The sequence below is a fragment of the Pocillopora verrucosa genome, chromosome 13 (assembly GCF_036669915.1).
Source record: "Pocillopora verrucosa isolate sample1 chromosome 13, ASM3666991v2, whole genome shotgun sequence".
Lineage (NCBI taxonomy): Eukaryota > Metazoa > Cnidaria > Anthozoa > Scleractinia > Pocilloporidae > Pocillopora > Pocillopora verrucosa.
The window spans coordinates 5,638,791-5,752,718 of record NC_089324.1 but is presented as its reverse complement, the minus strand read 5'-3'; the positions used below and the strand labels follow the sequence as shown (position 1 = coordinate 5,752,718).

At 39.1% G+C, this 113,928-nt stretch overlaps 7 protein-coding genes and 1 pseudogene across 16 annotated transcripts in view; 3 read left to right on the top strand and 5 right to left on the bottom strand.

The window, feature by feature from the left end:
- The first annotated feature begins 8,986 nt into the window (after nucleotides 1-8,986).
- LOC131789585 (histidine N-acetyltransferase-like) lies at nucleotides 8,987-9,932 on the top strand. The gene has a single exon (XM_059106741.2). It carries the CDS (start codon nucleotides 8,987-8,989, stop codon nucleotides 9,920-9,922), a length of 936 nt encoding a protein of 311 aa, XP_058962724.1. The 3' UTR covers nucleotides 9,923-9,932.
- An 8,234-nt stretch (nucleotides 9,933-18,166) lies between these two features.
- On the bottom strand, nucleotides 18,167-33,902 carry LOC131789629 (eIF-2-alpha kinase GCN2-like). Its single transcript, XM_066160214.1, has 17 exons — nucleotides 33,774-33,902; nucleotides 30,293-30,359; nucleotides 27,278-27,460; nucleotides 26,761-26,841; nucleotides 26,150-26,435; nucleotides 25,323-25,495; nucleotides 24,903-25,016; nucleotides 24,251-24,400; nucleotides 24,072-24,136; nucleotides 23,342-23,459; nucleotides 22,824-22,927; nucleotides 22,336-22,624; nucleotides 21,874-22,007; nucleotides 20,920-21,058; nucleotides 20,133-20,345; nucleotides 19,486-19,851; nucleotides 18,167-19,202 (listed from the first exon to the last, which is right to left on the bottom strand). Exons 3-17 carry the CDS (start codon nucleotides 27,377-27,379, stop codon nucleotides 18,984-18,986), a joined length of 2,553 nt encoding a protein of 850 aa, XP_066016311.1. The 5' UTR covers nucleotides 27,380-27,460; nucleotides 30,293-30,359; nucleotides 33,774-33,902; the 3' UTR covers nucleotides 18,167-18,983.
- A 2,294-nt stretch (nucleotides 33,903-36,196) lies between these two features.
- LOC131789593 (eIF-2-alpha kinase GCN2-like) lies at nucleotides 36,197-53,386 on the bottom strand (annotated as a pseudogene).
- A 1,312-nt stretch (nucleotides 53,387-54,698) lies between these two features.
- LOC136277853 (uncharacterized PPE family protein PPE62-like) lies at nucleotides 54,699-55,639 on the top strand. The gene is made up of 2 exons (XM_066160601.1): nucleotides 54,699-54,807; nucleotides 55,041-55,639. Exons 1-2 carry the CDS (start codon nucleotides 54,699-54,701, stop codon nucleotides 55,637-55,639), a joined length of 708 nt encoding a protein of 235 aa, XP_066016698.1.
- Nucleotides 55,640-59,758: 4,119 nt separating this feature from the next.
- LOC131789592 (eIF-2-alpha kinase GCN2) lies at nucleotides 59,759-77,429 on the bottom strand. Its single transcript, XM_066160213.1, has 20 exons — nucleotides 77,030-77,429; nucleotides 75,758-75,873; nucleotides 75,456-75,558; nucleotides 73,446-73,628; nucleotides 72,881-72,961; nucleotides 72,246-72,531; nucleotides 70,604-70,776; nucleotides 70,213-70,326; nucleotides 68,922-69,071; nucleotides 68,738-68,802; nucleotides 68,015-68,132; nucleotides 67,495-67,595; nucleotides 66,989-67,277; nucleotides 66,281-66,414; nucleotides 64,716-65,106; nucleotides 63,959-64,171; nucleotides 63,312-63,677; nucleotides 61,463-62,992; nucleotides 61,017-61,328; nucleotides 59,759-60,274 (listed from the first exon to the last, which is right to left on the bottom strand). The coding sequence occupies exons 1-20, from the start codon at nucleotides 77,117-77,119 to the stop codon at nucleotides 60,047-60,049; spliced, it is 5,043 nt and encodes a 1,680-aa protein (XP_066016310.1). The 5' UTR covers nucleotides 77,120-77,429; the 3' UTR covers nucleotides 59,759-60,046.
- Nucleotides 77,430-88,991: 11,562 nt separating this feature from the next.
- Nucleotides 88,992-100,281, bottom strand: LOC136277852 (tetratricopeptide repeat protein 28-like). Its single transcript, XM_066160600.1, has 9 exons — nucleotides 100,215-100,281; nucleotides 99,939-100,013; nucleotides 98,701-98,862; nucleotides 98,310-98,452; nucleotides 96,661-97,093; nucleotides 94,637-95,022; nucleotides 93,514-93,721; nucleotides 89,549-93,390; nucleotides 88,992-89,222 (listed from the first exon to the last, which is right to left on the bottom strand). The coding sequence occupies exons 1-8, from the start codon at nucleotides 100,279-100,281 to the stop codon at nucleotides 89,561-89,563; spliced, it is 5,304 nt and encodes a 1,767-aa protein (XP_066016697.1). The 3' UTR covers nucleotides 88,992-89,222; nucleotides 89,549-89,560.
- Nucleotides 100,282-106,176: 5,895 nt separating this feature from the next.
- LOC131789609 (uncharacterized) lies at nucleotides 106,177-113,434 on the bottom strand. 7 transcript variants are annotated; one of them, XR_010715963.1, is made up of 9 exons: nucleotides 113,334-113,434; nucleotides 111,609-111,707; nucleotides 110,580-111,150; nucleotides 110,297-110,389; nucleotides 109,625-109,729; nucleotides 108,793-108,966; nucleotides 107,902-108,184; nucleotides 106,809-107,059; nucleotides 106,177-106,448 (listed from the first exon to the last, which is right to left on the bottom strand). XR_010715963.1 is itself a non-coding variant. In XM_066160105.1 (9 exons), the coding sequence occupies exons 4-7, from the start codon at nucleotides 110,684-110,686 to the stop codon at nucleotides 108,001-108,003; spliced, it is 570 nt and encodes a 189-aa protein (XP_066016202.1). In that variant the 5' UTR covers nucleotides 110,687-110,710; nucleotides 111,077-111,150; nucleotides 111,609-111,707; nucleotides 113,334-113,434; the 3' UTR covers nucleotides 106,177-106,448; nucleotides 106,809-107,059; nucleotides 107,902-108,000. The 7 variants fall into 7 exon arrangements, 4 of the variants coding, with proteins under 4 accessions (XP_066016202.1, XP_066016204.1, XP_066016201.1 ...); XM_066160105.1 differs by lacking the exon at nucleotides 110,297-110,389 and having other exon boundaries at nucleotides 110,580-110,710; nucleotides 111,077-111,150; XR_010715964.1 differs by lacking the exon at nucleotides 110,297-110,389 and having other exon boundaries at nucleotides 111,077-111,150.
- An 88-nt stretch (nucleotides 113,435-113,522) lies between these two features.
- LOC136276776 (stimulated by retinoic acid gene 6 protein-like) overlaps nucleotides 113,523-113,928 on the top strand; it is a 17,799-nt gene continuing 17,393 nt past the window's right edge. For all 4 annotated transcript variants that reach the window (XM_066160103.1, XM_066160098.1, XM_066160101.1 and 1 more), the window contains exon 1: nucleotides 113,523-113,672. The gene's annotated coding sequence lies outside the window, so the exon portion shown is untranslated. The remainder of the gene's footprint in view (nucleotides 113,673-113,928) is intronic.

Below are 113,928 nucleotides of genomic sequence, written 5' to 3'. Positions count from 1 at the left end.
GTGCTGTGTGAAAGTCGATGCATAAGAACTATTCATTTAGCTATTGGGCGAAATGGGTCATATGGCAATGCTGCGCTTAAACTAAAGAAGTTTTTCTTTATTAAAATCCCTCCTTGAGATTAACTTGAATCAGATTACTATAAACTCACTGGTTTTCCGTTTGACCGGCTCTACGACGATAGCCTCTGTTGAAGTCCTAAATGTAATAAAGTCCTTACATTATTATTACATTAATAACATTTGGTCCTAAGTGTAATAAAGTCCTAAATGTAATAACGTTTGGTCCTAAATGTAATAAGCCTCCAATGCAATCGTTTAACTGCGCTAGCGCACTGTTGTTATAGCAGACATCCACATTGAGATGTTAAAGTGACAGCTGTTGCACCAAAGAATCCTCTGACCAATCCTCATGGCATATTGCGGGCTCGCTGATGTTAATCAGCATCTTTTTATATGCTAAAGACGTAGGTTGAGAAGCATTGTCTACAAACCTTATACTGATGTGCTTTTGGCATCAAACTGACAGACGCAAAAACATTGAGAACGCTGACGAAGAGCTCTCTTTATATCATTGGCTCAAACTCTTAAGTGAAACAGATTTTGACGATAACTTGTGTGATCAGTGCTGAAGTTAACACCTTATGAACCGCGTTACAAGAACAAGGTACTCCACTGACCTATACGTCTGACAAATTCCGGGCTCGGAAGTGCATTTTTTGTACTGTCTTCCCTTGCCGGATTTGTATGAGTCTGCATGAAATATATTCCCATGCGTTATTGACCAAGCGTGAGGTCAAATGGCTGGATATTGGCCGAGTTTTTTTTTTGCGTTTTTAGGGACTGAGACGAAGTCTTGGTCCAAAAAAAAGGAGAAAAAGAACGAGGCTAATATCCAGTCATCTTGACCGAACAAGCTTGGTCAATGCAAGAGAGTTTATATTCTCTTGGCTTAAACGTTAAGGGATTCATTGTATAGAAAAAGATTTCGCTTTGATAAGAATCAAGAATGACTTGTTTATTTTCGAGAGCCGAGAGTGAAAGCCAACGGTTTTTGTAGTACAATAAACCCAAGAGGGTCGTTTAATTTTTTCTATGTATATGTCAACATTGTCCAAAATTTACGAACTTTGTGAGTTTTCTTGCGCGGTATCAATTCGGGGAATCTCGAACGGGCGAGGGAATCATCTTGCCCGCTCAGGTATCCAATCAGAACACAGGATTCACTTCATCTTGACCGTGGGCGCTGCTAGCTATATGATAAAGTGACTTACAGAGCTAGATATCTACTGACCAATCATATCTTATCCCATTTCACGATCACAGGTCTCGACATGTGGCTTTTTTCCGCGCAAGCGTCAAATTGAACTCTTGAGCTACAGCATTCAACACATGATAGTCAGTTGATGGTCTGATGAACCATTCTTTTTTTTTCCTTTAGCCCCTTAAGACAGGTTCATCAGTTCCCGAACCGAAATATCGGGAAAAAATATATACCGCAGTCAATCTCAAGTTTTTGTTTCATTTTTTTATCTTCATCTCTTCTCTCCGTCGTGAGGGGAGAAAATTAATAGATAAATAAATAAATGAAAAAAGAAAGCTCAACAGTTTCCACGTATAGTCATATGGTACATGAACTGTTACCGAGGTGGAGTGAAGCCATAAAGGGCTAGAAATGTAACATCCTAGGTTCAAAATTGAATAAATCAAGATAGTCATTCTTATAAATGAACTCAAATGCTTCATTAAATCATTTGACACTGAATAACATTGATGTTCAAAATTTCAGTAACACTACTGATAATAATACTTTTGGATTAACATGTGATACAGCGAAGTCATTCAAACTGCTCTAAAATGGTGCATCACTACTAACGACTTTAACACGAATGATAACATCAACAATAGCATGCTAGTTTATCATCAATTCCAGTCAATTTCTCTTCCAAAAAATTCCAATGATTACGTACCAATCGAGTTCATTCACTTGAACTTCCAGCCAAGCATTAGCCCACTTTAGACTAGAAATGATTTTCTTCAGCTCGATCAATAGACCGCTTAAAGGACCATACTTTTTAGAAGGCTTCGAGCGCTGATTAAACAAGACTTCAATCCACCAGAAACATGAAGCCTTGGTAGAAATCGTTTCAGACGTTGCACCGACGCCCTGAATCGTGTATTAACTTTACGTAATGTTTGGTATGTGTGGCATGCATTACCAGCTAACAGGATGGCCGATGACGCTAACACTATTTCTAAGATTTTTTCTAAAACTTCATTGGGAAGTTTTCCAATGTGACATTCGTCATCTCCTCTCGCCGCAAATAAGTCGATGTCTACATCTGAAACAAACTGAACCTCCATCAGCTTATCACCATCATTCGCTATACCATTGTCGACTTCATTTTGCAATTCATACTCTGTCTCGTTTGTTCGGCTTCCATAAGTAAGTCCCTTAGCTATATCTGTAGCAATGTCCGTGTCGTCACCAATGCCGACGATACTGTCAAGTCCAGTTTTTGCGTCAGAGTCACCCATTTCAAAATCAACGACGTCCTGCTCTATGTGCATTTCATTCGCATAATCCTCGGGAATTTCTCCTTCTCCTGGGTCATTTGCATCGTATTCTTTTTCACTAGCGTCGTTGTGATCCGCAACTTGTTCCAAGCTCACATAGTGTTCGCCTTGGTTCTCAGCAAGATGTCCAAGGTACACGGTAGCTGCTGAAACACTTGCTGACGGACTGAACACATGCTGCCCACCAACTCCTAGAGAGGAAACTATTTGGATATCGATATTATATAAGTTTGCTGCTGCATACAGCCTAATCTGATCACCATAGGTTCCATCTCGCGCCATATGAGTTATATAATCGTCCCAGCAAGTGAACTCATCATCTGCCAAATGCTCCAAAAGTAGGAAGCCATCACAATCGTACGGATTACTTTTTAAGTACTCTACTATTTCTTTCCTCATGGTTTCAGGAGATCTCAAAATGCCTAGTCTCTTTGCCTGATGCGATAGTTCAGCAAATTGGCAATTGCCATCTCCAAGAGGATTGTAAACCAATTTAAAACCCTGATCTTCAATAGCCTTTGCATAATCGTCTCTTCTCATAGGTATGTAATACTTTTTGTAGTGGTCAATTTTTTTCTTTTTAGACAGCTCGGCGCATTTTTGCTTCTGTTTTTCTCGCTCTAGTGTTAGGCTTGTGATATCGTCCACGGTGACCCATTTCCTTTCTTCCTTTCCTGAAAGCGGTGAGGTGTATGAAACCTTATAGGTGTGCAACTTGATCTTACGTTTCTCGATACGACCCTCCGTCACATGCCGTTTATTCGATGGTTTCCCTCTCAAACGTATATACACTTTTTCTCCGATGCTGTAAACCGAGGGCAGATTTAAACGAAGTTGTGCTCGCTGCATCCGCTTGTCACATCTGCTCGTGGCTCTTTTTGCTTGCTTTCGTAATTTCAAAGTTTGCCGGGAACGCCGATTACGGTCATTGTTAGTTGGGCGAACCCTCCCAGCGCTAGGAAGGATTTCGTCTTGTAATCTGCTCTCTCTAAAGGCGTTGCACTTTCGTGCAAAGTATATTTCGAATGGTGTTTTGTAAGCTATTACTTCCTTAGGGTCGTTATTTAGAATTCTTTGATAAAGAGGGAGCTGTTTCGCCCAGTTTACACGGTCTTGACCCATTTTTTGAAGGTCGTATTCCATCTTGGATCTTTGTGTCCTGTGGCAACGTTCCACCTTGCCTTGTGATTGGGGATGGCGCGGGTGACTGTAAATCAATTTTATATTCATGCGATCGCAAAGTAATTTCAAAGCTTTCTTGAACTCCCCTCCTTGGTCGCACTGTATTATTTCTGGCGATCCATGTTCCATATAAATAGATTCCAATTCACTTGCAATAACCTGGCTTGATTTGCTTTCCAGAGGACGAAGCCAAAGGAAACGGCTGAAAACATCAATCACTGTTAGAACGTATCTGTACAAATGTCCATTCATCTTCACGGATCCTCTTATTTTGCTCATATCCATCAAATCTATTTGGTGCCTAACATGAACATCTCTGGCTCTGATAGGTTTCAGCTTCGCCTTACTAAGAAACTTAGCATTTCGGCGATAATGACTTTCGTCCGTGTTTAGAATGGTTTGTATTTTAGCTCGACTTACTCCTAAAAAGTTGTCCCTCAGTGAGCAAGCCAACTTCACCGCATCAGATCCTTTCGTCCTTTCAAATTCCTCAACCACTACTTTGTTAACCTCTGATGATTTTAACAGTCGCCGCCCCTCGTAATAAAGTGCCTTATCACCATGGTCTGCTTTCACTGATATCTTTCCGCCGGCTCTCCAGTATCGCACAGCAGCTGCACGTATTGCTCTCGTCCGCTCTTTCACTGGTGGTTGTGCCTTGCCCTCAACAAGGTCGAGCAGTGCTTCATGAACGTCGTCTGCTAAAACAGAGGGTTTCCGATTCCCTTCGAAGTTTTCACGATCTTAATGGGCCACAGACCTATCCCACAATGATGCTAGTAATGCTAAAACCATAACAGCTAAAACAATAAATCTCATGTTGAATCAATGCAAGCACTAGCGTTCCACATTCGATCTAGATCTCAAAGAAAACTGCCGGAATATTTCACAGGCTCGTGAAATGTTTATCAGTCGGATCCGCACTCAAGAATTTTTCCACACTCAGTTCAACCAATCAATTCAACGTTGCTGGGCAAATCTTCGTGTTACTGCCAGTTATTTTGAAACTGGAAAGTTAAGCGCTTTACGTGCATGTTATTCTCATAGTGCTAATTCAGTAGAAGAAAAGTCCGTTTTTTTAATTCTTTAAATCAATTAGTATACCGTTAAAAAACGGCTCATACGATTAGTTGTACTCACATCTCGGAGAAAGCAAGGGAACAAATTTTTGCGTGAGTTTTTGGGAACCGGGACATCATTTACAGCCTTCAACATAAACAACCATTTTTAATGTTCATTATAAATCACTCGTGTAACTGTTTCCGGCCTTATATAAAACGTAATCGAGCAACAAGTATGCGCTGAAAAGACCTGTTGCTTATTTCGAATTACAGTACTACCTCTTCCATAGGAACCTTTTCCGTTCCTTTTAATTTTGGAGCTCAAAAATTTTGCGTCAGTGAGCTCGTTCATGACATGCACCAGATTTTTGTTAAGTGTCTGTTTTGTGATTGGCAATCTGAGCCGGTGATTTGTGATGATGTACTGGTCAGTAGCTTCTTTGCATTTACACCTGTTAAATGTAAGTCACTGAGTATATGATTCGATGGAGACACATGCAATACCTTATTCGTTTGTCGGTTTTGTTGCAGGCATTTCAAGATCAGGAGAACATAATTGTCCCACTTTTGTTCTCTCGAGGAGAACAATTATCTTGTCCATATTCATATACTCAGGGAGATATTCGAGAATTTTAAAGTAACAACCCTCTAGAGTGCTGTCACGAGATCCGAATTGGTAAACAAAATGTGCATGCTAACAAGGTCTATGCAGGCATGGAAAGACAAAAAATTTGTAGCCCAGCCTGCAAATTGTCCGACCTACAAGTCAGCGGACTCCCTTGTCCAAGTTTGTAATTTGGTTTATGACTTGTTAAGTCCATCACCGATCACACATGTATAATGTTATCCAATTTTTCCAAAATTTATTGTACCTAAGAGTCTGAGCCAGTGACATATGAAGAGGTTTTGGTCGGCGTACTCATTGTTTTGTCAGCTGTCATTTGATGCCATTTTTTTATCAGTATGAAGGTTTGCGGCCAATGCTTCTCGACTTATGTCTAGCAAGTAAAAAGACGCTAATCGGTATCAGCGAGCCTGTAATGAGACATGTATACTGGTAAGCGGTTTTTGGTGCAACAGCTGTCACTTCAACATCTCAATGTGGATGTCCGCCGTAACAACAATGCACTGAAGGAGTTATACGATTGCATTGGAGGCTAATTACACTTAGGACCAAATGTTATTACATTTAGGACTTTATTACATTTAGGACAGTTATTACATTTAGGCCTTCAACAGCCTCTGCCTTTTTCACTCTCTGAGGGAAGGAGCAACTCGCAGTGAAACTGCCCGATGACTTCTCGGCAAAAAATCATCGTGCCTCATGATGCAGCTGATTCTTTCGTCTAAAGTTCGCTTCTGGTTTGCTAAGGGAATTACTCTACAGCAACGAAACTCTAGAGCACTGACCCAGGGGAACCTTCGCCACACTTAGTGCGGAGGAATGAAATGTTACAGAAACGAACACAGCTACCCATTCTTAATATAGATTTCGCCTTAGAAAACAAAACACAAAAGAATCAAACTAAATACTCAGTAACGGGAGTTTTTCGAGAAAACGCCTTTGTCAGTCTTCGTTGATATCTTCGTTTGATGCACGCGATTCTCCTTCGTAGAGCTGAGCCGTGCCCACAACTTCCATTTTTTCTTTGCCACTTGAGTACGATGTATCAAAACTCTCGGTAGAGTTTGCTGAATGTAGATATGTAAATGTTTCTTTTCAAGCTACAGCTGGAAACTCGATTCCCGGGTTGTACACGCGCATGTGACAAACACCAAACCAAAATAGGATCTTTTCTTTCTTTATTCCCTTTCCTATTCCTTGGGGCGTTATTATATCGAAGCGGTCAACTGAAATTATTTCGTAAAGAAATCACCTGAGTATTGTGATCATAGCTTAAGAACAATCTCCATTTTGGAAACGAGCACGTGGCAAATAAAAGAACCAAAAGAAAGATAAAAACGAGTGATAAATTTCGCTTTGAGTAATGACTACGAGCTAGAGAACATAATCACAAAACAAGTTATTGCTTACCAACGTTCGCGGGTCTTAATTACTTTATCGAGGATTACAGTCTAACTTGTCTTCTATTCAAAAACGATCTTGATCACTCGAGGTTTTATCTTGAACTGAAACGTTGACTACAATTTTCTGTCTGAAAAGAACTAATCAGGGGGGCGTCAACCTAACCAAAAAATATTTCACAGCTTTTCTCGGAGGCGGCAACACTTAGCTTCAACGGAAGTAGTTACACGGTATATATCGTTATGGTCATAATGTCAAGAGTATTTCAACGCTGATCATTGATACAAAATTACAAGAGATGTGAGAGATTTGTAAGTGTCAACTGAGAGTTTTCACAGTTTTCTACGTCATCACCCGCTAATTCGTTACCAGTCCACGGAACTATTTTAAGACAAAATAAGAGCACTTTGGGGCCCGAAAAAACCGTGTTTTGGGCTTTTTTAAATTTCTCTTCTATCGAAATTGGTTTTTACATATGGTAAGCTAAATATTTACGCAAAAAAAATTTCGTGTCATAGGCACTTTAGGGACCTCGACTTCGTCTCGGTTCATTGAAACGTAACAAAAAGAACTCGTCCACACTTGGTCAATTACGCATATTTATCATCAACAATTTTTAAAGCTTGCCTTCGCATTTCTTTTTCGGTTTGGCATCCTCTCTCTCTCTCTAGTTATTTACTTTATTTGGATAACTTTCTTACGCCAGGTCAGCTTCAAAGGACAAAAATAACGGAATTATATGATGTGGCTCTAGCGGTCTCACTTAAACTAAAAGAAGTAGACACGACTATTTGAGTGCCTTTATTTTGATGCCTTCCCTTTCTTTTTTGTGTTTCGCTCATTCCAGCGGGGGTAAAAAAAATTATCTCATCCTTTGAAGTAAAATCATGCGATCTTCCTGCCCTCCGCAATTTCCACGTAAACTAATCTCAGAAATGGACGATTAATCCCTAAGCTGAGTTCTCGCCTGGCTTAACAAAAGGATTTAAGAGAATTGGCAGAAATGAACACTACTTGAGCAGTAGTAAAAATAAGGCCTGAAGAAAAAAAAAAATCGCTATTATATTCAATTCTTTATTCGCAGTTCACATATATGACTTTCATATAATCACAGTCACAAATTCATCACTTCACGGGTTTAATTCGGACCAGCTTCTTAGTTCAGTTGGTAGAACACTACACCGGTGTCGCAGAGGTCATAGGGTTTAAATCCCGTTCAGGCCTGAATTTTTTTTTCTTATTTCTTCACGACTTATTTTCACGACTGCTTAAGTAGTGTTCACTACTGCAAAGATCGCTTTCATATTTACGTCTTTATCCGCAGTTCACATAATTAATTACATATATTCACAGCCATTTATTCGTCATATCACGGGTTTATTTGGAACCAACGAAATGACAAGGTCCTGGTTGGCTTTTAGCTCGATTGGCAGAGCACTGCACCAGTATCGCAAAGGTCATGGGTTCAAATTCCACACAGGCCTGAATTTTTTTCGGGGCTTATTTTCACTTCTGATCAAGTAGTGATCATTAATGCGAGGATCGCTTTCATATTCACGTCTTTATCTGCAGTTCACCTATATGTTTTTTACATGTTCACAGTCAAAAGGATTTTAAAACATAGATACTTGATTTAATTGTCCTGGTGATAGAGAGACTCAATATACAGAATATTATCAAGTAAATGGCGCCGGAGAATTGACAGATGATTAAGAAATCTAACCAACTGGAATTAATTCACAAACTAAAAAAAGCTTGAAACGTAAACATAACTAAGTAATGATAATTATGTCGCATGTGTAAAAAGTTTCAGCCCACGGAATCTTATTACAATGGAAAATTTTGGAGGTTTATTTAATAAAAAAGATGTTCTGGTTGCAATTTAATCGTCAGCAATAATCTTTCGGAAAAAAAGAGAGAAAAAAACAGGCAATCAGATTTTGTGATGCTATCCGTTAGTTTCATTCCTTCTGGAAAAGCGACTTGCGTACAATAAACGCGTCACTGAACGCAGCATAACAAAAAGAATAAAGTCGTCTTTGTCGTGGTAATGACGACACCCTTTCAAGTGCAGTGATATGATCACTCGTTGCCTTGGGAAGACTGACTAACCCTAAAGCTGTGCTACAAAGAGAGATAAGATATGAGTACTGAGCTGATATTCCGCCTTGCTCAAACCAGCGATTTGGACGAGATCCTAATACTATCAGAGGGTGTTTATGATGGCCAAGACTATCTTCCAGTCAGATTTCATAACTGGATGCAAATGGACAACGTCGCCGTGATGTTAGCTCACACGAGCGAAAAACTTGTTGGACTGGTTCAGTGCTCGGTTGTTAACGATGGAAGAACAGCAGTTCGACAGGCCGCCAGGACATTACTGGAGTTTCGTGGTCAGGGTGTTTACAAACGGCTATCAGAAGCAATGAGCGAATTCGTGCGAAGACAATACCCGAATGTACAGCGAGAGATATTCGCATCCACAGCGTGTCCTTCCCCCGCAAGAGAAATTACACAGATGACAATTATTAGGACATCTGCTGTAAATAGGAGTCTTTTGGCGCTAAATTCTCTTAAAGTTAATTTTTCAGATCTCATAGAGCCTTGTACGAAAGAGTACCTCTGTGACACAATCTTTTCAAGCCCTGTTGCGCAGAAATTGTTCCCCGATAACTCCATTGTGCTTGACTGGATTCCCATGGAGGCTTCGCGATCAAACATCGATCATTTCCAACATGAAATCGGTCAAGATTTTTATTTCGCTGTCGACAAATGTGGCGAAGATGGTATTCACAGATCTGTCAGTTTTGGCGCTCTGACACCAAGGGTAGGATGCATTGATTGGACTGTCACTATTTATACGAGTGATCCAAGCCTATACGAAGCTCAAGTTATTCATCAACTACAGCATGCGTTCAATGTTATTGAAGGCGAGTTCTTTATTTCTTTCACCCAAGACAAAAGTTTGTCAAATCGAGGGAGAAGACTTCTCAGAGAATGTTTGCCTCAAGTAGAATTTGACAAAGCATGGTCCACTTTCTTCCTCTGTGAAAATGTGATTCAATCCCAAGGAGCATAAACGGTATGAATAGCCCTTGTTTGAAAGCAAGTTGTATGTGATTTGAAGTAATTAAGCAAGACGAAAATGCCTGCTAAATTTATAACTTATTAAGCTAGTCTCTTCATTCAGTCTTTATATATTGGGCCCAGTTGTTCACCGGGTAGATAACACTAACCAACAGATTAGTAATTGTGTTAATATATGACTTTCATATATTCGTAACCGATTAATAATTGTGTCAACAAATCGCACTGCCCTTTCCACTGGATAGCTTTATCCAGTTATCCTAAGAGCAACTCCGGCCTGTAGTGTTATAGTATAACCGAAGATGAAATCGAAATAAAACTGGTGACGTTGACGTTCTAGACGAAGCCAAATCAATTGTTGTTTAAAACTGAAAATAAATCATTTTTAAGGCTCAACTTCAACTAATATCTTTAGATCGCTCGGTGCAGTTTTCCACTGAGCGTCGAAGGCAACACGGGATTGCAATGCCTTTTCTTTAATTCATTCAGCGATTGGTTTAAAATACTCTTGCCACCCTCTCGACCACTTTTATGGAAAAAACAACAACAACAAAACAAAACAAACAAATTTTGTACTGCCGTTTACCTGCTCCAAGCCGTTCTCTCGATGCAGTTGTTTCTCCCCTAAGTTCTTTTAAGGTCCTTAGGATGCACTGATTGGACTGTCACTATTTATACGAGTGATCCAAGCCTATACGAAGCTCAAGTTACTCATCAACTACAGCATGCGTTCAATGTTATTGAAGGCGAGTTTTTTATCTCTTTCACCCAAAAAAAAAGTTTGTCAAATCGAGGGAGAAAACTGCTCAAAGAAAGTTTGCCTCATGTGGAATTTGACGAAGCATGGTCCACTTTCTTCCTTTGTGAAAATGTGTTTCAGTCTTAAGAACTTTAAACAATAGAAATAGGCCCCTTTTCAACTAGAAAACTTTACATCTCTAGAACACTTTAACTTAAACGTGGAAGATCCCGTGTATGGAGTATTCAGGAAACGTGGTGCAAGTTTCCAATTTTTGATTGACATTTTGGTTTAGCTGCAGTTATGGAAGATAGTAAGTGAAAAGACTTTTATAGTTGGACCGTTTATTAGGCGCATCGTATAAAGCGGTCACCTAGTATTAAGCGGTCGGCTTTTGAAAGTCCCGAAATTTTTGCTCGCTGCATGATTCGCTTGACATTTAGACGTCATTCACAGCAAATTTGAAAAGAATTGGAAGTAACACAATACTCGTCGAGACTGACGGAAATGATGGGTGGAGTTCCACCCATAAAGCGCAGGGGCTACTAGGATTGATAAGGTCCTGTAAAATTTACCTCAGCTAAGCGGTCGTGGTCACCCTTTACTGAAATCTAAAGGCTTGTGTGGATTTTCCTCCACCTGTATTGAGCGGTCACTTATGCGGAACCAATCAAATAAAATTAAGTGTAATCTTTCAATTAAAATTTTCCATTTTTTTACATGCGTTTTAGGGAGTGGAGTCACCCCCTTTCTTGGCTTTTACTTGGGGTAGAAGAGCACAGAACACTTCATCACAATGGAATGTGCTGCACATAAAATTAATCACCTTAGAGTAACCTTGAAGTGTGAAAAAGTGTCTCTTGACTTGTTGGTGTGGAAATTTGGAAATATGCAAATATGCTAATAAGTCTTTACCTTACATTTATCTTAACTTGGCAGTGTGGAAGTGTGGAAGTGTGGAAGTGTTGAAATCTGCAAATATGCAAATGAGTCTTTTGGAAGCGTGCATGAGTAAAACACGTTTCATTCAGGCATATTGATTTTTATAAAAATCATTGGCTAAATAATTTATATTTCTTTCTTTTGAAGTGACGCCATTGATTGTGGAAGAGATAATTCTCAGCCATGTCTTCCTTATTACTTTTGTTGAGAGTTGGAAAAATTAAATGCAACCTGACTTGCATATAGAGTTCCTGAAGCAAAGTCTCTTGATGAATTAAGTGTGTTAACTTGCTTTCTACTTGTTCCATTGTGGCATAGAACAGGAATTTGCCAGGTCGCATAAAGAATTGAATGTTTTCATCAATTATGTGGTATTACTAAACAAAATGTCACCATCTGCCTTACTTCTTGCTGCATTTGCCATAGTCTTAAAAAGAAGCTGACAAGCAAGGAGCTTCAATCCATAATTGTTCAGACTATTTTTCGTCATAGCCAGTATCAGTCATTCCAAGAAAGAGGGTCTCTGGCTTTATTCAATCCACATTTCATCATGCAACTTTGTTTCGGGAGTTTTATATGAGTCAGGTTGCGTTGAATTTGTTCAACTCTCAACAGAAATAATGAGAGAGACATGGCTAAGAATCATCTCTTCCATAAAGGGAGTCACTTAAAAAGAAAGAAAAATCGTGATATAAATTTATTCAGGCAATGATATTTAAAAAAAAACAATATGCCTGAATGAAACGTGTTTTACTCATGTGTATAGATAACCTGTTGATATTACAACATTTGTTACTTATGTTTGGTTCAGACTTCATAACCTGCTGTAGCGTTTAATTTTCCCTTGTGTTGTAAATAAATCTGTATCATTCACAAAAAAAATTTGAAACAACTTTTCTAAGCAGCTTGGTAAATCATTACTTCCTAATCAATTCCCAGCAATGTAAATTGCTAGTTGCTGCCTGAATATTACAAAGTGGCATTCTACTAAAAGAGAGTCACACACTAGTGGAAAACCCAGTCGAGTGAAGAGGTGATAAGTGACTGGGATTGAAATACGTTATTCACACCGGCAAAACATGTTTTGTTAAACTGGTTTTTACAGGATGAAAATCGTAAACGGAGAACTGAAAAAACTTCATTTTTCCACGTGATTCAAGTACTTGCTAACCTGCATTTCCAATGTGCTTCATTTTAAGTAAAGAAAATTTTAGGTCAAGTAGTTTCTACGAAGAAAAAAAATCAAACCGTGTTCAACAAACAACTTTAGAAGATTTTTAAGCTTTGGTGTAAATGGGCTAAAAGTATACTAATTTTTGTGTACTATTTAAGTTATCTTTGTGAATTAAATATAGCACTCTCGTTAAAAGATTACGTGTGTAGCTCGCCAGTATGACTAATGATGGCAACATTCACACACCAACTCCTGTTTACAAGATCAGTAAACAATTTGGCCACAAAAATGAGGAAAGAGAAGAGTTACATGTTGAAGAAAAGAAGCATAAGTTCAGAGTCATACGATGTAATTTACTAAAGTGTTGATATAAACGTCACTACAAGAAATTAAAACGAGCCACGAATTGTAAGGCACTGCCGTTTTGCGCATGATTGTTTATTCAGATGCAACACAACTGGTAGCCACATGCATCGATCAAGACTTACTTATTCATTCAGATTGTATTTGCTGGGTTCTTAAAGCATAGTTCTTATAAATGCCTCTGTTAAAAGCGAAAAAAACCCTTGAAAATAGAGCTTTCTCGCCTTTATCTTGCTCCAAAAACATCTGTGAAAGGTAAAATTATCGTCGCGGGTGATCTCTTACCGTTACTGAATAACAATCTGTTCAACTTCAGGGTACATAACTTAAAATTACCCGTAAATTGAGGTTCGGTTGTTCAAAATATAGCAATGAGAGCTTGATCGATCACTAAACGGGGTGTTTAAATAAGTTTTTATGCTTTCCACGCCGTATGTTCACGTGAAGTTCGAAGTTCAAGATGGCGGACGATTGACTAATTTGCATGTTTCCAGATTTCCACACTTCCACACTCTACCGAGAGTAAGGAGAGACTCATTTGCATATTAACAGATTTCCAAACTACCACACTTCCACACTACCAAGTTAAGATAAATGCGAGTAGGGTAAAGACTCGTTTGTATATTTCCAGATTTCCACACTTCCAAACTTCCACACTACAAAGTTAAGATACATGCGAGTAAGCTAATCACACATCGCACATTTTCACGTTTCAGGGTTGCTCTAAAGTGATTAATTTTATGTGCAGCACATTCCACTGTGATGACGTGTCTGTTCTCTCCTACCCCAAGTAAAAGCCACTTTCTTGGATTCTTTTGCGAGCGTAAGTACATGGCTTTTCCCGATCCTGTTTTCCCGGAGGAAAGTGCGTAATCCGTTAGAAGAGGCTAACAGTTACAATTTTGGCCAATTAACGGCTAACGGTTAGCATCAAGATAATTCTAATGCTGTCACCGGAAATCTTTTTACGTTTAGCTTTTTTACGACTATTGGTTAAAATCTGTAAATTTTTACGCCTAATAGCTAAATTTTATGGTCATTTCACGTCTATGAGATACCTCCATTGAGACCATTAGAGAAGAAGACTCACAGAAAGAAAAAGGAACTCGGAAGAAAAAAAAAACTAAAGAGGACGTAATTAATATCGGTGAGTGATTAAATTATCTAACCGTCATGGCAACATAAACAGAGAAAGAAGGGTAGTAGTGTTTAAGACATTAGAAAAAGTTTATAAGGTATTATTGGCTCCATATCTTAGTTATAAACGTAGTCAAAAATTTAAACATGGTTGTAATCGAAAGAGCACAAACGAACACTCAGCTAAGAGGCATACACAAGCTTGGTTCCAATTAGGACGAAGCGCTCAGTTTAAAGGAATTCTTTAAGAAACAACCAACATCATTCGTCTTCTGGGGCTAGAGCACGTTCAGGGAAATATCCAAAATAAATTGGCAGAACTTAACTTCCCTGTTCAGCAGAGAAAGATCATAGTGGTCGATAATTTAGGTGGGCGAACGATAAGGGAAGATGGCTGCAAAAACGACTGCGAAAGCGAGGAAGAATTTAACCAGAAGTCTGCTCTTTTCAAAAAGAAATGGGATGAAATGGAAAAGGAATCAGAAAAAAAAAATTAAAATTTACCAAATTTTTCGTCAAGCACAAAGAAGAGGAGTTAAGAGACAAGATGTCTAAGTACACCCGCAAACATGCGGGAATGGCCGGCGGATTAGAACTAAACCCTATTGAATGGCTGCACTACATGCCAAAGATTGAGATCGATAAAAATGGTTGATGGCGTCAGTCACAAAGATGGCGGCCTGACGACAGCATTTCGAAGTCCGAAAAGCAGAGTTCTTCTTCAAAGCTTTATACAGGGAAGGAGCGTAAGGTTGGAAAATGCTTACACCGCCTTTTCCCTCAGTTATAACTACCACAAAACTTGCTTCCAGGTAAAAAAAAAAGTCCCTTCTAAAGCGATTCTTCACAGATATGCTGTGCCCTCTCGTTAGCAGTAGCGTCACTGCCCTCTCGTCTTGCATGCGCAGTTACGAGGAGAAAGCGAAGGAGGCCACACCCTTGCGTTTTGACATCCAAAGCCCAAAAGGTCTCGCAGTTGAAGCCGATGAATTCGATGTTCTCACTGATGTGATTCCTTCGAGTACATTCAGAGACATGGTCACTTATGCAGAGGCGTTACTGAATGAGCCCGATGCTATCATGCAAGCAGCAGCTAACGATCTAGAGTAATTTGTAAAGAGTAGTCACAGTGAAGTGCCCTTAATTGTCACACCTGCCATAACTGGGCGTCAATTTAAGTATCGGTGCGCTGTTTATAAGGCAGTTGGCATTTGTGAAGGTACCCTTGCTGTGGCTGGAAATATTTAGTGTCTCCTGAAGTGTACGTATCTTGAGTAAATCAGGGGAAATTTCCAGCGCAAAAGTGCACCGGGTGTTCGTCTCACAGTGTAGCTAAAAGACGACCAGAAAGTGAGGTATGGCTTGCAGAAGGAAACGAAATGAAGTTTTGCAGTCATAGGTATTAACCTCGAGAGAAAGTCAGGCGCCATCGAATAAACTGCAACATAAATATAAGTGCAACCGCACCAATTACCTTACCTTCACTACCACATCATCAGAGAAAATGAATATAGTCAGCAACTAACGCAACAAACAAGCTATTCTCATTCTGGCCCGACTCCACTGTCACTTTAGAAGCTGCCGCCTCATCTGTCGTTGGCTCCATACCGCATACTTCCATCCAAGCGCTCCCACGACCGCCCTATCGATTTCCGGTTTCAACTCCGTCACTTCAACGGCAGATGCAACTCAATCCGACCTACAGTCTTCAACATCAGCAACAGCTCGTCAGAGATGCCTTTTAAACTAAAAAGCTGAAAAAGTGCTACCAGTGAAACCAGGAATTTGCCGTTAAGTCCTGCAAGGAACCATTCAAAGAGGTCATCTGACATGCTGACAGGCGAGTTAGACGGTTGAGGCCTGACGGCAACATGCAATGCAGCCCAGAATTTACGTTTACGTATTACCACTTTGATATAAGCCACATCGCCCGCCCCCCCCCCCCCCAAAAAAAAAACAAAACAAAACAAAACAAGAAAAAAAGCGAAAAAACAGCCTTTAATGGAGTAGTGTATATGTCAGCAAAAAGAGAACCTGACCTCAGAGCAAGAGAGCATCATCGTGATCGCAGGACTCGCTGTAAAACTCTTTTAAGTATCTCAGGTACGCGTCGTATGACCCACACCAATGCGTCATTAGAGTATTAGTTGTAAACGCGGGCTATTTTTCGACCACGGCTGGGCGGGTTACCTCACCTACTTGGGGTCCCCCACCTCCATGTAAACAGGCCCTAAGCAAAGCTGCGTATTTCTCGAATCGTATGGAGCCGACTAAGACGTCGTAAGACGTCCTTGACGAGATTGTATCAAATTTCAAAATGAGCGAGACACAGAGTTTGTACAGGAGGCTTTTACCGACTCTGATTGTCACAAACTGATTTTAACCAAAAGCACACAACATTGAAGAATCGAGAGATGAATCATTACTTTATCATTCATTTAATCGTCCATCTCTTGGACTGTTGTACAAAACTATTACTTTTAAAGTCTTCAAGACTGGCTTTTTTTACGGTTCTAGTAACCACGTACATAAGCATCATTTGGCACATTTAGCATTCTGTAATAATGGCTGCCATAACATAAGTTGCATGGCTTATGTCACTGTATACCAACACAAGGATTGCGTGACCCATTCTGTGCTAATCTAACGAGTGGCACAAAAGTGCAGCTTTGACATAAGGGCGTATATTCGTAGAAAAATTTCAACTGGAAAGATATTTTGAACATTTCATCTTTTACACCACAGACGAACACTACTGGTTCTTTCTTGGATACTTTAAGGTTTCGAATGTCGTCGCAAACGCGCTCAAGGTATTTCTTGTAACGCGGGGTTTTATCCACAATGGTTGCAAAGCAAGCATCAAGTGCGTCCCGACTTGCAATCAGATCAAGCATTGCGGACATGTTGCGCAAAACAGCACCAGGCAGGTCAACCTGAGAGAAAAAGAAACAGATGAGGGAAAGTAACCATATATCATTGCGAGGCGTTTTTAGTAGCATCTTTTGCGCTCTTAAGAGTTAAATTTTCTTAAACGACCTCTACCTTCACATTGACAAAAAGTCAAAACATTTTGATTTCTTTTTTCTAAGTAACTCTTTCTGATTGGAAGTCTCCCAGGGACGAAACTGGGTGAGATTTTGTTTGCTGTAATGACCAACAATCTTTTGCGTGAATGGCATTTGAGGATTAAATTCGTTGATAATACCACAGCATTAGAAATCCAGCCAAGAAACGGTATTAGCTTACTAAATGTAGCTGTTAATGATATTCACAAGTTTTCTATACCACACAATATGAAATTAAACCCGAAAAAATGCAAAGAAATGTTAATTAACTTCAAGCAAAATGATAATTTTACTACAAGACCAATTGTCCGAGGTAACAACACCGTTGAATGTGTGACAACTTGTAAATTACTCGGTATTATAATCATTAATAATTTAAAGTATAACGAGCATATTAATTACATATCGAAAAAAGCTTCGAAACGCTTTTATTCCCTGAGCATTCTTTAAAAAGTGGGTGTTTGTAAAGAAGGAATCGTCAAAGGTTTTTTTGACCCATACTAGAGTATGGTGCACAAATCTGGCAGGATATTCCCGAATTTCTTTCAAATAGGCTTGAGTCAATTCAAAAAAGGGCACAACATATTATCTATCCGTGCCATAGTTACTTGGGTGCCCTTAATACTACCAACCTTAGCGGCTTGAAAGAAAGACGAACTCAGCTCTGCTGCAAATATATTCAGAAGATGACTAAAAAAGACCACCCCATTAACTTCCTCAAGCTGAAAACAGCATTTAGTGGTCATAGTTACAACTTGCGGGCCAGCGACAACAATAGAAATTAATTTCCTAGCACTCGTCGTTCAGTTGGTTATTTCTTTTATTCTCTCTTTTATTATTAAAGTTATTACAACGGTAACTAGCTCTGATCTCTCTAGAAAAGTGTGGGTCACCACTTATAAAGGTGACACTTACTGAGCTGTCAATCTCTAACCTTCGTCATGTTTTTACACTTAACTATCGAATCAAACTAAACTACGTAGAGCGGAGTTCGCATACTAAGTAGATACCTTCGCGATGTCTACGCTTTACAAAATGTCTTTCTAACTTAAATCTCTTGGTCTTACGGTCAAGTTCGGGCAAAACAAAAACAAGATTGACGATATAAAAATTATAATAAACTTACTGACGGAATTAAAATCATACTTGAAAAGATATCTTAATAGAAAATAGTCCTTGAAGGCTCTTGCGTAACAGCAGAATAAACACAAAATTCGAAAGGGCGTACTCAAGGTACCGCCCCTAAAAGAGCTACGTGCTAGCCGTACAAGTTATCTGATTACAAATTCTATGCGGAAGATGAAAAGTACTACATGTTTACACCTAAAGTCACCTCTAAGTAAAAAAGGTGTCACGCGTGCTAAATTATACCTGTAAGATAAGACCGCCAAAAGGAATAAGAAATAATCAACTGGCTTATTATAATTTTTACTGGGTGGTTTGTGCTAATATACTATTTGTGACCCTCCATGGGAAAACGGACACTAACGCTTTTCCGTTTAAACTGCAAAACCGTTTACTATCCGTTTAAACGGTTCATGAAAGCGTTAGTAACCAGAAAACTGTCTCATGTACATTTCAATATCTTAAGTTACGTCTCCAACAAAAGAAACTTTCTGCGAGAACATGGCCTTCACCACACGCTGGAAGCGAGTAGAGTTCGTACAGCGAGCGTATGTTTGAGCACTTCGTCCAACTGACTATCTCTTGTCTTAGGCGGGACATAGGGGTTTTGAAGTAGTTCTTGTGAGGTAGGGCGTTCCTCAGGGGTATGTTTGAGGAGCAACTTAAGGAAGATCGTTTCCTTGGCGAGGCCCTCGTGGTCAAAATCAGTTGGGAAGATGATTCCTTCCTAATTAGGAAACAAACAGAACAAGAGTCGATGAAAAGCGTTATTAATGCTCAAGAGTGAAAACACCGACGACTTTGTCGCCTCTGCATAATTCTACATCCTTTTCAATTTAGGCTCAGAAAAGTGAATATAAACAAAATGAGGAGCATCTTCACGTTAAAACATTAGAAAGTAGATCACAAGAACGCCCTTTTGGCTATTTTGATCTCTCCTTGTGGACGGGAAACTTACAAATTTCTTCTGTTCTTACATGCGTGTAGTGCACGGGTAAACATACAATTACCGTTCGTAAATTGCCCAAAACTTTAACCCTCTCCATCGAAGTTTTGAAAGGCTTGTAACACATCTCAAAGAAGATAATCCCTAAACTATACAAGTCAACCTTTTGACTGTACTTCACTCGACCGCCAGACCGTTTTTTCAACTCCGGAGCCGCATACAGCGTCGAACCAACTTCGCCTGTCATACTCTCCTTAGAGCTTGAGTTCATCTTGGGAGACTGACCACTGGCGATAGAATCTGGGTTGTCAGTGCCCATGCCTCCGCGTGTCACGCCGTGCGTGGTTGCGAGGCCAAAGTCGCCTATTTTGATGCGGCCGCGAAAATCTAGGAACAAGTTTACGGGCTTAAGATCCCGGTGAATAATACCCTGTTCAGTAAAGAGAAAAAAGCGATAAATAAAGAAAGCGTTATGTTCTCCGTTTTGCCCCGTACGTGGAACAGCAGAACATCTGAGTCACCTACGAGAAATCGAATCTAAGGCGTTTGGATTTCACGTTCTGATCTGCTAGCACTGTTCTAACAAGAGCCCGATGTTGAGCTTCGCCATTGACGAATTCATATAGGACAATTGAACATTGCTCTAACTAAGGAAAATCTAAGCAGATTACATCACACATGTGACATACTGATTAAGCGCTTGTGCATCACCTGAGAGTGAATGTGTACCAGGCCCTCAACGATCTCTCTGAAAAGCCTCCATATTCGCTCCTTATCTCCATGCAAGCCCTCTTCAATAAGGTTCCTTAAGGTGCTCTTCTCACAGTACTCCATCTGGATGTACAAGTACTGCAGTCTCACGTATTCTGCACTGGACTCGTTTCCAGTTTCCTGCCGTTCCACTCCTTCATCAGAACCTTCGGACTTGAAAAAAGAAAAAAAAATGAGGCCGGCCTGTTTCCGAAGCATCCTGTAACCTTGTGATCACGTGCGTCAGCTAATGTATTCAGTGCGTGTAACAATACTAAAACGTATCCTGCCATGGGCACTCTTAAATTTCTGTTAGCCCCTTGTTTTTTGTTCTTTTATTATTTTTTTTTGTTTTGTTTCTGTTTCTGTTATTTGTTTTTACAGTTAGACAATGAGAGTTCTAAGCAGAGTAGACTACAGTTTTATGTCAACCGAAATATGTTTTCATACCAGCGTTTGTCATGGAGGCTCGACAAAAATATTTTGAGTAGTTTATCACGTAAACCTAGGAATACTCATAGCCAACCATGTCTTCAACCACTTCCACGTTTCTTGATTTGCAAAGCCCTCCATTTTCACACTTAAAGCGATGTGTAGTCACTCTTATCGGAAGGAAAGACAAGGTCGCAGAAGTAAAGCATCAAAACAGATTTCTCTCTTAGTTAGCAGTTACTTAATGGAAAAGCGCCACGACTACGACTCAATTTTTTTATGATTATTATTATTATATTTTTCAAGACTACCTTACCTCTGTGTCTAAAAGATCTCCAGACTGAAGAACCGACACCTCAATATTTCCTTTAAACCCCTTGTTATCCCCTTTTTCATCGTCTTGCCACCAGGAGTCTTCTACGTCCTCAGCGATTTCGATCCAGGAACTGTAATATCTACAGAAGGGAAAATGTAACTAGAAGTAAGGCAGCGTGAACTGCGAGTTGTAAGCGGGTTGGACTCGTGCCTCGGAGGTTCCGCGTTTGAGTCTTGCTGTAAGACATCTGTTAAATTTGTTCTTTAGTAGTTTCGAGCTAAACTCTTCGACAATAGCCAACCAATAGCCGACTGGTTTGCCCACTGCCTGATGGGGTTTTTAAAAGTCATGCTAAATTCGATTTAGGTTATCTGTTGTCGATAACTAGAGTGGAATGCTGGTAGACGGGTTAGAGAGCTAAGTGTTCTCCCACTAAAATACAGCTGTAATAGATAAGCACAGTACATATCAGTTTTATTATGCGTTGCGCTCCGTTTCCCTTTAAAAGCGCCTTAGAATGCACATTTTCAACATTTCCTTTACGACAACCATTTCACCAACTTAATGCGACTCTTCCTCCCAAACTAGCAATATTATTGGAGCCTGTAAAACCAACTTACTACAGACGTATAAAAAATACTAGCTTAACAGAGGACCAAGCGAAATTTACCCTCTATAAAAATTACCCTATCATAATTCAACTTCCTCGTCCTTCTTTCCTTGAAGTGAAATATTTAAATCTAGCGATCTGGAATACGGTTGTACTAAACGAAATGTTAACTCAGTGGTATTTTTTCTTTAATTCTTGCCAGAGCCTTTTTAATTTCAAATCTTCTCCTATGCGTCCCGATTCGCCCTGTGTTTACTTGTCCCACCAAAGTTTGTTGCGAGTCTGTACGCACGATTTCTGCGTAAACAAGAACTCCGTCTGTACTGATTTCATTAAATGCGTACCTAACGACGTTTTCGTGATTCAGACGGCTGATCAGCTGTACCTCTCGTATGATCGTCTTGTTTAACTGAGTACTCTTTGGATTCAAAGGAATCCGCTTCACAGCGTAAGAGCAGTTGTCCAGCTTATTTCGTAACTGCAAAAAACAAAGAATGCATAAATAAAATAACAACAAAGATTAAAACTGAATAGCGTATGAACTTGTGGGGTCTTCCTTTATTTCAGTACAAGGTTTAAAGACTTCCAGCATCTTTCCTATTCTATTTTCCCACACGAGGCTGTCGACATTGCTCACTCTAGCAGTATGTCGATTGCGTGTCACATATGTAAGGTCTGTGGCTTAACTCCTCATAAGGCCTCAGAATTTTACTGTACAAAGCGCGAGATATGACGAAAAAAAAACCGATTTCTTCATCGCAGGATATTGACGCTCTTACGTGTTTCAACCAATGAACGTAGTGTACCTTAATGACACTTCCAAAACCTCCTCTCCCGAGAAACTGCAGCTTCTCAAATTCGCATTCTACTCGGGATTGTCCAGGAACTCCCGAGATGAATGAGACGCAAGGTAGAAGCTCTTCGCGTTCCGGTTGGTCAACCAAGTGTGATGGCCCATCATTCCCTGCCTTTCCATTGTTCTTTGCAACTTCCTGTTGACCGTTCGCTAAACTACCGTACATGACAGAGGTTAAAAATGAATGTTCGCGTAGCTGAGATGCGGACCACCGGTCTCTTTTAACGGTCTTTAAGCAACTGCGAAGAAGGATGATTATAAAAGCACGTATTCATACTCTTCGTTGAGAATCAATTTCTTGCATGAACTTTTTCACCACCATTTCTCACAAGTTGTGCTAGCGCGCTAAATTACTATTGCAAAATAATAGCGAATTGTTGGAGTTTGGTATGCGTGAAAAATGAGTCCAGCCTGTTAGAATTCAGAGCTGTTACTTACTAGAAAAGGAAGTCTCGCAAATCCGACGGCAATGAAGGAGATATTTCTTTCACGTCTCCAAAGCCAATTACATCTCCGACAGCCAAAGAGAGAACAAGTAGGCCCTTGGGGGAAAAATTGTCTTAGTGTTAAAATCTTGAATAATCTCAAGTGGGTTCAGCGTCCTCGTTGCCTCTTCTATGTTGGATTAAATAAAGCTGAGCCTACCCTTTTTGTATGCATGTTTGCGTGTTTCAGTTCATTTTTCCCTTTTTTTGCTGCTTGGATTTTAACCTAACCCTAACCCTAACCCAAACCCTAAGCTCCGCCCTCAGTTTTGTTTGCAGCTTCGTACCTGTTTCGCGCCTTCCGCCTTTCTTTGTCATACCCCGAATTGAAAGCATTTTCACGCGCAAGGAAAGCGTGGCTCAAGATAAATTGTGTCACACAAAATTGGGGATGAAGCTAAGGAAAGAAAAACGGAGATACCCATGCCTTTCAAAGGCCCATGAACAAGATTTCACGAAGCTCTCCCTTACCAAATTGTAGACATCTCCTTTCTTCCCGCAACCAGAAGTTATTTTTTTGGTTCCGTCTGCAGCGTTACTCTGTGTTTCTTTCACATTCCCACCATACATTTGGCATAGATCCGACAACCTTAAATATTGTTTGAACATATTCAATCTCATCTCTACCTTAAGGAAACTTCTTAGTTCTTGCAACAACTACGCTGTTTCTTTGACGGGCGTAAAATCAAACTGATCCAACACTGGGCAATGCAGCATCAATTTACGTCGCTGGCGTCACTGGGAGCCGAGATAGGCGTGGCCATGCGGGGGGAGGGGAAGAGGGAAGGGAAATGGGAGGTGGTATAGAGAAATGAGGCAAAGTTAACCTTGACTTCAGCAGGGTGCTCCAATGAGTTTGGAATCTTTCGTCCCTAAAGATACTGCATCTGTAATAACCATTACATACAGGAACAAAAAAATGAAACTAAGAATGAACTAAAGAAAAAAAAAATACTGGAAAACTAAGATGTTTCTTATGGCAAAAAAATGGGAGGTAATATTTCAACCGGTGGGATCCTTTGGTAAAATCTAAAAGTTTTTAATTAACTGTTCATCATTTGCAGGAATTTGTTTGAAAAAAATATGCGTACCACTTAAGAAAGGGCGATTTATATTGAGTTGAATCTTTGGTACAAATAGTCAACAGATCTGCTATGTGAAAACGAATTTTTATAAACTCTAGCTACTAAAGAAAACTCACCTTTTCCCAACACTGTAATCGGCCAGTCGAATATTTCCGTCAGAGTCAAGGCGGCAACTAGATAACTGCAAATGAAACGGAAGGAGTGAATCTAGAGCAACAGGGATATCAAGAAAAATTGACGATTTCAAGACGAATGTGTAATGAATAATAAAAAAGCACCTCTCTGATTCACTCACTTTCAAGTCCTTATGGACCACAGCCCCGCTGTGAAGATAGCATAAGGCTTCCACAAGTTGCTGAGTGTATTCTCGTAGCTGAGCCACAGGCATCCCTCCTTTTCTGAGGTGCAAACTGAGATCGCCACCACCAACGTATTCTGACAAAACCTAAAGGAAAAAAACAATAATTAATTAATTTATAAAGGGAGAAAATAAGGCATAGTTTTGGGAAAATTCACGCCCTGGTAAAAGTTTATATTACAAAAGTAGGGGAAGGGCTTGGGTGGGGAAATCCATTCTAATGGTTGGAGCTACAGTCGAATCTGTACTAAGCATTCACCCGCGGGGAATTGCAGGATGACCGCCTCATACAAGTTCCACAGATTAGGGGTATTATAAAAAATTGATTAAAATTTTATTAAATCAACACTCTTCTTCTAGTAGCTTTCAGGTAAACTTTGTTTATATAATCGGCCCTATGCGTTTTCGAAAGAATACTCAAAAGCTTGGATGGGGCCGATATCAAGACTTCTTTATCCGGAGTATACCAAATTAATCCTTTTCCTCGCAATCTTGAGCTGAATAGGCGAGATTTCTTTAAAAATAAAGGGTAATAAGATTATAAATCTTGCTTTACTTTATATTTAGAATACTTTACACTTACAAATACCTGGACTTTGACAGTAGGAGATTCTTCCTGGACATTAACGGCTAAATAGTGTGTCAGGTTTGGATGACTGAGGCGTTTGATTAAGCACAAAGTCTCCTGCTTTATACTGAACACCTAAGAGTGAAAACAGTGCACAAAAAAATCAGAATTATTTTTAATTTCGCTGGAAATCTGTAATTTTGCGTCGTGTGATAATTGTTTTGGAAGGAAATACCCTTTAGTAAGAAATGGAACAAAACGAGATAAAAACAAAAAAGAAAACAATACAAACAACAAAACAATAATTTATTGACAAAACAAAAAAATTGCATAACATAAAATAAAATTGCATAAGCATAACCCGTTCCCGCGTCAGTTGTGTTCTAAACTTTAAATAAATCACAGAATAAAAACTTGAAGTAGATGAATGAATAACAAGACCTGTTTCATGAGCCTAGCTTGTGGATCTTGTTGCTGGTTCTCAGTGATACTCAGCGTGCGTCGCATCTGAGGTCCTGCATGAAGGGACGACAAAATCCATTCACACACTACCACAAGATCTCCCGTGGTGATGTTCATGCCACTGTAAACTTTAGAACCAGATGATCCCTGACCTGAAACAAGAACAAAATAGCTTCAATTCACGCTCCTTCCTTGAACAAGAGAGCCTGGAAAGTCTATCCTGCAAGAATCAATACTTGCACGAGATGCTTTTACCACCTAAATGATAATCCAGCCCTTGAGCAGCACTTCAACTGCCAGTGAACTTCGCTTCCTCAACCTTGCCAACATCTGGGCGTTAATTTAAAACCGATTGTGGGACCAGAGTGGGATGGCTGCTGGCCAAGTTCTTTTTAAAAAAGTACTTTGGCAAGGTGGTCGTTCCGTACGCGCCCGTCTCATTTGTGTTTAATCGCCTCCCATGTAGGTTGAAGCACAGTTTGTATAGGTAACAACATGTTTTTGAGTGCAATTTGGTGTTAACAAGCACTAGTAAATTTTTGAAAGTCAACAAAATTGGGTGGGATAGTACTAATCCTAGTCGCTTCTTGCTATGAAAACCGGCATAAGCTACGGCTGGATAGGCCTCCTAGCTTGGTTCAGACTTAGCTTAGTACAGGCTTATTTCGTTCAAGAAGGGAGAAGAGGAAATATTTGCCTTCGGTAATGACGCACAGAACTCACTCCCCTCGGTCTGTGCGTCATGAATTGGAGCCAAATACTGTAGTTTCCCATCTGGCCCTCCTACTCAGTCAAGTAATATTTACCAAGGCATTTTCCACAATGTACGATATGCTTCCCTCTGATGGTGAAGTGGATCACTCGTGTCCCTGTGAAGGATTCATTACCCAGCCTTTTAGAGCTCCGCCTTCGTCTCATGACATTGTAGCCAGGAGGCATTCTCTCTGTTTTCTTGGGCGACGGGAAAGCTTGTGTGGGTGCCGTGGAACTCCCAGATCTTTTTCTTTGAACTGGCACTTCCTTCGTTGAGCCGGTGTCAGGATCTATTGTTTTTGCACTCTGAGCCGCTGGATCTGTCTTGGCGTTATTTTCCTAGTAATTTAGTAAAGCGCACATAGTCTCAAGCTTAGCAGAGAAATTTTTCATTGAGTGTCCAACATAATCCGGGATTGCATCGGTTCTGCTTTACTCTGCTCTGTGATTGGTCCAGAAAACTCGCGCCACTCTCTAAACCAATCAGATGCAAAATTGACCTCAATCACGACTTGGTCGCCAACGTTTTTTCCGCACTTTAGACGGTTTGCTTATTTTTACTCTGAGTTCTCCAAGACTCTTCAAGGTATTTTCCTTTCTCTTGATTGCCTGTTGTGATTTTTTTCGCTCTAAAATAAAGCTAACTCAATAAAAGAATCCTTACTAGAATAACAACATTTTTCCGTCGTTTGCTCTCTTTCATAGCTTCATCTCTCCTCTGTAGTTCTTCTTCTATTTCAGGTTTCTAAATAAATATCAGTATAAGAGAAAATCATTGGCTAAAACACTAATGTTGACGAAATTTACCTATTCTCTCCCTCCAAGCATCTTCACACTTTAACTCCCATGTGTGACCCAGAAAGAATTTCTCCTTACATTATCAATTCAAAAGCACGCAGACAAGTGATGAGAATAAATAAAAATGTAAATTAGGAGATTATTAGTTGATCCAATCTGATATAATTCTCCAACCTCACATCATAAAAATGCATAGTAGACAGTGAGGAGAATAACTACTGAGATCTTGTGAGAGAAAGAGTTGAAGATTCGTTCCAGTTGACACACCCTTATATTTTAAGGATCACATTAATGACGAATATAATGTTACAGATATAGCCTACAAAAGCATGCAAAATAATCCTAACTTTACAGAAACTTTGGGGGACAAATTTTATTTTTACCTCATTTTCTTCTCGCTCTTTGTTAGCTTCAATCTCCATCTGCAGTCTTTGACACTCAGCAGTTTGGAGTCTCTCTTCTTCTTCACGCTTGTCGGCCATCATTTTATCATAAAGTGATAACTGTGGTTTGTTGTGTTGGTGAAGACATGTTTGAACATGATGTGCTTACTGCAGAACTATAACCTGTGAGGCAGTATGTGAAATTTAAGAAAGCAACTTTCACAATAACAATGATCAACATCAACAACTGACTGATAAATAAATTGAACTTAAGGAGGCTCGAAAGGGTTTTTAGATGCACGCGCCGCAACTAAGATGCACGCGTCAGCTGAATGAATCAAAATCAGCACACCGGAAGTTAAATGTTGCTTGAAATTGCGCGAACCGGAAATAAAATCTGCGAAATACATTTGTTTCTAGCTCGAAATTTTGTTCGGTGACCTATCTTGATTTTTTGCATGCACGCACCATTCACGATGGCACTTCAAATATAAAAGTTTCGGGAAAAATTATCTACTGGAATTTTCTGTAAGCCATAAGTCGCATTTTCTTTAAATATATTTAATTCTACTGGATAAATTTTTTCCATACTGTGTGAAAAGTTAAAGAATTTAGGGAACTTTCCAACAAAGAAATAAAAATGGTAGGTCACCGAATTAGTTTTTCAGATAATTTACAAAAACTAAAATTTAGTGGACGTTTTTGTGGACCTTGTGCGTTGCCATGGTAACTGATATGACGTCACGAGTACTCTCAAAGTATAGCCCAGGAATAGAGTTGCAAGGAGACATATAGTTTGCCCACCCCATTAGATATCCTTCTTTGTAATCTTCCATCGTTTCATAAACACTGCAAGAACGAAAAACCCTTTCGAGCCTCCTTAAGCGAATGCCATTGGCTCTGAAATTCAAGTCCATTTCCTCTGAACAATGTGAACCTGAGCAAAATGAAAGAAGCGAAGCAGAATGCTGACAAAAAAAAATTACTGACCAAAAGGAGTCAAATTGTTTAAACTTAAGTATACATGTAAAGACTAATTAAAAGAAAAAAAAACAATCTGAAAGTCACAAATATGATGTTGACCATCTTATGGTTAGGGTAAGCAAAACCAATGCAACCATGAATTAATCTCCACTAGCCCTTTTAACTCTCATCATACATGTATCCAATTGTTAATTCTTCCCTCTAGCTGCTACACATGTCCTTCAAGTGCAAGTTGGTTAAAGTAATTTTGTGTTGGATCAGGATATCTGTTACTTGATAAGTTTCAGTATTCTCATTTCCTGTTTGCTGAGTAATGTACAGATACCATGGGGAGAAGTTACAGGTGGATCACTTCTCGGAGTTTAAGGGTTGGCCTAAAAATTACGCTACTTTATTAACGAATGTGTGGTTTCCAGGTTATGCAACTAATTTGAGAAAGACTTAAAAAGACACTGTAGCATAGGAGTAGTATATGACAGCAGTGCTCCAAGTTGCAACCGTTTTGGTTGCCATGGCAAGTGAAAAATATATTTGGGCACTAAATTCTATACAAAAATCGCTAATCAGCAACCAGCAAATTTTCTGTAACTCCCGAATATGTGTAATCCTTAAGTTAGCAGTGACCAAGTTGAAGTGATTTTGTTGAGATCAACTTTATTTACATTATTTGCAGCATTTAAGTCTAACGTTCAACTTTGCAGTAATAAGTGTGGTGACTAAATATCAAGGGTTTCAAGATGTTATTTACAATATGGAGGGTTTCCATATCAATATTTCAGCTCAGTTCAAATAAGAGATGTTCAGTTCTGAGCTGAGCAATAGACTAAAATAATAATGAACCTGATTTGTCAGTTACCAAATCCCAGCAACTTTGTAGTAAATCATTTCTGCTTCCTGATATCAGTTTCTTTATTCTATTGCTCTTGACTGTTTTAATCAGCGGAGGAATTAGCATACCAAGCTAGCAAATGCAAAAGTTGCAATCTAACTGTTTACCTTACTTCCTAGTTCATGTACTTTGACATGAAATGTCTTCCCATTGATAGGAGGGTTTTGTTTTGCTTTTTTGTGGAAGGGAGGGGGGGTTGCGAGGAGATGGGGGAAGCAACCAAAATTGTTTTTATGGAAATCATTTTATTAATGAATGTTGCCAAAAAGCGAATTTTTGAAAGATTTAACATCTTCCTCTGAAATACCTTCACCATTGCATATAAACAGCTATGGACTCCTAAAAATGACAGAGAGCAACCCATCATGATCCAAGAATCAGCAATATATTATCTTTTCTGCCTTCCCAGCCCTCAGTGGGTGCCTTTTTTATTCAAAACTTAGTGAAACTTCCATGATATAGAATAGTAATAGACCAAGTGGAATCCCTTTTTTTGTCATCAAATATTGATTTACGACATTAGAAGTGGGAGTTTGATTTGTTAATTACAAGACAGTATGAATGCGGTATAAAAATGGAGGACACCAAGTCCTTTAATCGGTTGATCAAAAGTGTGACAAAATTTGAGAGACATAATCCCCATCTGTTGAAGAAACATGTAATCCCACATAAAATATTGCAAATTAGACAACTTTTTTCAACATAAAAATGAACCCAATTGGCCGTTGAACAACATGCACTCACAACATAACTGACTAACCATGTTACACAGGCATGATATCTAAACTACCCTTAATCATTTAACCCCCAAGATCTGATTGCTAATTCTCCCCTCTATAGCTGCTACACATTTCCTTGTAAATAAGTCAATAGAATTTGGTGTTAGATTAAGACTATTAACTTCTACCTGATAAGTTTGAGTATTCTCATTACCTGTTTGCTGAAAAATGTAGGAATAATTTATAGGGAGAAGTTACATGATAAGCACTTCTGGGAGTTAAATAGTTAAGCATACTATAATCCAAATAACGGAAAGGTGCATACACTTTTAGACAACATACTTTCTACTTCATACTTAGACTTAATACCTCATATTAGACTACATACTAATAATGGGCTACCACACAATTAGAACCGCTTACATATATGTAATCACTGCACATCCAAATATTTGTTGACTTGTCTTTGGGAACAGGTTTCAGAAGAGTTCTGTAAAAAAAATTGAAGAATACTCTCTATATAATGATGAAAAAAAAGTAAGAAGTAACAAGAAATCGAACCTCAGCCAAAAGATTCTCTTAATCTGGAATCACTTGGGATTCCTACACTGCATATTTTAAATGCTTTGTTTTTGTTTTTGTCCCTTATCTCCTTGAAATTGTAAACAAATTCAAAGGAGTCTGTATACTTAACGATTAGGATAGTCCATAGCATAATGCATCAGATCAAATCAACTTTGGCATAGACCTCCTTGGCTACAACACTTTGAAATGGAGTCAACTTTAAACAAACCTTCACAGGTTCATCAGGCCTTATTGACAGACAAACACTATGTTAGTTAATGCAGGATTTTCATTAAGAAATGTAGTAACAACAGATCAGTGTTAGGCTAAGGGGAGGACATACTCAATATTCACTCCATCACTGAACAAAAAAGAGCCCAAGCTATTGCAATTTAGCCAGTAAATTTTACCCAGTTGCCAGAGATCTCCACTTTCTCAATAAACTTTGTTCTGAAAGTCTTAGTATTTTCATTCTCATGTATCATTTGAACTCTCTTTGCATCAAAAATATCTTTAGAACTTGAAATTTCTCTAGGTTCTTTAAGCTACATAATAAGGACCACTTAAATTGGGAAAAAAAGAAAAGATGCTTTTGCTGCAATTTCAGAATAACATAAAAATGTTATTTTCAACACACACTGTGACCACGCAAAAGAGCATTAGTGGTAGCCATATTGGCAAGCCATGCATTTTCGTTCCTATTCAATAAGCATAAAGTACTCATTGCTCTAACACTGTACTTTTTCTCGTGAGCTTTTCAACATATAGTCCACATATCAATCACAGCGGCCAAGAAAAAAAAAATTCCTGATAATTTACCGACCCGACCTCTCATCACTAAATAAGCGTAACGAACTCGTATCTCCATGCCGACACAGAAACAAGGCGTTGCTACGCAACAGCTGAACTTTAAAGTTTTTAAGTTTACCGCGTATTATGCAAATTTTCCTAGTATATACACGATAGTCATATGAATATTCTTTCATTAAACCCCTGAAGAGTGAAGCGATTCACGAAACAGGCTTGTCGGGAAATGTAGTTGCGTCCCTTTTTCCCTCTCATAATATTTATTCTGCTCTGCTTCAACGTATTGAGCACTGTTCCACGCGAAAATCGACTTGTAGACTTCCTATATATAGTTATATAGCTCTTTGGCATACAAAGCTTTGCTTTCATGTCCAAATTGAGCACTCTACTAGGATGAGTCATTGCTGCTAGCAATATGCATGCTCACTAGTTTTTCTAGTTTGAGCACTCTGGCATGGCTTAGATGATCCCACATGTGTGCGATCACTTGGGGTGGCTATATGGCCTCAGTACTACACTGATGAGGCCCAGAAGGCCGAAACAGTACTGTCTGCAGTTAGTTATATATATATATATATATATATATATATATATATATATATACATATATATATATATATATATATATATATAAATACATTTCGGGTCACAATTTGAAAAACATTACGTGCACGTTATTTCCATAGCACGAGTTTGTCGCTGACTTGTTTCCCTTTTTTACCAAAGCACTGCATTTTAGATGGTGAAAGCTAGGTGGTCCCATGACTTGTGCCTCTCAGGCTGTCGGCTTATTCTATTTAAAATAAACTAGCATGAGTAATTTACTGCCCACTCAGATGACAGAGGTGCATTTTTGAAACAAGTAACCTTTCTGACAGGATTGATTTCATCATGTTTCTGGTCGCAAATGAGAAACAACGCGAGAGTGTGGCGCTCATAACAAGGCATTTCTTGCAACATCTGTTTACAGCATGTTTCTGTTATTATACACTTTCACTGGGAGTCAATTAAACTTAGACAAGCGAATGTGCTATATATGCTGCTGCAATCATTCCTAGAGAACTCTTAGTTAGAGATGAAACGCATCAAAAGAAATTAACAAAAAATTACAACGGCAAGAAGTCTTACTTTGTGCTGCTCACTAGTCTCCATTTAAAAAAAATAAAATGAAAAAGAATAATTCTTGTAAATTTCCAGAAGGTGGAAGAAGAGTTTTGTTCATGAAACCAGACAACTACCTCCCATAATATGCAAAAATACTTTGTGCTTAGTCACGCTCACTCCAGAACTGATGGGCCTGTGGTCACAGTGACATACACTGGACAAAACCTAAAGTCAAATACTTTTCAGCATGGACTAAAAAATATTTCTTTGAGTATAGGATGCAATGATGGTTAAGAGGAAAAAATTATGAGAATATATATATTTTTTACAGCTGTTTGGAATGGTGTGCAAATTACCTGTGGCTCTGAATGCAGACATGCGATTTGTTGCGTTTCAACTATTCAACCATCATTATTTTATTTCTCACTTCGTATTTCATAGTCTCTAAATGGTGGCCTATATCACAATGGAACAAATCTTATTTTTTTTCCACTGGTAAATTTCGGCAGTGGCTGGACAGCGAGGGCGATGTTGTTACTTTCAGGTCTTGACATGACGCTTTTTACTGCCTTACACACATGTGACTTGAATCAAACTCGTTTTCAAATTGGCCGTCGATTAAGCGTCAAAAAAAATTGTAGAAAATTTGGTTTTGCATAATATATCGTTTATTTGCTCATTCAGGATTCTTTGACCTAAGAGGTATGTATTGGGACAAAGAAAAGGAAAATTTCGGAGTCAGTTACTCTTTAATAAATAAATTACCTCTAATCTCAAATCGCGGAAGTTGTCCGTGAAAATAGCTTGAAGAGCTTGAAGCTCCCCTTCCTGTCGTTTGATATAACTTTCCCCCATTTCAAAGGCATTAAGAATCCTGTACAGTGGACAGGTTGTTCGATACAACCTCCTCAAATGCCCAATATCAGTAAAGCTAACTTTCTTTTAGACGAACATAGACGCAGATATGTGATATTGGACCACAACTCCCGATCTCCGTCGCCGAAAAAAAAACTCTTTAGAAAAATGTTCTGTTTGATACCTCTCGTTTCCCTTCTTTCATTTCAGCTTCAAAATTTACCCCTGGTTTAAGCGCTTTCAAAGCAATAACAATGAACAATCACCAAAATTGAAACCGATAGTGTACACTGAAACCTCAAAAAGTTACCCGAGCGGCTGAGTAGACAATTCGAACGCACATATAATGTGAAGATGTCTTTAATAATTGTAGAAGACAGTGCAGGGACGTATTTATATTTGATCGAAGTAGCGAGTGAGGTTTTGTGGTTCGAACTAAAGTAAAATACAACAGAAACTATGCTATGAAAAACGCGTTGCGAAATGCGACATTAACCTAACTAAAACTGTAGCGATTGCACAATAATACAGACAAAAGGTAAACATCGTAAATGTAAATGAGATAAAGACTTACTTTGGTCTAGCTCCTGATTAGAGAAAATAACTAACAGCGATAGCATCTCAGGATTAACTGCGATGAGCTGGTAGCCATGATCTAGTGACGGTCTGACTACGCTTCAACAAGAATAAGCGGAAGCATATTGTAACCTGCGGATACTCATACAAGATGCCGCTGGTATGTCGTGGGCTCATCTGGTTTAGGAAGATGATACATACTGCTTTCCGTCTCTCGTCTCTCACAAGTGTCATATTAGAGTGGAAGTTTTCGGGGCGACTGCGACTGGAGTGGCAGAGGGAAGCTGGGACCGATGTAGCCGTCGTCTCCCGCCAAATTCAGAAGGGGAAAACGCGCGGATAATCTGGACACGATTCTATTTCGACTTGCGGTGTTAGCGTTGCCGTTCTCCCCATCAAGTTCAGGACGACATTTCGCTGGTTTTCCCGTCGCGATCAAAACGCATATAATATGTGTTAATTGTGCTCTTATAAACGAGATAATGACGTTTAGAATGATTTCAGAGCTCGTTTCTACGAGGTTTTTTTACGGACAAAATATCCGAACGTGGATACATTAATGTTTTGTTTAATTACGTTATTTTTATGCGTTATGATACAAGTCGTTATAAAATATATCAATTTCATCTGGGATACATCGATTTTGGATGTCATACATCGATGTTGTGCAGCATACATCGCTTTCCAGCATCGGTGGCATTCGGAAAGGCACCAAGAAGAATTATATTTACGTTTTGTAACTTGCAAAAAACAATCGTGTTGTAAAGCCAAAATGTTACCAGGTCATACTTCGCTACTCAAAAAGTTAAGCAATTTTCCAAACGCTTTGACTGGAACAATATTTTTACTGCTATGTTAACCAACGGAGGCATCGAGAAAGGCATCGCGATTAGTGACACCGGGAAAGGCATCAAGAAGAATGATATTTACGATATACAACTTGTTGTAGGACGAAAAACAGTATCTTGACTTGTTTAAGGCGTTAATCACAGTTGGTTTGCTTTTCACTTGAATTTTGCAATCTCGACTTTCGATTCCAGAAAAATGAAAAGCTAAACAACTCTAAAAAGATTTCGTTCTAGATTTTTATACTTTTAGAGTCATTAATAAGTTTGTATCCACAGCCTCCAGATAAGAAATTTAAAATTTCCATCAGCTGTAGTTCTTTTAGTGTTTAATACATGTATTCAATCGCCTCATTTCACGTGAAAAAGGCATGTAGGAAAACACTGAGTGTCGAGAAACAGCCAAGTTAAGGCTAATGTGTTTACCATGTTTAAACATAAACAGGGCCAGTCGTTCAGGAAACCTTTTTTCTTCCATCGAAGCACTCGCACGACCGCCCTTTCGATTTCCGGTTTCTACTCCGTCACTTCAACGGCAGATACAACTCAATCCCACCTGCAGTCTTCAACATCAGCAACAGCTGGTCACCCTATCGTTACGAAATGCCTTTTGAACTAAAAAGCTGAAAAAGTGCTACCAGTGAAACCAGGAATTTTCCGTTAAGGAACCATTCAAAGAGGTCATCCGACATGCTGATAGGCGAGTTAGACGGTTGAGGCCTGACGGCAACATGTAATGCAGCCCAGAATTTGCGTTTACATATTTCCACTATGATATAAGCCACATCGCCCCCCCCCCCCCCATAAAAAAAACAAAACAAAACACAACAAAAAGCGAAAAAACAGTCTTTAATGGAGTAGTGTCTATGTCAGCGAAAAGAGAACCTGAACTCAGAGCAAGAGAGCATTATCATGATCGCAGGACTCTTAGTAATCTCTCTCTTTTAAGTATCTCAGGTACGCGTCGTATGACCCACACCAGTGCGTTATTACAGTATTAGTTGTAAACGCGGGCTATTTTTCGACTACGGCTAGGCGGGTTACCTCACCTACCTGGGGTCCCCCACCTCCATGTAAACAGGCCCTAAGCAAAGCTGCGTATTTCTCGAATCTTAAAAATGGAGCAGACGTAAGACGTCGTAAGACGTCGTAAGACATCCTTGACGAGATTGTATCAAATTTCAAAATGAGCGAGACACAGAGTTAGTACAGGAGACTCACAAACTGATTTTAACCAAAAGCACACAACGTTGAAGAATCGAGAGATGAATCATTACTTTATCATTCATTCATCCATCTCTTAAACTGTTATACAAAACTATTACTTTTAAAGTCTTCAAGACTGGCTTTTTTTTTACGGTTCTAGTAACCACGTACATTAAGCATCATTTTGCACATTTAGCATTCTGTAATAATAGCTACCATTACATAAGTTGCGTGACTTATGCTGTAAACAACTGTACATATACAACTGTATACCAACACGAGGATTGCGTGACCCATCCTGCGCTAATCTAACGAGTGACACAAAATTGTACGCTCTGACAAAAGGGTGTATATTCGTAAAAAATTTTGACTAGAAAAATATTTCGACCACTTCATCTTTTACACTATAGACGAACACTACTGGTTCTTTCTTGGATACTTTAAGGTCCCGAATGTCGTTGCAAACGCGCCCAATGTATTTCTTGTAACGCGGGGTTTTATCCGCAATGTTCGCAACGCTAGCATCAAATGCGTCCTGACTTGCATCCAGATCAAGCATTACGGACATGTCGCACAAAACAACACCAGGCAGGTCAACCTGAGAGAAAAGGAGACAGATGAGGGAAAGTAACCACGTATCATTGCATGGCGTTTTTAGTAGCTTCTTTTGAGCTCTTCAGAGTTGAATTTTCTAAAACGACGTCTACCTTTATATTGACAAAATGTCAAAACATTTTCAAATTTGGTGCTCCTGTTGTAATCACCTCTAGCAAGGTGATTATAGCGAAATGTAACGTGATACTCGACCAATCAGAGTTTAACAACAACAACAACAACAAGAAAATATAATATGGTTTTATCAAATGAGTTGATAGAGTAAATTAGTCACCGTGAAGAGTCTCTGAGAGTTTCATCAGCTGTAGAAACTCTTCATTACTCAACTCAGTTGATAAATCCAAATCATGTTGTAATAACCCCCACAACTCCCCCCCCCCCACCCCTCGCACCGACGCAGCACCGCAGTTTCTCTATAAACTTACCTTCTTAAAAACAGTTCATCTATGGGATGTTACGCAATGCTCGCTCTGAAAGAGGGTTGCGTGACATCCAAAACATTGGCTGCGATGGAAACTACACGTCGCACAGCACAGCATATAACAGGAGTACCGTTCCCAACCGTAAATCCAACGTAAAAGTACAATTTAAAGTGAAACATCAAATCAACACTTAAAACGACATACTCACCAGACTCACCGCAATAACTTCCACGGCATTCTTAGAACTGATGTGAGTCAGAAGAGGTTTAATCTTGGACATCATCAAGCTTTCGTATCTCCGCTTTGTGTTCCAAGCCCACTTCTCCTGGGTGTTAAATGAGACCTTCATTTCTGGAACAACTGTGGAACTCGTCTCGTTACCGCTCTGCGTGTTGGCCCCTTTATTACCCAACGGCGCGGAGGACTCAGTCGGTTCAGGCCTTGTAGAGAACTTCGCTTGAAGATGGGCCACAAGTTCAGCTCTCTGTACGCGAGACTCGGTGAACGTTCCTTTGTCAAAAGATCGCACCTGCGAGATAAATGACTTAACAGTGACTACAGGCATTTTTTTAAACATTAACAACAGAATATGGATGGAAGGACAAGCTTATTGACAAACTATATATGAAAACGAAATGCGACAATTTTTTTCAATTCACTCACTCTCACATGTCCAGCATCCTGTTCTTTCAACATCACTATATGTTGAATTCCGCTTTGTTTACAAAACTCTTGTTGCTCCTCCAGAGATACCATGTCTTTTGAATCATAACAGATATTTGCTTTGATCCCACATTCCCACAAATCGTGTGCAATACGCATGCGTTCGGTCTGCATTGGGTTACGCCCAGCTGAACAAACCATGACATCATAAGGACACAGATAAGTAACGTCTTCTTCTTCCAAAACAGCGGCTACAATTTTTTCAATCGCGATGCTGACACCCACCGCTCCGGAGGAAGGGTTAGTAGCTTCTCTTTCCCGGCGGAATTGATTTATCATCTTATCGTATCGTCCTCCAGCGGCCAGAGTATCAACGCCCCCTCGCTTCCGTTTCTGGTTATTTGCGGCTACAAACTCAAAAATCAAACCTGAGAAATGCTGGTGGTTATAAACCATAGATGTCTTGACTTTCACAGGAAGATCAATCTTGAATGTTTAAGCATGCTGCGTAATGGCTTCTAGATCGTGTAGAACTTGCCGCGTTGACTGGCCAACCGAAGATTTTCGCTTCATGGTATCAATCAGATGCTCGCGTAATTTATTTACAGGGCCTTCGAAGTTGAGGAACTCCCCAAGCGCCGTCGCTGCGTGATCGCTTAAGTGTAAGCTCTCAACAAACGTATTGATCTGAACATTTCGGTCACTCTCGCAACGAATTTCTTTCAGAATTGCCAACAATTCAGCCTGTCGCTCATCCGATATACCTACAGAAGTAAGATCTCAATTCAAAAGACCTGCATGAGTCATCCTGATGTAATAATTACGGGAACCAAGCGAAGGAAACTTATTTATTATCTCGAATACCGCAAACAAAACCTCGGCATCGGGCACAAGGTCTTCCGGCGAGCTTGTGACGATATCGAATACACACTCGTAAAGTTCCTTAGGATGGGCGCCCAGAATCTTCGTGTCACGATACACGCAACCGATGTCAAACCTTTTCATGTTCACGACCCCATTTCGCGCAATATAACGCGCAAACGGAATCCTGAGATCGTAAGGGAGCGTAATAAGCTTGCCACTGTGGTCCATAACGCTAACAGCTAATTCCAGCTGTTCAAATAACTTCGTGCGTGGCATAAGAAGTGATGTTTTCAACTGTAACGCGCCGTGTCTCAAAAACACAGATTTCAAGCTTTCGTGAACCATCTGCTGCACGAGGATAGCATGTGGTGAAACCTGTCCCGTGTAAACGTCAAGATCGTAAATGAGGTCTTAAATTAAAGAGACTTTCTGCGAGAACATGGCCTTCATCATACGCTGGTAGCGAGTAGAGTTCGTAGACGCGAGCGTATGTTTGAGCACTTCGTCCAACTGACCATCTTCAATCTTAGAAGGGACATACTGGCTTTGAAGAAGTTCTTGTGAGGTAGGGCGCTCCTCAGGGGTATGTTTGAGGAGCCACTTCAGGACGATGATTTCCTTGGCGAGGTCCTTGTGGTCAAAATCAGTCGGGAAGATGATTCCTTCCTAATTAGGAAACGAGTTGATGAAAAGCGTTATCAATGCTCTGAAATGAAAAGACCGACGACTTTGTCGCCCCTCAAGGCTTGACTAAAAACTTGGAATGTTGTTTAGCATAATTCTACTTCCTTTTCAATTTAGGCTCAGGAAAGTGAATATAAAAAAAAAGTGAGGAGCATCTTCACGTTAAAACATTTGAAAGTAAATCACAAGAACGCCCTTTTGGCTATTTTGATCCCTCCTAGTGGGCGGGAAAATTGCAAATTTCTTCCGTTCTTACATGCGTGTAGTGCACGGGTAAACATGCGCTTACCGTTCGAAGATTTCCCAAAACTTTAACCCTCTCCATAGAAGTTGTGAAAGGCTTGTAACACATCTCAAAGAAGATAATCCCCAAACTATACAAGTCAACCTTTTGACTGTACTTCATTCGACCGCCAAACCGTTTTCCCACCTCCGGAGCCGTGTACAGCGTCGAACCAACCTCGCCTGCCATACTCTCTTTACAGCTTGGGTTCATCTTGGGAAACTGGCCATTAGCAATAGAATCTGGGTCGTCAGTGCCCATTTCTCCGTGTATCATGCCGTGGGTGGTTACGAGGCCGAGAGAATCTAGGAACAAGTTTACGGGCTTAAGATCCCGGTGAACAATGCCCTGTTCAACGAAAAAAAAAGAGGGAGATAAAGAAAGAAAGCGTTATGTTCTCCGTTTTTCCCCGTACGTGGAACAGCGAAACATCTGAGTCACCCACGTTCTGATCTGCTATCACTGTTCTAACAAGAACCAATGTTGATCTTGGTAATCGACTCGTTCATAAAGGACAATTAATTGAACATTGCTCTAGCTTAGGAAAATCTAAGTAGATTACATCTGGGCAGATTAAGCACTTGTGCATCACCTGAGTGTGAATGTGTACCAGGCCCTCGACGATCTCTCTAAAAAGTCTCCAAACTCGCTCCTTATCTTCATGCAAGCCCTCGTCAATTAGGTTCCTTAAGGTGCTCTTCTCACAGTACTCCATCTGGATGTACAGGTATTGTAGTCCCACCTGTTCTCTACTGGACTCGCTTCCAGTCTCCCGCCATTCCGTTCCTTCATCAGAATCTTCGGACTTCAAGAAAGAAGAAAAAAAAGGAACGAGGCTGGTGTATGTTTGTTCCCGAGCATCCTGTAACGTTGTGATCACGTGCCTCAGCTAATGAATTCTGTGCATGTAACAATTGCTAAAACGTATCCTGCAATGCTCTTAAACTTCTGTTAGCCCCCTGTTTTTGTTTGTTTGTTTCTGTTTTTGTTTTGTTTTTTTTTTCAGTCAGCTAATGAGAATTCAAAGCAGAGTGGACTACAGGTGTATGTCAACTGAAATATATTTTCATACCAGCTTTTGTCATGGAAGCTCGACAAAAGTATTTCGAGTAGTTTATCAAGAAAACCTAGGAATATTCTTAACCACCCATGTCCCAAACCACTTTCACATTTCTTCATTTCTTGTGTAGTCACCCTTATCGGACGGAACGACAAGGTTACAGAAGTAAAGCATCAACACAGATTTCTCTCTTACTTAGCAGTTACCTGAAGGAAAATCGCCACGACTAAAAAGTCAATTTTTTGTGATTAATATTTTTTTTTCAAGACCACCTTACCTCTGTATCTGACAGATCTCCACACTGAGGAACCAAAGCTTCAACATTTCCTCTAAACACCACCCCTTCAGACGACTCAGACTTGCTATTAAAGAATGACACACTGTGAATCTCAGATGGTGTTAATTTACTCGGACAACAAATCGATTCCTGCGAGTCACTTGAAGACGAATCTGATTCATTGTTCTTTCCTTTCTCCTCGTCTTGCCACCAGGAGTCTTCAACGTCCTCTGCGCTTTCGATCCAGGAATCGAAATATCTACAGAAGGGAAAATGTGACTAGAAGTAAGGCAGCGTTAACCGCAAGTTGTAAGCGGGTCAGACTCGTCCCTCGGAGGTTCTGCATTTGAGTCTTGCTGTAATAAATATCTGTTAAATTTGTTTTTTTAGTAGTTTCGAGCTAAACTCTTCGACAATAGCCAACCAACAGCCAACTGGTTTACCCGCTGCCTGATGGGAGTTTTTAACAATCATGCTAAATTTGATTTGGGTAGTCTGTTTTCGATAATTAGAGTGGAATGCTGGTAGACTGGCAAGAGAGCTAAGTGTTCTCCCATTAAAATACAGCTGTACTGGATTAGTACATTACATACCAGTTTTAACTTGCGTTGCACTCCGTTTCCCTTAAAAGGCGCCTTAGATTTCTCATTTTCAGTATTTCCTTTACGACAACCATTCACCCACTCAATGCGACTCTTCTTCTTAAACTAGCAATAATTATTGGAGCCTGTAAAACCACCTAGCTACAGATGTAAAAGGCACTGGCTTAAAAGAGGACCAAGCGAAATTTACCACACTAAAATTGCCTCATCATAATCACTTTGCTCGTTCTCCTTTCCTTGAAGTGAAATATTTAAATCTAACCATCTGGATATGTTTACTCAGTGGTATTTTTTCTCTAATTTTTACTGAAACTTTTTTAATTTCAAATCTTCTCCCATACGTCCCGATTTGCTCTGTGTTTATGCGCTCCACCGAAGTTTGTTGCGTGTCTGTACGCACAACTTGTGCATAAACGCGAACTCCGTCTGTAATGATTTCATTAAATGCGTACCTCACGACATTCTCGTGATTCAGGCGGCTGATCAGCTGTACCTCACGCATGATCGTCCTGTAGAACTGAGTACTCTTTGGATTCAGAGGAATCCGTTTCAAAGCGTAAAAGCAGTTGTCCTGCTTATTTCGTACCTTCAAAAAAAAAAAGGCATAAATGAAATAACAACAAAGATTTTAACTGAATGGCATATGAACTGACTTGTGGAGTCCTCCTTTATTTCAGCACAAGGTTTAAACATTTCTAGCACCTTTCTTATTGGTTAAGAATATATGAAAGAATATATGAAAGTCTTATTTTCACTACTGCCTAAGTAGTGCATATTACTGCGAGGATCACTTTCATTCACGTCTTTATCCGCAGTTCAAATATATGACTTTCATATATTCTTAACCATTAATTCATCACTTCACGGGTTTATTAAGAACCAACTTCATGACCAGCTCCCAGTTGGCTTGTTAGCTCAGTTGGTAGAGCGCTGCACCGGTATCGCAGAGGTCATGGGTTCAAATCCCGTACAGGCCTGAATTTTTTTCAGGCCTTATTTTCACTACTGCCTAAGTAGTGCATATTACTGCGAGGATCACTTTCATTCACACCTTTCTTATTCTATTTACCCACACGAGGTTGTCGACATTACTCACTCCCGCAGTATGGCGATTGCGTGTCACATATGAAAGGTCTGTGGGTTGATTCTTCATAAGGCCACAGAATTTTTACTTACAAAGCTCGTGATAAGACAAAAAAAACCAGATTACTTCATCGTAGGACATTATCGCTCTTCCGTGTTTTCATCAATGAGCGTACCAAGTCAAGAAATAAGCATATTAAAAAGTTGTCTTCGCCGGCCCCATGTGTGTTCCCATCGTCCCAAACGACCATGTCTTCTATAAAAGGTACGGTCGATCTTGCCGATGGAATCCAAACCTTATTAAGATCTAGATTTTACGATGTTCTTGTTCTCGTCCTTGCAAGTTAAACTGACACCATTAACTCAAGTATACCTTAATGACACTTCCAAAACCTCCTCTTCCGAGAAACTGCAGATCCTCAAATTCGCATTTTACTCGGGATTGTCCAGGAACTCCCGAGATGTATGAGAAGTCAGGTACAGGCTCTTCGCGTTCCGGTTGGTCAACCAGGTGTGATGGCCCATCATCCCCTGCCTTTCCATTGTTCTTTCCAACTTCCTGTTGACCGTGCGCTAAACTACCGTATATGACTGAGGTTAAAAATGAATGTTCGCGTAGCTGAGATGCGGACCACCGGTTCCTTTCATCGGTCGTTAAGCAACTGTGAAGAAGAAGAATTATAAAAGCGCGTATTCATACTTTTCGTTGAGAATCATTTTCTTGCATGAACTTTGTCACCACCATTTCTCACAAGTTGTGCCAGCGAGCTAAACTACTATTGCAGAATAATAGCGAATTGTTGGAGTTTGTCATGCATGAAAAATGAGTCTTGCTGTAAGAATTCAGATATATCACTTACTTGAAAAGGAAGTCTCGCAAATCTGACGGCAATGAAGCAGATATTTCTTTCACGTCTACAAAGATTACATCTCCGACAGCCAAAGAGAGAACGAGTAGGCCCTTGGGAAAAAAAATAGTCTTAGTGTTAAAATCTTGATTAATCTCAAGTGGGTTCAGCATCCTCGTTGCCTCTTCTATGTTGGAATAAATAACGCTGAACCTAACCTTTTTAGTATGCATGTTTGCATGTTTTAGTTCTTTTTTCCCTTTTTTTGCTGCTTGAATTTAAACCTAACCCTAACCCAAACCCTAAGCTCCGCCCTTAGTTTTGTTTGCAGCTTCGTACTGTTTCGCGCCTTCCGCCTTTCGCTGTCATACCTCGAATTGAAAGCATTTTCACGCGCAAGGAAAGCGTGTTACAGATGAATTGTGTCACTCAAAATTGGGGATCAAGCTAAGGAAAGAAAAACAGAGAAACACATGCTTTTCAAAGGCCCATAAATAAGATTTCACGAAGCTATCCCTTACCAAACTGTAGACATCTCCTTTCTTTCCACAACCAGAAGTTATTTTTTTGTTTTCGTCTGCAGCGTTACTCTGTGTTTCTTTCACTTTCCCACTATACATTTGGTACAGATCCGACAACCTTGAACATTATTTGAACATATTCAATCGCCTGTCTACTTTACGGGAATTTCTTAGTTCTTGTAACAACTACGCTGTTTCTTTGACGGACGTAAAATTAAACTGATCCAACACTGGGCATCATAACATCAATTTACGCTGCTGGCGTCACTAGGCGCCGAGATAGGCGTAGCCATGCGGGGGAGGAGGAGGGGAAGAGGAATGGGAGGGGGTGCGGAGGAATGTGGCAAGGTTAACCTTGACTTCAGCAGGGTGCCCCAAGAGTTTGGAATCTTTCGTCCCGGAAGATACTGCATCTATAATAACCATTACACATAGGAACAAAAAATGAAACTAAGAATGATCTAAAGAAAAAAAAATCCTTGAAAACTAAGATGTTTCTTATGGCAAAAAAATGGGAGGTTATATTTCAACCGGTGGGATCCTTTGGTAAAATCTAAAAGTTGTTAGTTAACTGTTCGTCATTTGCAGGAATTTGTTTGGAAAAAAAAACTATGTGTACCACTTAACAAAAGGCTATTTATATTGAGTTGAACCTTTGGTACAAATAGTCAACAGATCTGCTATGTGAAAACGAATTTATTTACTCTAGCTACTAAATAAAACTCACCTTTTCCCAACACTGTAATCGGCCAGTCGAATATTTCCGTCAGAGTCAAGGCGGCAACTAGATAACTGTAAAAGAAAGAGAAAGAGTGAATCTGGAACAACAGGGGATCTCATAAGCAAAATTGACGATATCAAGAAGAATGTTTAATGAATTAATAAACAGAACCTCTCTGTTTCACTCACCCTCAAGTCCTTAGGGACCACAGCCCTGCTGTGAAGATAGCACAAGGCTTCCACAAGTTGCTGAGTGTATTCTCGTAGCTGTGCCACAGGCATCCCTCCTTTCTTGAGGTGCAAACTGAGATCGCCGCCACCAACGTATTCTGACAAAACCTAAAGGAAGAAAGGAAAAATACAATAATTAATTGCTGAATTTATAAAAGAGAGGAAATAAGGCATAGTTTTGGGAAAATTCACGCCCTGGTAAAAGTTTATATAACAAAAGTATGGGGAGGGCTTGGTGGGGAAAACTATTCTACAGTTACCCGCGGGGAATGGCGGGATGACCGCATCATACAAGTTCCACAGATTAGGGGTATTATAAAAAGCGATACACAGCAGCACTATTTACTTTGATTTTGGGAGAGAAAAATCAAGATTTACTTTAAAAAAATTAATCTTAGTTTTATTTGAGTAATTCCTCTTTTAATGTCCGTTTAATACAGGTGGAAGACAATACAAACAGGCCGTTGGGACTCAGTATAGGGGCACCGCTTAATGGAGGTGAACAAAGGTTAAAATGTAACATGAAATTTAAATTTAATTGTTACATGTTTAAGTGTTACATGTTTAAGTGTTACATATTCAAAATGGCTTCTTGCCACCTATTTATTCTAATGAATGAAGAGATAATGGAGGTAATATGACAGTTAACCTCAGGCCACGACCAAATTTGTCCGTTTTAACGGCAACTACAAAACGAATCAAAATTTTTTTCACCCTGCTTGGCCTTTTTGGTTTTTCCTACCTAACGTTTTCATTCGAAAACGTATACCTTTGATGGGTTCAATTCTCACCTATCATCCACATTAAAACGCCTAAAAACGTGAATAGAGGCGAGGGAATGTTTCACGTCATCGTTTTCAAAAGCCGCTGTTTCACCCGTTCCCACAAGAAGCCAAAAGCGATACTTTTTTGAAGTCGTTGTCATGAACGTTTTTCGGGCGTTTTAGTCTGGACAATAAGCAAAAACGCACCAAAAAGTGTAGGCCGCCTATTTCAAAGAGGTCTAACCCAAATCGCGGTGTTACGCAAGCAATGGGCCTCAATTATTCCCAATAAGAGGGTTGATTTTATTAAACCAATGTCCTTCCTCTATTGGCTTTCGGCCCTCTTGACACTGTTCACAAAAATAAATGTTGAGATAAAAGATTCAGCTAGGTTGAAGATATTTTAGAACGCGGTTTTGTAAAAAACGGCTAAACTTTGTTGATATAATCGGCCCTATACTTTTGCGAACTCATTCTCACTTGGATGGGGCCGACACCATGACCTCTTTATCCGAAATATTCCAAATTAATCCTTTTTCTCGTAATCTTAAGTTGAATAGGCGAAAAATCAGGATTTACTATACATATCTAGAATACTTTATACTTAAAAATACCTGGACTTTGACAATAGGAGATTCTTCCTGGACGTTAACGGCTAAATAGTGTGTCAGGTTTGGATGACTGACGCAGTTGATCAGGGACAAAGTCTCCTGCTCTATACTGAATACCTAAGAGTGAAAACAAAGCACAAAAAAATCAGATTTATTTTTAATTTGGCTGGAAATCTGTAATTTTGCGTCGTGTGACATTTGTTTTGTAAGGAAATACCGTTTAGTAGGAAATGGAACAAAACGAAACAAAAATAACAGAAAACAATACAAACAACAAAACAAAAAAATTTCAGTGGTATAACCCGTTCCCGCGTCAGTTGTGTGTTCTAAAATTTAAATTTATCACAGAATAAAAACCTGAAGTAGTTGAATTAATAACCAGACCTGTTTCAAAAGCCTTGCTTGCGGATCCTGTTGCTGGTTGTCAGTGATACTCAGCGTGCGTCGCATCTGAGGTCCTGCATGAAGTGACGACAAAATCCATTCACACACCACCACAAGATCACCTATGGTAATGTTCATGCCATTGTAAACTTTAGAACCGGATGATCCCTGACCTGAAACAAAACAAAATAGCCCCAACTCACGCTTCTTCCTTGAAGATGCTTTTACCACCTAAATGGTATTCCAGCCTTTGAACAGCACTTCAACTGTCAGTGAATTTCGCTTTCTCAATCTTGCCAACATCTGGGCGTTAATTTATAGCCGATTTCTACAGAGTGAGATGGCTGCTAGCCAAGTTCTTTTTTAAAAAGTATTTTGGTAGTCGTTCTGCACGCGCCCGTCTTATTTGTGTTTAATCGCCTCGTATGTAGGTTGAAGCACAATTTGTGTAGGCAATCACATGATTTCGAGTATAATTTGTAATAAATAAGCACGAGTAAATTGTTTCAAAGACTAACAAAATTACACGAGCCCGTTGGGGGAGTGCAATTCGTGGTCTTTGAAAAAACTAACAAGCGCTTATTTTTCCAAATTGCACGAGAAAAATCATGCGATTACGTATTAATAATATACATGAAAAAATAGGAGATAACTTATCATGATTAAGTAGTAGCAAAGCGCGCGCATCAAGTGCAAAAATAATTTATTCAAACCGTGCGTTCGGTCAAAACAACCGCGTACGATAAAAACAATAATATACAAGGTTTTTGAGTGCAATTTGATGTTAATAAGCACGAGTAAATTTTTTGATAGACAACAAAATTGGGGGGAATAGTACTCCTATTCGCTTCATGCTATGGAAACCGGCATATGCCACGGCTGGATAGGCCTCCTAGCTTAGTAAAGACTTATGTCGCTCAAGAAGGGAGACATTTGCCTCTTGGTCATGACGCACAGAACTCACTGCCCTCGGTCCACACGTCATGAATTCGGGCAAAATAATGTAGTTTCCCATCTGGCCCTCCCACTCAGTCAAGTATTTTTTACCAAGGTATTTTCCACAATAAACGATATGCCCCCCTCTGTTGGTGAAGTGGATCACTCGTGTCCCTGTGAAGGACTCATCATCCACACTTTCAGAGCTCCGCCTTCGTCTCATGACATTGTTGCCAGAGGGCATTCCCTCTGTTTTCTCTGGCGACGGGAAAGCTTGAGTAAGTGCCGTGGAACTCCCACATTGTTTTATTTGAAGTGGCACTTCCTTTGTTGGGCTGGTGTCAGGATCTTTTGTCTTTGCACTCTGAGTCGCTGGATCTGTCTTGGTCTTCCTTTCCTAGTGATTTAGTAAAGTGCACATAGTCTTAAGCCCAGTAGAGAAATTTTTAATTGAGTGTCCAAAGTAATCCGGAATTGCATTGGTTCTGCTTTACTCTGCTCTGTGACTGGTCCAGAAAACTCGCGCCACTCTCTCAACCAATCAGATGCAAAATTGGCATCAAATATGACTTGGTCGCCGGCGTTTTCCCGCGCCTTAGACGGTTTGCTTATTATTACTCTGAGTTCTCGTGGAATCTTCAGGGTATTTTCCCTTCTCTTGATTTCCCATTGTGATTTTCTTTCTTGTTTTTATGAAACTCAATAGAATATCGCTCTAAATAAAGTTAATTTTATAACAGAATCCTTACTTGAATAACAACAGTTCTCGGTCGTTTGTTCTCTTTCATAGCTTCATCTCTCCTCCGTAGTTCTTCTTCTATCTTACGTTTCTAAAAAAAAACCATATAATAGAAAATCATTGGCTGAAACACCTGAGTTGACAAAAATTCATTTATTCACCCCTTCCAAGCATCTTCCCTTTTTAACTCCCATGAGTGACCAAGAAAGAATTTCTCCTTACAATATCAATACAAAAGCAAGCAGACAAGCGATTAGAGTAAACACAAATGTAAATTAGGGAACAATTAGTTGATCCAATATGATAAAATTCTCCAACCTAACATCATAAAAACCACATAGTAGACAGTGAGGAGAATTACTACTGGGATCTTGTGAGTGAAAGAGTTAAAAGATCCCTTCCAGTTGTTATGGTGACACACCCTTTATATTCTAAGGATCTAATAAATGACGAACATAATGTTACAGATAAGGCCTACAAAGGCATGCAAAATAATCCTTAGTTTACAGAAACTTTGGAGGACAAATTCTCCTTACCTCATTTTCTTCCCGTTCTTTGTTAGCTTCAATCTCCATCTGCAGTCTTTGACGCTCAGCAGCTTGGAGTCTCTCCTCCCCTTTAAGCTGGCCAGCCATCATTTCATCATAAAATGATAACTGTGGTTTGTTGTGTTGGTGAAGACATGTTTGAACATGGTGTGCTAATTGCAGAACCATAACCTGTGAGGCAGTATATGAAATTTAAGTAAGAAAATTTCACAATGACAATGATCAACATCAACAACTGACTGATAAATAAATTCAAGTTCATTTCCACTGAACGATGAGAACCAAAGCAAAATAAAAGAGGCCAAGCAGAATGTAAACAAAACAAAAAAAGTTACTGACCAAAAGGAGTCAAATTGTTGAAACTTAAGTATACATAAAAAGACCAAGAAAAAAAAAAACAATCTGAAAGACACAAATATGATGTTGACCATCTTAGGGTTAGGGTGAGGGAAACCAATGCAACCATGAATTACTTTCCATAAGCCCCTTTTTAACTTCCATCATACATGTATCTGATTGTTAATTCTCCCCTTTTTTAAAAAAAAAAAAAAAAAAATTCTCCCCTTTAGCTGCTACACATTTCCTTTTACATGAAAGTTCGTTCAAGTAATTTTGTGTTAGATCAGGAAAAATACTTCCTGATAAGTTTTAATATTCTCATTTCCTGTTTGCTGGATAACATACGGATACCATAGAGAGAAGTTACAAGTGGATCGCATGTGGGAGTTAAAGAGGTAGCATTAAAAAATATGCTAATTTATTAATGAATGTGTGATTTCCAGCTTATACGACTAATTTGAGTGAAAAATGAATATATATGGCAACTTGGCAACTAAACTTTCAAAAAAAATCGCCAATCGGCGACCAAAATTATTCTAATTTATGGCAACCATTTTACAATTAAAGGTCGCCAAAAGGCGACTTTTTGACAAAATGGTACTTGCAGACTTCACCAGAAAATTTTGTGTATATATGCTGAAACTGTTTTAATTATATGCATAAATATAGTAACTTTCATCTATGGCCACAGAACCCTTCACTTCCTTGTCACTTCCAAACAGCGCACATTTGACTTAGAACAATGAAGAAACTGTCAAGCACTGTCGATGTGTTTAACATAAAAGTACAGTACATGTATAGCTCACCTCACCAACAAGATCAGCAGCCATTTTGCAAAGCTCAGTTTGAAGCTTATTTACATCTTCCTCTGAAATACCTTCAGCATTGCACATAGACAGCTTTGGACTCCTAAAAATGACACAGAGCAATCTATCATCATGATGCAAGAACCAGCACTACCCATGGGTAACCTTTTCTGCCTTACCAGCCTTAAATGGTTAGCTTTTCACTTTAACACTTAGTCAAACTCCCATTAAATAGAATGGTAATAGGAACTTGTGAAATCCAGTTTTGTTTGCCATAAAATATTAATTAGCAAAATCAGAAGTGGGAATTTTGTTTTGTTAATCAAAGGTATAATAATTATAGAGTTGATCGCAGGACACTAAGTCCTTTTATCAACTGATCAAGTTTATGACAAAATTTGAAAGATTCGTAAAATAAAACATAGTTATTATTAGTTATAGTTATTTAGAAGACTTTTTACAATATGAAAATGAATTTAATAGGCTGTAAAACAACATGCACTAGAAACATAACTGACCAACCATGTTACACAGACATGATATCTAAACTACTCCAAACTACAAAAAATTTGATTGCTAATCCTCTCCTCCAGCTACTACACATTTCCTTGTAAAATAAGTTAATATAATTTAGTATTAGATCAAGATTACCAACTTTTACCTGGTAAATTTGAGTATTTTCATCACCTGTTTGCTGAATAATGTAGGAATAATTTATAGGGCGAAGTTATATGATAATCAGTTCTGGGAGTTAAATAGTTAGGTGTTAACTATATTATAATTATATTAGTATTAAGTATTAACTAATAATTAATAATACTAATAATATTATACAATACTATAATCCAAATAACGGAAAGGTGCATACACTTTTAGACAACATACTTTCTACTTCATACTTAGACTTAATACCTCATATTAGACTACATACTAATAACGGGCTACCACACAATTAGAACTGCTTACATATATGTAATTACTGCACATCCAAACATTTGTTGACTAGTCTTTGGGAATAGGTTTCAGAAGAGTTATGTAAAAAAAATTGCAGAAGAATACTCTTTATATAATGATAAAAAAGTAAGAAGTAAGAAGAAATCGAACCTCAGTCATAGAACTGTCTTAATCTGGGATCCCTTGTGTTTTTAAATGCTTTGTTTTCGTCCCTTATCTCCTTACGATTGTAAACAAATTAAAAGGATTCTATACTTATTGATTAGGATAATCCACTGTATACTGTATGATCAAATCAACTCTGGCATAGACTTCCTTGGCCGCAACACTTTGAAATGGAGTCAACTTTAAACAAACCTTCGGAGGTTCATCAGGCTTTTTAGACAGACAAACACAATGTTCGTTAATGCAGGGTTTTCACTGAGAAATACAGTAACACTAGAACAGTGTTAAGTTAAGGGGAGGACATATTGAATATCGCTTCCACCGCTGAACGAAAAAGAGCCCAGGCTATTGCAGTTTAGTCAGAAAATTTTACCCAGTTGCAAGAGATCTCCACTTTCTCAATAAACCTTGTTCTAAAAGTCTTGGTATTTTCACTCTCATTTATCATTTGAACCCTCTTTGCATCAAAATATCTTCAGAATTTGAAATTTCTCTCGGTTATTCAAGCTACATAATAGGGAACTCTTAACTCTTAACTGAATAATGCTTTTGCTGCAATTTTAGAATGACAGGTAGGTTGTAGGTTTTTCAAACTAAGTTGACTAAATCCTTTACACCTTAAGATCAGCATGTTTATTCTCCATACAGTTCTTGAAACTCTTCTTAGGGCAATGTGAAGAATTATTCCTCATGAGACTAATATTTGCTTCAGCAGTGATGCCATAGAGAGAAATTATACGTCAGTTCAAAAACCCTCAAGGATTAAAGATTTGGAAAAAATTATCTAGAAATAAGTTACTTTTTATTACTGCTATAGCTGTACAACAAATATGAAAAAAAACACAACATGCAGAACGCAAGTAGATCTTGCCCTGCTTATTGAAAAATAACAATAATAGCGATAAAAACCTCATTATTTCAGAAAATACTTTTTCGAGTAACTCCCCGAACTAGCTTTGAGAGATTGTCAAGATGTGGAAAAAAGAGAGGCGAGCCAGAGCGATGAAGCGTGAAGAAGACGTACAGCCAAGCTGCTGAGCAAGATTGAAAAGAGCAGCAACCATAACTGATTTGTCAGCACATTAAAACTTCGCGTCGACTCAAGTATGCATATATTCATGCAATTGTTAAGGTTCTCGTCGGATTTCACTTTCACTCGGAAATGTAAGACAGCTATAGAAATCGGAACGTCCCTTGAATGACATGTGACAATTTTGTTTTGTTTATAGTTCAAAAACGAACAATAGCTTCAGTTCCGAAAATTTGCGTCTACAGCAATAAAACGCAACATACAATAACAATAGCCCTAGATGTAAATAACAGAGGTTTGGAGTTCATTGACAAAAACGGCTCGCTAGCGCACCCATCCCACAAACACAATTGTATTCAAAGGCCTCTGATGAATTTCAGATTCGTAAAAATGTGCTAAGAGCTGTCAGACTTGAAGCTATATATTTTCTTAGACCGGACATTTGTAAATTTCGATTGAGATCTAGCATGCGCCTATCGAAATGTTCGCGAGTGCACGACTTGCAAACACGCTTCACACTCTCCTCGTTCAAAGGTCTCCCTAGAAAGCTCGCAAAATGCCCTTTGTTTATTTTATGCAAAACTTAAAATTTAAAACATTTGGCGAAAAAAACTTGAATGCATAAAATGTCTGCGGCCATTCTTTGGAATTCATGCTTCTCGCGCGCCGGTCAAAGATGCCTGTGCATAAATTAAAATGCCAATAACAAGAAGTAAACTACGAAACTTTCGCCTACAATTATCGAATATGCTCATTCAAGGTCTCTTTTTAAAGCTCTGAAAATGCTCTGTTTAATTTGATAAATACAAGTAAAAATTGAAAAAATTGAGCGAAAAAACTTGAAGGCATGAAATGTTTTCAATCGTTCTTTGGACTTTTTTGACACGTCAAAACAAATAGAATACACTTGTCGATGCTGCCGCTTGAGGTCGCTTAATTACGCTATTGTTTCATTCTTTTGGCACATTTGAAGAGGAAATGCGGTCTGAGCTTCATTGCTTCCATATATAGTGTTTTTTTTGAAAATACTAGTCTTTGAGACTATTATGATGGCCAGGCCAACACACTACAAGTGTGACCTAATGCATCTTATTCCCTAACAAACGAGTCTTGATACCCCTTCTGAGTTGTCTTGATATCCATTGTCTATGCTTTATGCTCCAGGCGATTTCCTAAGTATTTCAAAAGACTAAACCTGAACTACTGTATGATTCTTCGGTATGATTATGGGCAAGATCGTAAACAGCTCCCTATTGCTTATGGCAAGTTACCAAGACTTCATCCCTAATCAATTAAGTAAATCGTTTAATACATGAATTACCTCTTCTCTCAAATCTTGGAAGTTGTCCATGAAAATAGCATGGAGAACTTGAAGTTCCTCTTCCTGTCGTTCGATGCAACTTTCCTCCATTTCAATCGCATTAAATATCTTGTGCAGTCGAGAGTTTTATTACATACAATCTCCTCAAAGCCCAATGGTTGAGGTCGCGCCAAGAATTTTCCTGTGGTTACGGGCTTTTGTTATAGTAAAAGAAAGTAAACAAAAGTTGACTATGGTTGTTGACTTAACAATTTCCAGAAGGCTTCTTGTTCCAATTTTGTCAATCAAACTGCAATTTTATGACAAAGCAGGTAAGCTCAGACATTCCACTTTTACTAACGAAAACAGGTAGACTCTTTTTCGGAGACGCGCGAAACAGTTGCCGCTGGAGAGATACATATTTGAATTAAGCCCACGTGACCTATCCCTGACGCCTCAAACGCAAGCGCACGCGATCCCATTCCTTCACATTGTTGAAAATCAAACGGTGGTGGGTCTTTCCATAAACAAACAAGGTAGGTCTTATATCTGTGGTAAAAGCGTAGACGGTAGCCGAAGGGGTGTGATAATCGATTCCATTTTAGTTGAAGGTGGGGATCCAACATCAGGGTATTTTGGAGGGTATTTCAAGGAAGTTGCCGATCAATATCGAGCCGCGGGTCAGTTCGTTTGAAACTTATGGAAAACAGTCTGCGAAACTGGGATCATTTGTCCGCGAAAAAGAAATCTGGAAACCCTTGTCAACTCAAGCCAGAGGATGTGGAAACGATATGATTACTGAAAAAGGAAAAACCTTCCAAAAGCTACAGATCAATCAAAGCAGATCTCAATACGTATTGTACTTTGGATGGCGGGACAACTGTGGCAGCGATGAGAAATGTCGTTAGAGAGAAAAGATTCCCGCTTTTAAAGATTCCCCGTTTTAAACTGTAAACGTACAAGCCATACCAGCTCAATAGTAATTGTAAACATCAGTGATCAATAAAACGTAAAACCTTCCCAAAATATTACTAAAAATAGTGGTGTTCTTGGCTTTCCATACATGCAGATAAGTCTATTGGAGCACTTGCAGCATCTGAAAGGGGACGTTTCTCAGTTTCCTCTACAGCTGTAAAAATTATTGCATCATCAGAGGCTGGTGCGGGTTGATAAATAGTGTTCATGTGACTTTCAATTAGTGCAGTTTTAAGTTGTTCCTGTTCTTCTTGAATAGGTGTTGGTTGAATTTGCTATGGATGGCTAGACGTTGCATAACATGTAGTCCTTGATTCAGGAATGCTTGGGATTGAGGACCTTTTAATCCCTTTTTGTTCCCACAATGTGCGTACCGGGCTGCCGCCATGACCGATTTCACTTTAAGGGCTATCTTTAAAAGAGAGAATGAGGAATAGGCCAACGGGGAATGAAGAAACGCGGAATGGGAGAACGGGGAATGGCAGAACGGGGAATGGCAGAACGGGGAATGGCAGAACGGGGAATGGCAGAACGAGGAATGAGGGAACGAGGAATGGGTGAACGAGGAATGGGGGACCGATAAATATAGGAACGAGAAATGGGGGAACGGAAGTGGGGGAACGGAAGTGGGGGAACTAGAAATGAGAGAACGAGGAGTGGGGGAACGAGGGATGAGAGAACGAGGAGTGGGGGAACGAAGAATGAGAGAACGAGGAGTGGGGGAACGAGGAAAGGAAGAACGAAGAATGGGGGAACGAGGAATAGGAGAACGAGGAATGGGGAAACCAAGAATGGGGAAACCAAGAATGGGGAAACGAGAAACGGGGAAACGAGAAACGGGGAAACGAGAAACGGGGAAACGAGAAACGGGGAAACGAGAAACGGGGAAACGAGAAACGGGGAAACGAGAAACGGGGAAACGAGAAACGGGGAAACGAGAAACGGGGAAACGAGAAACGGGGAAACGAGAAACGGGGAAACGAGAAACGGGGAAACGAGAAACGGGGAAACGGAGAAGCGAGGAACGGGGAAACGGGGAAGCGAGGAACGGGGAAACGAGGAACGGGAAAACGAGGAAACGAGGAACGGGGAAACGAAGAATGGGGAAACGGAGAATGGGGAAGCGAAGAATGGGGAAACGGTAAATGGGGAAACGAAGAATGGGGAAACGAAGAATGGGGAAACACAGAAAGGGGAACGAGGAATGTAGAACGGGGAATGGGGAAACGAAGAATGGGGAACGGGGAATGGGGAAACGAAGAATGGGGAAACACAGAATGGGGAAACGAAGAATGGAGAAACGAAGAATGGAGAAACGAAGAATGGGGAAGAAAGAATGAGAGAACGGGGAATGGGGAATGGATGAATGGGGAATGGGGAATATTTTAAATGAGGAATCTTTAAAAGCGGATTTACGTGACTTTTGTCTGGAAAAAAATATTCCATATAAATAAATATTCACTGCTCTCCTCGCAAGAAGAATAAGAAGACGAAGATAAGCTTCTGCGCGGCGAAGAAGAGTAGCGTGGATATATCCAAGACCACAAGGTTGGTTTAAAGAGATGTATCAGAATCAAGTCTTGTCTGCCTTGTGGAAAAATGACTTCCGTGTTTTTCTGGAGACATTTGATTACATCTGCCAGCTTGATGGACCAGACCTTTCAAAGCAATATACTCGCTTCCGAAAGGCTGTCACCTTGAACTAGCGCGAGGCAATTGCATTATGGAGACTGGGAACCAGTAACTTCCATGGAACGACAGGAACAACCTTCGGACAAGGGAAATCTACTGTAACAAAGATATGTGAAAACTTCATGGAAGCATTATAATACGCCACAAATATGATTTTATTCGGTTCCCAGATGATCCCCTTGATGCTGCACAAGCAATGAGAAGGGTGGAAAGTATAGCTGGATTTCCAAATGTTGTTGGAGCAATAGATGGTTCCCACATCACCATAAAAGCACTTCAGGTTAACCGTGAAGACTATTTCAACGGGAAACAAAACTATTCAATTAATTTGCAAGGAGTAGTCGATGCTGCTGATAAATTCATAGACGTCAGCACAGGATGACCTGGTAGTATTCACGATGCCAGAATCTCGCGACTTAGTACACTGTACCTAAGGGCCGGAAACAACCTTATTTTGACTGAGCCAGTGAAACGCTCTGATGAAGTAGCGGTGCGCCCCCTCCTGATCTGCTTACCCCTCACTACCCTGGCTGGTTAGTACTTATCCCCATTCTCGTAACCTTAATCGAAATCAAGCCAAATTCGATAAGATTTTAGGCAAGAGCAGGATAACGATAGAAAGGGCATTTGGCAATCTGAAGTGTCGTTGGAGGTGCCTACTAAAGCCGCCTGAAGAAAAACACACCAGAAGTTCCACATACTATCCTGACCTGTGTTACAGTACAATCTACCCAACCGAAAAACACAACAGTCCCACAAACTCAACTACTTTTTTAACAGCGAGTAATGTTTTTAACAAGAAGCGACTCCTTGAAGCAGTACAGTAATTATCGTTAATAAACGTAATTAAGCCCACACAGTTTATATCCAAGCTCACCACTAACACAATCTCACTGCTGTCTCCAAAGTTCCTTGAAATGAGCAATCATCCCCTGTAACTCATACATACGGTATAGCTTTTAAAACAGGCGTCCCTCCGACGACAACAACCACCACTACTATATAAGCGAGTCTTTATATATATTCACAAAGTGTTCTGGAACACTCCAGACGCTTACATAAGAATTATTTTAGTAGAATTACCTAGTAAATGTATGACTTGATAAAATGTTCTGGAAAGTTCTATCGTATGCAAGTTGGCATGACTCAGCAGTCAGGAAATTTCTAGAAGCTTATTTTTACAACAATTACTCGTAACACTTGTTGTATATATATATATTTTTTTTTACAAATTGTAGTGATTTATGCCAGTTAACGGTGGCGACAAGTAGGCGCACCATGTATATTTCATAGTCGCTATCAAGTAAATTTTGCCGGAATTTGAGTTCGTCTCAAGATAGAACAACACAAATACACAAGGAAATTTTTACAGTAACTTTATAACCATCCTTTGGTCTTTTAAAAGCTTGAAGCTCAGTAGATTGTGTCATATCGGTCATTGTTAAAACTGTCTTTGTTTTGATGCTACTTTTCGACATAGGAAAAGTATGTCGGACAAAAATATTCACCAAAAAATAAATATTTCTTTGCCAGCTTCAATAACGACAGGGGATTAAGTTTAGATGATAAAACAAAGGATTATGTTCACAGAAATACCGTAGGTCTAGTACATTCGTTACATGAGGTCACACAACTCTGGTAATATTCACGGTGACAATTTGCATATTTGAGCGGTCGAACGAAAAAAGTCATTTCTCGAAAACTAAAATATATTTTCACAAAAAAACTACACCACAATTATTAGAACATATTGGGCTACAAAATATGAAAGTAGGAGAGAAAACGAATTTTGGGCGACTTGCCACAATATTTCAAGTTTGTTCGATGGATGCTGACATCCTCTCTTAAGCATTTACTTACTTTGAATTGAAGTTGTCTGACATTTTTCAGCCACTTTCCTCGGACAACTGAATTAAAAAGGTCTAGCGTTGCTTCTGTGTGGATCCGAAGACAAAAAAAAGGGTATCCGGTTAGATCGCACTGTGGTTAGATCGCTCCACTCAAAAGTTAGATCGCTCCACTCGAAAGTTAGATCACTCCATTAAATAAGTTACTTCGCTCCATGTTGTAAAGTGAAGTATTACTTACTAACGATCTATTATTTACTAACGATCTTTAAAGTTTATAGGTGATGATATGTCTTGCGACGATTCGAGTACATCGTATTCACTCTGTCCTTCGGATTAGCCACCAAGCTCTGGATGAATATATTACAATAATGGAACAAATGATCGTGGGATAAAATATAACGTTATAGTCTGAAGTGTATTGAAAAAGATCATTGAAATACCAATACTATCCAGTGTGGCCTTTTTTGCTGTTTGATGTAAGGAAACTGATATCCGCCATCTTTAATTAATAAAGTGGATTACACTTCGTGGGTCCCTTTCATGAGACTTTATAAGTTCTTTCTGCGTAGCTCGGATTTATTTCAAGCGCACGAGCGATGTTAATCAATTGTTCGGTAAGATATGCACGTCATTTAATGAACTATCAATTTAGATAACTTAGTTTTGCTTCCTTTACCTTAGTTTCCTACATGGAGCGAAGTAACTTATGTTGGGAGCGAAATCAGATCTTCCTCACCAGACCATCATTCTGATCTGGAAAAGCTTCCGAGATACGCCCAAGCGGCCAGGAACTTCTGTGTGTTTTCTTGTGCAACAAGAGCGCGACGTTGCCAACTGCAAATTACGGGTAGCATGGTTCCATTTCTGCCTTTGTTGGAGTGAGGGAAGGTACGCCCGAATCCACTGTCGCCAGAACACGTCAGCCAGGTATTGCACGTGAAACTCAAGTGCCTTCAAATAAACTGCAACATAAGTAAAAGTGCACTGCAGCAAAATGTAAGGCAAGCAGCCTTCTCTGTCGTAGACTCGCCTTCAAAGCCATACAGTTACCTTGCCTCCACTATCACATCATCTGAGAAAATGAATATACTTTAGCATATGCCGCTCTCAGTCTGCTACTAACGCAACAAGTAAGCTATTCCAATTCTGGCTCGACTCCACTGCCACTTTAGAAGCTGCTGCATCAACTGTCGTTGGCTCCATACCGCAGACTTCCATCGAAGCAGTCCCACGACCGCTTTTTCGATTTCCGATTTCAACTCCGTCACTTCAACGGTAGCTACAACCCAATCCGACCTGCAGTCTTCAACCGCAGCGACAGCGACAGGCTTGGCATTCTGATTGGTCACCCTATCATTACGAGAGATGCATTTTAAGCTAAAAAGCTGAAAAAGTGCTACCGGTGAAACCAGGAATTTGCTGTTGAGTCCCACAAGGAACCATTCAGCGTGGTCATCCGACATGCTGACAGGCCATGCAGCCCAGAGTTAACATATACGTATTAGCACTGTGATATAAGCCACATCGCGCGCCCCTTAGTATACACCCCCCCCCAAAAAAAGCGGTCTTTGATGGAGTAGTGTATATGTCAGCTAAAGAGAATCTGACCTCAGAGCAAGACAGCATTATCATGATCGCAGGACTCGCTGTAAAACTCTTTTAAGTATCTCAGGTAGGTGTCGTATGAACCACACCTATGCGTTAATAGAGTATTAGTTGTAAACGCGGGCTATTTTTTGACCACAGCGAAGCGGGTTACCTCACCTACCAAGGGTCCCCCACCTCCATGTAAACAGGCCCTGAGCAAAGCCGCGTATTTCTTGAATCGTAAGAATGGATGTAAGACGTCCTTGACGAGATTGTGTCAAATTTTAAAATGAGCGAGTCAAAGAGTTAGTACAGGACACTTTTACCGACTCTGATTGTCACAAAGTGATTTTAACCAAAAGCACACAACGTCGAAGAATCGAGAGATGAATCATTTTATTTAATAATCTATCTCCTAGACTGTTGTACAAAACTTTTACTTTTAATGTCTTCAAGACTAGCTGTTTTTACGATTCTAGTAACCACGTACTTAAGCATCATTTGATACATTTGGGATTCTGTAGTCATAGCTACCATTACAGAAGTTGCGTGACACATATCACTGTCTACCGACGCAAGGATTGCGTGACCCATCCTGCGCTAATCTAACGAGTGACACAAAAGTGCAGCTTTGACAAAAGGGTGTAAATTCGTAGAAAAATCCCAACTAGAAAAATATTTTGAACATTTCATCTTTTACACTATAGACGAACACTACTGGTTCTTTCTTGGATACTTTAAGGTCCCGAATGTCGTCGCAAACGCGCCCAAGGTATTTCTTGTAACGCGGGGTTTTATCCGCAATGGTCGCAACGCTAGCATCAAATGCGTCTTGACTTGCATCCAGATCAAGCATTGCGGACATGTTGCGCAAAACAGTACCAGGCAGGTCAACCTGAGAGAAAAAAAAACAGGTGGGGGGAAGTAACCATAGCGAGGCTTTTTTTAGTAGCATCTTTTGAGCTCTTCAGAGTTGAATTTTCTAAAACGACGTCTACCTTTACATTGACAAAACGCCAAAACATTTACATTCTTTTTTTTTGTGACAAATCATTTTCAAATTTGGTGTCCCTGTTGTAATCACCTCTAGCAAGGTGATTGACAAAACGTCAAAACATTTACATTCTTTTTTTTTTTTTGTGACAAATCATTTTCAAATTTGGTGTCCCTGTTGTAATCATCTCTAGCAAGGTGATTACAGCGAAATGTGACGTAATTTGACCAATCAGAGTTGAAGAACAACAAGAACATGGTTTTATCAAATGAGTTAATAGAGTAAAGTAACTACCGAGAGAGTCTATAGAATTTTCAACAGCTTCAGAAACTCTTAATTATTCAACTCAGTTGATAAATCAATTGTAATACGCCCCCCCCAACCCACCCCCCACCGATGCTACACCGTAGTTTCTTATAAACTTACCTCCTTCCTAAAAACAGCTCATCTTTGAGATGTCACGCCATGCTCGCTTTGAAAGAGCGTTGCGTGACATCCAAAACATTAGCTGCGATGGAAACCACACGTCGCACAGCACAGCATATAACAGGAGTACCGCTCCCAACCGTAAATCCAACGTAAAAGTACAATTTAAAGTCAAACATTAAATCAACACTTAAAACGACATATTCCCCTGACTCACCGCAATAACTTCCACGGCATTCTTAGAACTGATGTGAGTCAGAAGAGGTTTAATCTTGGACATCATCAAGCTTTCGTATCTCCGCTTTGTGTTCCAAGCCCACTTCTCCTGAGTGTTAAATGAGACCTTCATTTCTGGAACAACTGTGGAACTCGTCTCGTTACCACTCTGCGTGTTGGCCCCTTTATTACCCAACGGCGCAGAGGACTCAGTCGGTTCAAGCCTTGTAGAGAACTTCGCTTGAAGATGGGCCACAAGTTCATCTCTCTTTACGCGAGACTCGGTGAGCTTTTCTTTGTCAAAAGATCGCACCTGCGAGATAAATGACTTAACAGTGACTAAATGCAATTTGCAAAAACTAACAACAGAATATGGAAGGAAGGACAAGCTTATTGACAAACTATGTATGAAAACGAAATGCAACAATTTTTTTCCAATCCACTCACTCTCACATGTTCACCATCCTGCTCTTTCAACACCACCATATGTTGAATTCCACTTTTTTTACAAAACTCCTGTTGCTCTTCCAGAGATACCATGTCTTTTGAATCATAACAGATATTTGCTTTGATGCCACATTCCCACAAATCGTGTGCAATACCCATGCGCCCGGTCTGCATTGGGTTACTCCCAACTGAACAAACCATAACATCATAAGGACACAGACTACTAACGTCTTCTTCTTCCAAAACAGCGGCTACAATTTTTTCAATTGCGATACTGACACCCACCGCTCCAGGGTTGGGATGAGAAGCTTCTCCTCCCCGGCGGAAATGGTTTATTAGCTCGTCGTATCGTCCTCCAGCGGCCAGAATATCAACGCCCCCTCGCTTCCGTTTCCGCTTGTTTGCGGCTACAAACTGGAAAATCAAACCTGAGAAATGCTGGTGGTTATAAACCATAGATGTCTTGACTTCCACAGGAAGATCAATCTTGAATGTTTGAGCATGCCCCGTGATCGCCTCCAGATCGTGTAGAATTTGCCGCGCAGACGGGCCCACCCAAGATTTTCGCTTCATAGTACCAATCAGATGCTCGCGTAATTTATTCACAGGGCCTTCGAAGTTAAGGAACTCGCAAAGTGCCGTCGCTGCGTGATCGCTTAACTGCAAGCTCTCAACAAACAAATTGATCTGAACATTTCGGTCCCTCTCGCTGCGAGTTTCCTTCAGAATTGCTATCAACTCGGCCTGTCGCTCATCCGATATACCTACAGAAGTCAGGTAACACGTCAAAAGACGTGCATGATTCATCCTGATGTAATAATTACGGGAACCAAGCGAAGGAAACTCGTTTATTATCTCAAATACCGCCAATAAAACTTCGGCGTCGGGCACAAGGTCTTCCGGCGAGCTTGTGACGATATCGAATACACACTCGTAAAGTTCCTTGGGGTGGGCGCCTAGAATCTTCTTGTCACGATACACGCATCCGATGTCAAACCTTTTCATGTTCACGACCCCATTTCGCGCGATATAACGCGCAAACGGTATCCTGAGATCGAAAGGGAGCGTGACAAGCGTGCCACTGTGGTCCATAACGCTAACAGCTAATTCCAGCTGTTCAAATAACTGCGTGCGAGGGGCAAGAAGTGACGTTCTTAACCGTAACGCGCCGTGTCTCAAAAATACGGATTTTACGCTTTCGTGAACCATCTGCTGCACAAGGATAGCATGTGGTGAAACCTGTCCCGTGTAAACGTCAACATCGTAAGTTATGTCTTGAACTGAGGAAACGTTCTGCGAGAACATGGCCTTAATCATACGCTGGTAGCGAGTAGAGTTCGTAGACGCGAGCGTATGTTTGAGCACTTCGTCCAACTGACCATCTTCAATCTTAGGTGGAACATACTGGCTTTGAAGTAGTTCTTGTGAAGTAGGGCGTTCCTCAGGGGTATGTTTGAGGAGCCACTTAAGGACGATCATTTGTTTGAGGCGGCCCTTCTGGTCAAAATCAGTCGGGAAGATGATTCCTTCCTAATAAGGAAACAAACAGGACACCGAAAAAGTTGATGAAAAGCGAAATTAATGCTCGAGAATAAAAAGACCTACGACTTTGTCGCCTCTAAGGCTTGATTACAAACTTGGAATATTGTTCAGCATAATTACTTCCTTTTCAATTTAGGCTCAGGAAAATGAAGATAAAACACGATGAGTAGCCTATTCACCCTGAAACCTTTGAAAGTAGATCATATGAACTCCCTTTAGACTATTTTCATCTCTCCTTGTGGGCGAGAAAATTACAACTTTCTTCCGATTTTATATGATTGTAGCGCTAGGGTAAACATGCACTTACCGTTCGCAGATTTCCCAAAACTTTAACCCTTTCCATAGAGGTTGTTAAAGGCTTGTAACACATCTCAAAGAAGATAATCCCCAAACTATACAAGTCAACCTTTTGACTGTACTTCACTCGGCCGCCAGACCGTTTTCCCAACTCCGGAGCGACGTAAAGCGTCGTACCAACTTTGCCCGTCATACTCTCTTTAGTGCTTGAGTTCACCTTGAGAGACTGGCCATTAGCAATTGAATCTGGGCCGTCAGTGTCCATGCCTCCGCGTGTCATGCCGTGCGTGGTTGCGAGGCCAAAGTCGCCTATTTTGATGCGGCCGAGAGAGTCTAGGAACAAGTTTACGGGCTTAAGATCCCGGTGAATAATGCCCTGTGCAGCAAAGAGAAAAAAGCGATAAAGAAAGCGTTATGTTATCCGTTTTGCCCCGTACGTGGAACAGCGAAACATCTGACTCGCTCACGAGGAATCAAATCTGAGGCGTTTGGATTCCACGTTCTGATCTGCTAGCACTGTTCTGAAAAGAACCCGAGGTTGACCTTCGCGGCTGACACGTATATATAGGACAATGAATTGAACATTGCTCTAACTTAGGAAATTCTAAGCACATTACACCACGCATGTGACATATTGATTTAGGACTTGCGCATCACCTGAGTATGAATGTGTACCAGGCCCTCAACGATCTCTCTAAAAAGCCTCCAAATTCGCTCCTTATCTTTATGCAAGCCCTCGTCAATAAGGTTCCTTAAGGTGCTCATCTCACAGTACTCCATCTGGATGTACAGGTACTGCAGTCCTAAGTGTTCGGCACTGGACTCGCTTCCAGTCTCTTGCCATTCCACTCCTTCATCAGAATCTTCTGACTTGAAAAAATAATAATAAATAAGGCCGGTGTATGTTTATTCCCGAAGCATCCCGTAACGTTGTGATCACGAGCTTCAGCTAATGTATTCTGTACTTGTAACGATTACCAAAACGTATCCTGCAATGGACATATTTAAATTTTACTGAGCCCCCTTTTTTTTCTTTTTTCTTTTTTTAGTTAACTAATGAGAATTCAAAGCGGAGTAGACTGCAGGTGTATTTCAACTGAAATATGTTTTCATACCAGCGTTTGACATGGAGGCTCGACAAAAACATTTCTGGTTGTTTATCAAAAAAACCAAGGATTATTCTTAGCCACTCATGTCTTAAACCACTTTCACATTTCTTGATTTACAAAGCCCCTCCAATTTTACGCTTAAAGCAAAGGGTAGTCACCCTTATCGGACGGAACGACAAGGTTGCAGAAGTAAAGCCGCATCAGACTTCTATCTTATTTAGCAGTTACTTGAAAGAAAAGCGCCACGACTATAATCCAATTTTTTTGATTACTATTATTATTTTTTTTTTTGAAGACCACCTTACCTCTGTATCTAACAGATCTCCAAACTGAAGAACCGACGCTTCAATGTTTCCTTTAAACACCACTCCTTCAGACGACTCAGACTTGCTATTAAAGAATGACACACTGTGACTCTTAGATGACGATAATTTACTTGGACTACGAATCGATTCCTGCGAATCACTTGAAGACGAATCTGATTCATTGCTCTTCCCTTTTGCGTCGTCTTGCCACCAAGATTCTTCTACGTCATTTCTACTTTCTCTCACACTTGGCGCTTCGATCTTATTGAATTTCATTAGACTTTCTTCAGATGAAACAGATGATGGCACGTCCTTGTGAGGTTTCCCGTCTGCTGTTTGAACCTTTTCCTGTTGCTGTTCCTCAGCGATTTCGATCCAGGAATAGTAATATCTACAGAAGGGAAAATGTAACTGTTAAGAAGGCAGCGTGAGCCACGAGTTCTAAGCTGGTCGGATGTCCCGCGTTCGAGTCTCGCCGTAAGCATCTATTAAATTTGTTTTTTAATGGTCCCGAGCCAGACTCTTCGACAATAGCCAACTAACGGCCAAGTGGTTTACCTGCTTCATGATGGGTTCTTTTTACTATCATGCTAAATTTGATTTGGGTTATCTGTTGTCGATAATTAGAGTGGAATGCTGGTAGATTGGCTGGAGAGCTAAGCGTTCTCCCACTAAAATGCAGCTTTAATAGATTTATACATTACAGATTAGTTTATTATGAGTTGCGCCCGTTTCCCTTTTAAAGCGCCGTATATTGCACATTGTCAAATTTCCTTTACGACAACCACTTTACCAACTCAATGCGACTCTTCTTCCCACACTAGCAGTAGTTATTAGAACTTGTAAAACCATCCAGCTACAGACGTAAAAAGAGGCACTTGCTTAAAGGAGGACCAAGCAAAATTCACCCACACTCAAAATGCCCTCCCGTAATCACTTTGCTCGTTCTCCTTTCTAGGAATTTTAAAAAAAAATTAAATCCAGCCTGTAATGTGGTTGTACTAAACAATGTGTTAACTCAGTGGTATTTTTCCTACTATTCTCACTAGAACTTTTTTTAATTTCAAATCATTTCCCTTGTGCAGATTCACTTTGTGTTTACATGTCCCACGAAAGTTTGTTGCGTATCTATACGCACGATTTGTGCGTAAACGCGAACTCCGCCTGTAATGATTTCACAAGGGAGTTTAAGAAAACCACGAAGGCAATGGAAACAGGAACGTCACTAAAAAAAAAGGTTTCATGAGCACAGCAGTGACTGTACACCGACGTGCGTCATAAATCTTTGTAAATTTCTTTGCATTCTCCGCAAAGCAGTGACATGAAATGACCAAACTCTGTGTTGTCTGAAGAACGTGAACGACGACGGCTAATTTCTTAAATTTCTATTCATAATTTAAGGCTGCGTTCCATATTCATTTTCAATATGCTTTTGATAGTGAGAAACAAACTAAATGACTTTAGAGTATTGCGAGATTCGTAGGTAAAATATAAGTTCATTGTTAAATCAATGTTGTCCACGGCGTCGCCGTTGTCGTTTCTTAAACTCCCTATTACATCCTCACCTAACGACATTCTCGTGATTCAGGCGGCTGATCAGCTGTACTTCACGCATGATCCTCTTGTTTAACTGAGTACTCTTTGGATTCAGAGGAATCCGCTTCACAGCATAAAGGCAGTTGTCCAGCTTATTTCGTACCTGCAAAAAATAAAGAATACATAAATGAAATAACGACAAATATTTAAATTGAATGGCGAATAAACTTCTTGAGTCTTTCTTTACTTCAGTAACGAGCTTAAAGTTCAGCAACTTTCTATTTCTATTTAACCACGCGGGGATTTCGACATTGCTCATCCCAGCAGTATGGCGATTGAATATCACATATAAACTTGATGGTCGCCCAGTCATTAGTAGAGTACAGCACTCTGAAGCGGAATCCGAAAGGTCTGTTGCTTGATTTATCGTGGGGCCTCGAAATTTTTCTTTGTCCCAGGCTAGAGATAAGACACAAAAACAACAGATTCCTTCATGGCAGGCTACTGTCGCTCTTTCTTTTTTAGCCAATGAACGTAGCTAATAAAGAAATTGGCACATGAAAAATGTATCTTTGCATGCTTTGTGTGTGTTCCCATCATACTAACACAACCATGACTCCTATGAAAGGTACGGTCGATCCTGCCAATGGAAACCAAGCATTATTTAGATCTAGATTTTTACGGTGTTCTCGTTCTCGTCCTTGCAAGTTTAATTGATACTAAAAGCTCAAGTATACCTTGATGACATTTCCAAAACCTCCTTTTCCGAGAAACTGCAGCTCCTCATACTCGCATTTCACTCGGGATTTTCCGGGAACTCCCGAGAAGAATGAGAAGTTGGACATAGGCTCTTCGCGATCCGGTTGGTCAATCAGGTGCGATGGCCCATCATCCCCGGCGTTTCCATTGCTCTTCCCAACTTCCTGTTGGTGGTTCGCTAAACTACCGGATACGACTGGGGTTAAAAATGAATGTTCGCGTAACTGAGATGCGGACCAACGGTTTCTTTCTTCGGTCTTTAAGCAACTGTGAAGAAGAAGGATTGAAAAAAAGTACGTATTGAAAAAAGATTAAAAAATTATAAAAAGTACGTACACATATTCTTGCATCAACTTTGTCACCACCATTTCTCAAAAGTTGTGCTAACGAGCTCAACTACTACTTCAAAGTAATAGCGAATTGTTGAAGTTTGTTATACATGAAAAATGAGTACACTTTGTAAGAATTTAGATCTATCACTTACTTGGAAAGGAAGTCTCGCAGTTCCGACGGCAATGAAGCAGGTATTTCTTTCACGTCTCCAAATATTACATCTCCGACAGCCAAAGACAGTACAAGTAGGCCCTTTTGAGAAAAAAAAAAAAAAAAAAGCCTTTAAGTTATAATCTTGGTTACTCTCAAGTGGGTTCAGCATCCTCAATGCCTCTTCTATGTTGGAGTGAGTGACGCTAAGCCTATCGATCATTTTTGTGCGCTTGTTTGCGTGTTTAGTTCAATTTCTTTTTCTTTTTCTGCTTGGAATTAAACCTAACTCTAACCCAAACCCTAAGCTCCGCCCTTAGTTCTGCTTGCAGCTTCGTACTGTTTCGCCCCTTCCGTCTCTCTTCGACATACCCTGAAGAGAAAGCTTTTCCACGCGCAGGGAAAGCGTGTCACAGATGAATTGTGTCACTCAAAACTGGGAATGAAGCTAAGAAAAGAAAAACAGAGATACCATGCTTTTCAAAGGCCCATGATTAAGACTTCACGAAGCTATTCCTTACCAAACTGTAGACATCTCCTTTCTTTCCATAACGAGAAGTTATTTTGTTGTTTTCGTCTGCAGGGGCACTTTGTGTTTCTTTCACATTCCCGCCATACATTTGGTACAGATCCGACAACCTAAAATATCATTTGAACACAATCAATCTCATGTCTACATTACGGAAACTTCTTAGCTATTGTAACAACAACTAAGCTGTTTCTTTGACAGACGTAAAACTAAACTTATCCAAACTGGGCATCACAGCATCAATTTAACTAGCGTTACTGGGAGCCGAGATAGGCGTGGTTATGCAGGGGGGAGGGGGAGGGGGAAGGGAAATGGGAGGGGATGTGGAGGAATGGAGCAATGTTAGCCTTGACTTTAACAAAGTGCTCCAATGAATTTACAATCTTTCGACCCTAAAGATACTTCATCTATAATAATCATTACATACAGGAATAAAAAAAGCAAACTAAGAATGGACCGAAGAAAAAAAAAAACGTTAAAACTAAGATGTTTCTTATGGCCAAAAAAAAACGAGAGGTAATATTTCAACTGGTGGGATCCACTGGTAGGTTTTTAGTTAACTGTTCATCATTTGCAGGAATTATATATATATATATATATGCGCACCACTTAACTAAAGGCGATTTACATCGAGTTGAACCTTTAGTACAAATAGTCAACAGATCTGCTATGTGAACACGAATTTCATGAAATCTAGCTATTAAAGAACACTCACCTTTTCCCAACACTGTAATCGGCCAGTCGAATATTTCCGTCAGAGTCAAGGCGGCAACTAGATAACTGTGAACGAAACGGAAGGAGTGAATCTAGAACAACAGGTAATCGCATGGGAAAAAAGTTATAATTTCAGGAAGAATGTGTAACGAATTAATAAACAAGCACCTCTCTGTTTCACTCACCCTCAAGTCCTTATGGACCACAGCCCTGCTGTGAAGATAGCACAGGGCTTCCACAAGTTGTTGAGTGTATTCTCGTAGCTGTGCCACAGGCATCCCTCCTTTCCTGAGGTGCAAACTGAGATCGCCGCCACCAACGTATTCTGACAAAACCTAAAGAAAGAAAGGAAAAATAAATACTAAATTAATTAACTAACATGGGGAGGAAATAAGGCATAGTTTTGGGAAAATTCACGCCTTGGTAAAAGTTATATTACAAAAGTATGGGGATGGCTTGGGTGGGGAAAACTTTTCTAATGGTTGTAGCTACAGTCGAATCTGTATTAAGCATTCACCCGCGGGGAATGGCGGAATGACCGCCTCATACAAGTTCCACAGAGTAAGGGTCATTACAAAAAGCGGTACACAACGGCACCATGCCAGAATCTCGCTTAAAAATACTACTTACTTTTATTTTGGCAGAGAAACATCAAAATTAATCTTAGTTGTGTTCGAGTAATTCCTTTTTTTAACGTGCGTTTAATGCACAACGTCAATTAGAAAACGAATCAAATTTTCCACTCAGGTTAGCCTTTTTCGTTTTTCTTTCAGGTGCCAACACAACTACCTAACGTTTTCATTCGAAAAGGTATATCTTTTGATGGGTTAAATTTTCATCTATCATGCCCATTAAAACGCCCAAAAACGTGGATAGAAGCGAGGGAATGTGACGCTTTATTCGTCATGGTTTCAAAAAGCCGCTGTTTCACCTGTTCCAACAAGAAGAGGAGAGTTTCAAAAACGAGTCTTTTTGGAAGTCGTTGTCATGAGCGTTTTTCGGGCGTTTTAGTATGGATGATAAACAAAAACGCACCAAAACGTATGGGCCGGTTATTTAAACGAGTTTTAGCCCAAACCGCGCTGCTAAGCAAGCAATGGGCCTCAAGTATTCTCAATAAGAGGCTTAATTTTATTAAATCAATGTCCGTCCTCAATTGGCTTTCGGCCCTCTTGACACTGTTCACAAAAATAAATGTTGAGATAAAAAGTTCAGCTTGATTGAAGATAGTTTAGAACGCGGTTTGTAAAAAAACGGTTAAACTTCGTTTATATAATCGGCCCTATGCGTTTGCGAATGAATACTCAAAAGTTTGAATGCGGTCGATATCAAAACCTCTTTATCCGAAGTATACCAAATTAATCCTTTTCCTCGTAATCTTAGGCCGAATAGGCGATATTTCTTTTAAAATAAAGGGTAATAAGATTATAAATCGGGATTTACAATATATTTAAAATGCTATATACTTAAAAATACCTGGACTTTGACAGTGGGAGATTCTTCCTGGACATTAACGGCTAAATAGTGTGTCAAGTTTGGATGACTGACACGATTGATTAAGGACAAAGTCTCCTGCTCTATACTGAATACCTAAGAGTGAAAACAAAGTACACAAAAATCAGATTTATTTTTCATTTGGCTGGAAATCTGTATTGTTGCGTCGTGTGACAATTGTTTTGGAAGAAAATACCCTTTAGTAGGAAATGGAACAACATGAAACAAAAGCAAAATAAACAATACAAACAACAAAATAATCAACAAAACAAAAAAATTCAGAGGTATAATCGGTTCCCGCGTCAGTTGTGTGTTTTAAACTTTCAATTAATCACAGAATAAAAACCTGAAGTAATTGAATTAATAACCAGACCTGTTTCATAAGCCTTGCTTGTGGATCTTGTTGCTGGTTGTCAGTGATACTAAGCGTGCGTCGCATCTGAGGTCCTGCATGAAGTGACGACAAAATCCATTCACACACCACCACAAGATCACCTATGGTAATGTTCATGCCACTGTAAACTTTGGAACCAGATGATCCCTGACCTGAAACAAAAACAAAATAGCTTCAACTCACGCTCCTTCCTAGAGAACCTGGGAAGTCTATCTCGCAAGGGTCAGTTGCCTGCATGCGATGTTTTCACCATCTAACTGGTATACCAGCCCTTGAGAAGCACTTCAACTACCAGTGAACTTGGCTTTTTCAACCATACCAACATCTGGGCGTTAATCTAAAACCGATTTCTACAGAATGGATGGCTGCTAGCCAAGACCTTTTTTTAAAATGTCTTTCCGTGGTTGTTCCGCACGCGCCCGTCTTACTGGTGTTTAATGGCGTCCCATGAAGGTTGAAGCATAATTTGTGTAGGTAACAACATGACTTTGAGTGCAATGAGGTGTTGATAAGCACGAGTAAATTTTTCAAAGACAACTAAACTGCACGAGCCCGTAGGGCAAGTGCAATTTTTAGTATTTGAAAATAACTACAAGTACTCATTATACCAAACTGCACGAGAAATCATGTTGTTGCTTGTTAATAAGGGAATAACATGACTTTTTTCGGGAATATTGTTTATTTGCGCCCGCGTAGTGTCATTTGCAAATGACACTACAAGGGCGCAAATAAACAATATTCCCGAAAAAAGTCATGTCATTATCATTATTATCAATAAACAAGGCCAAATGCCAAATTCCGCCTGACCTTTTGCTTCTAATTTGTCCAAATCTTCTAGCCCCAAATCTGAGTTTTGACTGCTAATTTCTTCCATTACTTCAGTTTACGCTCGAAGACGATTCGACGACTGTAAAAAATTGCAGTTCAAAACCGGAGTTTCGCAAATGAATGGTTTTCCCGCGTCAACACTAGGCTTACTCTAATTGGTTAAAATCCATCGGATGATGAAGCAAGAACCAATCAGCTGTAGGGCTGATAATGCATTAGCAGCCCGCTGTCAGTCTTTTGCGGCCCGCTGAGCGTGTGTTTTGAAGAGGCCGATTTTCTATTTGGCCGCGTATATTGATAATAATGATGTATAGCAGAAACCCTAACAGAAAATCAAGACAGACAAATTTTGATAGGGCACTCGTGTGACAACTTTGCATTTGTGTTACATGAGAATGTACTCGTTTCAAGCCAATCAGACGCGCGTAATTTTTTCGTTTTCATCATTACAAAAGTTGTAAAATTTAGTTGCCATATGGGATACACGGTAGCGTGATGGTTAGTGCGCTTAACTCCAGGTCGAGAGGTCTGAAATGACTGGCATCCCATCCAGGGGGGGAGTAGTGATACTCCTAACCGCTTCGCGCGATAGAAACCTGCATACGCTACGGCTGGATAGGCCACTTCGCTCGAGTGCAGACTTCCGTCGTTCAAGAGGGAGAAATATTTGCCTCTCATTCATGACGTACAGAACTCATTGCCCTCGGTCCACACGTCATGAATGCGAGCCAAATACTGCAGTTTCCCATCTGGCCCTCCACTTAATCTATAAGGACATACAAGTATTATTTACCAAGGCATTTTCCACAATGCACGATATGTTCCCCTCTGCTGGTGAAGTGGATCACTCGTGTCCCTGTGAAGGATTCATCACCCACACTTTCAGAGCTCCGCCTTCGTCTCATGATATTGTAGCCAGAAGGCCTTTCCTCTGTTTTCTTGGGTGACGGGAAAGCTTGTGTAGGTGCCGTGGTATTCCCAGATTGCTTTCTTTGAACTGGCACTTCCTTTGTTGGACTGGTGTCGGGATCTTTTGTCTTTGCACTCTGAGCCGCTGGATCTGTCTTGGTGTTCTTTTCCTAGAGATTTGATAAAGCGGACATAATCTCAAGCCAAGTGGAGAAATTTTTAATTGAGTGTCCAAAGTAATCCGGGATTGCATCTCATTTACTTTACTTTGCTCTGTGATTGGTCCAGAAAACTCGCGCCACTCTCTCAACCAATCAAATGCAAAACTGACACCAATCACGACTTGGTCGCCCGCGTTTTCCCGCGCTTTAGACGGTTTGCTTATTTTTACTCTGAGTTCTCAAGGACTCTTTAAGGTATTTTCCTTTCTCTTGATTGCCCGTTGTGATTTTTTCTCGATTTTATAAAACAATAGAAAATTGCTCTAAAATAAAGTTAACTTAATAACAGAATCCTTACTTGAATAACGATAGTTCTTCGTCGTTTGCATTCTTTCATAGCTTCATCTCTCCTCTGTAATTCTTCTTCTACTTCACGTTTCTAAAATAAATATCGATATAATAGAAAATCATTAGCCGAAACACTTGAGTTGATGAAAATTCATCTCCTCATTTCTTCCAAGCTTCTTCACCCTTGAACTCCCATGAGTGACCAAGAAAGAATTTCTCCTTACAATATCAATACAAAAGCCAGAAGATGAGTGATGAGAATATATAAAATACAGATTAGGGTATGAATGGTTGATCCAATCTGACAAAATCCTAATATCATAAAAATCATACAGCATCATAAGACCTAACAACATAAAAATTGTGTGACACACAGTGAGGACAATTACTACTGAGATGTTGGAAGTGAAAAAGTTATAGAACCTTCCAGTTGTTATGTTTGTACACCCTTATTGTCAAGAATTGCACATATGCCAAAAACTAATAATACATATAAATCCTATCACAAATGCAAAATAATCTTTAGCTGATAAAAAGTTTAGGTTTTGGAGAAAAACTGAATGTTTTTTTTTTACCTCATTTTCTTCCCGTTCTTTGTTAGCTTCAATTTCCATCTGCAGTCTTTGACGCTCAACAGCTTGGAGTCTCTCCTCCTCTTTACGCTTGTCAGCCATCATTTTATCATAAAATGATAACTGCGGTTTGTTGTGTTGGTGAAGACATGTTTGAACATGGTGTGCTAATTGCAGAACCATAACCTGCGAAGCAGTATATGAAATTTAAGTAAGAAAATTTCACATAATAAATAGATTGAACTTCACCCAATGCCATTGGCACTGAAATTCAAATTAATTTCCACTGAACAATGTACAGCAAAGTAAATGGAAAGAAGCCAAACAGAATGCAAAAAAAAAAATTGACCACTAAGAGTCAAATCGTGGAAACTTAAGTATAAGTAAAAAGACCATGAAAAAAAAAAAACACTCTGAAAGACGCAAAAATGCAACTGACCATCTTGAGCAAAACTATTGCATTTGTGAATTACTTTCCATAAGCCCCTTCAACTTCCATAATACATATATGTATCTGATTGTAAATTCTCCCCTCTAGCTGCTACACATTTCCTCCTACATGCAAGTAAGCTAAAAGAATTTGGTGTTAGATCAGGATAACTATAAGTTTTAGTATTCTCATTTCCTGTTTGCTGGATAACATACAGATACCATAGGGGGAAGTTACAGGTGGATCCCTTCTAGGAGTTGAAGGGCTACAGTAGCATTAAAAAATTTGCTAACTTAATGATGAATGTGTGATTTCCAGTTCATGTGACTAATTCAAGAAAAACTTAAAAAGATACAACTGTAGTTACAGTATGTGACAGCAGTGCTCCAAATTGCAACTGTTTTGGTCACCATGGCAAATGAAAAATATATTTGGTGACTAAACTTTCACCAAAAATCGCCAATCGGTGACCAACTGATTTGAACAAAAATATACGAAAAGAAGATGATGAAAATTTTATCAATCCTAGGTCAAATTATCAAATGAACCAATGGAAACCGAAAATGTTCTGTAGCTCCCAAATATGCACAATTCTAAAATGAGCAGTTACCAAGTTGAACTGATTTTTTTTAAATAAAATCCATTTCACATTATTAACATTTAAGTCTAATGTTCAACTTTGCAGTATTAGAAATGTGGTGACTAGATATCAAGTGATTCAAGATGTTATTTACTATATGGAAGGTTTTAATACCAATATTTCTGCTCAGTTCAAATGCAAGATGTTTCTGAGCTGAGCAATAGACAAATATTTTATTGAACACAATTTATCTTCTCTGTTCTAACATTTAAGTATTTCAGCTTTACAGTATTAGAAATGTGGTGACTAGATATCAAGTGATTCAAGATGTTATTTACTATATGGAAGGTTTTAATACCAATAATTCTGCTCAGTTCAAATGCAAGATGTTTCTGAGCTGAGCTGAGCAATAGACTGATATTTTATTGAACACAATTTGTCACTCAGTCTAAGCGACTTTGTAGTAAATCATTTCTGCTTCCAGACATCAGAGTTACTTTATTCTCTCTCTTTCTCTACCATTTTAATTGGCAGGGGAGTAAACATACCACGCTGGCAAATGTAAGAATTACAATCACACTGTTTGGCTCACTTCCTGACTCATGTATTTGAACATGAAATGTCTTCCCATGGATATCAGGGTTTTGTCTTTCTTTTCTTTCTCTTTTTTTTTTTTTTTTTTTTTTGGAGGGGGGGGGGAGGGGAGGGGATGAGGGGAAGTGACCAAAATTATTCCAAAAGGCAACATTTTGAAAAATTGTACTTGCAGACTTCACTAAAAAATTTTGCATATATCTATGCTAAAACTGTTTTAATTTATTTTTATGCATAAATATAGTAATTTTCACCTATAGTCAGAGAACCCTTCACTTCCTTGTTTTCACAACAATTTAACAAGTGTGGGTAATAACTTCCACCTAGCATACATTTGATCTACAACAATGAAGAAACTGTGAGGCACTGAGTATGTTAAACATACAAGTGCAGTACATGTATAGCTCACCTCACCAACAAGATCAGCAGCCATTTTGCGAAGCTCAGTTTGAAGCTTATTAACATCTTCCTCTGAAATACCTTCAGCATTGCACATAGACATCTTTGGACTCCTAAAAATGACACAGAGCAATCTATCATGATACAGCAATCAGCACTACCGGTATGTTACCTTTACTGCCTTCCCAGCCTTCAATGGGTACCTTTTCACTAAAAACTTAGTGATCCCTACATTTCCTATTTTAAATGCTTTGTTCTTGCCCTTTATCTACTTACAATTATAAAAAAATTAAAAGGAGTCTGTATACTTGCCGATTAGGATAGTCTGCTGTGTACTGTATGATCAAATCAACTCTGGCATAGACCTCCTTGGCCACAACACTTTGCAATGGAGTCAACTTTAAACAAACCTTTGGAGGTTCATCAGGCTTTATAGGAAGACAAACACTTTGTTAGTTAATGCAGGGTTTTCGTTAAAGGGGAAGACATATTGAATATCAGCTTCCCAGTTGAACAAAAAAGAGTGCAAGCTATTGCAACTTAGCCAGAAAATTTAAACCAGTTGCCAGAGAACTCAACTTTTCTTTTGCTCAATGCATTCTCTTGAATTGAAGTGTCTATTATAAACCTTGTTCTAGAGTTCTTAGTGTTTTCATTCTCATTTATCATTTGAACTCTCTTGGCATAAATTTCTCTAGGTTATTCAAGCTACATGATAAGGAACACTTAACTTTTAAAAAAAAAATTTAAAAATAAAATAAAGAATTATGCTTTTCCTTCAATTTTAGAATAACAAGCAAAATAAGGTTTTTCACACTAGGTGACTTAATCCTTTACACCCTAAGATTAGCATGTATATTCTCCATACTGTTCAGAGGAGGAGAATTAATTCTCATGAGACTAATATTTGCTTTAGCAGTGATACCTAGAGAGAAATTATATGTCAGTTTAAAAACCCTCTAGGATTAAAGAGTTAAAAAAATGCTCCAAAAATAAGTTAATTGTTATTACTGTTATGGTTGCACAACAAATATGAAAAAACCACAACATGCAGTACACAAATATATTTTGCCCTGCTTATTGCAAAATAATAATAGTAATAATAATAATAATAATAACCTCATTATTTCTGTCAAATGCTTTTTTTGTGTAACTCTCACTAGCCTTAAGAGATTGCCAAGAAGCAGGAAAAATAGAGGTGAACCTGAGAGATGAAGCATGATGGAGTCGTACAGCCAGGCTGATAAGCAAGATTGAAAATAGCGGCAACCACAATGTGATGGCCTAACACACACTGAAAGTGTGACACACTGCATCAAATTCCCTAATGAAGGTGTCTTGAAATCCCTTCTAAGGTGTCTTGATAGCTCTTCTATTCATTATACTCTCTAATCTTGGAAGTTGACACAGTTTGATCTATGTTCCAGGCGAATTCCTATGTTTTTTAAAATATTTAACTTGAACTACCATGTGGATCATCGGTATGATTATAGGCCAAATCGTAAACAGCTCCCTAACGCTTCTGGCAAGTTCTCCAGACTTCCTCCCAACTCAATTAAATTAATCGTTTAAGATATAAATTACCTCTTCTCTCAAATCTTGGAAGTCGTCCATGTAAATAGCTTGAAGAGCTTGAAGCTCCTCTTCTTGTCGTTCGATGCAACTTTCCTCCATTTGAAATACGTTAAAAATCCTGTAGAGTAGAGAGTTTTTTCGATATAACCTCCTCAAATGCCCAATATCATTTAAGTTAAATTTCCTTTAGACGAACATATTCGCGGATGTGCATTTCGCACTGTGCGGTATTTGACCAAAACTTCCGATCTCCGTCGCCAAAAAAATGACTATTTAAAGAAATATTCTGTTTGATACTTCTTGTTTCCCTTTCTTTCATCACAGCTTCAAAATTTACCCCTGCTTCAAGCGCTTGCGAAGCAATAACAATGAACAATGATCAATTTGAAATCGATAGTGCACACACGTTGTCAACCATGTTTACGTTCGATCCGAAAGGATCTGGTTACGAGATTTATTTTGACCAATGAGAACCTACTTTACATTTCCAATCACATGACAGGAGCGTGTCCTCCGAGAAAAATGTTTATTTTTATATTGCTTTCCAGGAAAAAGTTGAAGTTCAACCTATCAATGTTTTATAAATTTCAATCATTGATAATTTTCGAAATACTTATTTAACAAAATGGCTCTTAAGGTAAGAAGAATTTTTTAACAAAGTGCGTTTTGTTCTCTTTTCATAATTTCTCTTTTTTGCTGTCATGTTTGTTTTTTTTATTCTAAGTCTAATCTTACACGTCTCATGATTGGCCGTTTATGGTAATAACAGTTAGTTAATTCACATGAGACGCAGACTTAGATATACCTCCTTTACGAAGATAATCAGTAGTTCTCCAGCATGCAAGGTCGGATACTTTAGAAATTTACATCGAGAATGGCAGACTCTAGCGGCAATCAGCTGTGTTTCGCGCGCGCGTGAATGTATCCCTGTGCATGGATACGAGATCTGTGCGTGCTATTTTCCAGCGGTTAGTGAGACGAGGAAATATGTCAACCTTCTACCATTAAAGATAAATTCGTCATCTCCAAGGTATGTCTGGTTCTCGTTGTGTAAAGTGGGGGTTCACCTTTGCCGACTGAAACACTTCAGAACACTTTAATTTACGTAAACTTTCGAAGACATTTCGCAACTTGAGGTAACGTAAATCAGATTGTTGCGCCGGGAGGCACAGTAATCCTCACGTCGATGGCTGAATTTTTTTGGCAGGCTTATTTTCTGTAATTTCTTTGATTACAGTTCTCTTTGGAGAATCGTTTCTGAACTAAAAGTATTGTAAGCGAACTGAAGGCAAGATTTACGCGCAACCACACTTCATTAAGCCCATAATGATGCTTTGAAAACATTAGCGAAAACGGCAGACTGTCCTAACTTTAATTACGACTCTCTTGAAATCTTTTAGAATTGAATAAAATTATTTCTAGATCGTACAAGCTATTTCTCCAACATCAGTCGTTCTTTTTGAAGAACAATGAGCTTGGTATAACAGAGATAAATTATGACGATCGCTGGGGAAGTATTACTGCCCATGTCAATTCACTCAGCCAGAGGAATCGTAATCAATTATTAACTACTGTATTTATTTGAGTTATTGATCGTAATGCGTTACTGATCAAGCGTGAGATCAAGGTCGCTGGAACAGTTACATCAGTTAGGATGTAATACATAGAGTTAGCCATACAAGCCTAAAAACGGAGCTCTTGTTCGTTTATTTTCCAGCCCTTCATTATAATAAAAACTGTATTCATTTAACTCGGTAACCTCAGCTGTAGCTACATATGAAGTAGGTATCTTCATACCAACTGTCCATGATCTTAGCAACTCTAGCTACTGATATACAAAATTTGCCTACCATGCTTCTTGCGCTGCGAAAGTTTGATGTAAAAGGAGATAACCTAGAACTAGAATATCATAATTAATTTAACTTGATGACAAAGAGAGACTTTAAATTCAACTATGAAGACATTTGTAAGAGAAATTAATTCCAAACATAATCAAGTTTTCTCTTTAGTCTAAAAGTTGAGTTGATGTTGTTATTGGCTATATTAAATAAGTTGAAAACTTTAAGATGGTAGACCCATGTTTGCAAATAATTGAATTTACTGGAAGGTGGAGTGGTTGTACGTAACATGTTAACATGAAACACAAGAATAAATGTTATTAATATTTAAAAAGTTTTCACGTGACCATCTACTGGCAAGTCTTTTTATTATATTTCAACCCATAGTTAGTAAGGGAAATAGAAAATTTGTGGCATATGCACCATGTTTGAAATGCCATGCCCATAATAAGTTAACAGGATGGAGGGTGTATGCAGGAATAGGCTCTCTTGTCTGTACCAATAATTTGCTAATCTCTCCTGTTGCCAATATTTTGATAAAGTTGGGCTGTCACAGCAAAGGGACTGAGGATTTTAGTAGGCAGTGACTTTTTACAAACCTGGAAACTATCACTGTGAAAAGCCATACTTGTACCTGGTAACTCATTCTTATTATGATAAATAGTTTTAAGAAGGATACAATATTTTATTAATACATAAATTTGATGCATAGGCTGTGCACAAAACTTTAATTTGACTATAATTTTAGAGCCAGTACCAGTACCAGTCTCTACACATAATAAAATGATAGGGGGATCTGAGGAATAAATAATGTGCCATATATATATATATATATATATATATATATATATATATATATATATATATGCAAGATTTCATGTAATTATTTAATTACATGAATATTAACTGATACCAGGAGATGTAAGATTCAAAAGAAGCTAAAATTTGGTGGAAAAATTAGAATTCAGCATAGGCTGGATAAACAAGATTCTTAGAAAAAGAAATGTGTACTAATGATATAGAGGAAATTAGCTATAGCACAATTCAAGTTTCCCTTTAGTATTCTGTGGTCTTTTTTCTATCATGTGATAAAGTTTATAGTTTCCCTCATTTCACTCTCTTCTGTTCATTTGTTTGTTTGCTTTCCCAACAGTCTTAACTATCATTGCCAACAAATGCCAAGAGCAAATAAATTGTGCACAGTTATTAGAGACATATCATGTAATCAGTTTTATGAAAGTAGAGTATTGCTTGAACAGATGATTGCGGTAAGTGAAAGTGCCCAATAAACATCATAGTATGGTCTTCTACTCTTCCACCTTGGAAGGTGCCTTGTGTACATAAAAATTGAATTTCAGTGCCTTTAGTGGCTTTTTTGGCTACAAAGATCAACAAAGAACAACAGCCCTACCAAAAACTATTTTTAAAGACGTCTCTACAATGGTACTGGTAGGTATACACAACTGACATGTATGTGTGAAGCATGTCAAGCACTAAGGTATTATTGTCAATTTGCTTTTCATTTCTTACAAACAGCTTATTTCTAGCAGCTTTGAAAACTTCTGTATCTCCCCTTTCAAAAAAAAGCATTTCCTATGAAAATTTTAACATTAAATACATGTTAGGCAAACAGCAACAGGTTTTTTTCATGGTAAGTGTTTCATAAGATCAGATTCTCATCACTTTTTTTTTACATTTGAAAGCTTACGTTACCAGTAAGTGTTTTAATCATTGCAATATAACAAAATCCCTATTTTCAACCCTTTAACTCCCAAGATCTCATTAGTAATTCTCCTAAATGTCTGCCAAATGATTCTTATTATGTTAGTTTGGAGAATTTGGTATCAGTCAATTAGCAATCCCACAATTTATAATTTTCTTTATTCTCATTACTTGTCTTCATGATATTGTATAGATATAGTAAGGAGAAATTCTCTCTTGGTCACTCATGGGAGTTGAAAGGTTAAGACAAATATGGTAGTCATATGTACAAGAAATACTGCAAATAAATATAACATACTGTAGGAAAGTGTTCTTGTGTAGAATGAAGTTTCAAACTCATTAAAATTAAGTTAACTTCGTGATTCAGATTCTAGTGAAATAAATGTGTAATACCTCTTGGCAAGGATGAAATAGTATCATTCATGAATTTTGAAATAGTAAATGCCAAAAACTTAAAAGATGGAATTTTTGAAAAACTTGTTAAATATGGCATATCACTGAGATTTCAATCATTAGCCAGCATACAGAGATATAAAAGAGGCTTTGTGGGAAAAAACAGGGAAATAAAATTAAAGATTCAGGAGAAGCATATGACATTAACTAGTTTACTGATCTTCTCAGCTGAATTCAATGTGGAAAGAGAACTCTACAACACTTCTGGTTTATCTGGTCACCCTTGAATTAAAACAAAATTTAATTATTTGCAGGCAGTTTAGAAAGGAAATGAAAGGAATGGATAAATCTTACATAAAAATAAAATAATTAAAGCAGAAGCATATCTACATGTCTATGCTTCAGAAAACAGCTACAAAAGGTATTTTTAAGCAATTATGTACATATGCAAACCGGGTGCACTATACGTTCGCAAAAGCAATTACCGGTATATTGTAACCTTCCTCCTTGAAGGGTGTCTTGTGTATCAAACGTATCACGTTCAACACCTCCACAGTCATAGGCCGGGTTTTTGTGGGCTACCAAGTAATAAAATAATCAACGGGTTTTGCCAGGCCAATTTCCGTCGAAAGTCAATCAAGTATAGTTCCTAACATCGCGTGGAGAGTTTAAAATGTGCTTCACTTGTGCTACATATACGGATTTATTGTTCTTTATTGCTAATGAAATTTTGAGGGTGTGACTCAATTCAGAAGAAAATATCCAAGCAGAAAAGGTGGTGGTTATTCGTGGTGAATAACAATAAAAGCTAAGTTTTTCGTTTGTCTCACGATGTAGTCACGTGTGATGTAGATCGCGACGTTTCGGCTGCATACTGCTAGTCTTCTTCAGGCGATGAGGTCGACTGGTCATGCGTGATCTTATAAAGCATGATGCTCTGCTGTGATTAGTTGTTTTTCAACAGCTCCGTTGGCGCATTTCGATCCTTGCTGATGAGTGATTTGCTCCCTCGGCGGTCCGCTTCCGCACGGCTCTCCTGTTGTTGTGTTTTTGGATCGTGGGCATCCACGCTTCTGGAATTTCTATTCCATTATCCCTGTTGATGTTTTTAGGGTGAAGTCTTATGTGAATTGCCTCTTTGACCCTGTGCGTGTAGTAATAAGGGTCACGATCAATAAACTTTACTTCGTTCCAGAGTGACTTGTGTCCGGTGTTGTGGGCATGCTCACCGGTGACCCTCGGTTTATGGTGAACCTAACCCTAAGGCATTGCACTCCCAGCCATGGGTTGGATCAGACTGGTAGTTCAGCGGGCATTGCACCACCTTCATGGAAGCCCGGCCGTTTGCCTTTAACATAAAAAACTTCCTAAGCAGTAGTAAAAATAAGGCCTGAAAAAAAGTCATGCCTGTTAGGGATTTGAACTCATGACCTGTGCGATACCGGTGCAGTGCTCTACCGGTATCGCACAGGTCATGTTCAAATCCTATACAGGTCTGAACTTTTTTCTGGCCTTATTTTCACTACTGCTCAGGCAGTGTTCATTACTGCGGAGATCGCTCTCATATTTACGTCTTTATCCCCAGTTCACATATATGATTTTCATATATTCACAGTCAGTTTGAAAACACTTTTATTTGTAATGTGAATGGTCGGAGGGAGGGTAGACGTAAAAATAACCATCATCCCTGTCAATGACGACAACAAAAATAATAACAATAATAATAATAATAATAATAATGATAATAATAATAATAATAATAATAATATTAACATTAGACCATAACAAATATAACGATGATACTAACCATCGTCAAGAACTTTTTGTTCTCGCTCCTCACCCTTTCTGCATCTCGAGGCTCGGCCTACTGCCATCGAAAATTCGTAATGCACGTGCACCATTCTTACCTGCGACTGAGATCCCGTACGAATGTATAGGACGGGTTTGACAACGATTACGAGATTTAATCCACGTTTTCAGCAAAATGCTACAAAAAACCAATGAAAATATATTCTTCGCCCTTTTAGAGAAGTATGGTTTGCATAGGTATCACTATTAGACGTAACTGAGCTCTTTCCTCATTGAAATTGAATTAAGAGACTTTACAACTCCTTAAATGACGGTAACTTATTTTTGCCACGGGCCATTTTCGCAAAAAGTCATCCTAAAGTGCTTATGACAAGGGCTTAACGCCCGAAACGTCAGCTTACAAACTCTTTGCGATGGCCAATTTACGTTATCAACTCAGTTAATAAGACCAAATTACCTTAAAATTTCCCTCAACGACAAGGTTGAGGCGTTCCTGGTGCAAAATCTTCCTTGGGAAGTACAGTTGTCTACCTCATCTATGCGGACGACCTTGAGACTGCAAAATAGTGTCCGTATCCAGCATCCAGCGAAATTTAATTTCGTGTTGAACGAGCTTGTAATGGAAATTATGCTATCCGTATCATCGGCTTACCCATAACAGTAAGGTTTCCTCGAAGCGAGAGTTTACTGTATGCACAGTATATTGAGATATTGTTGATAACACGCGTACGAGCAACGAAGAACCTAATTTTGTGTGATGACCAACCTTCATAAAGAAGGATGATAACGATCTGGAGACCTTTTTGTTTTATATATATCTTAGGTAATAAAAATAATGTCTTGGATTAGAATTAACTGTCGCAAACCGTGTACATTATTACCAAAGATATGACTATTTAAGTTTCGCTGAAAGCGTTCCAGTGCTTTTAGGTTCGAAAAGTCAATTTCTTTCATTAAGAATTTTTTTAAATCATTTTTTTAATTGATAAACTATAGTACTTCGCGAACTAAAATTATTAGAGTAAAAATCTGTTTAATCAGGCTAAACGTTTCGTCTGACAGTGGCAGACTTCATCAGAGGGTTTTTACAATTAAGTCGAGTAATTAAGTTTGCTTAGGTCCAAAGAACACAAAAATTGTCCATTTTCGACCTATACGCATAGTGTGAAGAAAGCGTAAAGTGTTTACAAGGTGTTACAGAGGAGTTCAACGTGCATGAACATTTTTGAAAGTTACATGCACGGGTACCCGATGTGTTTAGGGGTCACAGATTAAGTATCAAATCATTGCTACAATTATCGTTAATACATATTGACAGGGGTGGTGGTTATCATTGGGGCCACTTGTGGGCCTGTTCTAATTAAGCTCGGCGACTTTTAAGCTACTTTTGGCATTGGAGAATTTTTTTGCATCTCACTTGGCAACGTTTCGCCGACCTATGGCAATCCTTGTCTGATATTGTATCGGATAATTGGCTAACCGTTAGACTTCTGATAATAATAATCTAATTCGAATTCACGGAACCAAATGAAAGCCTTGTCTAATATTGTAACTTCTCCCTAGAACATCCATACAATATCCAACTGAAAGAGTAATGAAGAAGTTATTTTGACCTAACAACAAATTCCTATAACAAATGTACAAGGAAATGTGTAGCAGCTAGAGGAGAGAATTAGCAAACAGATCTTGGGAGTTAAAGAATGAAGACACAATTGCTTCATTTTACAACCCTGTTTAAGATTAAAAAAAAAAAAAAAAGGCAAAACATCGTAACTTATCAACCTCACTCACCTACCCAGACATACTCCAAAATACTATTGAAAATTATTCCTACAAAGTTAGTTAACACACAGTATCACACCATTTCTCACATTCCAGCCTACAAAGATACCTTGGGTTGAATATATGTAGTGGAATGAAACTCTTGGTTAACACATGTTGTCAAATTACCTACCAAGCGCTAAATAAAAGATTCATGACAAAGGAAATTTTACCATGTATGGTAATAAATACCAATTTTGGCGAAATGAGGTGTTTCCCCATCTCCCCCGGAGTAGATAGATGGGAATGTGAATTGCACCCGAGTATATAGACACACATGATGATCGATTCAGTCAGACAGGCCTAGGGGCTGGGATATGGGCAGATCTTTTCTCCGTCACCTCTGGAGTCGAATTCCCTGATAACACATATAACTTTCTCTCTCAAATGCTTCATAATCCATTGCTTACCTTGTTTTTCGTGCAGCTCTTTCCTACATTTTGTTTCGACAAAGACTTCACTATAGAATCTTTCCCGCGCTTATTTTCTACTTTCGAAGCGCCTTGCTTCGCTGTCTTTCCAGAAGGGTTGAAGAACGATCGAATGTCCTGTAGAAAAATATTTAATTATAACTAAAACACCTGTTAAAACACTGCCGCTGAGAACTAAAAAGACTAACAAACCATTTTAGTATGGTGATCTGATCTGACATTTCGCGCCATCTTTGAAACTCTCCTGTACTTCAGTCAGCGGTTACCAACCTAGCTAGCTTCCAGACTGCTATTTCTCTTCCGCTAATTTTAAGGAAAGACGAAGGTCATAAGATAACCATAATCTAATTCAAATTCACGGAACCAAATGAAAGGAGCTGTCAGACGAGGGAGGTTGAACCGCTTGATTGCTTTGAAAATGGCAAATAGATCCGCGGAGAACACTTCTCAGGGGTACCTACCCTGTTGTGGATGTCGATATTTTCACGAATGACTGCGCTCTACATTCGCGCACGCTCGTTCTGCAATTTGGTTGTTTCGTTGCGCTGTCGTCTCTTTGAGGTATATCGTTTGTTTATTGAAAGATATTCAAACTCGCAACATGAAATGTACGAAAAGTTATTCCAGGTTTGTATGCGCTGTCATTCAAAAACAATTTCATGTAATATAAAATGACTCTAGAGAAAAAAAATGAAAATCTCTGTGGTGTTCTTTGCTGAATCTTCACTACGTTCGCGAAGAGATCAATCGTCTTCTGTATTTAAACGAAGGACTGTGCCATTTAGCCATAAAATGCAAATTTATAATTCAAAATAAAATTCCGTGAGGCTGCGGCTGTGCAATTTACAAGGTGTCAAGCATCGACACCTTCCCTGAGAAAACATCGCGTGATTAAAGTTGTTTTCCAGCATGTTTCTGATTCAAAAATAATAATAATAATAAAGTTTTCGTTTAGATTTCAGGGATGATAATGGTTGTTGTGTTATCGTTTGTGTGATTTGTGGACTGAACTGACTGTTTCATCCTTGAGGGGGGCATTGGAATTTTCGATATTTTTTTAAGATCGGTTTTTGTGCCAAAGAATTTCGGTTTTTCAGATTGCGTGTTCATTGCGGTTTGCGGATTTTCTGTTCATTGGCATTTGGTTTTCGGTTTTCGTCAAAAATACTTGTCTAATGGGCTTTGGATTTGATCTCTGATGTGGTTTTCGGATTTTCCTGTTTGGATTCTGGTTTCTCTTCGACCAAAGCGGTCATTATGCGCCTCCACTGACCTCGAAAAGCCGCGAAACCTCTGTGTGCTGCACTTGTCAACACTGTATCGGATCGATTAAGGTTTTGAGAACTGGGATGTGAACATTTATATGTTTTGACGGTTTTGCGGTTCTTGGTTTTTGATCGAATTTTTGTTGTTGTTGTTGTTTTTTGCGGTTTTGCGGATGATCCTTTTTTTGAGGTTTCTAATAGACCCTCTCACGGATTCTTGTTTTGCAAATTGAAAATTTCTCTTTCTAAAATTATAGATCTTCCTTTTCGTTCTGTTCCGTGTCTTAAAATAGAGTAGGCCTTGTTCATTTATTTCTTCTGAAATTGTATGTGGATTCTTTTAATTTTTAATTTTTTTATTTTCTGGAAATAAAGTGCAGTTGTCTTTTTCACTTCACACTTGAATTTATGACTAAAATGTATCGAATAACCTCAACGAAATGATGATGCAGCGTAAAAACAGAACAATAAATTAGAATTCTAACAGTTAGACCTCTTGATAATTGCCCACCAAATGATTTGCGTAATTTTCTTGCGTAATATTTGTCAGATACAAATAGTCCTAAGAGGGAAGATAATCTTCAATGCGTTGAGGACATTTGAACTCTAAATACTAACATTGATTTTAGGAGACAAATATGGAATAAATTTACTTCAGAGACAATTCGTCGTTTTATTCGAGTGGTTCCGCCCTAAGTGACCGTTCCATACAACGCGAACAGGCCGATGGGACTCAGTCAAGGATGACCACAACCGCTTAATAGATACCACCGCTGAAAAGCGGTGAAAAAGAAAATACAGAGGAAAAATTCAGGAATTTTACAACCGACCGCTTAATACAGGTTCGGCTATTCATTCCGAATAAGCCAATCTGCCGACATGAAGAGCTCTATTCACCAATATGGTATATACTAAAGAACCGCTACGAGTGTAAATGTTTCTTTTCAAGCTAGAGTTGGAAAGTCGATTCCAGGGTTGATACACGCGCAGGCGATAAACACCAAACCAACAGCCCACGCAAAAATCATCGTTCACCTGTGTGGTATATACTCAAAACCGCTGTAAGGTGGGTAGATGGAGTAGGGCTACACAGCACGTAGAGAAAGTGTAAGCAGACGGAAAATTCTTTCTTTAAGAACCCCACCTGTGATGCTACCCTTGAAAACACGTATCTATGCACACTCCCATCCCGGGGGAATAAATGGAACCTCGACCCACCCCTCCCCCCTTCCCATGGCTCTTTCGTAAATGATTGTAATATATGCTATCGTCAGCAGCGAACTCCTACTAAAACATCTAAGTTGTCGAAGTTTTTTAGATCTGGGGTGTAGTCAAAATATCAGGGCTTACTGACTTTTTGGATCCGGTACAAGGTCTTTAAAGGGGGAAGGAAATTTATCCTTGCTCGCCTTCACTTCGGTGAATGTCTCGCGTTAGCTTCATTAAGCATCTCAGATGGAACATAAGAGGAATGCTACCGACAACGCTCTCCCCATGACCGTCTCTCCCAGGTTGATCCTTACCTCCACGATTTTTCATGGCTTGTTTTTCCCGGTTTTCCTCACTCCTCAAAAACCAGCTCTCTACATTCGAGTTGCAAATGCCATCTTCTAAAACCCTTTTCATTTTACATCTTGCATGTCACCCAGTCGAGGGTCTCCATGGGGTTAACCGTTAGTCGTATATCGGTAAAAAAAACTAGCTGTTAGGCGTAAATATTGACAAATTTGAACCCTTAGTTGTAGAAAAAAATTGACCTTAAAAATATTTCCTTCCTACAATGTTATTTTGTGTTAGTCTGCGTTAACCGTAGCAGAAAAATGACAAAACTTATTAAGCGAATAAGACACAGGCGCGCTCACTACTTCAAACGACAAGAAATGGCTTTATGCAGGTTGATGTAGAAATTTTCTTCCCTTCGTTATTGATTTCCTCTTCCATTCCAACAAAATACCAAGCAACTTGTTTCATTGTTTGACATTCAAATGTTAGTTTATTGTTCTTAGATAATAAGTAAACAATCTAATCGGAGAAACTAAATAAAATCATTTGGCTCTAACTTTCCAGCTCGTTCTGAGCTTCCTTCAATGCTTTGTAAACCATAACTAAAATTATAAAATAAAACTTCTCGTTTTGCCTTTGGGCGATAAGATTAAACAATATACTTAAAATGCATCGTTCTGCTTGTAAAAAATAACACAATTTATCGCATTCAAAATTAAAGGAGAAATCTCAGAAAATTAACTCATACCAAGACTAAATCCTTGCCATTAAGGCCAAAATCTGTCATTTTAAGTCCAGATAAACCAAAGTCTGATCGGTAGAAACTAACTTTAAGTACCAATGACTGAGTATAAATGTTCGAAAAGTTCATCACAATTTCCATCTGACATAGACTAAGATAATCGAGCAATCGGACAACTGATTATTCTTCAATCCCTATAGAAATTATTTACACATGCACATGGGACTCACTTATGAGACTAAACCAATTGAGAAAAAGTCTGTAAAAAACTATGGAAAACGTTTTCAAGACATTTCAACTTCGACGTAAATGTTACGCCCAAATCCTCTCAGTAGAAAATACTAAGATTAAAAATAACTTCTCACATAGCTAGTCAAGATAATTTTAAGACATCATATGAAAACAAAAAACAAAAAACAAAAACAAACAGTAGTTTGAGAAGGATATCAAAGATTAAGCTCGTAAAAGTAGTTCAGACAAGCAAAAAGGCAACTTTTGAATCAATGGAAATCTGTTCTCTTGTTAAACTTGACTTTGGCCGTCTTTTGGTTCTTCCTGCTTTGATGAAAAGAAGACTCTTGACAAAGGTTTCATCGGTAGCTTACTGGTTTCTGGTCCAAATATCAGCATTTGTAGGTATCCGAAAACTCCCTGGGATTCCAATGCTAACTGCCTTAACTGAAAAATAAAAGAATCTAAGTTTAGGGAGGATAGTTAAGTTGCCATGAAATATTTCTTAGCACATGAAACAATACATTGTACAACAGGATTGTTTTAAAAAAAAATTGTTAATCTACCCCCATCATGTTTCCAAAAAAGAATGTTATCATCATATCGTAAACGTGTCAACTTGATTGTACTGCTTCTCAGTTTGTGGAGAGAAAAATAAATTCGTAACCCAACAGAAAGGAAAATAACAAGCAAGTATCACTGCTCACGTATGAGCAAAGATTATGATTTCATGTAACTTTGTATTGATTAGAATGTATCAACAGAATTATTACTTGCTGCAGCTTCTAAATCTCCTTGAAATCCATGTTGACGTCGTCACCAATGAGCACAAATGGTGCCCACTGCCAAACCTCCTTGAACTTTTCAATTTCTCTCGTACACTTCATGGCCTGATTGAGAGCTTCACTGGCCTTGTTGCCTTTGGCAAGTGCATCGTAGAAGAAACTCATGAACTCCAGGGTTCCCTCGTCGCCAATCGCCCACAAGGTTACCACAACAGATCTGGCACCGGCAGCCAAAAGTGCACGCGCCATGCCGACCACACCCTCGGCCATGACCTCCCCACGAGCAGTGTGACAGCAGCTAAGTACAACCAGACGTGCTCGCAACCCAGCTTCTATGACATCTTTCATCGTCAGCAGATAGGCTTTCTCTTGCGGCTGAGGGTTATCTCTTGTGGTGTTTGGTGCCAGGATAACTTCTCCAGTTTCCATTTTACCGTGCGCTGCTATGTGAACTAAGGCCACTGATGATATTCGTTTTAACACTTCATGTTTTGTTGCCATTTCTCCAGTGAGAGGGGAGACATTGAGGATACGTCCGATCATTTCCACTTCTTTCCTTGCTCCTGGAAGTTGCACCAAAAGTGTTCCCTGATAGATGATATGTTTGAAACATGGGTCGCCGACAAGCAATGCACCAGTCTTCATGTGAAAGTCAGCTGGACAATCATGAATTAGTTGCAAGGTGGTCAGAGAGGGAAGCACACGAATTCTGAAAGAATCACTTAGATATGATGAGTTGGAGTCCTGCAACGCTGCGTAAGGTACAAGGCAAAATGGCCCCTCAGGAACGAATGTTAGCTCGTTGCCTTCGATCAGATCAGCAATAGGAGAAACGATGATGTCATGAAGCTTCTTTAAAGCACTTGATTGGGAGTGCCTCACATCAACTCGAATCACATCATTGGCCACTTCCTCTTCAGTCGGCGAATCACGAGGAAGATTTTCGATTGTAACAGTATCTCTTACACCGATCTCCTTCAGAGCAGTTATGTTCAGAAGCTGGATGAAACATTCCAATTCTTTCTCATACTTATAATTGTTCACGTGTACTTCTCTCATCTGGATATTATTTTCACTGAGGCAAACCCAGAGGTAAACGCATGGTCCATTAATAGCTATGAAAACTGTGCTCAGTGGAACCCATCTCAGAGAAATGCGGAATGCGCTGAGCGTTAAAGAATCTCCAGGCTGATATTTTGTGACCATGAGATCTCTCAGAGCTTGAGCACGTCCTTTCTCTGTGGCAAGAAGAGCCTTCACAACTTGACCTCGATGGAGATTTATCCGCCAGAAACCTTTGTATGCTACTTGGTGCTGATCACGATAAGAAATCTTCCACTGATCGTTGAGTTGAAGACTGGCCCTGATATCATCATACAATTCTACACTCGAGTAATAACAGTCAAAGGCCTTCCTAAGATTTCCTTGGCACTCGAAACTCCTTCCAAGAAAACAGAGTGAGCACGCCTCTCCGGTTTTATCTCCCACTTCTTTAGCAATTTTTAGATGACGTTGATGGTACTGGATGGCTGTTTTGTACTGTCCTAAACCGCAATAAGCGTTGCCGAGATTTCCATAACTGCTTCCCTCTCCGGCCTTGTCTCCCACTTCTTTAGCAGTTTCTAGATCACGTTGATGATAGTGAATGGCTGTTTTGAACTGTCCTAGACCTTGATAAACGTTGCCGAGATTGCCATAACTGATTCCCTCTCCGGCCTTGTCTCCCACTTCTTTAGCAATTTCTAGATGACGTTGATGGTACTGCATGGCTGTTTTGAACTGTCTTAGACCTTTATAAGCGTTGCCGAGATTGCCATAACTGATTCCCTCTCCAGCCTTGTCTCCCACTTCTTTAGCAATTTCTAGATGACGTTGATGGTACTGGATGGCTGTTTTGAACTGTCCTAAACTGTCATAAGCGTTGCCGAGATTGCCATAACTTTTTCCCTCTCCGGCCTTGTCTCCCACTTCTTTAGCAATTTCTAGATGACGTTGATGGTACTGGATGGCTGTTTTGAACTGTCCTAGACTGTTATAAGCGATGCTGAGATTGCCATAACTGATTCCCTCTCCGGCCTTGTCTCCCACTTCTTTAGCAATTTCTAGATGACGTTGATGGTACTGGATGGCTGTTTTGAACTGTCCTAAACTGTCATAAGCGTTGCCGAGATTGCCATAACTTACTCCCTCTCCGGCCCTGTCTCCCACTTCTTTAGCAGTTTCTAGATGACGTTGATGGTACTGGATGGCTGTTTTGAACTGTCCTAGACCTTGATAAGCGTTGCCGAGACTGCCATAACCTTTTCCCTCTCTGGCCTTGTTTCCCACTTCTTTAGCAATTTCTAGATGACGTTGATGGTACTGGATGGCTGTTTTGAACTGTCCTAGACCCTGATAAGTGTTGCCGAGATTGCCATAACTGATTCCCTCTCCGGCCTTGTCTCCCACCTCTTTAGCAATTTCTAGATGACGTTGATGGTAGTGGATGGCTGTTTTGAACTGTGCTAGACCTCGATAAGCGTTGCCGAGATTGCAATAACTTCCTCCCTCTCCGGCCTTGTCTCCCACTTCTTTAGCAATTTCTAGATGACGTTGATGGTACTGGATGGCTGTTTTGAACTGCCCCAGACCTTGATAAGCGTTGCCGAGACTGCAATAACTTCTTCCCTCTCCGGCCTTGTCTCCCACTTCTTCAGCAATTTCTAGATCACGTTGATGGTACTGGATGGCTGTTTTGTACTGTCCTAGACCACAATAAGCGTTGCCGAGATTTCCATAACTTCTTCCCTCTCCGGCCTTGTCTTCCACTTCTTTAGCAATTTCTAGATGACGTTGATGATACTGGATGGCTGTTTTGTACTGTCCTAAACTGTAATAAGCGTTGCCGAGATTTCCATAACTTCCTCCCTCTCCGGCCTTGTCTCCCACCTCTTTAGCAGTTTCTAGATGACGTTGATGGTACTGGATGGCTGTTTTGAACTGTCCTAGACCTTGATAAGCGTTGCCGAGATTGCAATAACTTCCTCCCTCTCCGGCCTTGTCTCCCACCTCTTTAGCAATTTCTAGATGACATTGATGGTACTGGATGGCTGTTTTGACATGCCCGAGACTGTCATAAGCGTTGCCGAGATTGCAATAACTTCCTCCCTCTCCGGCCTTGTCTCCCACTTCTTTAGCAATTTTTAGATGACGTTGATGGTACTTGATTGCTGTTTTGAACTGTCCTAGACTGTCATAAGCATTGCCCAGATTGCAATAACTTCTTCCCTCTCTGGCTTTGTCTCCCACTTCTTTAGCAATATCTAGATCACGTTGATGGTAGTGGATGGCTGTTTTGAACTGTCCTAGTCCTTTATAAGCGTTGCCGAGACTGCCATAACTGATTCTCTCTCCGGCCTTGTCTCCCACCTCTGTAGCAATTTCTAGATGACGTTGATAGTACTGGATGGCTGTTTTGAACTGTCCTAGACTTTTATAAGCGTTGCCCAGATTGCCATAACTTCTTCCCTCTCCGGCCTTGTCTCCCACTTTTTGAGCAATTTCTAGATCACGTTGATGGTAATGGATGGCTGTTTTGAACTGTCCTAGACTGTCATAAGTGTTGCCGAGATTGCCATAACTTCCTCCCTCTCCGGCCTTGTCTCCCACCTCTTTAGCAATTTCTAGATGACGTTGATGGTAGTGGATGGCTGTTTTGAACTGTGCTAGACCTCGATAAGCGTTGCCGAGATTGCAATAACTTCCTCCCTCTCCGGCCTTGTCTCCCACTTCTTTAGCAATTTCTAGATGACGTTGATGGTACTGGATGGCTGTTTTGAACTGCCCCAGACCTTGATAAGCGTTGCCGAGACTGCAATAACTTCTTCCCTCTCCGGCCTTGTCTCCCACTTCTTCAGCAATTTCTAGATCACGTTGATGGTACTGGATGGCTGTTTTGTACTGTCCTAGACCACAATAAGCGTTGCCGAGATTTCCATAACTTCTTCCCTCTCCGGCCTTGTCTTCCACTTCTTTAGCAATTTCTAGATGACGTTGATGATACTGGATGGCTGTTTTGTACTGTCCTAAACTGTAATAAGCGTTGCCGAGATTTCCATAACTTCCTCCCTCTCCGGCCTTGTCTCCCACCTCTTTAGCAGTTTCTAGATGACGTTGATGGTACTGGATGGCTGTTTTGAACTGTCCTAGACCTTGATAAGCGTTGCCGAGATTGCAATAACTTCCTCCCTCTCCGGCCTTGTCTCCCACCTCTTTAGCAATTTCTAGATGACATTGATGGTACTGGATGGCTGTTTTGACATGCCCGAGACTGTCATAAGCGTTGCCGAGATTGCAATAACTTCCTCCCTCTCCGGCCTTGTCTCCCACTTCTTTAGCAATTTTTAGATGACGTTGATGGTACTTGATTGCTGTTTTGAACTGTCCTAGACTGTCATAAGCATTGCCCAGATTGCAATAACTTCTTCCCTCTCTGGCTTTGTCTCCCACTTCTTTAGCAATATCTAGATCACGTTGATGGTAGTGGATGGCTGTTTTGAACTGTCCTAGTCCTTTATAAGCGTTGCCGAGACTGCCATAACTGATTCTCTCTCCGGCCTTGTCTCCCACCTCTGTAGCAATTTCTAGATGACGTTGATAGTACTGGATGGCTGTTTTGAACTGTCCTAGACTTTTATAAGCGTTGCCCAGATTGCCATAACTTCTTCCCTCTCCGGCCTTGTCTCCCACTTTTTGAGCAATTTCTAGATCACGTTGATGGTAATGGATGGCTGTTTTGAACTGTCCTAGACTGTCATAAGTGTTGCCGAGATTGCCATAACTTCCTCCCTCTCCGGCCTTGTCTCCCACCTCTTTAGCAATTTCTAGATGACGTTGATGGTAGTGGATGGCTGTTTTGAACTGTGCTAGACCTCGATAAGCGTTGCCGAGATTGCAATAACTTCCTCCCTCTCCGGCCTTGTCTCCCACTTCTTTAGCAATTTCTAGATGACGTTGATGGTACTGGATGGCTGTTTTGAACTGCCCCAGACCTTGATAAGCGTTGCCGAGACTGCAATAACTTCTTCCCTCTCCGGCCTTGTCTCCCACTTCTTCAGCAATTTCTAGATCACGTTGATGGTACTGGATGGCTGTTTTGTACTGTCCTAGACCACAATAAGCGTTGCCGAGATTTCCATAACTTCTTCCCTCTCCGGCCTTGTCTTCCACTTCTTTAGCAATTTCTAGATGACGTTGATGATACTGGATGGCTGTTTTGTACTGTCCTAAACTGTAATAAGCGTTGCCGAGATTTCCATAACTTCCTCCCTCTCCGGCCTTGTCTTCCACCTCTTTAGCAGTTTCTAGATGACGTTGATGGTACTGGATGGCTGTTTTGAACTGTCCTAGACCCCAATAAGCGTTGCCCAGATTTCCATAACCTTTTCCCTCTCCAGCCTTGTCTCCCACTTCTTTAGCAGTTTCTAGATGACGTTGATGGTACTGGATGGCTGTTTTGAACTGTCCTAGACCTTGATATACGTTGCCGAGATTGCCGTTACTGATTCCCTCTCCGGCCTTGTCTCCCACTTCTTTAGCAATTTCTAGATGACGTTGATGGTACTGGATGGCTGTTTTGAACTGTCCTAGACTGTCATGAGCATTGCCGAGATTGCAATAACTTCCTCCCTCTCCGGCCCTGTCTCCCACTTCTTTAGCTATTTCTAGATTACGGTTATGGTACTGGATGGCTGTTTTGAACTGTCCTAGACCTTTATAAGCATTGCCCAGATTGCCATAACTTCTTCCCTCTCCGGCCTTGTCTCCCACTTCTTTAGCAATTTCTAGATGACGTTGATGGTACTGGATGGCTGTTTTGAACTGTCCTAGACCCCGATAAGCGTTGCCGAGACTGCAATAACTTCCTCCCTCTCCGGCCTTGTCTCCCACCTCTTTAGCAATTTCTAGATGACGTTGATGGTAGTGGATGGCTGTTTTGAACTGTCCTAGACCTTGATAAGCGTTGCCGAAATTGCCATAACTTCTTCCCTCTCCGGCCAAGTCGCCCACCTCTTTAGCAATATCTAGATGACGTTGATGGTACTGGATGGCTGTTTTGAACTGTCCTAGACCTTTATAAGCGTTTCCCAGATTGCCATAACTGATTCCCTCTCCGGCCTTGTCACCCACTTCTTTAGCAATTTCTAGATGACGTTGATGGTACTGGATAGCTGTTTTGAACTGTCCTTGACCTTTATAAGCGTTGCCCAGATTGCAATAACTTCCTCCCTCTCCGGCCTTGTCTCCCACCTCTTTAGCAATTTCTAGATGACGTTGATGGTACTGGATGGCTGTTTTGAACTGTCCGAGACTGTTATGAGCATTGCCGAGATTGCCATAACTGATTCCCTCTCCGGCCTTGTCTCCCACTTCTTTAGCAATTTCTAGATGACGTTGATGGTATTGGATGGCTGTTTTGAACTGTCCTAGACCTCGATAAGCGTTGCCGAGATTGCCATAACTTCTTCCCTCTCCGGCCTTGTCGCCCGCTTCTTTAGCAATATTTAGATGACGTTGACTGTACTGGATGGCTGTTTTGAACTGTCCTAGACCTTGATAGGCGTTGCCGAGATTGCAATAACTTCCTCCCTCTCCTGCCTTGTCTCCCACTTCTGTAGCAATTTTTAGATCACGTTGATGGTACTGGATGGCTGTTTTGAACTGTCCTAGACCTTTATAAGCATTGCCCAGATTGCCATAACTTCTTCCCTCTCCGGCCTTGTCTCCCACTTCTTTAGCAATTTCTAGATGACGTTGATGGTACTGGATGGCTTTTTTGAACTGTCCTAGACCTTGATAAGCGTTGCCGAGATTGCAATAACTTTTTCCTTCTCCGGCCTTGTCTCCCACTTCTTTAGATATTTCTAGATGACGTTGATGGTACTGGATGGCTGTTTTGAACTGTCCTAGACTGCCATAAGCGTTGCCGAGACTGCAATAACTTCCTCCCTCTCTGGCCTTGTCTCCCACTTCTTTAGCAATTTCTAGATGACGTTGATGGTACTGGATGGCTGTTTTGAACTGTCCTAGACTGTGATAAGCGTTGCCGAGACTGCAATAACTTCTTCCCTCTCCGGCCTTGTCACCCACTTCTTTAGCAATTTCTAGATGACGTTGATGGTACTGGATGGGTATTTTGAACTCTTCTAGACCTTTATAAGCGTTGCCGAGATTGCCATAACTGATTCCTTTTCTGGTGTTGTCTTCCACTTCTTTAGCAATTTCTAGATGACGTTGATGGTACTTGATGGCTGTTTTAAACTGTCCTAGGCTTTGATGAGCGTTGCTGAGATTGCAGTGGTCTCTTCCCTCTTTGGTCTTATCTCTTACCACTTTAGCAATATCTAGTTTATGCTGGTGGTACTTGATAGCTGTTTTAAATTTTCCTAGGCCTTGATAAGCGTTGCCGAGATTGGAAGAACTGTTTGCTGTGACTACTAGTTCAGCATTAGTTTTCCTCAGTAATTGAAGCAGACGTTGGTTGCTATTTTCAATCTTTAAACGTGTCAAGGGTCGATAAATCATGAGCAGATTTGCGAAAATGCAGTGGAAGTGTGTGTTTTAAAAAAACAGCGAGAGTATTAGATAGAGTCTTAAAACTGGAATGATAATTCGAATGTGGGTTTTTTTAGAAATTTGATTTCATGTTATTGGAGAGTTTTAACTAGCTCTGAAGCGCATTTATTGGTTTAGGTTCGGTCGTCATGGTGATGCTCGTCTGAAGACAAAAAATGAGGGGTATTCAGCTCAAACTCTGAGAATTAATTAATATGGCCTCTTCTTTTGAGTAAAGTTTCGTGGAATAATCGAAAGAACTCTTTAAGAATATTTTAGCTTCTTTAAACTGCTCAGTGCAGTATAAGAGAACATTGCTTGCGTTATGTGTTGAAGAATCTCTCCGGAACGTATTGATTTCTCTTGAAATATTACTCGCATTGCATCTCGTATCACGTTTGAAACATTCGTTAAAGGATACGGCCAATCCCATATACAACCAGCTCCTTGCTTCTTTATACCAGCAAAGTTCGACACAAGCTCTGGTTCCTGAAAAGGAGAGAATAATCGGTGGTGCGAGGTAATTTATGACTGTTGAGGTATGAACGTATTGATAAAATGGACTTAATTTGCCATTTAGCTGGGAACAAAAATTGTGATAATGAAGGAAATTTGAACTTGTGGAAGAACTGAAAATGAACAATAAGGAGTTAATACAAAGCGGCTACCAATTAAGCTTCAATTGATGATGATAACGATAAATTTATCTCGCGCGTTCTTCATTTTAATGTGCTCTTATGCGCTTTTCAGCACTTTTCGGTGAAGTTTTCGGGCAGACTGCATTGAACAGTATAACTTATGAAAGGGATCTTTTCAGGTTGCCTCCTTGCCAGGTTTTTTAACGTCCCTTGCTAAGAGTTACAGAGAAGATGCAGGAAACGGGGGTTACGGTTTTCCGTCCATATCCGGGACAAGAATATCAAACCATTTGCAGATGTCATAGCTAGGTGGCAGCACATTCTCCTCAGATATTTTTAGACCGAGTGTTGTTCTGGTCTAGGGCTTGAACTCTCGAACTCCGGCGCTCTACATCGTGAACTAACCAGATGGCGGTATTTGAAAACTTATTGACATTTTCTTATGCTTTTTACCCATATAGCAGACATTGACACACCAGATACAATTGACACTTGGGGTGCAGTCACCTGCCACAAACCACAAAATCCTCTTTTGACGAAATCAGAGAATAGAATGTTGATGGCTTATGTCTGAAAAACCCACCTTTCTTAATAGCTTTGATTAAAGTGGGTTCCAATTGAACAGCAACTGTTGCATCATCCAGACATTCCACGTAGTTTGCTATGAGATTCAGGATATGAGGTTTAAAAAAGTGGTCATCATATGCAATCGCAGCAAAGGAGCCTTAAAAAACTACAATTGCTTAAAATGTAACGAGGATCATTTCTTTGCTTAATTTTCATCCGCCACGTCATCATGCTACTTTTCTGCAGTTGCTCAAGTTTTTTCTTTACTAGATGTAGATTGTGTATTCCGTTACCTTGTAACGCTGCACGACAGATTTATATGTTTACATATGAAATTGTTACCCAAACGGAAATGAGCTGTTGCCCTGTTACTGTAAAGCTTGGCGTTCAGTCGTTTATCCTTGCAGTTCACTTGAAGTCCTTCCGTGTAGGAGTTTATCGCGTTATTAGCTTCTCCTTGTCTGTACTCTTCATTACCTTTCTCCAGACATACTTTCGCTATTTCTAAAAACACAACGTTTTAGTGTTAATGATTTAGTAATGAGTGAAACGACCCTTGATGGATGATGCCAACTTTATATATCCAAACGAGCTTTTAGGCTACAGGAGCTTAAAGCTATGAAAAAAAAATCAGAAAAGTTTAATACCTGTACAGTTTGTTTAAGTAAAATGTATAAGCTGTTGGGAGTCTGGGCTGTAGCTTGGCTATTACCAGATCAAGTCTGTTCGGTTTACATTTTTTAGGTCGAGAGACTTTCCAAAAACCCTTTTTTACACCTGCGTTACGCTTTCCAAAATATCACGTTAGATTATAAAACTCCAAGAGTTACTGAGAAAAAATGCATAAAGAAAAGCAAAGCAAGGACCGAAAAAAGGATAAAATTTTTAATGTTCTGATAAAATGACAAAATGCCTCCTCTTCCTTGTAGAATTCTCAAATTGCGTAAAATTTCTGCCAAACATGTATTGAACAGTAAAGGACAAGAAGGTGTTAGCGTAAATACTTTCCTTTTGGCGTCCTAAAAAAGTTACCCGTTTGCAAATTTTTAAAAACTCGACTTTGACGGGTCTACGGGCAGAAACAGCTCTCTCTTACGGAAAATGACTTTCATACTAAAAATTACCAAATTTAGAATACTTTCAAGAGCAAAGAGGATAATACTTTTTCTGTGCAAACATCGTTCATTTTAGGTGTAAATTTTTTAGATACATCGTTAATCTCCAAAACATTGTGCGTTGATTTACAAGTAAGCACTTCTAAAACTCAGAAGCTTTGTAGGCAAATTTTGGCCCATTCTTCTTTGACTTAGGGCTCTTCAAAGCTAAGTCGCCTTCAAATTTGTCACTTTATTGCTTATGAATAATTAATGATGTCTATGCATTTTACTTGAGAGGATCGAGCAATAAATTGTTGTTTCCTTTGGTTCTCATTTTACTGGTAACAGAGTTTGAATTTGAAGAAACAATCTTTTACTGGTTCAAAAACTTATTGACAGAACATGCACAAATTTTGATGTAAATGTGACAAAATATTTACTGGGGCGTCTTTCAAACAATCTTATTTCACCTGGTTTTCTCACCTCTTAAAGGATCATTGTATACATCCAGTTCAGCATAACTTGACGTAACTTGACTTTCCTCTGTTGCTGAAATTACTAAGAGGATATTTCAACTTTGTTAGTGATCACAACTACGTGCAATTACAACTAGCGTTCTAATACTGGCGTATTTAGTGGATTCCTAGAACCTTCCAGTCGAAGTGGTCTAATAAATAGTACACCAGAATTAAGATATACTTAATTAACAAACAGTACAAAATCACTATAACTAAGTCTTTCCCTGTTGCGTTTTCTCACCTGTAGCTAGAGGCTCATTTTTCACCTCCAGTTCTTTTCCCGTTGTTGGGAGGTTGCTTTCTTCCATAGCTAGAAATAAAATTCAAACGATTGAACTGCGCTACATGCTTAAAAATAAAAAAGAAGAGACTCGAATGAAAGTGACCTAAAGAAAACGTTGTATACTTAATCACAGAGGAAGAATAAGAATCTCAAAGTCTCTTCCGTCGCGCTATTGTGGTTGCGTGACAGCCCCAGTCAAGTTCCACGGGTTGTGTCATGTTTGTTTTTTTAATGGTTTGTTTGTTTGTTTGTTTTCGTAGTCTCATATGATGAAACGTCGTTCAAGGCTGTCCCTCATCAAAATAAGTGAGTTGCAATAAACAACCTAGTTGTACCCGGTAGGCCTGGATAAGCATGCATCAAAATTAATGCAATAAAAGACTCTTTCTCTTATTCCTTCATTTCATCGCTTGTGGGACTGGGAGAATTCGCGAAACTTATTCAAAACCGAGACATCTTCGAGGGTTTGCGTTACCGTCACGAATTCTGCCAACATCCCGCGAGCCTATTGCGTAAAGAAACTCGTTTATCGACCCTGTTCCTCTACAAAGTGCATGTGTAAAATGTCCCTCAAAGCTATCGAAAATTGCTGGACGAAGTCTTTTTTAACAGAATTATAAGTTCTAGTACATAAACTCCTTTATTAATTTTTTTTGAAGGAACCAGGAAATTTAGAATAACTGGAAGAGCTGGTCCCTCTCCTAATTATGTTGGGAAAGGATCCGATTTTTTCATTTCGAATTCAAAAAAGGCACTGAATACGAGGTTATTTTGAGGGACTGGAGAAGATGGCATTGGAAAGTGTCCTATTCATCAAAACTCTTGTTATCAAGAAACTTCATCTACAACAAATTGAAAGCCATTTGCAACCCAGAGACTCCTGCATAGCTTAATCTTGTTTGCTATATTATAGAGAATGGGAAATTTAGGACATTTCCCTGAAGCTGCTGAAGTGGTCTTGCCTTACAGAACAGGATTCTGCTCCAATATCAGCATTTACTGAGCCCACAGTTTTATCTTCCAGCGCACGATGTAAACACGCAAACATTGTGCCCATTTAGTTTGTCATCGCGTGAAAAAATATATCTACTAAAACCGAACTCTGACAGATAACCAGTCTGAAATGATACTACTAACCACCTTATAGATACGTAGTTCGAACATTTGAATACAAAAATTTATTCGCCTTCGACGATTACCGAGGCAAGTTTCGCGAGGAGTTGGATTGATGTTCCAAAGCGTTTAAAAAAACCGGAATAATTAATCGTGTCGTTGACGAGGTTTCGTTTTCATACGTAATCAAGAAATCGTGGTCATCGTGATTCTGGTGTTGAAAATTTCACTTTTGTTGACACGTTTTCCCAATTTCTCTGCTATTTATATGTTTAGGTGGGACCCGCGAGCGAGCAGGAAACCTGTGCTCTGATCGGCTACCCAAGAGTGCAAAATGTGTTTTCTTTCGATTCCCACTTCGATACCCCACAAAAGGAAAAAAAAAATGCTTGTAGCCTGTTGAATACCTTGTATAATTTCGTGACCAAACAGTATATTGTTGTCACATGAATAAAAGCTTTTCCAGTATTTTTGTCTAAAATAGAGGTCACAGATTCGGCCTAAATGAAAACAAAACAAAAACAAAAATCACAACGAAACTAGCAGATTTATTTGGTAATTCCATGGTGCATAAAAATATTTTGTTAGCATGTGATATATCCTTTGATCCTTTGCTGACGAAGACTTCGTCTCAGTCCTTAAAATGTAGTGAGGGAAATTGGTCGATGTACAGCCTTCTTAAGCTCACACTTGTTCAGTAATACACACGCATATATGAGGTATCAGATAACCGCGCGTGAACACGAATTTTTACCATCGAGTGTTTATGACATCTTTTGCACCTTCAAAGAGATAATTCAATTGAAACAGATAAATTCGTATCCACAGGTGGACATATATCATCCTTTTTATTTAAAAGTACTGATTGTAAATTTGAATGAAATACAATTTTTAAATAGGAGCATCGAAAACAGAGATCCACTGCACCGAAACTCAGCTCGCCGCAAAACAATTCAACTTCGGACATCGTAATACAACCGTTTCTTATTACAAGAACTATTTCCTTTGAAAAATAATTGAATTCAGCTTCATGTAAAAAAAAACAATTGAAAAAAAAAAAAAAAAGCCCACATGGAAAGTAAAACTGTCATGTTGATAATTTGGTTCGAATGACGACCTTGATACCTTTATATGTGATGACATAAATGGTACATTTACAGCGTGCGGTAGAGATTTCACGTTTTGGAAACTGAAAAAATTCTGGTACTTCACCGACAACCATATTACCGTTATTATTGTTTCGTTTAATAAATAGGCGTTGCCTCGTGTTGACAGATTTATTCGATGACAAGAATCGTGATTGACATTAATTCAATAGATTGATTTAAAAGCGTTAGATTATTATGTTTAAGTCAGTTTTTCAGCAGAATCGAAGTGAGAAAGAAGTTATTTTGTTATCGTTTTTCTGTCTCTAAATCCGCTTACCTGGAGAATCTGCTAACCCGTAAAGTGAGACTGTTGTAACGACCCGCCACAGAAGTAAGTTTATATTGAAGTTTTTGAATTTAGTTACAAGATAAAGACTTGATTTGCGTTTGTTCTAATTGCGAATTATAAATGTATTTCTTTTAGATCGAATAATTATTAAAGCTTGGCTTAATATTATACGGTTTGTGGTGGTCACTTGATCTAATCAGTTCCGAGTAAGGAAACAATTATTACTATATATCGCGAATGTTACGATATCAAAAGAAACGTACGGATTGTGTGTTTTTATTTCAACCTCGAGCTTTGTTTCAAACTTCGTTTGTTTTCGAGAGATGTTTGCTGGTTTTGATATTGACGAGAGCTATAATTATATACAGCACGTTATCTAGCTTTGTCACATGCTCATCACGCGCTTCTGCCGCATAATCATCACGCACAGTTAAACCTTCAACTCTCGTGATCTAATTGTTTATTCTCACCTCTAGCTGCTACATGTTTTCTTTCAAAGTAGCTACGAAAATTTGGTGTTAACCAAAAATAACCAATTCTGCTAAATAAAACTTTGAGTATTCTCATTACCTATTTACTGGATAATGTACTAATATAATATGGATAAGTTACAAGTTATATCACTTCTAGGAGTTTAAGGGTTTAAGAAATTGCATCGCGTGCAGACTATTTAACCACGAGGCAAATGAGAGAAACCAATGAAATTTATAAGTGTATGTAAGACAAATACTTTCACGTCTGACAACAATAACCGATAAAAATTCGACTGAAATTAAACCTAACTGTTGTCAGCTGGACGAAAATTAAGATTACGACCTTTATTTACAAATAAAATGAGCTCTAAAAAGCTCTAATCAGTTTCAGAATGAAAATTGATTTGTACCTGTTAAACTGTTATCCTCTGAATCCCTCTATTCTCCAATTGAAATCATTTGTTAATTCTACATGCCTGAAAATATCAAACATAATATTTTGCTTTACAACAATTTCGATAAAACAATGAAGGTAACATATTCACGAGTTTGAAAAATCTAACTTCATCTAATGCCCAGTTTCGTGATCAAAATTGCTGTTCTTCTCTAAGAAAGTTATTGCGCTTGTTTTTATATTTTTGTTTTTTTAATTCTTTTTTATTATTACTTGTTTACATGTTTCTCCATGGCGATTAATTAATTCTGTGATTTAAATTCAGCTCTTTTTCTTTTAGTGCAAAACACTCGCAATCTGCAAAACCCCTTTTCTCCTCAGAGCAGGACATGTTACACTCTGCCATAACCGAATCGATAAGGATGAATTCACACCGTGGGTTATATTGAACCGATGCAATTTCTTTTCAAGTAATTAACTCGTTATATCCCTCGTTCAATATGATACACATTTGTTTTGGTCATCTTCCCGTTAGCGTTACAGTTCTCTCAAATTTTCATTTTCCGCTCTCACCGTGACAACTTCATGAAGTTTCTAAAAATAATAACGGTAAGCTTTTTTCTTGTAAATAACTCCCGCCAATTCTGCTTTTAATATTTTTGCAGTCAAAAGCGTAGGTGTCCACTAGAGAGAGATACAAAGCTAAAGAAATCACATCAATAATATGTATTCTTTATGTATACTTTTTATTCCAATTTTCTCCTATTTTGATTATAATATGCTACAGATTTCTTCATTAACTTTCCTCACCTCAAGAATACTTGCAATAAATTTAACTCCAAGAAAGTTCTTTTGCAAGAAAAATACTTGACTTGTCGTTGTATCTAAAGAAAAGCATATTTAAATCGTTTCGCGTCTTGGAAAGAATTTAAAGCGATACCATAAGTACTATTCTTAAAGAAATATCCGAGGAAGATATTCAAAATTTGTTAAATCTGTGTACTCCATGCATCTTTGTGTATAGAAACCCTCAGTGTACCCTACAGGAATTTTATGAAAAAATTGTTACTGAACCATTTGTCTTTAAGTTGGAAGAGAAATTTGAGGCCCTAGCTCTCTGTCTCTTTGAGCTCCAGAATTGTCTGCTGAGTTTGGATGCAGGAAGCGAGGCCATAAATAAATGTATAATAGTTCATACAGACAAGTAACACACATGATAATGGAATCAGAAATGCCGCAGCTTCGTAAATTCCTTATGGGAAGATATGTAAGCCACCTGAAGGTCTGGTATGTTTATCTACATGTCAGCATTGATATTTAATCTGTCGTTTAACCTGACTTGACGGATAAGTTTTTTTTTCGGTCGTCGGTTAAAAATGATTTTTTCCTTTGTCACGAAAGAGCTTAAAATTTCCTTTCTATCCTTGAAACATGAAACTTTCGACATTGACGATCTAAGCAGTATGCAGGATGATCCTTTATGTATCCACTGTATGTCATGGCTCATTAACGAGAAATATATAGCTTTGTGGCTGAACTTCAGATCGTAAAATCCGATGATCTAAGATTCGATCCTGCGTTCGTGACGAGTAAACAAGATCGATAATTCTTTCATTCGTTTGTCTCATGTTTTAAATTATTTCTACTTGTATCATCAGTCAATACCCGTTTATCTCATTCACTGCATTAGGTTGCTGTTAACTTATTTTGTTCTCACCTGAACTCCTGTGAAAATGTGATTTGCCCCACAAGTGTGTAACAAAACGGTGCACTTGGTAACACCAGCAGTATTGAAGAAGCTGAATATGAGCTCATCGAACTCGAAACTGAAAATCGTGTATCATTGTTTATTTCGTGATCCATGATTGTATTTTGTGGCTATGCTGTTTCACTATTTATAGGCCAAGTTTGGACAGGGCCTCATATTACATTTTTAATCTTTTCATTTTCATTAATCCGGATTGTAGCACAATGACATAAACATACTACTTTTTTATTCATTTTTTTTTAAGTTGGTGTGATGGTCGTCAAACCACCGCCTGCTTAGGTTGATCGAAGGGCGCTGAAAGGACTGGGGAGAATGAGCATAGTTCCTTTGTCTATAAGTACATATTAGAAACCATGACCAAACTATAGGCTTTGCGCTTGCGCCACGAATCAAAGCGGAAAAAAACAAAAACAAAAAGACTCGCTCCTGAACTTACAGTACGCACGTGGAACTCGGGTGAGTAAGAGATGTGGGTTATTCACTTATTATATAAGCAAAACGAACGAGACCTCATGCGTTACTTAGGTGTTTTACGCCACAAGAGAAACACACATACCGAAAGCATAGTGAAGGAAATTTTCTTATTAATGATGAGGGCGACTTGTCGGCTTGGAAACTTCATAAGTTTTGTAGGAAAAGTTGACCAATAGAGCTGTAATTTCCGTTACTAACTCAGTTGATAATAATAAATTAACTACAGTAGAAAGTCAGTTAAGTACGACAGGAGAATGAATGAAGCATCTTTAATAATATCAAAGTCATTCCAAATGTTACAGAAATTTGACAACCTGTCAGAAGGCCATCCATGGTTTTATTGCTCAATGACTGAGAAATGTGTTCTTCCAAGGTCTTTTTGCTCCGTGTGTCACTGGCATTCAGTTCAATGTAAGTAAAACCAAGCTCTTCACAAACCAGTGTTGCTGTTGTTGTTTTACCGACTCCTGGGGAACCGGACAGAAGAGCTTCCTTTAACGACGACCCATCTTGATCTTTGTTGAAAAAGAAAGCTCTGCGAATAAAAATGTTTAAAATTGTGATTCCATTACTAACATACTTACTACATGTATAAGTGACTGTCGAGTGAAATAAATTCATCAAAGTTCATAAGTTACAGCTGTTTAAAAAAATGTATCTCTGAATGTGGGAATTAGGAAACATGTATTTATGTCATCAGTAAGTTGTACAAATGCACCTGGATGCGCCTGGATGCATACAAGACAGATTATATTCACTAATTATGATCACTGCACAATACATGTAGGATGCTCACTGGTGAGGAAATTTAAGGCATACGGCTGAAGTGTGAATTAAATTTACAGTGAAGCCATGCTCTTGTGCTAATTGTTGGAAAGGTTTGAAATACCCACCTTTCAGTGCAGGTGATGATGATAGTGTTTGTGTTGTTGGAGATGACGCAGATCTTTCCCTCAGTTGTGACAAGTCACCTTCAAACTGATCTTTTCTCTGGCTGAGAGACTCCACTGGTTCAGTTTTCTCCTTCTTCTTTGTCTTCTTATCCACACTTGGTGGTTCATAGCTGGTCTCATTGCCTGGTTTTGTTCTGACAAGCTAAAACAGACCATCTTCATGTATTTGTGATGTTCCACATTGCCTTAGCCTAACAGATAAGAACCAAAGTCGAAAAAAGAAAAAAAAATGAGCAACAACAACAAAGAAACCATAATTTCCTTGTTCAGTAATGTTTAGCTGTTCAAGGAAGTAGAGACAACCTTAAATCAGTTAATGGGTCTCTAAACAAAGCAATGTTTATTGACCTCCTCAGCAAGAAATATAAGCTTATGCCTATTAACAATTATTAACAATTACTTCTTCCCTTGAAGGACTCTTATTACTGTCTAAACTGAAAAGTTATAAATGATGACAAGTGAAAAAAAAATCTGTAGATACATGTACACTATAAACATTTGGGATCAACGTCAGCATCTGTGTACCCACCCCTCCCCTAACTCAAAAAACCATTAACTGATAAGGGTTAATGTTGGATTAGGGGAGGGGTGGGTATAGATACTGACATTGAACCAACATTTGAACAACAACTGAGAGTAAAAGGATAAAATACATTTGTTTGTTTAATCAAAGCATGCATTTTACAATTTTTTCTGTACACTGTATCTGCAGATTTTCCAAACCAGTTTAAATTCTAATAATCTTCATTTTCCTTTGTCTTGCATCTCTCATTAAAATTTGAAAGGATGGAAACCAAACCACATAGAGCTTTGAGAGATAATAATAATTTAACTACCGGAAGAAATTAACATGTAACTTCTCCCTAGAATATCCATACATTATCCAGCAAACAGGTAATGAGAATACTAAAACTCACCAGGCACATGTAGTTGTGTTATAATGATCGAACAAATTCTCATTATTAATTTACAGAAAAATGTGTGGCAGATAGAAAGGAGAATTAACAATCAGATCTTGGTCTGTGAAACCTACTTGAAGGATTTCCTTTGAACCAAGTGTCCTAGGACCAACTCTTGCCATAAAACTATGGTAGCCAGATTTCTTTCTTTTCCAGCAAGGGGGGAACTTCATTCACTTCCTCTGATTTTGACACCTTTGGTGTTCCTTTGATTGGAGTTTCCTTATCCAAATCTTTTTTGTCCTTTTTCGGAGTAACAGCTTTCTCTGGACTTGGTTTTGAGTCTCTAACTGAAGTTTCTGGAACTGTGGCAGCTTTGGTAGCCAGTTTGCTAGCAGGAGTTGTCTTTGGTACATCCTGAAAAGTCCATGGATAAAATTTGAAGTGAACAAAAGTTACAAGTATATCAAACATTCTAACAGCTGAGAGTTGTCCTCACAAGGCCAGAGTTGTCCCAAATAGGAATGTTGATGGTGAAAGACACTGCTGCTTTGAAAAATGGAGACAAAGTGGCAGCATCTTCCTGGATTGTCAAAGTTAAAATCACCAAGACTGTACCTAAAAGTTTTGTCACAACAGTCACTATTTAGTGTAAATTCTAGGTACAGTAATGGTAGTATTTTGAGTGGTTATAGTATTGAAAGTAATATTTTGTTCCAAGTATTGTTAGCAACATGCATCTGAGTAAAAACCATCTAATTTCATAGTAGGACAGGTTTACATATACAACTGACATTTACCACCAGTTAACAAGTTTGAGTAAGCTTTTGGATCTTATAGTAAGCCAAATTTAGTCATAAAATGTTACTTTTTCATCTTCAAGTACCTTATTCAAGTGCTTAAAGACACATACCATACACATGCAATCATATCAGATCCAATCAAGTATCAGGGTAGCATGTTTAAGCATTAATAGTACTGATTAATTTGGAAAATAAAGGATGGTGATCAAAAGGCTTACAAACCTTTTTCTTCTCAGGGGAAGGCTTTTTAACCTCAGACTTTGATTCTGGGAGGCCTTCCTTTCTTTTATTTGATGGTTGCTCCATTGTGTGATGGTTGACATTCCCATTTTCTCTTCCTTCATTTTCCCTCCCATTCTCATACTCTTCTTCATTTTCTTCAGACTTGTCAGCTCTCTGAGTGAAATGAAAAAAAAATTCATGATGGTTCTACAGGGAATCAAGGTATGATCATTAAGTGGGCTGAGCTCTGGATCAAGCTTAAAATTGGCACTCTCAAGATTTATTGATTTTCTAATTTCTCATAACAATACCAATTCACAGTCAAGCAGCAATTTAAAGAGAAGAAAGAAAATCATCAGACCAGAAGATATCATTTGATTGAACACCATATTCTCAACGATATTGTGATAACACTTGTATGACAGACAGAAGAGAGAATTTATTTAAATATCTTAGAGGTAAAAGGACTTATCCCTTTCAGGAGGGCATGTGGTATCATTTTTGCCCAAACTATTCCTCAATTGGTCATTACCCATTAATTTTGTGACATGGTATGTGTTCACTGTAGTTCATCCTGATATAACTATAACAGATTGGCAGATGGTTTACAAGGAATGCTTGATTAAGCCCAAAAATTAACATGTGATGCATGAATTTCATAGAAAGGCAAGGTATGGTAAGGTTTAAAGTTTTCCCTGTTCAATGCATGATGCATGATGCATGATGCATGATGCATGATGCATGATGCATGAAGTACTGTTAAAAATACACAAGGTGCCTCATTTTTTTTTTTTTTAAATTGTGGGCAAAACAAGAGTAGTTAGTTATTCACCTGTTTTCTCTTTTGGCAAATGTTTTCCTAGATTCCCTTTCAAATGAAGTAGAACCAAAGAAATCAAGAGCAGAAGTCGCTTTTCTCTCTTTAAGTTTGACTGGACTGAAGAAGGAATAACAATCCATGTGTTAAACATTTTAGTTCTACAACAATGTTGTGTTAAGTTCACCCTTGATGACTGTGTAACATTGTCTTTATTATTTTGCTGTTTTTTGTTTGTTTGTTTTTATGTTTTCAACCCTTAACACCTAAAACTCAGTATGCATATTCTCCATACTGTTCTCTATACATTTTCTAGGATACTGACAAGGAGAATTTGTTTAACAAACAAGAGCTAAGTTGGTGATCATTTCCTTTATTCTTGTCACCTTAATGTTTGATTCAAGGATGCTATTGTAAGGAGAAATTAGATGCTGGTCACTCTTAGGGGTCAACAGGTTAAATGTATCAGCATAAGAGCAGTGTCCTATGACAGATCTAACATTCTCAATGCTTGATGGCAGAGAGAAAAAAACAAACAAACAGACAAACAAATAGACAAACAAAATTTAGCTGGATATTTTTAGAAGAAGCCAGATGATTCTCCACAGCAATATCTTATGTTCTAAATGAACACCATGGTTTGGTACTGAAATGTCAAATATAATGAAAGAGAATGATGAAAGATACCTCTCTTTAACTTGCTGAATCTCTTTAGAAGCTACTTTGTTTGTCTGTTTGACAGACTTTTTTTTAATTTCCTAAGCACAACTTCTTCCTCATCTATAGAAACCACATCACAATGTAACTCAAGGGCTATGATATTAAAACCTATTCAAGGCAGAGTGGTCTGATGGTAAGTGTGCTGAACCCTGGATGAAGTGGATGCCTTTGTTTTCTTCAGCAGCAAATACATAAGCAAGGTTAAAGGTCAGGTGATGTAAAAACTGACCTAATTTTACCTCAAGCTCACCTCGCACTAAATGTTTTCACTATCCAGCCTTCCCACTCCATCAGTAATGAGAGTCCCCTGAACCCTTTGGTAAAACTCAGTTGCATAATAATAGTAGGCCTTTTCATGCATCATGATAAATATTCATAATTCTACCATGTTCACATGAAATTCAAGATGATCATAAATAAAAAAAAAAAAGAGAGAGACTTAAACCAAATTCATAAATTAAAATTTTCAATCTTTCTTACTCATTAACAAAGCTGTTAATCCTACAATTTAGTTAAACAAAATGGTTTATCAATCACATTTAATTCATTTAATTCTTCATTCACAGGTTATGTTTAAATAAAGAAAAAATTGTTCACAAGGACATAGAAAGAGCTTATCATCTTTAGTCCAAATTCATGAAACAAAAAAAAAATTGAAATCATGATTCCCATGAAAATAAAATCTCCCAATCACCCTTCATGTAAAAAGTATAGGGCACCCTCAATAAGTGCACATCATTTCCTTACCTGAGTCCGAGCTGATTGGTCCCCTATTTTTCTTAGCTTTTGAACTCTCCTCCTTCTTTACTGATGTGGCTTTTCTGGAAGTGCATGAAAGAGAACCAGCTACTGAATACAACCTGACATCAGTATGCATATGCTCCATACTGTTCTCTATGCATTTTCTAAGGTGCTGACAAGGAGAATTTGTTTAATAATCAAGAGCTTCTAAAGTTGGTGATCATTTCCTTGACTCTTGATTCAGGGGTGATATTAGGGTCAAAGAATTTAACTACAACTGTATAAAATGGAACCAAATTCAAGAAACAAATCGCATGCCTTATTCTTGGAGGAAAAGGATCTTCATCATAATCTAACAGAGGTGCAAGATTAATTCAGAAATAAGGTCAGGATATAATTGTGATGTTGTAAATATAATTATGTGAATCTTTCTACACAATTTTTTCATAATGATGCAAATTGTAGAGCATAACTACCAACTGGTGTAACAGTTTTTGTAGAGCCTCAAAATCTGTTCATGTTCACCCTAAAACATTACCTGAGTCAATAATGTTTTTTCCTTTCTTCTTCTTCTTCTGATTTTCTTCTGATTTTTTTGTTTCCATGCAATGTCATCATCTTCACTCCTTGATAAACCCTGCCCAGTAAATTAACAATTACATATTTCCATTCACACAAATGTCAGATCAATGTGGTTCAGTAACAACAAAGAACAAACAGAATTGAATAAGATCAAGGGGGGTGTTGTTCCTCAGAGCACAACTTTCTAACAAGACATTTTCTTTCAGCTCAGAAAATAAAAAGAAGGTGCCAGGTGTATCATTTTGACTTTCACATGGATCATGCAAATGAAAAAGGTGTGAGCTCAAGTTAAAGGTAATTGCAAGTATATTCTGATGCCAGCTGTATTCCAAAATCATCAGGTTAATTGCTCTTTCGTCGAGTGACCCATGTTTCCTATATTATTAGTATTGCTTATGTTATACCTATTTCTTGTTATTTGTATTTCCTGTGTTATTTCCAATCTTGTAATTAGTTGTTCCATTCTTGTCATGTCAGTATTACATTTTTAGTACTTTACTTTGAAACCACAGGCAATGGCATGTAAATAGAACAATTCAGTAAAGTTGTCAGGAAATTAAACTCTTTAAAACTTATTGCTGGTGCATTGGTTATACCAGGCTTGTGGAAAAAATAGTCTGGGTTAGGTGAAGTCTCAAGATTTCTTTATCAATCACCTTTCAAGCTAATCAGCAATTTCATTTTCCCTTCAGTCTGAATACATGAAAATTAACCAGTACTTGTCAAAATCATGAAATAAGCATTAGTATTACATACTGAAACTGTTCTGCAGACTTAGTAAGCTGCAGTTTGAACAAATTTGTAGGGAATGCCAATGTCCAAGATATTTCAAACTTGAGTAAGATTTAGGTGGCAGTGTATCACATCACACTGTTTAACCCTTAAACTCTCAGACATAATTAACATGTAACTTCTCCCTAAAATATCCATATAATTTGCAAAAAAAGAGTAATGAAAAAGTTATCTCGATCTAACTACAAATTCCTAAAATAAATGTGACCGTGAAAGGCAAAACAGACACTAACAGTTATCCGTTCCAACGGATAAACCGTTCGTTATCCGTTCGAATGCCTAAAAAAATTCCATTCAAAGAGTTTGACAAACCGTTTAAACGGTTTGCATATATGTGCGAAAAACATTAGCATCTGTTTGAAGTATTGTGACATCTGTTCGAATGTTCAAACAATTTACTCAACCGTTCGAATGCTTCAAGGACCGTTTGTTAACCGTTCGTCATCCGTGCATTTTGCCATTCAAACAGTTTTCTGTTAGTGTCCGTTCTGCCTTTCAGGGTCACAAATGTACAGGGAAATGTGCAGCAACTAGAGGGAAGAATTAGCAAACAGATCTTGGGAATTTAAGGACGAAGACAAAATTGCTTCATTTTACAACCCTGGTTAAGATAAAAAAAAAAAAAAAAAAAAAAGGCAAAACATCGTAACCTATCAACCTCACTCAGCTACCCGGACATACTCCGACTGACTATTGAAAATTATACCTACAAAGTAAGTTAACACACAGTACCATACCATTTCTCACATTCCAGTCCAGAAAGATACCTTGGGTTAGATATATGTAGTGGAATGAAACTCTTGGTTAAAACATGTTGTAAAATTATCTACCATGTGCTAAATAAAAGATTCATGACAAAGGAAATTTTACCATGTATGGCAATACATACCAATTTTGGTGAAATTCTGCCGCTGAGAACTAAAACGATGCACAAACCATTTTAGTATAGTAATGTGTTCCCATTTCTCTCCTACATTTCGCGCCATCTTTGAAACTCTCTTGTACTTCAATCAGCGGTCACCAACCTAGCTAGCTTCCAGACTCCTGATATTTCTCTTCCGCTAATTTTCCGAGAAAAACGATAGGTCGTAAGATAACAATAATCTAATTCGAATTCACGGAACCAAATGAAAGGAGCTGTCAGACGAGAGAGGTTGAACCACGTGCAATTGCCTCAATAGATTGCTTTGAAAATGGCAAGTAGATCCGCGGAGAACACTTCTCAGGGGTACGTACTCTGTTGTGGATGTCGATATTTCCATGAAAGACTGCGCCTTAGATTCGCGCGCGCTCGTTCTGCGATTTGGTTCTTTCCTTGCGCTGTCGTCTCCTCGAGGTATATCGTTTGTTTATTGAAAAATATTCAAATTCGCAGCATGAAATTTGCAAAACGTCATTTGAAGTTTTATACGCAGTTATTCAAAAACAATTTCATGTAATATAAAATGACAGGTGAATCATCCCCAGCTGAAGGTTACATCACA

Coding starts and splice junctions, on each gene's coding strand:
- LOC136277853 (XM_066160601.1), top strand. CDS start 54,699: ATGAAGAAACGCGGAATGGGAGAACGGGGAATGGCAGAACGGGGAATG. Junction 54,808..55,040: donor AATGAGGGAACGAGGAATGG/GTGAACGAGGAA, acceptor GGGGAAACCAAG/AATGGGGAAACCAAGAATGG.
- LOC131789592 (XM_066160213.1), bottom strand. CDS start 77,119: ATGGAGGAAAGTTGCATCGAACGACAAGAAGAGGAGCTTCAAGCTCTT. Junction 70,327..70,603: donor AAGCAAGGCTTATGAAACAG/GTCTGGTTATTA, acceptor TTTCACTCTTAG/GTATTCAGTATAGAGCAGGA. Junction 65,107..66,280: donor AATCACGAGAATGTCGTTAG/GTGAGGATGTAA, acceptor TCCCTTCTGTAG/ATATTACTATTCCTGGATCG.
- LOC131789629 (XM_066160214.1), bottom strand. CDS start 27,379: ATGATGGCCGACAAGCGTGAAGAAGAAGAGAGACTCCAAACTGCTGAG. Junction 22,008..22,335: donor GTTTTGGAAGTGTCATTAAG/GTACACTACGTT, acceptor TGTTTTTTGCAG/TTACGAAATAAGCTGGACAA. Junction 20,346..20,919: donor GAGATCTTTTAGACACAGAG/GTAAGGTAGTCT, acceptor TCTTTTTTCAAG/TCCGAAGGTTCTGATGAAGG.
- LOC131789609 (XM_066160104.1), bottom strand. CDS start 110,686: ATGAAAAGGCCTACTATTATTATGCAACTGAGTTTTACCAAAGGGTTC. Junction 109,730..110,579: donor GTGAAAACATTTAGTGCGAG/GTGAGCTTGAGG, acceptor TTCCTTCTTCAG/TCCAGTCAAACTTAAAGAGA. Junction 108,967..109,624: donor TTTGCCAAAAGAGAAAACAG/GTGAATAACTAA, acceptor CATTTCACTCAG/AGAGCTGACAAGTCTGAAGA.
- LOC131789585 (XM_059106741.2), top strand. CDS start 8,987: ATGAGTACTGAGCTGATATTCCGCCTTGCTCAAACCAGCGATTTGGAC.
- LOC136277852 (XM_066160600.1), bottom strand. CDS start 100,281: ATGGAAGAAAGCAACCTCCCAACAACGGGAAAAGAACTGGAGGTGAAA. Junction 100,014..100,214: donor AAATGAGCCTCTAGCTACAG/GTGAGAAAACGC, acceptor ATATCCTCTTAG/TAATTTCAGCAACAGAGGAA. Junction 98,453..98,700: donor AACAGCTCATTTCCGTTTGG/GTAACAATTTCA, acceptor TGAATCTCATAG/CAAACTACGTGGAATGTCTG.